The sequence below is a fragment of the Brachypodium distachyon genome, chromosome 2 (genome assembly GCF_000005505.3).
Source record: "Brachypodium distachyon strain Bd21 chromosome 2, Brachypodium_distachyon_v3.0, whole genome shotgun sequence".
Lineage (NCBI taxonomy): Eukaryota > Viridiplantae > Streptophyta > Magnoliopsida > Poales > Poaceae > Brachypodium > Brachypodium distachyon.
In genome coordinates, this window is record NC_016132.3 from 25675175 (window position 1) to 25814039 (window position 138865).

General features: G+C 45.9%; 13 protein-coding genes and 2 long non-coding RNA genes across 23 annotated transcripts; 9 read left to right on the forward strand and 6 right to left on the reverse strand.

The window, feature by feature from the left end:
* Positions 1–4307: 4307 nt before the first annotated feature.
* Positions 4308–10470, reverse strand: LOC100841329 (transcriptional repressor ILP1). 3 transcript variants are annotated; one of them, XM_024459263.1, is made up of 3 exons: positions 10338–10470; positions 6594–10246; positions 4308–4899 (listed from the first exon to the last, which is right to left on the reverse strand). In XM_024459263.1, exons 1-2 carry the CDS (start codon positions 10452–10454, stop codon positions 7340–7342), a joined length of 3024 nt encoding a protein of 1007 aa, XP_024315031.1. In that variant the 5' UTR covers positions 10455–10470; the 3' UTR covers positions 4308–4899; positions 6594–7339. The 3 variants fall into 3 exon arrangements, with proteins under 3 accessions (XP_024315031.1, XP_003568557.2, XP_024315032.1); XM_003568509.4 differs by having other exon boundaries at positions 4308–4907; XM_024459264.1 differs by having other exon boundaries at positions 4308–4907; positions 6594–10440.
* Positions 10471–14089: 3619 nt separating this feature from the next.
* On the reverse strand, positions 14090–20576 carry LOC100841938. Of its 2 annotated transcripts, XR_001405751.2 has the most exons (5): positions 17800–20576; positions 17675–17734; positions 17377–17590; positions 14723–15153; positions 14090–14605 (listed from the first exon to the last, which is right to left on the reverse strand). It is a non-coding gene; the product is annotated as an uncharacterized LOC100841938 (long non-coding RNA). The 2 variants fall into 2 exon arrangements; XR_002963974.1 differs by lacking the exons at positions 14090–14605; positions 14723–15153 and adding an exon at positions 15411–15495.
* Positions 20577–21803: 1227 nt separating this feature from the next.
* Positions 21804–28823, forward strand: LOC100841633 (putative NAD kinase 3). Of its 2 annotated transcripts, XM_010233161.3 has the most exons (12): positions 21804–21957; positions 23148–23319; positions 23425–23553; positions 23899–24080; positions 24470–24583; positions 24693–24787; positions 24949–25055; positions 25853–25926; positions 26698–26802; positions 27348–27426; positions 27791–28098; positions 28236–28823. In XM_010233161.3, the coding sequence occupies exons 1-12, from the start codon at positions 21877–21879 to the stop codon at positions 28539–28541; spliced, it is 1752 nt and encodes a 583-aa protein (XP_010231463.1). In that variant the 5' UTR covers positions 21804–21876; the 3' UTR covers positions 28542–28823. The 2 variants fall into 2 exon arrangements, with proteins under 2 accessions (XP_010231463.1, XP_003568558.1); XM_003568510.4 differs by lacking the exon at positions 26698–26802.
* A 738-nt stretch (positions 28824–29561) lies between these two features.
* Positions 29562–33250, forward strand: LOC100842737 (50S ribosomal protein L1, chloroplastic). Its single transcript, XM_010233162.3, has 7 exons — positions 29562–29998; positions 30110–30289; positions 30387–30441; positions 31051–31178; positions 31776–31859; positions 32615–32740; positions 32822–33250. Exons 1-7 carry the CDS (start codon positions 29657–29659, stop codon positions 32957–32959), a joined length of 1053 nt encoding a protein of 350 aa, XP_010231464.1. The 5' UTR covers positions 29562–29656; the 3' UTR covers positions 32960–33250.
* A 3126-nt stretch (positions 33251–36376) lies between these two features.
* LOC100842132 (protein RETICULATA-RELATED 4, chloroplastic) lies at positions 36377–42462 on the forward strand. The gene is made up of 8 exons (XM_003568511.4): positions 36377–37146; positions 39796–39864; positions 40453–40584; positions 40745–40798; positions 40903–40947; positions 41537–41676; positions 41941–42066; positions 42159–42462. Exons 1-8 carry the CDS (start codon positions 36595–36597, stop codon positions 42193–42195), a joined length of 1155 nt encoding a protein of 384 aa, XP_003568559.1. The 5' UTR covers positions 36377–36594; the 3' UTR covers positions 42196–42462.
* Positions 42463–43249: 787 nt separating this feature from the next.
* LOC104582683 lies at positions 43250–47352 on the reverse strand. Of its 2 annotated transcripts, none has more exons than XR_730579.3 (5): positions 47087–47352; positions 45876–46242; positions 44819–45005; positions 44626–44690; positions 43250–43577 (listed from the first exon to the last, which is right to left on the reverse strand). It is a non-coding gene; the product is annotated as an uncharacterized LOC104582683 (long non-coding RNA). The 2 variants fall into 2 exon arrangements; XR_730578.3 differs by having other exon boundaries at positions 45876–46202; positions 47087–47350.
* An 8092-nt stretch (positions 47353–55444) lies between these two features.
* LOC100842441 (transcriptional corepressor SEUSS) lies at positions 55445–65609 on the forward strand. The gene is made up of 10 exons (XM_003568512.4): positions 55445–55683; positions 56042–57181; positions 57287–57406; positions 57546–57594; positions 57671–57885; positions 57999–58067; positions 58185–58279; positions 62121–62214; positions 62369–62438; positions 64176–65609. The coding sequence occupies exons 2-10, from the start codon at positions 56174–56176 to the stop codon at positions 65117–65119; spliced, it is 2664 nt and encodes an 887-aa protein (XP_003568560.1). The 5' UTR covers positions 55445–55683; positions 56042–56173; the 3' UTR covers positions 65120–65609.
* A 6306-nt stretch (positions 65610–71915) lies between these two features.
* LOC100843041 (AP2-like ethylene-responsive transcription factor At2g41710) lies at positions 71916–77573 on the forward strand. 2 transcript variants are annotated; one of them, XM_003566257.4, is made up of 10 exons: positions 71916–72332; positions 73322–73404; positions 73564–73572; positions 73666–73754; positions 74485–74558; positions 74637–74687; positions 75707–75780; positions 75892–76463; positions 76531–76622; positions 77239–77573. In XM_003566257.4, exons 1-9 carry the CDS (start codon positions 72094–72096, stop codon positions 76579–76581), a joined length of 1242 nt encoding a protein of 413 aa, XP_003566305.1. In that variant the 5' UTR covers positions 71916–72093; the 3' UTR covers positions 76582–76622; positions 77239–77573. The 2 variants fall into 2 exon arrangements, with proteins under 2 accessions (XP_003566305.1, XP_024314425.1); XM_024458657.1 differs by lacking the exon at positions 71916–72332 and adding an exon at positions 72499–72517.
* Positions 77574–83272: 5699 nt separating this feature from the next.
* On the reverse strand, positions 83273–87611 carry LOC100843342 (probable ADP-ribosylation factor GTPase-activating protein AGD11). Of its 2 annotated transcripts, XM_024458658.1 has the most exons (10): positions 87597–87611; positions 86900–87516; positions 86731–86786; positions 86151–86250; positions 85572–85656; positions 85039–85202; positions 84788–84956; positions 84579–84701; positions 84398–84493; positions 83273–83816 (listed from the first exon to the last, which is right to left on the reverse strand). In XM_024458658.1, exons 2-10 carry the CDS (start codon positions 86956–86958, stop codon positions 83535–83537), a joined length of 1134 nt encoding a protein of 377 aa, XP_024314426.1. In that variant the 5' UTR covers positions 86959–87516; positions 87597–87611; the 3' UTR covers positions 83273–83534. The 2 variants fall into 2 exon arrangements, with proteins under 2 accessions (XP_024314426.1, XP_014753589.1); XM_014898103.2 differs by lacking the exon at positions 87597–87611 and having other exon boundaries at positions 85572–85647; positions 86900–87590.
* A 794-nt stretch (positions 87612–88405) lies between these two features.
* LOC100843646 (calmodulin binding protein PICBP) lies at positions 88406–92498 on the reverse strand. The gene is made up of 2 exons (XM_003566259.4): positions 88899–92498; positions 88406–88798 (listed from the first exon to the last, which is right to left on the reverse strand). The coding sequence occupies exon 1, from the start codon at positions 92114–92116 to the stop codon at positions 88910–88912; it is 3207 nt and encodes a 1068-aa protein (XP_003566307.1). The 5' UTR covers positions 92117–92498; the 3' UTR covers positions 88406–88798; positions 88899–88909.
* A 5283-nt stretch (positions 92499–97781) lies between these two features.
* On the reverse strand, positions 97782–103329 carry LOC100843051. The gene is made up of 7 exons (XM_003568513.4): positions 102802–103329; positions 101598–102031; positions 100701–100853; positions 99814–99906; positions 98886–98944; positions 98249–98342; positions 97782–98101 (listed from the first exon to the last, which is right to left on the reverse strand). Exons 1-7 carry the CDS (start codon positions 103205–103207, stop codon positions 97889–97891), a joined length of 1452 nt encoding a protein of 483 aa, XP_003568561.1. The 5' UTR covers positions 103208–103329; the 3' UTR covers positions 97782–97888.
* Positions 103330–103720: 391 nt separating this feature from the next.
* LOC104582684 lies at positions 103721–105441 on the forward strand. Of its 2 annotated transcripts, none has more exons than XM_010233164.3 (4): positions 103721–103961; positions 104092–104295; positions 104411–104675; positions 104757–105441. In XM_010233164.3, exons 1-4 carry the CDS (start codon positions 103915–103917, stop codon positions 105342–105344), a joined length of 1104 nt encoding a protein of 367 aa, XP_010231466.1. In that variant the 5' UTR covers positions 103721–103914; the 3' UTR covers positions 105345–105441. The 2 variants fall into 2 exon arrangements, with proteins under 2 accessions (XP_010231466.1, XP_010231467.1); XM_010233165.3 differs by having other exon boundaries at positions 103722–103961; positions 104392–104675.
* A 4903-nt stretch (positions 105442–110344) lies between these two features.
* On the forward strand, positions 110345–111315 carry LOC100843657 (probable calcium-binding protein CML15). The gene has a single exon (XM_003568515.4). It carries the CDS (start codon positions 110496–110498, stop codon positions 111069–111071), a length of 576 nt encoding a protein of 191 aa, XP_003568563.1. The 5' UTR covers positions 110345–110495; the 3' UTR covers positions 111072–111315.
* A 3255-nt stretch (positions 111316–114570) lies between these two features.
* Positions 114571–119311, forward strand: LOC100843354 (conserved oligomeric Golgi complex subunit 5). The gene is made up of 3 exons (XM_003568514.4): positions 114571–115709; positions 116413–116886; positions 118048–119311. Exons 1-3 carry the CDS (start codon positions 114648–114650, stop codon positions 118960–118962), a joined length of 2451 nt encoding a protein of 816 aa, XP_003568562.1. The 5' UTR covers positions 114571–114647; the 3' UTR covers positions 118963–119311.
* A 1365-nt stretch (positions 119312–120676) lies between these two features.
* LOC100843966 (probable methyltransferase PMT7) lies at positions 120677–126160 on the forward strand. The gene is made up of 7 exons (XM_003568516.4): positions 120677–120950; positions 121554–121965; positions 122168–122457; positions 123326–123709; positions 124348–124594; positions 124667–124805; positions 125603–126160. Exons 1-7 carry the CDS (start codon positions 120773–120775, stop codon positions 125759–125761), a joined length of 1809 nt encoding a protein of 602 aa, XP_003568564.1. The 5' UTR covers positions 120677–120772; the 3' UTR covers positions 125762–126160.
* The last annotated feature ends 12705 nt before the right edge of the window (positions 126161–138865 follow it).

Below are 138865 nucleotides of genomic sequence, written 5' to 3' on the forward strand. Positions count from 1 at the left end.
AGTCAAATCCACTCGATTCTCCTGTGAACGACGTACTGACTGTGGTTCGGTACTCGGTACTATGTACGATATTTTAAACTACACTTATTTAAGAACGGAAGTCGAAAATAAACTCATAGATGACAATCGCTCTGTATTCTTTTCTTTTGTCATAGCTTTCTTATGGGTCCGAACCCTTAGACAAACTCATCACTTCTTGTAAAAGATCAAGGATGTGGGGTTCAAATGCCATATTGATATTCTGGTGGGTGTGATCACTGGTTTGAAACAGATACTATACTCGAATTCTAATAATGGTGCTTACACTATGGTATCCAAAGATACTGCAAGGAAAAGATGCTATTCACATGGGTCGTGTGCTATCGATCATGGCAACTATTGAGATGGAGAAGTCATGAAACGCGAAACAAGAAGGGCGAGGTAGTCAATAGGCTTTCGAATTAAGTGAAGATCGTAGAAGAGGATCAGAGTACGCAGCTAGCCAATGAAAGTAAGTGGAAAGAATATAGTACTTTCGTACTGACCCCTCCGGGGGCCCCGGTTGTTTTGGCGTGCCCAGAAACTAGTATCGCCTTATCCTCAGGGGAAGAAGTCTTCATTGGGCCCATTGTCAAATAGCTCTGAGGAAAAGGCAGCACTGAACTAGAAACCACTAGGTTCGCCTTGCCCTCACGGACCATCAGACTTGATCTTCTTGATTCAGCAGATCAACACATCCCACTATCTGAAAGAAAAGAAGGACCGCAACCTTTCTCTTCTCCAGAACTGGACGGGGAGAGTAGTATCCTGCACTAACCAATTAGAAGCAAGAGCTATGGGCATACTTAACTAGAACTCCCTCTTGCTTAACTTCACTAACCAGCCCTAACTTAATGGAACTTACCTTTGTCCGTAATGGATCTATTTCTATTATACAGAGCAAGAGAAAGAAAACAATCATCTTATCTTATCAATCCTAAGCAGGAAAGTCCTGTTAGTGAGTGGTAAACCAATAGATCCGACTAAACTAGTCCTCGTAGATTCAAGTAGTGGATCGGTACAATGGTTGTCTTCACCTTTTGTCCGTAACAGGTCCAAAACTCAAGACTTTGCGCACCCATCATTCACTAAATTAAGGAAGAGAAGCGGGTTGTGAAGCCCCTACTTTGAAGGGGCTATTATGCCCTTGCTTTTTTGAACTCATACACGAAGTCAGTAGTGAAATGGGGTCCCCTACCGTAATCTTTAACTAGCCCCAATGGCTGGGCCATCTTTCAGGTACCCCCTCCGATACACTGCTTTACTGATTATGTTATGACCATTAGCAATCATAACCACTATAAGAAATGTTTGTACCAGCTTGGCTTTGATTTCTTAACCTTGATAAGTTTGCAGCAGTTGAGTCATGCCTTTGTAAAAAAACCTTTCCCACCTTTAACAAACTGATCCAAAACCAAGAAAGAAAGAAAAGAAGAAAAGAAAATATTTTCCAATCCGAAGCCTCTCCCTCTCCCATCCATCAAAAAGTGTCATTTCCTCCAGCTCCCGACTCCGCTTCTCCCTCCGATGCCGGTAGATTAATTCATTGACAAAACCCATTGATTCCATTGGTGAGAAAATCGCTGATGTGAACTCGGTAGTGCTACTGAAACCACTTGGAAAACACGCCGACCAAAGAAAAAGAGTGTCTAGGGAGGTCGCTTTTATGCGACCAACCGATTGTCCGTAGAAAATAGTTCGGTCTATAAATTAGACCAGGGAGAATGTAATTCCATTCCCTCAACATTGGCAAAATTGGAAGGTCAAGCAAATTGAGAGAATTTGAGCGCTTTAACTTAGCTATGTTGGCACGCCAGGGGCAGCGGTTGATCAAACAAACGGAAGCCTTTTGTGCGCAGATATGAAAGGTTTTCCCTTGATGGAGGCTAGAAAGGGCTCTTTTGCTTTTGTACTTTGAGAAAGGCATAATATGGAATATATGAGATGGATTCGTAGGTGATAGCTAAATTGGGTTCTTTCTGACTTATGGAAAGCCTTACCTCTTTCTTGGACACGTTTTCGCTGCGCGCCTCTATGATAAACGAAATGGCAGACCGATAAATAACCCGTCCGAACTCTGGAATTGACGGTCCCTGATGTTATTAAGGGTGGATTCAGCACATTTTGATATGAGTTCCGAACAGAACAACATGAACGTCAGACATGGACCATGAGACTTCACGAGTTCAAAAAAGACCTTAAAATTTTAGCACAATTTGTCACCCCTGATTAATATGAATTACCACCCTAATGAACATAAATAACCATGTAATGTCGATTTAAAATGAGCCCCTACACACCTATCTTCCTTGTCGTACCTAATGCAAACAAATTGCCATCTCTGATGAATATAATTTGTACTCTCTAATGAACACAATAACCATGCCAATATGTTTCGGTCAAAAATCTACCATGCACCATAGCATCCTGCATCTCATCAACTCCAAATCAAGATATCACATTCATTCAAAACGACCCATACAAACCTTATGTCCATGTCTCTTTTAATGCACACAAAATGCCACGCCTAATGCACACAAATTGCCACTCATAATGCACACAAATTGCCACTCTCTAATGAATATAAATTACCGCCCATGGTACACACAAATTGCCGCATGCTAATGAACACATACTGCCATCAGTAATACACACAAATTGCCTCCCCTATGAACATGAATAACCAAGTAAGTCCATCCATTTCGGTTATATAACACCCACCATTGCATCCCACATTTACTCCACTCCAAATTGATCTATTATCTTCCTGTAAGACGACACACACAAACCTATCCCCATGTCATTCCTAATTCACATATATTGGCACCCCTAATGCACATAAGTTGCCAGACTCTCATGAACATAAATTGACATCCTAATGCATACTCATTGCCACCTCTTATGAACACAAATTGTAACCTTTAATGTATATAAATTGTCACCTATGATGAACATAAATTGACATTCATAATGCAGATAAATTGTCACCTCCGGTGAACACAAATTGCCACACATACCCTAATGAACACATTTAATCATTGTACGTCAGTCTATTTTGATCAAACTCTATCACTCACCGCTCGCTCTACCCGCTTGATATAGTCGTCGTGACCCCGAATCTCGCCAGGGTGTAGCGAGTGTGCAGAGTTCCTCCCCAATGCAAGCCTTGCGGGAGAGGCACCACCGCTCGATCCACCCATCGATTACGATTTGCGGACTAGCAGCCTGATTCTCCCCGAAACGAAAAACAAAGCAGCTACAGCCACGACAAATTGCATTGGTTCCATCCTTGTGGGCGGACAGGATGGGCAAGCAGGCGCGTCGCCGATGGCTACCGCGCTGGCAGCAACAACTACTGCTCGTGGCGGCGAGGAGAGCGACACAGAGAGGTTGGAACGGCTCAAGGCGGTGACGGGGCAGCACGAGGCGACGTGCACGGTTCCGGGCGGGCCACACAGACAAGCGACAAGGCGCATAGTTGCGAGAAGGCAGGCACAGTGCGTGGTGGCGAGAGCGCCGTCGACGGGCGTGGCAGCCACGAGAAACGAGGCCGCAAGAGCGGACGGACATGTTTTCCTTATAATTTCCGTAGAAAAAAAAGAAAGAAAATGAATGCATGCATGCAGCAAGAGCAGCAGGTATTCCGTAGAAAAAGAAAAGAAAAAAATGCATGCAGCAGCTAGCTAACGCAGCAGCAAGGTAGCACAGTAGCAGCAGCCGCACGAACAAGCACAGCAGCAGCCAGCACAGCAGTGCGTTGCGCAGAAAGACACGCGAGCGAGCGTGAGCGCATAATAATTTCGGAATACTGAATACTTGATTCTTCTGGAGAAGCTCACATATCCCACCTTCTGAAATGCTCAGACGCATTACCTTCTCAATCAGGTCTAGCACATCCTGATTGTCCACAAATTCCACATGGCTCCAGTCTATTTCGTCCCTTGTGTATTCTTCTTGCGCCACCTTAAATACGTACACGTGTCTCCTTATACTCCTTCCGTTCAAAAATAGGCGATGTGAAATTGTATAAGAATCTATACGGATCCCGTCACTTATTTTAGAAGGGAAACCGTATATTAAATATATTTTTGCAGTAATTTTGACTTCGTACCTATATACAGGCCTTCGCTCACCTGATTAAAGTGCCGCTTCAACTTCTCATTTGTCATGCTGATGCATAGTTGCTCAAAACTATCAGATGGCAAAATGAATCATGCTTCAGGCACTATGAAACTGAAAATCTGATCTTAAATTGTTGTCTCAAATTTGCTCAAATATGGATTTATCTATTCATAAAAAACATCTAGACAACAATTTAGGATTGGAGTGAGTAGTCTAACAAAGCTACTACTCAATCCATGTTAATTGTCTCACATTGAGGGAATACCTTTTTTTTTCATACGACCTGGCCGGGTTCCGCTATCAAAGAGATACCGGAACAACCCGAGTTCAACACACGCCAAAGACATGCCAGAATAAGCTCCCAAAAGTAAAAACTACAGCATCTGAAGCGCAAAGAGTGTAAAATATACGACGAGTAAGCTACTCCTTCCGTCCCATATTAAGTGAATTTCTCTTACATGTATTTAGACGTTTTTTAGGCACAGATTTGAGTCACTTAATATGAGACGGAGGGAGTATTACAGAAGGTTCTCAGGACGGCCGAATCATAATGTCCCACGCTCGAGTTGAGACCAGCAAAATACTTGATAACGCAGTATCATTCATCAGCATCTCCCCCAGGGTCCTGCGTGTCTTCATCTTTCGCTGGGGCTTCTTCAGCCGTCTGACCTCAGCTTCTATCGCAGCATCATGGTGAATAAGCGCCAATGCTCTGAATCTTTCTGCTCCCCTCCTCAGCGCATCTCCATCTGCTTGATTCTGCAGTTCTGCCCAAAATGTCATGAAAGAGCAAGCATAGCAAATTATCTCAACTGGGGATTTAATAGGTTTCTTATGAAAGCATGCATGATTCCTTAGTTTCCACATAGCCCATCACACAGCTGCCAGGCCAGCGATTTGCACATTACGACTAGCAGAAACAAATTGAGGAAACCACGAGAAGAATCGAGTAAAACAGCCTGGGCGCGTAGGGGCCCCTATCGACATACTTATGATACTCCACACATATTTAGCAGAAGGGCAACTAAAGAACAAATGATTTATGGTTTCGAGTTCAGGACAGTATCTACAGCTAGTATCTCCCTCCCAATTCCTTCTCAGCATGTTATCTTTAGTTGCTATAGCATTGTGCCAAATCAACCACAACCAAATTTTGATTTTCAAAGGGATCTTGGCCTTCCACAGGTGTTTAAAGGACCTGTCAACACCATTCCTAGATAAAATTCTGTACATAGATTGGACACTATATTTCCTAGATTTAGTCCATTTCCAAACAGGACTGTCATTATCCTCATTCAGTGCCACCCCAGCTAAAATATTATGAAGCTCAGCTTGTGTTGCAAGGGCTCATTCAACCATCTTCTAAAGGACAAATTCCAGCGTCTCCTAGCAAGAGATTCTACTGTGTGCCCCACATCATTTGAAATCTCAAAGCTACTAACTGTTTCTTAAAAATAGGTACTAATGGCAAACCTGTTGGTCTTGAATATAATATCTAGAAACCCCTATTATGCTGATCGCATCAGGGATATTGACCAACTGAATTATTAATCTTATCCACTATCCTGTTAACCGAGATAAGAAAATCCTGTACTAAATAAATGACATACAATAGAGCTGGAAGATATAAGTTTGAAGTGCTCAAAAATTTATGACCTATAACACGTTCATGCTTGGATATTTCTGTCCATGTATATATCTGACAGTGTGGTGACCCTTCGGCCTGAAGGGCGCACCACGACCGACTTCTTTCCCTACTTCAAAACATTGCCCTTTCTTTAGTCTGTATTAACAGACTAAATGCCACCAGGCCAACCGACCCCTTCTGACCCCCCCCCCCTCCCGGCAATCGCACCTCTCTTTCCCCAAGTGCGACTCTCTGTTCCGTCTCTCTAGTAAGATGTAACACTCGCTATTTTATTTCCTTATTTGATGCATTGATGAATACTCCTATGATACTTCATTCTTACGCGTCGAACCTATCCCCTATGAAGTCATAGAGTAGGAACTAGCATAAACACATTCAGGCTGACTGTCTCAAGATGGGTATGTACTGAATGATTTTCCATTTAATACTCATAAATATATGCGGTAGAATTTCCCATTATTTTTTTGAATAATTTTCTCTGATGTCTTAAGATTAGATAACCAAATGGAGAACTCTTAACACCACTGGGCAAGATCTGCTCAGAAGGAGAAAAACATAATTTTTACTGTAGAGGAATTAATTATGTCTAGTTGAGCATCCAGTTTGAGACTGCCAAGATGCAAGGCTATGAGATGCTGAATTCGTTACCCAAAACCCTACTTATCCCACCTTAAGCTTAATCAGGTGACGGGATGGCAGAAAGCAGAGCCATTTCTTTAAGGAACAATGATCCAACATGACTCAGGAACTGTATTTTCAGCAATACAAAAGTTGAATAAAGGTGAATTGAGCCATTGGCGTGTACCTTCTTAGATTCTGTAATCCTCGTATATGTCAGTAGTTCCTCCAGTGTTTCTACGCTATCTGAGTCACCAGCATTATTGTGAAGAGACTTGCAGATTTGTGCAATGATCAGCTTAAGATCAAAGACAGTAAACATCAGATTGGGTGAAATTGTGAAAAGTCACAAGGGCCACAAGGCAGCAATCTCCCTAAGCTTTGAATGTATATTTGAAGGATCTTCATCTTGGTTCAGAATTAAAGAATCTTGCCAAAGATATACAAGTAATAGATGAAGGGACACAACTTGGTTAACACCTACTATCATAACATAAATGTTAACAGTGTCAACATAAAATTCTACCAGAATTGTCCATGACTAACACATGAAAAATATATAATGCAGGAAATAGCTGGATAGATGCACCTTTTGAACTGTTAATTACCATTGGTGATTGTCAAAACAATAATTGTTGCAATCCGGAAGAACCATAAAATTGTTTAGAAATCAATGTGCAAGACTGAATTAGGTACTCATGATCATTTGATGTACTCCCTCCGTCCAATAAAAGATGTCTCAAGTTTGTCAAAATTTGGATGTATCTAGACATGACTTAGTGTATAGATGCATTCAAATTTAATCAAAGTTGAGACATCCTTTGTTGGACGGAGGGAGTACATATAATCAAATGTTAGAACACTCCCATAAACTGACGTGATTTAGAACCTCCTGCTGTCAAAACTGGAATTCTTGTAATACAAGAGGAAAAGCTAGAGAGCTTCTCTGAGATGAAAGGACTTCAAAATATTTCTAGCTTTATCATATTCGTTCAGTGCTACCATTATGTTCTTCAAACGACGAGCCAGCCCATGTGTCTCTTCCTCACTAATGCCTGACATGTGTCTCCTCTCCAACTTCTTCGATAGTTCTAACACAAGATCTGTGAAAGGCTGCAGTTTCTTACTTGGTGAAGACCAAATTACTGAAAGTGATGCAGCTATCCGTTCGGTCCTAGTGATTGCATCATGGACATCCAAAATGATACTCTTCATATGAGGAAGAATCTTCCCCATCAATAATTCTAGAGCAAGCTTCTCAACAACATCTTCTGAAAGGGTATTTTTCCATGAACAAACATTTTTTAGGAGACGTGTAGCAACTCCAAATCTATATGCAGCGTACTGCGCAGCACCTGGTACAGCCCTTGTCACCATTGATCCCCAAGCTGGTACTGAAAGATCAGCAATTGCCCCAGCAAGACGATTATACACAGAAGCCAGTAGTTGGTGCAAAGCCGTGCTCGAGGTTGGTAGAAAGTCCATCACCGTATTAACTGCATATACAACATTTTTTGTTCTTTGAGTACTCAAGATGTCCCAGCAGTGCATAACACGGTGGTGCAAAATAGGAAGGGCGACCTTTTCCACTAAAACTGGAACAAGGTTCACATCTGCATCATTAAGGTCTGGACTGTCTTTATTCTGCACACCATAATCCAAAAGGATCTCAGGCCACTCCATGCCAAAGAAACCAGTTGTTTCATGGAGAGGATCCCACTTCAAAAGCTCTAGTCTCACATAAGGAGTGAACACGGATGGTGCACTCAGAGCTGCATGAGCATCTCGGTAGGCGGAAGGATACTGAGTTTTCCAGCCTTCAAACTTGTCCTTGACAATTGCAAGGCTTGAGTATTCCTCTGCAGCATCACTGAATACAACATCAGCAGTCTTGAGAAGCTCATCACGGCTGGACAGATAGGCACTGCTGTCGGTGTCACTCTCATCAGTGCTTAGCTCACCTTCAATCTGCTCACTGCTAACACTCTTTCCTGTAGATGACAATCTTTTGGATTCCGATCGAGCTTTTCTTCGCTTCCTGTTCTCTTCCCTGCGCTTAAGATCCATACGCTTCTGGAGATTTATATCTCTGCCAAACTCATCCAACTGTGGTGGTAGGTTTGAAGTTTCCCTAGCAGCAGCAGCTGCTGCTTGTGCAGCATTCGATGCAGAAGACAAGTTAGCTGAGCTCGACCCTTTGCTAAGAACAGATATTGCTGCATTCACTGCAGCTTCGATCACACTTGATTCATCAGCTAGGTCGGCTGCACGCCTCTCTGAAACAGCTAGCGCTCGATTTTCATGCAATTTCTGCATGTGCTCCTCCAACTCCTCTATGAAAAATGCCTTATCATTCAAGAAATCACACACAACAGAGATATAATTTCGGAGCTCCTGCATGTACACAAACTTCTTCTCTGCGTCCTGCAAACTACTCTCCAGGCTAGATATCTCAGAAAGAGCTTCATTAAGATGTGCGTCGGTCCTCACTAAACCACCAACTGTTGCCTTGTGGGTCTCCTTAAGCTTTCTGATGTTCTCCTGCAGGGCTTTGCTTGCTACATCAGCTTGCTGAGAGATGGACAGGAACTCTGCACTGCCTGATGCAAAAACAGATGCCCCTGGCACAACCCCGCTAACGGAGGTCTGATAATGAGGGCCTCCCAAGTATCCAGATGGTTGGGGCTGAACCTGCTTAGGAGCAGGTGCACCATTAGCCACTTTCTGAGCAGAAGAATCGTCCATCCTCCTACCAAGCGCCTTTTTGAACTGCTCTTCCTCCCATTTCCTCTCTTCCTCCTCCTCATCATCATCCTTATCATCCTCAGGCTCCCTAAACCCATCATTGATAACCCCCAAACTAGCAGCAGGGCCCCTATTATTGATCCCATGAAACACGCCTTTTGAGCTCCTATGTCCATCACTCGACTTCTCTGTATACATCGCGATCCTACCCTGCATCTCATTGTCCTCTTCATCACTGGACCCACCAACAGCATCCCTGCTGCTGAGCACACCGCCACCATCAAGGGAGATGAAATCCGGCGCTGCATGCCTCGGCTGTTGCAGTTGCTGCCGCTTCGCCCGGATGGCTTCAATTGTCGCCTTGTCAGGTATCAGTGGCCCTTTGTCCACATTGTTTCCTTCCTCCTCCTCAGATTCATCACTTTTATCCTCGTTCTGCAATGGTTTCCGTGGTCCAATGCTCGCCTGTGCCATAGGTTTCACCAGACCTTTGAGAACAACCACTGGCTCCGTGGCAACTGCAGAAGTACCAGAAGCGGGACTGGCAGCAGTTCCAGCAAACCGCTGATGCCGGGACTCAGCCGCCAGGGCAGGCGGTGGTGGGCGCATGAGGCTCCCAGGGAGTGAACGGGCGTTCTTCTGGAGCTCCCGGAGGCGCTCGGGGGTGTACTCGCCAGCATGCGACTGGAAGTTGGACGGCTTGGGCGCGGGAACCGCGGCTGAGATGGCCGGCGAGCTCTTCAGCCGGTCCTTGGCGGGCGTGAGGCGGTGGAGAGCCGACGCAGCTGGTGAGGCCGTGCGGGTCGACCGGACAGAAGCAGACGGACGGCGGCGCTGCTGCGCGAACGGGCCCTCCTCGGCGTCATCTTCGTCCTCTTCGTCGGCGAAGCTGAGGCGGCTCGCGCCCTGCTGCCGCCTCGGCGACACGGGCTTAGGCACAGCTGGGCTCTGGGTCTTGGTGGCCGCCGGTCTGCTGGGAAGCCCTGCATCTTCGCCCTTGGCTCCATCGGCATCGTCGGTGCGGCGGCGGAAGTTTTTACGGTGGCTGCTCATCCCGGCCGCTCGGCTTGGCGGAGCGGCGGCACGATGCAAAATCTGACAAGTTCAGGGAAACCAGGTTAGGTCACGTGGGTAGAGAATCCTTCGATTATTCTACGGGTGGGATACAAGGACAAAGGGATCTCACCGGCGGTGAGCAAGCAGGGCGGCGGCTAGGGTTCCGGCGAGCGAGGAGATCCGCGTGCAGCGTGCGTGTGTGTAAGAGAGAAAGAGGCGAGTGAAACAACACAAAAGTACGAGACATTGCTCCACATGGACCTGGTAACTTGGTAAGGAACCGTCTTCTTCTCGTGTTGGGCTTATCAGAACCGGCCCAGTAACGTCGAGTTAACACCAAGTTGACCTCAGTAGGCGCACAACGTGGCCCAGGTAAGCCCAGCCCAGGCCTGCTCAGCTTTATCGTCTTTGCACATATAGCCATGGTTGTTCTCGTGTGTGGGCCGACTCTCGTTACCTTTAGGCGGGCCTGATTCCGCCCAGCACCAAGGCCCCTCTCTCTTTTAGACTGGAGCTTCTTTAGCGTGCGTTTGATTGTGCTTTGCTTTGCCTCTCACAAAAAAAAATGTGCTTTTCTTTTAGAAATGCTTATATGCATCATTTCCTCTAGAGAAGCAAAAATCTTGTTTTGTATTGTTTGCTTTCTTGTGCCTCGTTTTCCTCGATGGCATGCTGCCATGTCACTGCCGCCAAGGAGCCCATCTGCCGAATCCCAAGACCGAGACGTGCGGGGAGCCGAAAAAGTCGTCGGGTTCTTGGTGGCTGTCCACCATGGAGACTCGTACTCTGCCCGTAGCCAAGGCCTTCTCCTCTCAGAGGTGTGCAAGAGTTGGAGATGGGACTGTGACGAACCGAGGAGGGACTCGTCAGGTAGGGGTGCCCTGAGCGGAGAAAAGGGGCCATGGATCCACTTGCTTGAGGTCGCCGGACGGAGGGAGAGCCTCGGAATGGGGTGTCAAGATGGCAATGGATATCGAAAAAGTGGATATCCAGCCCATGGATCGCGGGTATGGAGCGGCATCTCGCTCCATGGATATCCAGCCATGGATACCCGCCAAGTCATGGAGCGGGCACGGATATAAAATTTGATCCATTTGGATATCCATGGATACCCGCTATTTAATAAATAAATAAATTACTGACATGTTGGTCCATTTTCAAACATATACTCATATAAATAGTTCTCTTCCACCGCAACTCTAACCCTCATTTCCCTCCTTCAGTCCCACTCTCATGAGCAGACACTCCTCAAGCCACCCGGTATTTAATAAAATAATGGATATTGTTTGCTGTTGTATAACGCTGTTGTTGTATATGCTGATGTTGCCATTGTTTATGATGTATATTGCATGGGTATGGATAATCCATGGATATCCGCATACCCGTGGATATGGATGTGGATATTGTTTTAGATCCACGAATATTTTTATGGATGGATAGTTGGCTTGGGTATGGATATGGATATAGATGTGGTCGACCCGTCCAGACCCGCCCCGTTGCCATCCTGAATGGGGTGACAGCAGCTGCTACAGGCATGGCAGTAGGAGGAAGGGGACATGGCAGAGCTAGGCGTTGCTGCGGGAGGTGGGATGTGTCTATGCGGATCCACGCGCCAGGCCGTCCGAGCATCCCCACTCAGGCCCCCCATATGGCGTCCGACGCTAGGCCGTATGGTGGGGGGGGGGGCGCATCGTTCATTTGAGATAGCTCCTCTTGACGCCGCCACCGCTTTTGGGTCGTAGGGGACGTCCTTGGACTTGCCGAGAGCATTCCACGTCTCCGTCCACTTGTCGCACGTCTCAATTCTTGCGAAGACGTGGATGAACTTGAACTCGGCGTCGTCATTGTCCTATTGGTAGGCGGTGAACATGGTGACATCTACAAGACACCGGCCGACAAATGTAGAATCGGTGACACAATGAAGAAAAAAAGAGTAAAAGATGTCGGCTTACCTAATCAGCGACGTTGCTGTCGCTTCGGGGTCGCCGGCGCACCTCTTCTTGAATGTCGTGCCATTTGTTGCACGCTTGTTGGATCAAGCCCCAAGGGTGTGACATGTCGGACTCGTTGCAATCATGGACCAACATCTTCAACTCCGGATCGATAAGCCGACGCTCATCATACGCCGCCTTCACCTACTTCCAATAAGTGTCGGCGTGTTGATTCGTGCCGATGAAGCATGCTCACGATCTTCCAAGCTTCGGCGAGGCACTCATCCTCTTTGGGGGTCCACTTGGGTCCTCGGCCTCCGTCGCCGGCCTTCTTCTTCCCCTTAGCTGCCGCCTTCCTCTTCCCCTTCAGGTCGGCCATGGCGGGCTCCTCTGCCCAGCACTCGTAGGCCTCCTCGCCGTCGACCTCATCGGGCGAGGAGCGTAAGCCTCTTCTTCTTGGGTGTAGGTATAGTGGGCATGCTAGTAGCCATCGTTGATCATGTCGGGCACCCTGTGACATTCCGCCTTACGGGTTCGGCGCGGCCTGGCTGCAGCTGCCGGAGTGTCAGCCGATGGCGAAGATCCGGCGTAGGAAAGAGGCCCAAAACGCAGAGGAGGTGAGGCAAAGTTCTTGGGGTTGAATCCGCCGAGACGATCCGCAACGAAGGTGTTTGGGTTGAAACCGCCGTGTGGATCGGTGTCGAGGTAGCCCTGCGAGAGCCGCGAGAGCGACGACATGGCATTCCCATGGTTTTCATCGGGCATATGGGAAGACGCCGGCGAAATGCTCGATGGCGACGATGAAGAACTTTCTTAGCTGCCGCCGCTCCAGTACTGCCCGAAGGAAGGCAATGGCGCCGCCTTGCCGGCCAAGGTCGTAGCCATCTGCGCCGTGGCTGCGGCCTTCTGCGAGTCCATTTGCTAGGCCAGGGCGGCATTACTCTCGGCTTTCTTCTCCCTATTTTGGCGATGGCATTCTCGACTTGGCGATGGGTGCAATCCGCGGCCCAGTCGGTGGCGCTCATCCTAGGCGGATGCTCCAGCCTTGACCCCTTCGGCTCTGCCTCGCCGGCCGCCACGGAGAGAGGCGCTCTGTACTTCTTTGGCGCCATGGCGTTGGGGCAGTGGCAACGTCTGTGGACAATTGGGGTGGGGGGGGGGGAATGGCGGGAGTGGGTGTCCAGGCGGGGGGGGGGGGGGGGGGGGAGGGGAAGGGAGGGAAAAGGGAGGCCGGCGAAAATTTAGAGGGAAATCTGATTTCTCTCGCCGATAGGGGTGGCCCGCATTGCTTTTCGGCTTCAGCCGGCACCACCATAGCCCCCGCCCACCTCCCGCTAGTTGGGTGCGGCGTGGGAGCGCCGGCTAAATTGTTGGGCTGCGGCGGCTACCTTTTGGATTTACGTGAGTGGCATGGATGGATTTTTCAGCGCCGGCTGGAGATGCTCTCACAGATCTTCTCGGCTGGAGCAATGCCGCCGGCAACAAGCCCTTTTTTGACAGCAGCCCACAATGTTCTCCATGCGCAGAGCTTTGAGAATTTCTGTTCTGGTCGAGGGACGAGGGTAATATGCAGCGAAAGTTTCTCACTTACGAGTGGCAGTGAGTAAATAACACCAAAGCAACGCTTCAGAACCAGCTTCGCTATTTGCACTACCGAAAGCACTTTGGTTATGTGCTTTTTTGCTTTAGGAAATACCCTTTGGTTTGCTTTTTGCTTTTCCACAACAGAAACACAGAAGCAATGTGAAACCGCCTGAACTGAATTTCCCTGAAGCTACTGTCTAGGAAAGCTCTCAGAAACTATAACATTGCCTTCTTCTCAGCTTATATGAAGCTTGTTACACTGCCTTCATTATTGTTTTACTGTTGAATCACAATTTCACACAGTACACTCATATCCATCTATGAAATTATACTCATATCCATCTATGAAATTCAGAATATCACACAATGACACAAGAACAAGCAACTGCTCCATTTGACATAAAAAATTGTTCGATCGAAACCAAAATTTCAATTTCTAATTCTCTGAACAAAAAACAATCAACAATAAGAATACAACTGCCGTAGGGCGACACAACACACATTTTCTCAAAACACACAACATTGCGAGACTTCTATATTGCCCAGCAAATAGCTCATAAGCCTTCCACAAAACAAGCTTTGAAGCCAGGGAGTAATCCACCAATTCACACAAAGTATAGGAGAGCCAGGTCTCAGACTAGCACCCAAAAGTTTCCAATGCACCCCAAATCACTTGCTACTGTGCACTCAAAGAAAAGTGTGCTCTAATATATGCATATCTAGAGAAAGCTACGAGAAAATGGACTGAACGGAGTACCTTATTTTTTACCAAAACCTGGTTGGTGTTTTCAGCGGTTCATCTCCCCCTTCCCTTTTTATTTTGGTCCCAACGTATCCGGAGTCAGTCGCACGCATGCAGGCGGGGGTTGGTGCGTGCTCAGTACTGAGTCAACGATTCATATTAGTTGTCGAAATATTACATGTATTAGACGCTTTTTAAGCATAGATACATCCATATTTCGGCAAATTTGAAACAATTAATATGGATCAGAGGGAGTACCTTATTTTTGACGAAAACCAGTAGGCGTAGTTGGTGCCCTCGACAGTTCTTCTCCTCTTCCCTTTCATTTTTGTCTGAATAATCCGGCGGTAATCCACGCCCAGAATTGAAAGGAAGAGGTGCTCTCCACGGTTCTTCTCCCTCGTCCTTAACACTCGCTTGCCTCTTGCAGTGTACAGTATCCATATAATTCAAGACCAAAGAGAATTTGGTCCTCTAGCATTAAATTACAGAAAGTAAATTTAGCAGACAGTCCACACTTGTCCACGCGTGTCTCCCAATCCAGTCCAATCCCCACCCACCAGTCGCCAAAATTGCCCCCCAAGTCCATGCCGTTGGCTCGCCTCCTCTTCCTACTCCCATTCCCATCACCAGTTAACCAGCAGTATACGCCACCACCACTCCAGGAAAACCAACCACCCCACCTTGCTCTGTGAAAGTAAAATGTTCAATTAGTTTGTGTACTGCTGAGGTTGAGAGGCTGTCTCCAAGCCAAATAAATGGAGTTGACCTTAATGAGGTCTCTCCAGCAAGAACGTATGTCCCTGCATCAAGTGACTGGGGGGCAATCACTTTGATTTTACCAACCCTGTGGGCACATAAATAAAAATTCGATTCAGCGAGGCGAACTAATGCATATGAGTGCACCCTAACCATGTTTTCTACAGGAAGTAGAAGCAATCTTGCCTTTTGAGCATTTTCACTGAAACATGAAAATAGCAGGCACACAAAACCTGGATCCAGCAACTGAAACATGGCCCTGGTACGCACATCTGAAGAACAAAAGGTTCATGGGAGTTATATAGGAGTACTGCATAAGAAGCAAAGTCTATCATTCATTCTAGATGGGCAACATCTCACAATGGAGAAGCAAAACATAAAAGCAGATGCACTTGAAATGCATAGACAAAACATATATACTGCAGCATTTTCACAGGGCTGCAGCGATGGTGTATTGGTATGGGACGAAGAAATGCACATCACAGAGGCGCATGTTTTATTAAACAATGTGATGGTTTACCACTGGCTATTAAAGTGATGGGAGGGCTTTTAAGCACAAGACATCCAAGTGAACGTGAATGGGAGATTGTTCTGAACAAGAATCTTCAATGGGAAGAACGGGTCACAGGAGGAACTGAACTACTCGGTACATTTGAGCTGCGAAGATCTATCTCCAGAGCTGAAGCAATGCTTTCTATACTACTCCCTTTTCCCTAAGGGTTCAGATTTCATAGAGGATATAGTTATTAGCATGTGGATCAGTGAAGGGTTTGTTCAGCCCGATGAGAGGTCAGAGTCAAACCAACTAGATCGAGAAGAAATAGGAGTTGAGTACCACCGCGAGTTAGTCGCTAGGAATCTTTTAGAGCCTGACGAGTCAACTGAGAGCGGATGGGTCTACGTCATGCATGACGTTGTCCGTTTCTTTGCTCAATTTATGGCTAGGGAAGAAGCCCTTGTTGTTCTAAGGAACAAACTGACATTAGAAGTCTTCTTTTACATAACCAGAAAATCCGCTGTCTATCTATGAAATTAACTGATTCAATAGTAGAGTGGGATACCCTAGAAAAGCTGGAGTCACTAAGGACATTAGTTATAGCCTGCAGCTTTAAGCCTGGTGGTGGTTCTTCACTTGCTAGTTTTGCTAGTTTACGGGCATTGGATATCAACTTTGCAGACTGTGACTAGTTGGTTGACTATTTGTGTCAGCTGAGGCACCTAAGATACTTGTCATTCAATGAGACAGATATATCTAGGCTGCCACATGACATCCACAAGATGAAATTTCTGGAGCACATTGGACTATTCAATTGTACAAAGCTCAACAAGCTTCCTGACAGCATTACGAAACTGGGGCGTTTAAGGTATATTTCCTTCGATGGGTCCAATGTTGATTTTGTACCCAAGGGGTTTGGTGGACTAACAAATTTGAGGTCCATTTATGGGTTTCCAGCAAAGATGGTTGGGGAATGGTGCACCCTAGAAGAGTTAGAGACACTTTGTCATCTTAGAACTCTTAGAATACAAGTTCTAGAAAATGTGCCTGATGGTTTAGTTGCTGCAAGGGCCATGATTAGCAACAAGAATCATCTAGGCTTTTTGGACTTGAACTGCCACAAGAATGTGGAGGGGAAGAAGTAGAACAGATTAAGGAAAAGGAGCAGCAGCAAATTGAGGCGGTATTAGATGAGCTCTGCCCTCCACGTTACTTGGAGGATCTATACATGTCAGGATACTTTGGTCGTCGGTTACCAAATTGGATGTGGATGCCCACTGCGACCGCCTTTAAGAGCTTGAGGAGTATTATGCTGAAGCGTCTGGACTACTGCACCCAACTACCCAATGGTTTGTGCGGGATCATGAGTTTGGAAGAATTAGCGATCGACTATGCTCCAGCCATCAAACATGTCGGGCCTGACTTCCAAACCCTTGCAAGTGGAGATGGTGGTGCCCTTGTTTCCAGACCGTTCCCTAAACTGAAGAACCTGGAGCTGTGCAGTATGTCTGGATGGAAAAATTGGGATTGGGAGGAGGAGCAGGGCAAAGCCGTGGCCATGCCTGCCCAGGAGCATATCAGTATCATGGACTGCAAGCTCACCCATCTCCCTCCAGGACTTGCTAGCAACGGCAGGTATAATCTGACAACAATGTACCTGAGTGGGCTCAGCATCCTAGCATCTCTGGAGAATTTCCCTTCGGTTGTGGAACTAGATGTGCTCTACTGCCCCAAGCTCAAGAAGATCAGTGGCCTCTTCATGTTGCTGAACATAACCATCACTGATTGCCCAGAGCTAGAAGTGCTGGAGGGTGTCCCGGTGCTCAATAGCATGCTGCTGGAAGATGAGCCATGGGAGATTATTGGAACACCTGCAAGGTGTACACCCAAGGGATATCAAGCTGGACTGCAGCGTCAGCTCCCACAAAACCTTACTATTATCAGGTAGCTCTAACCTTAGGGACAACTGACAAGATTATAACTCTGACGAGATGCGCCACCAACTGTCAGCCATTCTGCTTAAGAATGTAATTGTAATATGAGAATGTAAAAAGAGACTGTAATATATTTTTCAGCTCACCTGTATCAATATATTTTTCAGGCTTGCCTCTTGCACAACAAGTCTCTCATAGACAGGTTTGTTTGGGCTGAACGGCTGAATCTGTAAAGGCATCAAAATTTGCATGCCTGCTGTCAGGTTCATTTATATCACTACATAGGCAGAGCGTCAGCTTACCTCTTCTCCGCACCACAGCTTCAATGGAGTCAGAGCACATCATGCGTTTCATGAGAATGAGCATATAAGTATGTTGAAATCATGACCGCACAGTCTATAGGCTTAAGGACCAATCTTTATTACGGGGTATTATGGATTACCGCCAAAGAGGGTACCTTCCCCGGGTGGTTACCCCGACTCCCTTTCCAGAATTACACATGTCTGCTAATGTATTACCTATTATGCGAAAACAATCGGATTTGTTGTCTAAAAAAATAAAACAAGTGTATATCACTGGCCGGTTGTTTATATTTAAATGTTTGTTGTGGCTTGATACACAAATTGCAGCTCCCATGTATCTTAAGAAATATAAATGACAGAAATGTTTGGAAAAAAAATCTGAAGTGAGTTATCCAACGAAATCTAAACAATTCATGACAGGTAAAGTTTTGTAAGAACACAGACTTCTCATATAATAGAAATTAGTATCATTGAAAATCATTACTACTTAAGATGAAGCATAGCAATAACTCTGGTGGTTGTAATCAAATTTCAATATTTCATCGAATCCATTCATATAAAATTTAAAAAGTGCTAAATTCTGCAAAAAGGCAATGACCATTACAAAAACCTACATAAACTCAGGAGCTCAACCCTCACATATTTCATTTATTGTAGTTCATTATTTGTAAACAAGGAGTAAAATTTTAAGAAAAGATAGCTCTGCCCTCTTTTCTCCCTTAGCACATGTTAAGACACACTACAAAGGGTTACAAAGCCAAGCCCGAACAACTTTGTTCTTATGTTATGAGTACATGGTGACCCTTCTATATGTAAAACTCGACTTGACAGCTAAGAATAGAATCCCACTTTCCTAATAAACTACATATTTATTTTCCTATTTAAACTAACCTCTTCCTAAATAAACTTATATCTTTTCGGACACATTCATTTTCTTAACTAAACATATATCTATGTTACCTAAGAAAAGCAACAACTTTGGCCTGCTCATTGGAGCAGAGAATTAACACATTAAACCTGCAAAAACTGGACAATGGTTGAGCAAATGGTGCAAAGGTCTAAAAAAGAGACTAAGCTCGCTCAGAAGCAATGCAAATAAATGAAACTATTATCTATTAAATAATAGCACACCAGAACACCAGATAGTAGGCTAGTAGCTGCAAGGACCAAAAACAAAACTCCATGGAGCAGATCCTAAGGCCAACCACATTTTTCTCTCGCACTGAAGTTTAAAAGCCCCTTAAATTGTCCTTGCGTAATGATATGATCAGTACAATAATTGCCACATGGATTATCACTATATAGCAGCCAAACTACTGACATGAAGAGCACAGAGAACTGGGCACTGGAATCACAGTTAAATATTTAGCTCGGCGTGAAAACCTCTATTTAGTGAAAACTTATTAACTTCTGATCACAGCCATTAGATCTCAAATAAACGGCTCAGTTGAAAGCTGGAACATCTAATCATTTAAACACATTTTATAAAAAAACACGAGAAAAAAAACTATACTATAGTCTAGCAGATACAGGTGAACTTGTATCCATCTGTCTTTTGAATATAGTTGCCCAAATTCAAATTGACAATCACCGAAGGCAACATCTTTTGGCCTGGGTATGATAGTCTTAAGCGTGCAAGCAAGATAACGAGTAACAGGGGGCACAGGGGCACGAATCTATACCAATATATTAAATTGGAGTTGGTGGTGATGGTATGGACGTCGCGGTACGTCACTTCACTGAAATTATGAATCTGCCATCAATGTCCCCACGTGTCTTTTAATCCCAGCTCCCGCAGTCTTCAAGCGCAGAAAAAACACGTACCTCCCAAAAAAGAAAAAAGAAAAACCAACAGAGCCCTCGTCGCTCCTCCTCCTCTCCTACGAATCTCACCCCCACCCCCTGCCCGATCCGGAACTCGCCGCCGCCCTTCGGATCTCGCCCGCCGCCGCTCTTGTCGCCTCCACCAGCTCGTGCACGTCGGCGGCGTCTGTGTGCGGAAGGCGGCTGCGGACCCGCTGCTCCGTTGCGCGCTCTGACCGCCGCCTCCACGGCTTGTGCGCGCCGGTGGCTCCCCGCGGGACTTGGACGTCAATAGGACGAGCCTGAGGCCGGGATGGCGGTTGCCTTGCGCAAGGCAGCAAGGACCGCGTCGGCGCGAGCCATCGGTGGCCCTACGGACGGGTAGTGGTGCGCGGCGACCAGTGGCCGGACGCGATGTGTGGGCGGCGCACAGGCGTACCTGGCGGCAAGTGGGAGTAGACGGCGCGCGGGAGTGGACGGGCGGCGGGAATCTACGGGCGGAGGCGGTGCGCACAAGCGGGCGGCCGCGCATGGCGGTGTGATGTTTGGTGGCGGGATGAATCGGGACAGGGAGAGGCGGAGTTTGCACTCAGGGTGGATGGAAAGGACAGTGAGAGCGAGAGCGAGAAATTGGGAGAAGAGATTTGAGAAATAAAGTACGGAGTAGAAGTAATAGGAGAGTAGGGCAAGGAGAAATATATAAATAAGACATGTGAAAAAGAGAAAAAGAGACCAGAGTATAGCTCACGAAAATAAACATATCATAATCGCTATATACATATGTGCTCATGAAACACATCAATATTTAATTTGACGTTTTGATACAATTTTTCGTTGTTCCGTAGCAACACACGGGTTCTTTTGCTAATTAACTACTCCCTCCGTCGCATAATATGAGGCACGCACGCATTTCTAGATCGTCAATTTAGCTAATTAAATAATTAAAAAGTTATATATTAGAAAGTTCTTTCGATAACGAATCTAATGGTATACTTTTTGTTAAGAAGCATACTCTAGGCATGCGTGCGTGTTATGGGACGGAGGGAGTATAACATAAAGCATAGACTAACTGCACCAAACGAGAACCTCTGTCTAGGCAATAATAAATAAATTCTAGCATCACACGGTCAAAGGCTAACATACCATGGCATGAGTCAACATCTGACAGGACACTACTTCTAGTATAAATCACACTATGGCCTATACGTACCTCACAACAAGCCTTCTCTACACATACACATAACAACAATCCTAGAAAGAATATGAGACTAGTTAAGACATAAATATGCAATCTAGACGATGCAACTACGACAAACAATTTCTAGAATAAAATGATACCATCACTATGATAAGGACAAGATCAGGGATGGCGACAACGGTACCAGTGCTCCGACAACGGCGGCGACATGGTTTCAGGGATGGCGCGTCCAACGGTATCAATTGCTCGCACAACCTCATAGAGGAGGTAGATGGTGTTCGTCGATCAAATTAGGAGATGAGTTCGAAAGAGCAGAGCCAAAAGCTCTGGATGACGCTCTAGGACTCGTATTTTGCAGCGCGGAGAGGGGGATCGGGAGGTAGATGCCGATGGCCGGCATTCGGGGCGCAACCGCGCGTCGGTTGCAAATGGGGATTAAGGGAGGGAAGATGATTAAAAGCCTAAATTAGGTCGTGAGTGAATGGGTATTGATTCTCCGGTGTCTTTTCGAAGAAAAAATGGTCGATCGATGGGATTTAGTGGGCGGCGGGCACTGGAAACGGCCGGCGGCGTGCGAGCTGCCTTGGTCGAGCGACCGAGGAAGAAGGAAGGCGGCGCTCTTTTTTTGTTGGGAGGAAGGATGGCGGCGCTCGTGCTGAACGATCGGCCACAAGATGGGCCAGGGCAGTGAGGGTGGCCCAAAAAGAAAGAAAAAACAGACGAGAGAAAACGTGGGCCGTAGGTTGGTGACGGGCTGGTTAGGGTGGAGGCTAGTTGGGCCGGCTGGAGTAGCTCTCCAACGCTCGGGCAGTCGGGCTCGGGAGCCCACAAGCCATAAATGCTCGTACAACATAGAGTCCAGACCAGAGGCGGAACTTCACGGCTCATCTCCTCAACCGAACAGCACTATCGACTGACAGATGGAGAAGTGGAGAACAGCGGAAAGGAGGGGAAAGGGGTTGGATCACGCAGCCATGTCCGCGGACGAGACCCAACCGAAGGTAGCCTTCTTCAGGTTTCGCTAAGATTTTCTTCCAAATCTGCCTGTCTGTTAGGGTAGATTTGTTGGATCACCGGAATTTTAGGCATTTTTTGAAGAACGAATTTAACTGATGAGTTTAGCTGCTTCGAAAGGTATGATCAATGCGAGGAATCGATGCCCTTAGTGATGTCAGTGATGCTCGGAATTGTGCTGATTTTACCTTTTTGAGCTCTGATGGATGCTAGCGGGAATTTTTATTTGATAATTATTGATTTGGGCATTGTGAAGATTTTAGTTCGTGAGATTTTGGCCAGGAACAACATGCTCGGCGCCACGCCGTGTTGCTGATTATACGGTAGACAAACAATTGTGCAGTTAGCTCAGTTCGTCCAATCTAATCCCCATTTTTTAGTTATGAGGCCAATTCCAATACATGTGCATCAGGTCTGACTGGCAATTGTTCTACCTTTGTAATATTTGAAAATATTACACCCTTAAGTTCTTTATTCCTTTTCTATGGGTTGAGCTAAACTCCTAAAATACTCATCTTTGACACTCTGGAGAAGATATGCCGTATGCGGTGCAATCATGTTGAGCATTGCCACATAGTGACTGATGCACCGTTGAAAGGATTCTGAGATTAAAACAGTGTGAGCTGGCATTGAATACGATGGATGTTATATATTATGTAGAGGCAATACAATTTGGTGCATTACCAGCTTGCATAACTATTGCTAGATGTACAGCTAAAAACACACACTCTCAAGGGTTAATTTGATATATGCCACTGCAATTTTTGCGAATTCAAAAAATAGCACTGCAATTCCCATCTTTCGACCCATTTGTAGTCGCATGTTTCGAAGAATCTGTAGATTTGTAGTCAAGTTTTTCGAAGGATTGCAGTTGCATATATCAAATTAACCCCACCCTCAATGTTTTCCCAAAATCTTCTGCTTTTTCTATAATATTATCCAATTTTTGTATGGTTTTCACAGATATCATGATATGATGCAAACTAAGACTTTCCAGTCACTGAAATAAACCGTGTTTTTCATTTTGCTGAGGATATCGCTGTTGTCTATATGACCATCGTTTAAAAGACAAATTCTAGATTTACAAAAAGAAGACATACTCTAGACAGTGATCTGATTTTAGTGGTCTGTCAGATTTTGTGTTGCCTAATGAGGTGTATTCTATATAATATTGCAGGCCTGTGATGAGAGAATAGACCTTAGTGTAGCTGCCTCGTATCAAGCTGAAAATGGCTCCATCACTACAGTTGGTTCTATGGAATCAGAGAAGGCGGCTTATGCATTTCTTCCTCAAACTCCTATCGAGTCAACTGATGATCACCTTGTTGAGTTCGCTGAGGCTATGAGAAGTAATAAACTAATACTAGTAGAAATACTTGACATCATTTGAAGTCTGTCACTCTACTATATAATGCTTATATGTTCATGTGCTTAATATAATTTGCAATTCAAAGCTGTTGCAAAAGCACTGCGGCAAGTTGCAGAAGGGAAAGCTGCTGCTCAAGCAGAGGCAGCAGAGTGGAAGCGCAAGTATGAATTAGAGAAGGCAGTCAAGGCACACAAGCATCACAGTTTAATTAAAGGTCTGCTTTACACAATTTGAGCTTGTATTATGCTAGTATTATCAAATAATACTTCAAAACATCTTGATGTCATATTTTCATATATGATATATTACCATTCGATCAGCCTCCTGTATGTGTACTGAAGTTCTACCTTCTATGCGCAGAACGTTAATGAAATTTCTAAAGAAGCCTGTAAACATAGTTTATGACTCATGCACATCAATTTTCATAGCCCACTAAGAACATGATTGGACATACATTAGGATATTGTCCATCAAGTTAATAAAATAATCACTCTCCTACAGTCCTACCATGCACTTGATTCTGACAAGAAAAATGATGCTGAAACTATAATATGTGCAGGCTGCAGCAACTGTGTTAAGGATAAGCTAGAGCATTTGGCTAGTAAACTGACACTGGAGACTGCCTCAGCTGATCAAGCAGGCTGTTGCGGAAACCATGGGATCTGTTCACGTCAAATTCTCCAGGACCAATGTCCTGGACCTAACCGAAAATCAGATGATGATAAGATTGTTGGACAAAAGGTATTTATTTTCAAGATTCACCTAATCTGACACATGAGGATGCTGCTTACATTTTAGGAAGTAGTAGAACCTTGTCAATCTTTAACTACTGTTTAAATGTATTGCTATCCATTTCTGGGATTGTGGTTCTAGTTATCAGCATATTGTTTATCTAGTCAGAGCAATAAAACCCATTGAACTTTTTGCACATTAAACTTCTGGTTATAGCTTACCTTTGATTGTTCAATCTATCGGAGAAGAACTTCCCTGATAACTGATAATCACAAGCAGTTTTCTGTGACATTTTGTTTGTGATGCACAATTAACAGGAACGCCTTTCATCTTTTGGTACAGTTGGAAGAAGAAAATGTATTCTTTTATTAGAAAGTTCTTTTTCCTTATATTTGCAGGCACCATTTAGGCTTTCATGGGGACTCAATGGGGATAAGAGCGGTCAGCACAAGCATGATTTTGTGTCCTTTGAAAAAGGGGATATAACAACCGCAGAACGCAGCAATAAGCAGGTAGCCCTTTTTGCTCAGTTTGATCCATTTTGAGCAGAATATCATTTTTGTTGATATAATCTCATTGTTGCTGCATCTTTTTTCATGTCCACAAATACTGTGCTTACAGATTTTGTTAAAATGGGAATCCCCTCCACAAACAGTTCTTTTTGTGACTAAACCTAATTCTAGTGCTGTGCATACTCTCTGTTCTGAAATGATTCGGTATGTTTCCTTGCTGCTTATCGTGATTATTTTTCACTAATATAAATTATCTCGATTTCTGTATTACACATAGTCCTTATTTCTCCTACTTATGTTGTGTGAAACTGTGTTGTATAATATCGTTGCTCATATGTCCTGAGTGTTGTGTGCATTTTTTGCAGATGGCTTAAAGAACATAATAATATGAACATCTTTGTAGAGCCACGAGTTAGCAAGGAACTAGTGACTGAAGATTCATACTTCAACTTTATTCAGACATGGGATAATGGTAAGTGTTTTTTAGTGTAGAGCCCAGGTGTACTCTTGTACCATCTCATTGTCAACACTCAAGCACCTAAATTTCTCTCATGCTTTTAACTGGTAACATTGGTATGAGATCTAGTTACCTCGAGCAATTATTCTTTCGTATGAGTAAGGGAAATGCGTTTGTACAAACATCTTTATAAAAAAAAAAACTCGACCTGCAAGGGGTAAAAGCCACCCCTGGGCATTGTGCTAAGAAGAAGACCTTCTCACGCAGATCGAGAACCCCCGAACCCCTGCCCCACCCATACAGAGCGATCACTGTAGCCCGTGTGAGACCGAGCCGGATCTGAGATGCGCTTCAGGCGCGGGACAGATGAGAGGATTTTTTAACCCCAGCCTGGAATTCGCTCCCAAGGGGAGTCAAACTCAGGACCTGAGGAGTTGCTACTAGAGCCACTAGCCATTACAGTAGGAACTGTGAGTATTGAGATTCGAAGGAGCTTTGTTCTTGGTAGTCTTGGTGTAAACAAGTTATCTCACACAAAAATGACAACAATAAACAAGTTATCTCACACAAACATGCTCCTTAGATTCTCAATACTCACTATAATTGTTACCGACTTGCTTCTAAGTGCTAATGCGTGAGTACTCATTTATTAATTATTAAGCATTTCCTTTTTCATTGATGAAATTAACTAATTATATTCAGTAAAGTTCTTCTGTACTTCTTTTATTGATGATTTATGATATCATTGATTTTACTGTTTTAGTCACATATAACCTTTTTCTAGTGCTCAGCTAATCAGAAATATTTGATAGACCAGGAAATGAAGACATTGCACACAAAGGTTGATCTCATTGTAACTCTTGGCGGTGATGGAACTGTTTTGTGGGTATGCAGCTCAAGTATTGTGACAATTTATTGAATCTGGATGTTGTGTGGTTAGTTTGACACCTTAAGCTCTTTTGGTTAGTTCAGCCTTTTAATAAAACATACCGAGATATAAATAGTTTTCCCTACAGGCCTACAATGTTGCATAAATTAGAAGAAATGATGTGTTTCCCCTCTCCTGTTATTTTCCTCACAGAGTAAGGATAACCAAATGATTGGAGTTGTTCTGTAGCTTCACGATTATGAAACTGTATTTCTTTCCAGGTTCTGTTAACGCAATAACAAAATTAGGATCAGTTGCATATAACATGAAGGAAACCGAGTAACTATCATATATATGCAAATACACACAAGCTATGTGGGTAGAAGAGGTTTGGAAGATAGATGATTGAATAAGCTTAATAAGAGGAACTTTGAGGAAAGTACCCACACTGTTAAGCATCACTCAAGTGCAAGATGTTGAAGAAGATGATTGTGTACATTTCAAAGTTAACAGCCATTGGAGAGTGATTTTTTATTTTTCCACTAAGATGACGGTTGATTTCTTTGTGGCAACAATTAACCCTTTTTAGGCATTGTCAATTGTGAGCAAGTTTAGTTCTGCGAATAATAGCACTGACTCACTGAGTTCTTGTTTGATACAATTTTAATAGTAATAAATGCACATATACACATAGCTCAGTCACCTTATCTTTGGTCAATCGGACCCATGTGCTGTGTTAGATTTTATGAAGCACCATGCTAACATGGTTTGTGTGGCAACTTTGGGAAGATTGCTGAAATTGAAGGACTAAAGGATAAGCAAAGAGAACCAAGCATAGCTTGGGTGGTCAGCCAGCCAGGTGTGCTGGCAGCCACCAGAGCTCGATCCTCGAAGGTTGCACTTTGGTGTCTCACTTTGTGAAAATTATATATCTATATATTGTCGGACTGCAATCACGCAACTCTTACAGTATAACTTCAAAAAAGGATAAGCAAACTATACGTGTTCAGATTTTTTTCCCATAACTTCTACTTGCGCATATCTCATAACCTTCTCCAATCTAGCTATTACAGTTGGTAGTATAAGTTGAAGAATATCCTAATCTTGAATAACTCCATAACCAAAATGCCACCTGTGTTATGTTGAAACAACTTATGTCTTGTTTTTTTTTCCTCGAACACACCTAATTATGTGTCATTTTGCACTAGAGGAAAGTGCCAGGCGCAAGTCTTAGAAACACCGAACCAAAAAACAAAAGGAAAAAACAACAAGGGGAACCAAAACAAAAAACTGGACACCTAGGCTACACACTCTCAGGGAGCCCTGTCGGGAGGTCAAGCGTTCTTATACCTTGTTTTGTTCTCCAAAATTTTCAGAATGTACGGCTTGTTTTATGATCTCCTTAAGCTAGATAGTGACTTGAAACATCTCTTAAACAGGCTGCATCATTGTTCAGAGGACCAGTTCCCCCAGTCGTTGCCTTCTCTCTTGGATCATTGGGCTTCATGACTCCCTTCCGTATCCTTGAATACTCGATAGCCATGTTGCTAAACTGTATGTCTGTTTTACGTTTGTCATTACATTAATATTTGAATATTGCACTTCTACCTTGTCAACTCTGGGTAGCAGATCCATTGTACATTTGGTTCTGTATGCAACTGCCCATAGCAGAATAACTGACATGTTTGCTCTCAGAGTCTCAGAGATTCACATGAATTCATAGTTACTATAAAATGTCTATACTAGGGTGCTTACATACTTTGTGCCAGACTACCAGTGTATCTATCTGTCAGTAATACATCATCATTTTTTTTACTCAGCAGAGCTTTATGCTCTATGCTCACCCACCATAATTATACGTTTGTCCTTAACTTGAGCTAAGCAAGCGAGCAGTATCGTGAATGCTTGGGCAATGTACTGAAAAGACCATTTACCATAACGCTAAGGAGCCGTCTGCAGTGTCAAGTAATCCGTGATGCGGCTAAGGATGAAGTTGAGACTGAGGAACCAATTATAGTGCTAAATGAAATTACAATTGACCGTGGAATGTCATCTTACCTTACCTACTTAGAATGTTACTGTGATAGTTCTTTTGTTACATGCGTACAAGGAGATGGGCTAATAATATCAACGACATCAGGAAGCACAGCATACTCATTGGCAGCTGGAGGATCGATGGTTCATCCCCAGGTTTACCTTTACTCTACATAAAATTCCTGGATGTTTAACCGTTGGTTCTTGAGCGAGCGTTTTTTATTTCTCGGTTTCTCATTTAAGTTGTCCATATATAGTGCAACTCTGATGCTATGTTTTGCCGGTACATGCAGGTCCCAGGGATCCTGTTCACACCAATCTGCCCTCACTCGTTGTCATTTCGGCCCTTGATACTGCCGGAATATGTTACTCTGCGCGTGCAAATACCATTCAACAGCAGAGGGCAAGCATGGGCATCCTTCGATGGCAAGGGTAGGATTCAGCTAGGACCAGGGGACGCGCTCATCTGCAGCATATCTCCTTGGCCTGTGCCCACAGCTTGCCTGGTGGACTCCACGACGGACTTTCTACGGAGCATCCACGAGGGCCTCCACTGGAACCTCAGGAAGAGCCAATCGTTGGATGGCCCTGCTGCGTGATCGACCAAGTTTAATTGCACGGCAGCATGTGTCGTGGCTGAGCCTGAGATGTGTGATATTTCAAAGCATCTCCTCGCAGTCGCAGCCCAACAAAAAACGGAGCAGACGTAGCATGCTCTGGTGTTAGTTCGGTTCTTGAACGGGTCCTTTACCGATTTACGTGATTATTACGTTCTATATACACTAGGCATTAAAAAGGTATGTGGGTACATATTATGGTGTCAGTCTCGTGTGAACTACGGCGGCAATAACGAGCGGATTTCTTCCTTGCTTCTTATATCCCGAAAGAAGAGAGATTAAGGCGAAAATACAATGTCATAGGACCTGATTGGACTGGGGATTGTGCGTGCCCGAAGTCCAAACACTGATGAGTAGATGTTGCATGGACTGAGCATGCCAGCCAGCTGAAACTTGGAGTATGCCGGCAAACCAGCCATCCAATCGGGCGCAAGCGCGCGCACTGAAAAATACCGCGACTCGGCAAGCTGCCTCGTCCCCCTAGGCTGTTGCGCCGGTTCTCACCAATTTATCATCCGTGTAATCGCTCTTTTGAAAGCTGGCAAGCTAGCGCAAGAAGGCAAGCGTCACACACAATCATCGGGGGAATAACGGAAGTCGGCCCGTCGTCAATCGGACTCGCTGGTCTCACTCTCACCTGGAATGGATGCTGAAAAAACCGAAGCAACCTGCCGCAGCAAACCATTTTGCGCCAGAAGCGTACGTAGCCTATATTCCAACCCAGTTACCCAGCCAAGAGAAGCGCAGCCACACACCTTTCTTCCCCAGACGAGAGACGAGCCCCCTCCGCGGCCACCGCACACCTGTCCCGCTGCTTCGCGCCCCTCGGCACGGGTCTCGCTCTCGCCCGCCCCCCAAATCAGGACTTCCTTTTATCTCCACGCCGAGCCCGGCGGTGCCGCGTCCGGTCCGAGCGAGAGCCCTATCCGGCGCACGTCCGTCCACTTCGCCCGAAACGCCCAAACCCCATCGGTTCGTCTAATAACACTCCAAACGCTTCTTCCACTCCGGGCCTCCGGTCTCCTACTATATCCACCTCCACCACCCCTCTTATCTCCTCTTCCTCCCTTTTCCCTCCCTCGCCCATCACCTCCGCCATGGCCACAGCCGCGGCCTCCCTCCTCGTACCGCCTTCCTCCGCCGCGTGCTGCGCGGGGCCGGCCACGTCCCGCGCGCTGTTCCCCACCTCCGTTCCCTCGCTGCGCGCCTACCCGCGGCTCCTCCTCGCGTTCCGCCGCCCCGCCGCGGCGGCCGTCGCGGACCCGCAGGGCGCGGGCGCGGCCGTGCTAGAGGAAGAGGAGGCGGACGACCAGACGCCCGTCCAGTTCGACGACGCCGACGACGACTACGAGGACGGCTACGGCGGGCGCGGCCCCGCCTTCACGCCTCCCACCCGCCCGCGCACCGGCAAGGCCGCCCTCCCTCTCAAGCGCGACCGCGTACGCCACCTAAACGAACCCCCGTGCGCCTCATTTATTAATCCGTACAGTAACAATTTTGAAACGGATAGAGTGATGCCATGCTCCTCGACGACGGTGTGTTTGTTGCAGACGAGGTCCAAGAGGTACCTGGAGATACAGAAGCTGAGGGAGAGCAAGAAGGAGTACGGCGTGCGCACGGCACTCTCGCTCATGAAGCAGGTCTCCAACGCCCGATTCGTCGAGTCGGCGGAGGCGCATTTCCGCATGAACCTCGACCCTAAGTACAATGACCAGCAACTCCGCGCCACGGTATCATTTCTTCGTGTTTCTGTTAATGGTCTTTGCTTGCTTGTTTGTTTGTTCTCTCTTCCGTTTGTTTGATTTGGATTTGTGTTGGTGAGCGCAGGTGAATTTGCCCAAGGGGACGGGACAAACCGTCAAAATTGCAGTTCTTACCCAAGGTGAGTGGCCACCGGTTGCGTGGTGTTTCTAGATAGTTAGTGCGGGTTGCGGAATCCATGCAAATTGCACTCGGCGATGCATGGGTTGATTGGATCGCTGTGCTATTGGTAATTTGCATAGTTGTGCTGTTTGACCATACCTTGTTCATCAGTGTGGTGATTGATTGAATTCGAGGCACTGCTTCAGATTTTTTTTTTGCGTGTTTATATTTTTGGAAGCTATTGGCTTCAGCATTGTATTGTTCGAGCCAGCATTTGAGGGGTTATGGAACAAGGCCATCAACATCATTGGTCAATATGTTATTGATACATAAATCACCAATGGAATTCAAAAATCATGATTGAAAAATTGTTAGGAGTAATACAGTTCCTGTTGGGTTGGAAGAAAATAGTTGTCTTAGATGGCAACCTCAGCAGAACCTCTCAATTAGTTTGTTATGTTCATGATGTTTCTACTTCTGCTCATATACATAAGATGTCAGTAGGGCTACCACTCTGGTTTATTGCATGTCATGAGTTTGTTGAGTAATTTGAACTCTTCTTTCACAATACTTTTGTATTTATTTGTTCTTACCTTTATATATTAGTGATTATCTGATGTTCTTGCAGGTGAGAAGATAGATGAAGCGAGAGCTGCAGGAGCTGATATTGTTGGCGCAGATGACTTGATCGAACAAATAAAAGGAGGTTTCATGGAGTTTGACAAATTGATTGCATCACCTGATATGATGCCTAAGGTATGCCAGTGGGACTAGCTCTGTGCGAGTCATCTTTGAAGCAGCTTCAATATCCACATGCAGGGTTGGTCAGGCATATTTTTAGCTAAGCAATTTGTGAAACACTTGGGCATGTGCCTTGCACCAAAACAAAATTTTAGATATGAATTTGACTAGGAATACAATAATACAGAGATGCCTTCTTATTAGCTATGATGTTCGGATGCATTCCATGCACATTTTTTGTTGTTGCTATAGTTCGCTCTTTTTCTCTTTCTGTGAAAGGGTCGTGTTCCGATAATATTGGATGTAAGGTAATGTGCAATATTGCCACAATAGTTTAAAACAGATCATTTGACTTGTTTCTACTTTCTACTCTTAGGTCTTATGTTACGGTTGAGAGTACCAAATAATCGAATACAATATTTTCTAAAACACTATTCTTTATACTGAGTATAAGAATTCAGGTGTTTCATTCTGTTACAGACAGAGTTATAGTAGATGTAGGGGCCATGGAGTGCTATATTAATTGGTCCCCAGATCTTCCATGCTCATGTAAGCGACCACTGTGTGCTCCTGCTGTTGGTTGTCAATCTCAGCTATTCATTTACTTTTCAGGTTGCTAGCTTGGGTAAGATTCTAGGACCAAGAGGATTGATGCCTAACCCCAAAGCTGGTACTGTTTCTCCAAACATTACTCAGGTAATATGCAGACTTTTTACAGTTTCCTATAAATATTGCTTGTGAATCATCAATCATGTCTATGTTTCTTGGGTTCGACATTCTACACTGACACCGGTGAAAAGTAGATGTTGGACGTCTACCTTGAGTAATCAATACTCAGATGTTGACCTCTTTTTTCCTTGTGTAATTGCCTGCATTTCCATGGCTGAAGGTTCATACACAATGGATAGATACCTTGCAACTTGAATCTGTAGTTTCATGGTTTGGTTGTACTGAGGAAAGTTGCTTTTACTGACTGAAATGGAGAGGGGTAACTAGAAAAGATACATGTGGGTTTGGAGGGCCATCAGTTTTGTGGAAGTGAACTGGTGATTATGTTAACACCACGGATTGCCTTGGCTAAAAGCACAGTAACAGTAATATAAATAAATACAATCTTTATAGTCATTGTTGACACTGATAGCTGAACAAAGAACCTTTTTTCGTGATGTTGCAAAATCGATCTGGTTATGTGCTGCCGTGTGGTAGTTTTCTCCTTATTATGCAAATACAAGTCATGCTAGAATCCGTGCCAGTTGAACCTTTTTCAGGTTGGGTCATCAGAAAAGCATCTAAATTGGTCACCTGACTTTTTGTATTACTAGATTGGTCATGAAGTGTACTTCCATACTGTATCATGTTATGGTTTGTAGCAACAACAAACTATGGGGTAGTACCTTGAAGCCCGTAGAGAATGACGAGGTTTATTATGCTAATTGTGCACATGGTTCCAGGCTATTGATGAGTTCAAAAAAGGTAAAGTAGAATTCAGAGTTGACAAGACAGGAATTGCTCACATTCCTTTCGGCAAGGTTAACTTCCCTGAAGAAGACCTTATTGCAAACTTCATGGCTGTTGTTGTAAGATATCTGCTCCTATAAACATCTCTGTTGATGTCACTCAGATTTTATGTTTGCTTACTTTTTGTCATCTCTTTCCAGCGCTCTATCGAGAGGAACAAACCATCTGGTGCAAAGGGGATATATTGGAAAACGGCATATGTATGCTCATCAATGGGACCTTCAATCAAGCTGAACATAAAAGAAATGCTCGACTATGGCACAGAATCATCTGACTAGATGTCATGACAAGCACCAATTAAGCCATCCAGCATTTGATACCAACTTCACAAACTTGACCATTCATCCCTTGAGATAAACATACCAAGAAACACGGTTGTTAGGGAAGATTTGGAAGTGCTTAGGTACAGTTTTTTTTAGTTTCACGGGCATCCGGCATCAGCAATTAAACAATGCCCAGACCAACAAACAGGGGGGTAATGTTGGTCATTTGTATTTATGAGCGAATTATGCATGCACTTATAGATGTCTCTCTCTGAGATGTTTGTTGTAAGTTCAATGTTTTGTCAATAGTCATCCTTGAGATTATGCCAATATTTTGTTCTCACCTGCCATCCCGCAAGCCCTGTGGTTCCTGAATCGTACAATTCTTGAATGACTTGTTGGGGATACAGTTTGAGCATCAGGAAGGTAAAATAAGTAGTCCCTGCTTTGTGAATTTTTCGAAGCAAACTTGGAAGTCAGAATCACTCTAAATCTTTTACCTATGGTGAGCTGGGTTATGATTTTCCTCCTGTGACCTGAAAGAGATCTTATTAGGACTGGAACATATGGTGCAAACTTTGTTAAGACTTAAGATGCCAGTGACATATGTTGTACTTTTTCACTGTGCAAACTTGTTTCAACTGTCATTTATATTAGCTAGTGTGTAACATGTTAGCAAATCGTCTGTCCATCAGCAAACAGCAGCATTAGCTACCGCTTTACCACTTGTCAGTAATTTGATGTTGATATGTGTAATAGGTGAGCAATAGTTCAGACTGTTGACTAATACTATGAAATAATATATTTTGACATAACTAATACTGTGAAGGTGAAGTGTCTTCCTTGCAGAAAAAAAGAGAAATTTGAAGTGACGGTCAGAGAAACAGAATTACAGAGCAGGCATACGGACAGAAAAGGCCTGACCAAAGTTTAATGATCACGTGGGCAAAAGGTTTAAAAATGTCGAAAGTGATCACAAAAAAGCATCTCTATACAAATATACTCATGTGATCACACTAAAAAAAGCACATCAAACATGTTAGTTTTGGATCTAATTCCTACTAGTACAGTAGTAGACAAAAGGCCAGCCAGCTGCTTTTCGAAGAAGAGCCATCGTGGTGCACGTTATTTATCAGGAACTAGAGTTATATCCTTTTACATCCACTAAGAAATCCGGAGGATCTCCGATCGACTCGTTAAGACACGAGCGTCCATATTACCTTTCCTAAGGCAATGTTCAAAGGCAACATCAACGAAATTACGACAGACAGAGATGCAATCCTCATAGATCGCTTCCGCGGGACTGATGGTGTTGCCTCCCGTCTTCAGAGTTTCGATCACCGCAACACAATCGGAGTTGACCACAATTCTGTTACATCCTACCGAATTTGCCAAGTTCAAGCCGTCATGGAGCGCTCAATCCTCTGTCGTGGGCGCATCTTCAATGAACGAAAACTTACAGTTCGATGCTTCAATGAAATAAACATGATCGTTCAGTAAAATGGAGCAGTTCACACTGTAAGCCGCATTTACATTTCACTTCACATAATCTTCCTATGGTTTTCTTCGGCCATGCCGATCGATCACCGATTTTTATTTTTCCTTGCCTTCTCGAGTAGTTAGTTAGCAGAACGGATATCACCTGGGCCGATCAGTTCGATGCTTGAATTCTTTCTACATGCGTAGCTTGTCTCCGTTCTCACCGGACGTCGTGTGCCTCCTGAATAAACAGACAGGAAGAGCCGAAGAGCCCTTCCTGTTTATTTCAAGGAGTCGATGACACACTCGAACCATGGTTTTTAAGGCGGTAAGAGACAAGCCACCCCGACCCCTTTTCAATTTTCAAGCGTGTAAATCGTAAGACAAGATGACACCTTAGACTTGTTAGACCATAATATATTGGCTATTGACTAGAGATACAATATCTTGAAATTGTTGAGCAATTGTAAAGACAACATCCACTGATTGATAGGTAGCATCTTAACTAAAGTATAGGAATCATAGGGACAAAATCAAGGAAATCAATAACAAGTAAGGACTCAAACATGGTAACTCAAACATGATCATAATGATAGGAATCAAGGGAATGGGTAGCTAGCATCTGAAGGATATGAATAACAATTTGCGAGGCCGTGATTTCAGGTATCATAATTAGATTGCCTTGATTTGAAAAGCAGGGGAGGACACGGGAAGAAGATAAATAACAGGAAGCTGGCACCCTGCTGTCTGGCGCCTGAGCCGCCCCCCCCCCCCCCCCCTCTCCCAATACTTCTACCATTTTTCTATCTCGTGATTTCAAGTATCATAGTTAGATGAGTAAAATGCACTCATGGTCACTGAATTTGGTTTCGATTCTTAGTTTAGTCACTGTAATTTGGAAAACGAGAATTACGGTCCGTGAACTTGATGAAATATCTCATTTTAGTCACCCGTACCGTATTTTATACGTATATTTTGGACAAATGTGCGCTTCGGTCCTCATCAGTTTAAGTGGATTCTTTTTCAAGGGGCAAACTATAAAATTCCGAGTTGAGTTGGCACTGGATACTGCCGTATACGTATAAAATATGATACCGGTGACTAAAATGAAATATTTCGTCAAGTTCACGGACTGTAATTTTCGTTTTCCAAAATACAGTGACTAAACTGAGAATCGAAACCAAGTTCAGTGACCATGAGTGCATTTTACTCTAATTAGATTCCCATATTTCCAGCCGCCTCCTATTCCCCCTCCCATATTTCCCGCCGCCTCCTATTTCCCCTCCCAAATTCCTGTCAGTGCACCATTTTCCCGCACAGGAGGCGTCCAAAATGGACATGGCGACGCCTAGCTAATCGATGCCCTGTACGCCTAAAAGGGCTAAGGAGGACAAAAGGCTAAGGCGGACGTCTCACGTGGCCCTCTAAAGCAAGGCCGGCGCTTTGCCTCGCGAGGGCGCTCCGATGCTTAGGCCACGTTTTAGGGATGCCTTTAAAAGCATGGCAAATACTCTTGTCATCCAATTGACACAATGGGTATTACAAGAAGTACTGCATGTCCTCAGTAGAGAGAACTTCATAGAACGAAATTGCTCACAGCAACATCTCTGAAGTTAGCACTTCGAGTGACTACACATTAGTCTAAACCAGATTTCCTCAAGTGCGGCGAAATTTGCTACGATGCTGATGTTGTTCCCACTTTAGATGATATGTAGACCGACCAGAAAAAATGCCATTATTGTTGGGATGAAAAACAAACCATACTCATTGTCTTTTCATCGATTCATGACAAATTAAGAAGATTCTTTTTTGTTGTGTCCCTGAGAACCCAAGCACTAAATTCATCCTGTTATTAAAGGATAAAAAGCGTAAGAAACAATTGTCGTTTCGTTTTTCTTACAACGACAATTGTCGATTCGTTTTTCTTACAACGAGCTCATACTCAGCATTCGCAGGCTCGTCGTACAGTACAGTACAGTCGACGCGCCGTTGCCCACACTTCCCAGCGGTAGGAGCGGCAGTCATTCACCAACCACACTCCTCGACCTCGTCCCGGAGTCCACGCCCACCATCCCTGCCACTTACCCAAGTCCAAGCAAGCAAAAAACACACATCCTCCGCCGTCCTCCTCCAACCACTCTGCTCCACGACCGCCCCCCGCATCCCCCGCCATGGCCTTCTCCTCCCCAAACTCCCTCTCCGCTTCCGCTTCCAGCACCGCCGCTTCCCCTTTCCACCTGCGCCTCCAACCCCAACAACCGCTTCTCCGCCTCCCCACCCTCCCCTTCCACCGCTCCCTCCCCGCTCTCCGCCTCACCCGGCCCCTCCTCCCTCCCCTCCCGCTCGCCTCCTCGGGCGGCGGCGGCAGCAGCATCGGCGGCGGCGGTGACGACCTCCCATCTGGCGGCGGCGGCGGCGGCGGAGGTGACAAGGACGAGGGCGGAAACGAGGATGGCGACGACGACTCGTCGGTCAACAGGAGGGAGGCGCTGTTCGTGCTGGCGCAGCTCGGGCGGAAGCTCGAGAGCCTTCCGGCGGACATGGCCGCGGCGGTGGATGGCGGGCGCCTCCCCGGGGAGATCGTGCGCCGGTTCGCCGACCTCGAGAAATCGCCCATGTTCCGCTGGCTGCTCCAGTTCGGCGGCTTCAGGGAGCGCCTGCTCGCCGACGACCTCTTCCTCGCCAAGGTTGCCATGGAGTGCGGCGTCGGTATCTTCACCAAGGTCCGTCGTAAATTCCACCACTCGTATTTTTGTTTTCTCTCGCTTTGGTTTGTGATTCAGATCATCAGATGTGGTTTGGCTTGCTGTGGTTTGACTGACTTCAGCGTCGAGTTTTTGTGTGGTCTGGAGTTCAGATGCCTGCAAAACTTCCTGGCTTGGGTTGTTTCGTGAGTCAGGTTTTCGGTTTGATGGTGACGCTCGCCCAATTTTGACATTTTTGCCGTCGCTTCTGGGTTGTCGGGGATGCTCTTGCTATCGCACAGTAAGCTGTATTTAGGTGAGCGCCTTGGTGAGGAATGGGACAGGAATATTTCTCTGCTGTGACCAGATGGCGTTTGTTCAATCTTCCTACAAGTAGTGAATCTGATTGGAGAGTCTACCAAGTGCCTTTTCTTTCCTCCAATAAAACTAAAGCAACTGTCGGTTTATTAGATAAATAAAGGAATCGAATGAAAAAGCTCTTGTACAGTCTGAAGTATTGCGTTGCCATAAATAAAGAAGCCTTTCCATGGCAGTGTCAAAAAAGAAGAAGCCTTTCTACTAGAACCATTGTTCGGCCACTTCAGTGTTATATAGACTTCTGGGCTCCTGGCCAATATGCAGAACCTTCAGTTGACTCTTTGTAGACCTGTCCTTCAAATACAAAACCAGTGGCAATTCAATTGAAATTCTCTACCCAAGAACTATGTGGTACTTCCTCTGTTCCATAATTCTTGTCTCAAATTTGACCAAAAATGGATGGATCTATTCCTAAAAAGTGTCTAGATACATGTAATATTTCGACAAGAATTATGGAACGGAGGGAGTAGTTAATAAATGGTTATGGTATGGAGAACATTTGCCCATCTTTCCAAAGCTGAGAATTGGAAAAACAACATCAATCCAGCACATCACTTGGGTGCATTGTTATCGGAAACATTAAGATTTTCTTTAGATAATGGTAGGGTCATCTTTCCACCCTCTGCATCACGCAATGCTCGCACCCAAATTTTATTGCTGCTTTGCAAAGCAATTTTGGAGCAAGGCGGCTCCCTGGGCAAACATGCCGGCCCTTCTACATGATCCTGGTTCAGGGTGCTCGTTCAGGGAATGGTGGAATCTCTTGCGGTGCAAGGTGCAGAGGGAACGGCAAAACAACGTCGACGGGGTTATTGCCTACTCGGTTTGGCTCATTTGGAGTGAGAGGAACAGGATACCTACTGCTCCGTGGACATGGTCTTTTCAGGACCTTTGCTTTCAGACGGGTTCAGTCTAACGATATCGGTGGATCACCTGTGTGTGTCGTGTTTGGCGGCCGATGGAATCGACTCATCTATAGTCGTGACATGTTTCACTCTCTTATAAAACTCTTATTCTTTTTCCTTCTTACAGAAGGGGCAGAGATCTCTGTACTTTCAAAAAAAGTGCTGGTGCCACTCTGTGGCCAGCATCCAGGCAGCATCGGTGGTGGCATCCGGCATTACTAGCGCAACGCCGTGCCACTTTTACAACCAGTACATCCACTTCAGCCATACTAGGACAGATGAAAAGAACAACTCTCTAGCACGACAACACCATCACAGATTGACCAGTACATACACTTTAAAGATACCAGGACAGATAAATAATAACTCTCCAACACGACAACGCCTTCACGAAAGGACCAGTACACTGTACATCCACTAAAAACGACTATCCAACACCGTTACACCTTCACGAAGGGGAGAATACTTATGCACTGCTGTTGCCGGATACATCCAAAGAAGGATAAATCAACGGTTTTCACCCCAAAGAATTTGTGACGTTGCTTTAACAACAATGCTTTCAGGTAGGGGAAGACACTCAGTGCACCGCTGTTGCCAGATTAATCCAGCTTAAGGACAGATCGAGGGGTTTCACCCAAGATGCGGTGTTGGCCCTTGGCCGTTTGCACCAACGGCCTTGATGATCGTAACCAGCAGCCAAATCCCTAATGGATTGTCACGATCATCGCCCGTCCTTGAACAGAGGCCAGTCTGCAAGAGGGAAGTTGCATCGAAACGGGGCACACCTAGTTGCCTACATAGGTAGACTGAAAGTGCCACAATCGCCACATTAGACCACTGCCTGTTGAGCTGAAAACAGCTAGTAGAGGAGCCATTCTGCTGACCGTCTGAACCTGCTACAGGAGCATACCCGCTCACTGCTGTCCGGTCATGGTGCCCCCGTGTGATCCTTGCAGCAGTCCTCCTCGGTCTCCCACGTAGCGCACAGCCTGCAGCCACCACGCCTTACTGGTGCACTGCTAGGCTACCGATCTGAAGGGCTCCACCTGCATAGCCTCCTCCGGATTGATCGCAGCCGAAACAGCTGTGTGGAGAGGTGCCCTTCTGCCGCGCTCTGCTCTGTCAGAGCAGACGGATATGCAGAAATTGGTGGTGGCAGTGGCGATGAGGGGGAGGAGATCGGAGTGGCGGAAGCTAGGGTTTCGTTGTCTCAGGAGTAGCCCACAGGGGGTGACAGTACACAGAGGGTCAGATCTGTTTTGTTTCTGTAGGAGTATGACTGAAACATGTCTTGTATCTTCTCTTTATTTTACTTTAATACAATTCCGTTATTATGTGATTCTTTCTGCAACGCATATGTAAGTTTCTTACAGCTAACTTATCATCTTTCCTTTAACTTTGCTAGACTGCGGCGGAGTATGAGCGAAGGAGGGAGAACTTTGTCAAAGAACTTGACTTTGTGATTGCAGATGTGGTATGCTTCTATTATTCTTTTGAACAGATCCTTTATAACAGGCAAGACCTTTGTCCTTGTTTCATTGTATACTAGGAGAAAGTGTGCCCCCCTCCTTTCCATCTCCATACTCCAATTTTTATGGGAGCTTTTCTTGTGTTTATTTTCCTGATGAAGCTGGAATTCTTCTGCTCTAATTTAGTAGGGTTAGTATCGAAAACACAGAGGCGAGAGACCTTGATAAGTAAACTACCACTTGCATGCCCCCTTCACACAGGTGGTCCCTTTGAGAACCCGCTGATTTCACTCTTTCTACAAGTTCCAGCACATGTGAATATCCTTTCTGTATGTTAGTGGGACATACCCATTACTGACATGCTCACCTGTTTCTTGTTCAATTTGTGACACTTTATGTTCGGCCATTTCATCTCAAGATTGGTGTTATTGACTTTCTATTGTCAAATGCAAGAAATTAGAAACATACCAACCTTTCACCACTGCTAGTTAAAAAAACATTTAAATATCTCAGTTGTCAAGTGGAGTCTTTTTATTAGTTCTGTTGATTCCTCTGCTACGACATTTTTAATCTGTAGTTACAATGTTTTACAGGTCATGGCAATAGTTGCAGACTTCATGCTTGTGTGGCTCCCTGCTCCAACTGTTTCTCTGCAGCCCGCACTAGCAGTGAATGCTGGGTCTCTTGCTAAATTCTTCCACAACTGCCCAGATAATGCATTCCAGGTATCACTATCTTGGTTTTTGATCGAACTGGGCATACATCTTAAAACTTACCTTTCCCCTTTTCTAGTGGGGTACAGATGAAAATTCTTCTTTTCTCAAAGGGGAAATACTTTTCCGCTCCTTGAAACTTGAAAGGGAACTTATGTAACTTCTACTGCAGATTGCTTTGGCTGGAAGATCATACACATTTTTGCAGAGATTTGGAGCTATTATGGTAAAGATGAACTGTCTGCTCTGTTTTGACTTGTGATACTCACTGTTGGCGTTGAGTAATTTTAAAAGCCTGCTTGTAGAAACTAACAATTTGGCTTGTTTCAGAGGAATGGTGCAAAGCTTTTTGCAGTGGGAACGAGTGCATCTCTGGTAAGTTTGTCATGCTGTGGTTGGGATCTTTTTGGCAAACGCTACCAGCTATTTATGTTATTTTAATCTTAAATAGCATCAGGGGAACAATTTTTTCTTACGGAAAATCAGGAGAACAATTGCTTCTCTTTCTCGATTTTGCCGCTGCATAGGAAATACCTGTTTATTACAAACACCCAATATGCAAGTAATATTTTGAAGAGGTTTGGATCAGCTTGTTGTTTTCGTGTAAGCATTCATTATGCCCTCCATTCTTCAGTAGTGTAATTCAACCTTGAGGCATGGGAGTGTACAGCTCTAAATTTATTGGTACTCTGCATGTTAGCACTACGGATGTATATTATGACCTTGACACTTCAATCAGATATGTCGAACAATTGTTATATGAAGACCAAACATGTCTTTTAAAGTGTCATTAATTTTGTATTAGGTCAAGTGCCATTTGAAAAACTAAGGTGCATGTGGTGAATTGGTGATATTAATTTGTTTTTGGTTCCACATAGAAAAAATCAGTCAATGCTATTTTTGCTATCCGTCCATACTCGAGTACTTATGGAAAGTTTAAAATGTTTGGTCACGTATCTTTCAGATCGGCACAGGTGTGACCAATGCAATTATAAAAGCAAGAAATACTGTTAACAAGGATGATGCTGGTGAAGTTGAGGATATTCCAATCGTTTCAACCAGTATTGCCTACGGTGTATACATGGCAGTTTCTAGTAACCTCAGGTAACAAGCAATATGTCAATTGGTACTTCATATGACATGTTTTGTTTGCATGAAGTGGCTAAACATTTCTGAGGCCGAGATGAACTTTCTTATGATTATGTTATATGTAGTTGTGCTCTTAATAGTGATTGCTCCCGTTCCTGATGTGAGAGGAACCGTAGAGAAAAATCATGATATGAGAATATGACACACTAGGATATGCAACACATGCAACTTTGTGTGGACACAAATAACCTTCTATTGATTGATCTTCTTTTACAACAGGTACCAGGTTCTGGCTGGAGTGATCGAACAGCGGATGCTAGAGCCATTACTACACCGCCACAAACTGGCATTGAGTGCACTGTGCTTTGCGGTCCGGACAGGGAACACATTCTTGGGTTCTCTACTGTGAGTAATCTGTAGCCTTGAGGAGGTTAATTGGTATGTCAATCCTGAATTTCTGATGAGGTCACTTACTGGCTGAACTTTTGCCTTTGCAGGTGGGTTGACTATGCCAAGTGGATAGGCATACAATAGGTTGAAAGTAGAACCAATTAAAACTTAACACAAATCATTGGTGGTGTTGCTTCGTCCACTTCCACGGTTCTCCCGCCTTCACAGGAGCCACTTAGGACATATTTCGATTGCTTTTGTTGAAAAAGATGCCTGGAGAAAGAAAAGTAGTAATTTGTCGAATTCCCACAAACAAGTTATTGGATTCTTTTTTGGTGGCTTGTGCGTTTTGTGCTGTTGACCTTCGTAAGTTTCAGACAATAATTTTGCAGTCGTTTCACGATTCGTGTACTTTGGCTTCTCGTTCTGTTTACTCCCAAAGCTTGTGCTAGCACTTCACGCAGGAGACAGGCCAAATCTGGACATGCCATCTGGGTTCTGGGATAAGCTTGCGTTACACGCACATCTTTGAGTTCTTGCTCTATATCAGCACGGGCGTTTTGGAGATTGTACTAGTTAGTCGTCTAGGGACAGAGCTGGCCATCCTGAACGGACACAAATAGAGTCATGTTTAATTCCGACAGCTTGGAGTTTATTGAATTCATTTAATGGTAAGGAGCTCAATTATGGGTCGGGTGCAGTGGTACCCCCCCCCCCCCCAGTGAGAGTGCACAGTCTAAATTGAGAAAGCCAACTTCCCAGTTCCATTAAAGGAAAGTTTGGTCCCGCACGACCTTCCGACCCTGCGCCTCGATGGCCGACGCGCGCGAACCCAAAATACACGAGGAATGCCATCCTGGCAAACCCCTCGCCCCGGCACGCAGGCAACACAGGAAATCCATCAGCTCCCAGAACTCGGATCGGGGAAAAGCAAAAAAAGGGGCGTCGTCTTCCCCCAGGAAAAAGTTGCCGGAGCTTGCTACCAGCGCAGGCGTCATGCAGTACCAGGTGAAAAATTGCCCCTACCCACACTCCCACAACTCCATGCCCCCTATAAACAATACAAAGTTGCTGGTAATTGGTTTGATCTGATCATGGGGAGAAAAGATAGGGGTCAGGTATAGGTGGGCCGTGGGCAAGAAAAATTACCTAATCTCATGTACTAGATATTTGTATATCAGGACCATGCTACAGTGCATTGAGTCAGTTTTTACACAGGTTGTCTGGTAGGTATTTGCATGTGGAATAGTCAGTTTTACACAAGTTGTTTCAGTAGGGGGTCGCAAAAAACATAGTAGGCACACACAGATTCAGAAAAAAGTTAACAAAAAATGGCAGAATTTTGCACGTTTACCGGTCCTGGAACAAAATTGAAAATCTGGCCAGGGAATTAAGTGTCCATGCTACAGCTAGGCAAAGAAAAATGTTCCCACCCTCCTCGTTCCCTTGATTCCGCTTCTTGTTGCCTTTATCAGGCCCCTGATCCCGCCTTCTTTTTACCTTGGCCGCTTCCTGCTTACTTGCCTCTGGCCAGAAACAACAGACATTAGGTTTTGCCAAAAAAAGCAAACAACAACTATATAAAGGGGAGTGGTGTGTCAGCAATTATATTGACGAGGCAAACAACCACCTAAAAATCTGAAATTTAGGTAGGCAACTAATTAGGGAGTGGAATTCTTATAAGACACCCACATGCTCAAGCAAAACAGAGAAGGCATAAGCAACTTATAAAAAGCAACTATATCGACTGCCATGCGGCTATGTCAAGCAACTATTATGCTATTAGTAAAAGCAAAAAACATCAGAAAAGGAAATACTATGGGTGTTGTGGGCACATGTATTGGAAACAAAAAAGCAACTAAATCGACTACTATGCATCTATATGAAGCAACTATATATGGTAAAAGCAACTATATTGTTGGCACATTTATTAGAAGAAAAAGGAAAAAAAACTATATCAACCTTTATACAGCTATGTCATGCAACTATTTATAGCTATTAGGAAAAGCAAATGCATCGGAAAAAGGCATATACTATGGGTGTTATGGGCACATTGTCATTATTAGAAAATAGAAAAAAGCAACTATATCGATTGCTATGCAGCTATGGCAGGCAACTATTATGCTATTAGGATAGTAAAAACATAAAAAAAGGCAAATACTATGGCTGTTGTGGGCACATGTATTGGGAAACAAAAGCGCAACTATCGACTACTATGCATCTATATCAAGCAACTATATGTGGAAAATGCAACTATATCAGGAAAAAAATTACCATGGGACAAAAAAAAGCAAATATATTATGGGCACATGTGTTAGAAGACAACTATATTGACTATTTGGCACCTATATCAAGCAACTATATATGCTATTAGAAAAAGCATCTATATGAGCTTAATTGTTTTGCAAAAAAGGAAACTATAGGGCAATAAGCAACTATGTCAGCTTATCAGGGCAACTATATCGAGACTATAGGGCAAAAAGCAACTATAACTCAGGTTGTTGTACACGCATGTATATTCAGGCGCCTATATTGAGAGCTTGAGACAAAAAATTGAAAAATGCAGGCGATTACCCAGTGGCCTGTGTGTCTAGTACGTTACCATTAGCTGGAGCAATCTCATTGTTCTTCGAGGGAGGCTGCACACAATGAATCCCATGTTAATAAAAAAAAGGCAGAAATATAGCGATAATTAACAGAGGGCTTAAAAAGCGACTTTGGGGGACAAAACCACTATGTAGTCCCCCTCCAGAGCAATTCCTCTCACATGCATGATAAGTTGATCAGCCTCCTCCAGGCTATAGCTGACGGCCGAGGCAACACATGCATAAAAGGTTCAATTTGTAGCATCAAAAGCAACAGTAGCTAACACGACATCATCTTCAACACTTGCAAGTCTGTTTTCTGAAATATTTGAAGTCAATCTTCTCGAACAGCAGGTCAGCAGCCATCATCTTCAAGAGTATAAACTAAATTCAGTACATATTACAGGAGATAAACACAACCAAGAAAAAGAGATAAGCTAAATTCAGTACATATTACACATAAATGAACCACCCCCACCCCCTGAGGAGAGCAACTAAAATGATCGGGGGGGGGGGGGGGGGGGGGGGCGGGGCAACTAAGTAAAATAGAAGGGACAACATTGGTTACATTTGGATAAAAAGGCAACTATATAGTTTGGTTAAGCAGAAACCAACATATGGCGAAAGTAACTTATTAAGGCAGTCTGTGGGCTACAAAACAAAATACAAAGCAACTAATTGGTTCATGTTTGGAAATATCAAAAGGTGTATGTGTGTGAGCAATTATGTTGTGCCAACAGGAAAAGCGACAACCTAAAAATCTGAACATATAGCCAAGCAACTAGAAGGAAGAGAAAGCAACTTATTAAAGCGAAGTGAGAGCGACAGAGCAAAACAAAAAGCGACTACTTAGTTAAGTTGGGAAAAGCAAAATGTGTACATGTGTAAAGAGCAGTTATAACCCCCCCTCCCTATATTGACAAGAAAAGCGACAACCTAGAAATCGGAACATAAAGCTAAGCAACTAATTAGTGGTGGGGGTTTCTGAAAAAGTTGCATGCACGTATATGAATTCTGCAGATGATTGTGAATAAAAGCAACTTGTAAAGTTGTAAGGAGGTGCGCTAGCAAAAATAAGTAAACATGGAAGCAAATTAGTCTACATTAGTTGAGTTGTAAAGAAGCAAGTATATAGGGGAGGGCATGTATGCAAGCGATTACATTGACAAACAAAGAAGGCGACACTATATTTTGAAAAAAGGTGAAAAAACAGGGAGAGGGGGTTGTGTCTCTGGTCACCTCTTGCCATGTGCCCGTGGGACGCCTATCCTGAACCTAGGCGTTCACTGGCACCTGCAAGCACAAAAACAACGCGAACCGCCCCGGGAAAAAGTGCAAAAAAAAGGATTACATAGGGTCTTTACAAAAAGCACCTTCAGTGTGTCGAAAGAAGCCAACCCTGCAACACGTTATCAGCATCTGGGACAGCTGCTACTGCAATTTCAGCTGGCGGGATTTGCACCGCCGATTGATTTCGTCTACTTCGTTGAGGAATTAAATCTGAAGATTTATCTTCTTCATGGGCTCCCCCTGCTGCTTCGTCCTCATTTGAATTCATGATATCAGCTGCGGGAGGGCGCACGATATCAAATGCGGGAAAACACACCTATATACCCAAAAGCCAACAGAAAAAATCACTTATAAACCATGTCCCAAAAAAGCAAAAGGAGGTGTATACCATCGAATAAACCCGATAAAGCCTTGTAGAGCCCTGCACCATCTCCCAAAAAATATGGACTATCTAGCTCATTATTGGGAAAAAAAAAAGAAGCTTGCGTGTCTTTGGGATTCAAAATTCAGAAGTATGAAACAAACAACTAGACTGGGCAACACACATCTGGCAAGCTTAGCTCTATAACATCTACACAACTATATATGCTCTATTCAATCTACAGCTCCCTTGTATGCCCTAAACAATCAATAAACTTGCCTCAAATTGGACGCGCGGGAAACTTGCCTGGTACTTGCATGTCTATTGGAAGCACAAATCTGAAGAAAAACAACAACATGCTTGCAACATGAAACATGAACACCCCCTCCCCCTACATCCCCAGGCTAGGCGGCGCATCCAGAAGTTGGCACATGAACACAGGTGGCCTGCCCGCATGGAATTTGCCTACTGCGTCATCCCCGAACATCGGAAAAGGGCTGCTCCACTCCGAGCCCCCTAGATTCACTGCCCCTGGATTGAAGCCCCAAAGCATCTGCAGCACGCACCATGGGAGCAGCGCGGGTATTTAGACGGGGATACATAAACGGTAACAAACATGCTCAAAATCGACCCGAAGCTGCTCGATACGATGCTCATGATGCGTCTATCCAAAATCACGATTCGGATGCTCAGAAATCGAAATCTCGCGCAACAGTGCAACCCCCGCCCCCGCCGCCGACCTCCCCCGACACCATGCAGTTCCCCCTCCCCACCACCACCTGGCCACCCCCAAACTCACCGGTGCGCTCCAGTTCGTCGCCGTGGAGAAACCCGACGCCAACCACGCCGCCGCTCGGCGAATCCCGCGACCCGTGCCTGTCGCGTCCTGTTCCTGGACCGACGCAGCGGCGCCCCACGCCCCGTCGAGCGAAATCGCCACCAAACTCGACACCGGAAGCCCCCCGTGCAGAGGAGAGAGAGGCGGGGTGGGGAAAATGGGGGAAATTGAGGGAGGAAGATGAACAGCGCGTCTCCCGATGTTTGAAAGACGCCAGCTAGCTGGGCCCCACCCAAAAAACGAGTCTCATCCTGTCCGAAAGAAGGTGTTGCGGTAAGGGATCGATCGCGTGGTCAGCTTCGCTCGCGGCACATCGGACGGTTCTGCGGTGTGTGCGCCCGACGAGAGCAGAAAGTGCATAAGCACTTTGAAGCATTTAGGAAGTAGATGACCGTCTACAGCTGGTGCTGGAATTTATCAAGGTACGGAGTAGATCACTGTCCAAGGGAAGCAAATTTGGGCCGCGCTAGGCGTCGGCCGGCTGATCCGCGCACGGGATCGGCCGGCTCGACAGCCGTGCGATGCTCCGATTCCCTGCGATTGAACGTATGGGATTAAATATTAGATTAGCTTAATGACTCGACTGATCTCGGTCGGTCCGTACCGCAGCGCATGCAACACACTTTGCCGCTGCAGCTGCCTCCGTCTTCGCTACATCAGCGCCACCGGCATTTGCAGCAGGTTTCGCACCCATGTAGCTGCGTCTGGCCGCAGCAGCCCGCACATGCATGCAGAATCACCGGAGCCAACTTCTGTCGCAGTCGCGAATCCAACACTTTGCCGGGCGCCATGCTGCATCGTTCCCGCCGCTGGCTTGGTGCCTTGCAACGTCTCCGCCACTCATCTTCTCGATGACATGGGCTGCAGCAACCAAGTCCGTCCTTCTAGCGTTGGAGACGCAACCCGCCCTCGACGAGGTCCCCTTGCCCTTCGCGGAAGCGCTGGTGTCGGAGAACAAGGCAAGTTCGTCTGATTTTTCCGATGTTGCAAACGATGTTTCTAGATGCTACAGGCATGCATTTGTTTTGCTACATACAAAAACACATTATGTTGCAATGATTCTGAGTGGGCTAAGAGAGGATTTGTTTCGATGCCATAAATGCTTCAAACAAGATTTTTATGTTGCGAGAGACCAATGTTGCGACGAAATGCTACTTAGGATTTTTGATGTTGCGAGGGACCAATGTGATAAGTTTTTGATGCTGCGAATGCTTCATATGAGATTTTTATGTTGCAAGAGAGCAATACAAAATTTTGCGCACGTAGAATTTTGATGTTAAGAGAGGCCAATGTTACGATAAGTTTTTGATGTTGCAAATGCTTCGTGCGAGATTTTTTATGTCGCGAGATACCAATGTTGAAACATAACACACTTTTGCACGTAGCAAAATTAATAACGGTGTCCTTCCACCAATTTTTCCAAACTAATACATTCTTGTAGCATTAGAAACACCGTTTGTAACATCGAAAATAGAAAATGCACCAACAACAGCTTCCCCTCCTCCGGCGCCGGCGACGGGCACAAGACATGTCGAAGTCGAGGAAGGCGCTCCTCCTCCGACACCGGCGGGCATCGCGATAGTGACGGGCGGATCTAGAGTAGGGAGTGGCTGCGGGTCACATGGAAATCGGGCGACGTTTCCTAGCAGGGGAAGGTGGCAGCAAGGTCGTGCCTACGTCCGCGACGATGCTCACGGCTCATGCAACGGCAGTGGTCGGTGAGGCGTTGCGGCGTGCAGCAACGACGGGCAGCCCGCGGTGGCGCAGTCTCAGCGGACGCATGCACCGTCTTTACGTGACGACGGGCAGCCGCGATGGCGCAGTCTCAACGGGCGCATGCACTGTCTTTAGGTGAGACTGCGAGCGCGGCGGCGTCTGCAAGGCTGCGACTCTGCGAGCGCGGCGGCCATGCGCAAGGACAACTGCTGCAAGCGACTGCGTGCTTGGGCGGCTGGCTGCTGCAACGCACTTCTGCCCCCCGATGCACCAAGAGAAGCAGAGAGATGCGGAGCCACTGGATGAGGCACGATGGACGGCTCTCCACACGGCGGACGCGCGCACTCCATCGGTCGGGTGATGTAAATCGTTTCCCAGCAAAATTTGTACTCACTCCATCTCAAAATAAGTGTCGTGGATGCAGTTCACTTGTTAAAGTACTAAATGGGCCATAGTTTTTATGGATTGAAGGGAGTACGTTTCAGGCTGCCCGTAAGAAAAATGAGAGGAACAAATGGGCCAGAAGAAACCAAGCCATCCAATCTCGCTCGCTCCCGTTGCCCAGGCCGTTGCCTAACCGATCGATCCAGCCTCCAGGGATCGACCCCCTCGCTCGCTCGCGCATAGACAAGAGATAGTGACGCGATGCGATCGATCTAAAGTTCTAAGAGCATCTGCAATGGAGTACTCAAAACTATCATAAATGTCTTATTTAGGACAAACGGACATATTGGTCCAAAAAACAGATCCCAGTGGGCCACCCCAAACAGACAAATTGGCATTTTTGTCCGGACAGATACCCCAAATAAGCTGCCCCAAATTTGAAAGAGAAATGGGATGTCCGTTTGTCCTTTGTCCGGGCCTGGCCCACTGTTTTTTCCGCCCGTGCGCACCTTTCCCTTCTCTCTCGTCTCGCGTGCGCGGTAGCCCAAAGGAGCCCCTCGCAGCTACCGCTGACGAGCCGCAGCCTCGATCTCCCTCCGCGCGAGCCGCCACGGCCTACCTCGGCCATGGATCGGTGCCTGCCTCACCGGAGACCGCGCCCCATGCCTCGACCGGCTCGGCGGCGTCCTCCTCAACTCCGGCCGCGGCGCCCAAATCGATCAGTGCCCGGCTCGCGGAGGGGGCGGGTCGACCTCCTCGTCGGCCACCTCTACTCGAGCCTCGCCGCCAGCCAGCTCCACCGCGCACCGCCGCTCGCCTCCCACTGGTTCCTCCCTCTCGGGCCTCCTCCGGCTCCACGACACAGCACCGAGCAGCACTAGTGACTCATGGTAGAGGAACCCCCAACGGACTCAGGTTCCTCAACAACTTCTCTGCAGTTCACGATTATGTGTGTGTGCACGACTCTACCTCATCTCACTGGAATAAAATCGCTTTACATGGGTGTTAATCTTGTAGGTTTCTTCCTGGCTGCGTTGATTGATTCCTGGAATCTAGAATGTTGCAGAGTGCACAGCAGCTCACTGAATATTGAATATCTGGTCTTGTGCTATGTTCATGTTGAATAGAATATAGGTCGATGTGGATAAATTTTGCTTTTATTTCGGGTAGACGGAGACAAAATTCTGATGTCAGAACTCGATGTTTTCTTGTAGCAAAATACAAATTATGAGCACTGATATAAACTTTTTTCTAATACATTGTTCAAATTTTGGGATGAGGGAGAAAAGGAAAGGAAAAACGAAAAAAGAAAATATTTGGGGGAGGAATTTGGGGGACGCCATTGGGTGCCGAGGGCGGACACCGGACGGACACATGTCCACTTGCTCTCCCAAACGGACAAAAAAAAAGACATTAGGACAAAATTTGGGGATTCCATTGGAGATGCTCTAAACACGCCATCTATTTTGTGTTTTGGCCTGCAGATCCATCGGAGGCGGCAAGGCGCGGAACACCATCAAGAGAGATCTGGCACCGGCAGGCAAAAACTCAAACCGATCGACGATGGCGTTGTTCGCGAGGGTGAAGTGGGCGGCACGCTGGGCCTGGGCACGGGCGCGGCCGTGGGGTTTGCCAAGTTCATGGAGACGTTGGCAGATCAGGGGAGACCCTCGGGAAGCAATGCGAGGCATCACGCTGCAAGCGAAGACCGTCATGAAGCTGGACCAGGTCATCAGCGTCGGGCCGGCAAAATCAGAGGCCCTGTGCGAAACTGTAACTGGGGCCCTTCTACCTCACTAGAAAACTAGAATAATGAACATAATAATAATGCAAGTCATAATATCTTACATATCAATTGAAATATTAAGCACCATACCTAATGAACTCCTGATTGAATAATCTTTATTTGAACAGCATCATTCTTTTAGTGTTCTTTGAAATGAAATCTTCAATAACATCCTCATAATCAATCTTCTCCAACACTTCACTCTCAAGTGCTATTGTGGCCAAATCAGTAAGCCTTTGTTGTGTCATCCTAGTACGCATGTAGGACTTCAATAGCTTCACTTTAGAAAAGCTTCGTCTGCTGATGCAACGGTCACCGGTCAATAGAACTCTATACACAATACTTGCATTGGGAAAACAACCATGCCTCTTTAAAAACTTCCAAATTTTCAACTGGCACAATATTTTCTTGTGGAAGGAAATCTTGAAGAAACTTCAACTCGACATACAGTTCTTTGCCATCAATGTCAGATTTGCCATCTTTTTTAAGGGAAGCCTCAAGATTATCACAAGAAGATTTTAAGTTCTGATTATCCAATGACTGTAATGTTTCAGAGGTAAATAAGAAACTAATTTTTTTTCGGAAACCCACTTATTGTTCGAATCTCCTTGCAAGTGAGGAAATTGCTTGATCAACGAGAGGTATAAAATAGCTTATTCTAAATGATTCCTCTGCAGATTGTGTGGCAACATTTGTGTCATCTGGGTTCTCATCAAACTGTCTCTTTCTTTTAATTTATCGCCTTTTACGAAATGTTGTTTCAATATCCATCTCAATCGCGATACGTTTGGCTGTCTCCAATGCCTCTAAGAAACTAGTTTCCAGAGGTCATCGGGAAGCAGTCGGAGACCATCCGCTTCCAGCGCGGCGACCTCGAACGCCTTCAGAAGCAGTGCTCACCGCCGACGCCAACTGCGCCATCGCCGCCAACACGGTTATCTTGAAAACTTTGTGACTACCCCTCTATGTGTAAGTTGCATTTGCATGAGAAATTTGACAAAATGCCACGCATTTTTTCATACTTTGCCTCAAAAGCACACGTTTCGTTTACTTAGACAAAGTAGCACATTTTTTTTTGACATCTTGACAAAATAGTATTTTTCAAAAAAAAAATATGCCAATTTTTTTTACCTAGTCCCACACGTCAGATCTTCCCAGAACTTTATTTTGATCGGGATCAGATCTTCCTAGAACTAATTGCCCTCGAGTAAAGACTAATCGATCGTTCTATTTCTCATCCCTTCTTGTTCTCTCCACGGGCGCGCGGTTGGTGAGAGAGAATTGACGGGAGTAGAGGGAGAGGCCGCCGCCACCAATGACAACGTTGCCCGGACGAGACCTCCACCACCATGGCGTTCCCCGACCTGCTCTCCACGGCTGCCGTGCTCCCGGTTGATCTCTACGCCGCCGCTGTCGTGCCCCCGAATGGCTGCTGCAGGCTGGCTGTTGATTTCTGGAGTTGTCGCCTTGTAGGCGTTGTATGCTTTAGCCTATAGATGCGAGCAAAAAATTGTGGTGATTTTTTTTTATGGAAATGCGAATACTACTGTGTTTTCTCATGTTTGCTTTCCTCTTGTTTGAGCCAAATGTTTTAACCTGAATACTGGGCAGAAACTTGCCGGCCTCGTCTGGTGAACGCGGCGGCGTTCTTCTGCTACGGGAGCGCCCAGGAAGAACGAAGAACGAAGAGATCCATCGATCGATCGAATCCCAATCGTTGCAAGGGCATTTCAGTCCAAGAAAATCTGACTTGTGGGACCAGGTTGAAAACGTGGCATAAAGAATTGAAAAATGCTATTTTGTCAAGATGGCAAAGAAATATGTGTTATTTTGTCTAAGTAAATGAAAGTCGTAAGTTTGAGGTAAAGTACGAAGAAAGGCGTGACATTTTGCCAAATTTCTTTATTTCTTTCGACTTTCCACGGAAGGAAAATCCACATTTTACTGTATTTGATTGCTCGATTAATCGGACGTACATATTGTATATTGATGACTAAAATACACTAGCAGTCCCTTAACTTGAGGAGCAGCAAATCGATTCTCGAACTTAGGATTGACGAATAGCGATGAACTTATCTTTTTTAACTGACTAATATACGGCGTAAACACGATTTTCATACGGGCCGAACCGTGTTCTGCTGACATGGTGCGTACAGATGCCATCTTGAATTATGTGCATCACTTCAAAATTTTGCCCATAAAGCTTTTGTCTTGAGCGTTCACCTGAAGTCAAACGCTTCTTTACAAAATATCCAAGAATCAAACGTTACTCCCTTTGAAACATATATTTTCTGTTTCTCGAAAAAACATATCTTTTCTCCCTCCCTCTCTCTCATTTTCTCCCTCTTTTCTGATCTTAAGTAGAATTACCTTATTATCTTGCATCCTAGTTAAGTTTAATGGTTATATAAGTGAGACATAATGCTTGAGATAATAATTTTTACCTACTTGCTCTCACGATTCGTTACATTCGCTTGCACGTTGAAACTTATGAGAAGATACATGCTTGTGATATCTCTCTTGTTACTAAAACAGTTATTCCACTGAATAAGAGCATGTTTGGTACAACATTGGGAGCATTATCCAAGGACATATCGGACGCAACAATTTTTTTGGATTATTCTGCAAAATAGCCAAGACATAGCCATTGGGGGTTACACACATACAACCAAATCATAAGTGTGTCTAGTATTTATTCCGTGGGGAAATATCGATTTCCTAGAGGTTGTTGAAGTAGATTATGGTAAACGCGTTCAGGGGTGGGCCAAGCTTTAGTCATTGGTATTCAGCTGAATAGCAATTATATTTTCCAAAAGACTAGGTATATATAGTATTGACTATGCACATGTAAAAAAATTATGAAGAGAAGTCACGATGTTATGGTATCCAACGAATTAAATTTTAAAAAAACCCAGCCAAACCCACCCCTGGTTGCTCCTCTGCCGATCCAGTGGCCCAATTAAGAAGTGAAATTATCACAATACCATCCAGAATACCGTCTTCCTAAAAAAAAAGAATACCGTCGTTTTGGTTCAAAAAACAAGGCTTTAGGCTATCAAATACGTAAATAATTGTACACTCAAAATTTCAAATACAACATCAAATAAATAAACAAGGCTTTAGGCTATCAAATAAATAATTGTCACTGTCCACATTGATGAACCCCGCTCATAAATAATTTCACTATAAGAAGAATCAGATGCTTGTGTATGTGTCATGAAGTGAAACACCACATACGACAATCATGTGAATTGAGTATACTATGGAGTGTGCCCTTTTGATTCAAAGGATTTTGTAGAAATTTTGAGGCTTATAATACTTTAGGAACCTTTCTGATTTTGGTTATTTTGTAGAAATTTTTCTATAGATTTCTTAGCATTACATTTCAGAGATTTTTTCTACCCATGTTTTAGAAATCCTATGAATCAATAGGAAAGTCCACTTGTGTCGTGCAAGTGCAAATAGGTTGTGTGAAGGGTAAACACAAATGATATCAAGCACGATTTCTTCTATTTAGAAACCATAACAACTGAATGAGGTATATTGTAATGCGAAGAATTTGCATATTTAGTCACTAGGTCCCTCCCAATGTCTATCTTTGAAAATTTTGCAAAAAAAAAGAACGACGAGATTTATAAAAGCGAAGAATTTAGTAAGAGATTCACTCACTTAATGAAGAATTATTCTCTTTTCCGTTACATGAGCTTTGTTGGAGTTTTCGCACAAAGTTTGGATAAAGTAAATCGTGTTGCATGGCATACATATGCTAAGTACTGCTTTAGTAACATGAACCGGTGCAAGGTCACCATAGGTCGGATATATGCAACCAAACACATTTATTTGGTGCAGTAAGCGTATCCAACCATTTTCTGCCGCCAATGAAAACAATCTAAAGCTGACCCCACTTCGGATATGTTGGCAACCAAAGGGAGGCCTATGTATCACATACGCTTCTATTAAAAAACCATGGACCCCGCCTTGGAGAGAAACGGTAGGACTAGCTGCCACAACACCGGTATAAAATTATATAAAAATAAAGATATATGTTAGAACTATTTTTATGGCACCGTATATACTGATCAAACCATCTATCCATATCTAACATCTCAAATGTGTCAATTTATGTCCAATTCAAAAACGTGTGTGGTTGATTCAAGGACATATGAATGCTACCCACAGGTTGCACAGGCTTGGCCACGCACGGAGCACGCGGTCCTTTGACTTCTTTCTAACCATAGCACACAAGCTAAACCGATGATAAACACATAAACCAGTCACCCGAAAAAAAAAAGGCAAGCAATAACCCGTTAATCAGACCAGGCCCCACCGCAACCCACTCCCTACGCACTCGCTGCAACCGCGGCCCCACCGGGGACCGGCAGCAGCAGCAGGGACGACGAGATTATTTTTCCATCTTGTTCTAACGAATTTAGAACTGGTTTATTATAATCCTGTTGCTATCCATCTCTCTCGGCGGCGCAGCGCACCGGCGGTGGCCTAAACCCTAGCCGGAGTTTGGAGCTGTTCCAGGCGCGGCGGGGGTACGGCAGTGCTGCTGCTGCCGGCGGACGAGCGCCCCGCGATTTGGCGCGGATTGAGCTCCGGATCGCCCTTGATTCGGGGCGAGCAGGGGTTGCGGGCTGGAGGTGGCCGGCGGCCTCGAGCCTTGGCGGTGAGTTTGCCCCGTGTTTCGCTCCGGTTGGTTCACCGGGGATGAGATGGCTGTTGCTGCCTCTCGGTTTGAGACTGGGGCTGCGATCTAGGACGGTATTGGGGAGCTTCGGGTTGCTTAATTCTGCTTGTGTCTGTTGCTGTGCTCTGTGTTTCTTTCGTTGGGTGGATTTAGCGCTTTTCGTTGCTCGGTTGTGCCGGGTTTGAGGTGGAGAAGTTTGCTTTATATGCTTTTACATGCTGGTTTGCGGTTGTTTTTGGGGCGGTGGAGGTTGACGTTTGGTAGATTTGTGCAGGGAAATACTAGTCTAGATCCCATGCCTGTGTCCTAAAGTTGCAATCTTATGGTTGTTTTTCAGGGGATGCTGGCTTGCTCCTGCTCAATTTTGGTGGATCTTGCGGGCGTGCTGTGCAGGATGGCGCATTGAGTGGTGTGTCAATCGATCTTGGAGTGGTTTCTGCTGAGCTCGGGGCTGCCATTGCCTGCAAGGATGGTGTCGTCAGGGCCGCCCAATCCGATGGGTCCTGGGCAGCCAGTTGGCTCTGCTTCGCTTCTCAGGACGAGCTCTAGCTTGCTCGGTGGTGGCCAGCAAGGAATGGGTGCTGGTGGTGGCCTGCTTCAGTCGCAGTCCCCGTTCTCATCTCTTGTCTCCCCGCGCCAATTTGGTGGAAATGGCCTGCTCGGAGGGTCCTCGAATGTCTCCTCCCTGCTCAATCGGCCGTCATATGGAAACGGCGCCCCTATGTCAGGCCCAGGACAAATGCCAAATGGCGTGGTTCAGATGAATACTCTACAGCAGAGAGGGGGGCTTGATGGTGCTGGTGATTTGATTGGCGCGGGGGTATCTGATCCTGCGTCCTTTCCATCCTCCTCCCAGGTTAGTTTGGGCAACCACCTAGGTTCAGATAACCTTCAGCATCAGCAAATGGAAGTGCAGGATTTGCAGCACCAACATGAGCGGCAACAGCAGCATCAACTTCCAATGTCATATAACCAGCAGCAGTTGCCATCACAGCAGACGCAGCCACAAGTTACAGTGAAGTTGGAGAATGGCGGCGGCATGGGTGGAGTCAAACTTGAACAACGAATTGGACAGCATGACCAGAATGGTCCATCCCAGATGATGCGCAATGCTGGCAATGTCAAATATGAGCCACATCACTTGCAAGCGTTGAGGGGTTTGGGTGCAGTGAAGATGGAGCAACCAAATACAGATTCATCAGTGTTCTTGCAGCAACAGCAACAACAACAGCAGCAGCACCATCATTTGCTGCAACTCACAAAGCAGAATCCTCAAGCTGCTGCGGCTGCCCAACTGAGCCTCTTGCAGCAGCAGCGGATCTTGCAAATGCAGCAGCAGCAGAAACAACAACAGCAACAGCAACAGCAGCAACAACAACAACACCACATGAGAACTCCAGGAAAGCCACCTTACGAACCAGGTACCTGCGCAAAGCGATTGACCAATTACATGTATCATCAACAACACAGACCACTGGTATGTTCTTTTTTCTGTTTTTTTCTCGAACGAGTAATTTTATTATTCCTCAAGCAAAAGACAGGTGTTTGCAATATTCATATTTACTTATTCATTTTGATGCAGGATAACAATATCGAGTACTGGAGAAACTTTGTCAATGAGTATTTTGCCCCAACGGCTAAAAAGAGGTGGTGTGTATCTCTTTACGGAAGTGGTCGTCAAACTACTGGTGTCTTCCCTCAGGTGTAGTATTACTGTAGCTATGTGTTCTGTACCTTTTCCTTTTCCATATTTTTGACATGCAGGTACCGGAGCATTTGGAATAACATAGTATTTCTAGTATATGTCTATGTTCTTATTTTATATGTCTATGCGCTTTCAGGATGTCTGGCACTGCGAAATATGCAATCGGAAGCCTGGGCGGGGCTTCGGTAAGCACCATTTTAATTTGCACATTTTCCTACCTTACTCTTGTTTAAGTTTGATCTTATATTCATTCCTTAACAGAGACAACAGTTGAGGTCTTACCACGATTATGCCAGATCAAATATGCAAGTGGTACACTGGAAGAACTATTGTATATTGACATGCCACGTGAATCCCAGAACACATCTGGTCAGATCGTGTTAGACTATACGAAAGCAATCCAGGAAAGTGTCTTTGATCAATTACGTGTGGTACGTGAGGGGCATCTAAGGATAGTTTTCAATCCAGACCTCAAGGTATTTTTTTCAAGTTTATACTATGTTCTTCCTGTCACAATGGTGTTTCTGAATAAGTCGTGCCTTTTGGATTAACATATTGCAACATACCACACTATTTACTTCTTTTGAAGATTGCATCTTGGGAGTTTTGTGCTAGACGTCATGAGGAACTTATTCCACGGCGATCAATCATACCGCAGGTTTAAAAAATTAGTGTATTTAGACATAGTTTCACAAACATGTCATGGATCTTATTCTGTATATTCAATTTGATAACAATGGTTCAATATATGTTTGCACTTTAATGCTAAATGCAGGTTAGTCAGCTTGGCACGGTTGTACAAAAATATCAGGCTGCTGCTCAAAATTCAGCGAGTTTAACAACTGAGGACATGCAGAATAATTGCCAATCGTAAGGAGTTTGGCCCTGACGTATTTAATACTTTCTATCTTATGTTCTTTCCACAAGTCTTATATTCTCTTACCATTTGGCTTACTCAACCGGATGCTGGTGCTGTCTGTTTTCTTATCTTTGATGGTCTGTCCACATCTTTTCTATTTTCCTACCATTGATGGTTTGTCCATATCGTTTCCACATGCACACATGTGATCTTTTGAAATTTATCATCTGCCTTCCATGTAAAGGAGCTAATTCTAGGCTTCGTTAGTGTGTAGTTCAACATGAATTGGCCACCATGGCAAGTTGGTAGCCAAGATGTATACCTGTGATAGCTCAGCCTGGTCACTCAGTATTTAATGACTGTCGTAGTTAAATCTTTTAGCATACGACCCTAACGACCAAACCAAACCAACTTGATTTACTATTTTAGGTGAAGCAAGGATAACAATGCTAGTGTTTGGATAAGCTCGTCTCTTGTAAACAACAGTAGCATTTTGGAGCATATGACTGTCCATACCAAACCAAACCAGCTTTAAAAAAAGCTCAACCTGCAAGGGGTAAGCCACCCCTCAGGCATTTGCATTAAGAAGACCTTCTCACGCAGGTCGAGAAATCTCCAAATCCCTGCCCCACCCATACACAGTGGTACCGACGAGGGGATTTTTTAACCCCAGCCTGAAATTCGCTCCCATGAGGAGTCGAACTCAGGACCTGACGAGTGCTACTAGAGCCACCTAACCATTCAGTAGGGGCCCATTCACTTAAACCAAACCAGCTTGATCTCTTGTTAGTTCTCTTTGAAGTTTCTTATTAAATGATTTGTCTATTTAAGTTTAAGCACCTTTGGGTGGTGAGGCGATTGTTCTCATTTTCATTAGTCAAGAAGTAAATCAAAATTTGTATTCTATCTCTCCCTATGTCCCTGTACAAAATCCTGTACTACCAAATCTGCGGGTCAAATTTCCATCATGAGCTGTAAAATAACTGTGTAACTGCAACAATTGAGTCAATGTAGAGTGATTATTTTATCTGCAATGTTTTATGGAAAGCTCATTTATTTTATCCCTAAAGAACTCCTTGACTAGGTGTGAGTGACCAATGTAGATGTCTTTTGAGCATCCTGAATGCAATTCTTGGTCCTAGGTGATACACCATGTTATAAGCTATGTTGCACCGCTATGGGGATACAGATACAGGGACACAGGATACAGCATTTTCCAAAAACAGTCATACGGGGATACAGTGAATATATATGTAAATAATTAAAAAATTGTTAGACAAGATATATTGAGATGAGATAAAAAATACTGCCCCATTTGTTGCATGCCTGTGCCTCCATTACTCCAATCCATGTGTCGTAATGAGTATAAAAAACAGCCACAACACAAACAAGTAGCAATAGTAACATATTAGCAACATTAGCACTATAGCAGAGAGAAGAGGGGTTACCTGCTGCATAACGGTTCTATAAAAGGAAAATCATAATGCAGTCAGCAACAGCACAGCAGCACAGCAGCACACCAAATAAAACAGAGGGAGAGGGGATTCGGAGGGGCTACAGATGGAAGATGGAAGAGCGGTTACGGGTTACCTGTTGCCTGCTGGATCCCGGCCTCTGCAGGACAGAGGGCGGACGGCGCAGGGGATTGGCGGTCGCGTGGCGCGGCCGCCGAGGAATCGAGCATCGTCAGGAGTTGCGCGGCGGCGTCCAGCGAGTCGAGCGGCAGCCGCCGGCAGTGGCGCTGCCGTAGCCTCGCAGAATCGAGGGCAGCGGGTCGGGATCGAGCCGTGAGCGGATTCTCTTTCTGTGTCTTCACCTGCAAGGTTAGGGTTTCTTTGTTGGGCTGTTGGGCCATCCCGATCCAGCCATATCACATACTTGTCCTCCATATCCCTGTTTTTTTTTCCTTTTTAGTTTGATAAATCTGGGGATAGTTGGGGACACCCATGTCACGGCGTGCCAGCACGCGGATACGGCGGAGCTGGCCATATCGGTGCTCCCTAGGTTAAAAGGTAATAGGTCATTATACATCATACATAATACTATCCATATGTAAGATGTAATGTGTCTTCGCCTGCAAGGTTACGGTTTCTTTGTTGGGCTTTTGGGCCATCCCGATCCAGCCGTATCACGTAAGTGTCCCCCTGTATTCTGTCCGTATCCCTGTTTTCCTTCTTTTTATTTTGAAAATCTGGGGATACTTGGTGATACCCATATCAGGGCATGTCAGCACGCGGATATGGCAGAGCTGGCCGTATCGGTGCTCCTTAGGTTAAAAGCCATCATTATACATCATACATAGTATTATCCATGAGTAAGATGTAATGTGTGATATCAACAGGTTTATGTTACATATTCGGCTCACAAGTCCTTCAACTCATAAAGGCATTTCATACAAAGTAAATAAATTTGAAACCATTTCGCAATAGGCTTTGCACGGGACAACAGTGTACGCATGCCTTTCCATTCTAATCTAATGTGTGGGGTGTAAGGGGAGATAAAGATGAATATAATCAAGTTATTCATTAAACTTAGGGGAATACTGGCAGTTCATTTGACTTCTAGGCTCATCTTCAGCCCTAAGATCTGGACTAAATTTGGTGAGGTTCTGTTGGGAGAAGTTCAGGTCAGTTATCATCGCAAAAGGTGTTGAAATTGCAAGTACAACACTAGAACGTGAATGTCTAGTCTTGAGCTCAGGACTTCTTCCTCCAATACAATTCTTTGATGCATCAATCAACTCACCTAAGAGCTTATTCTGTCATGGCGAGGTGGATAATGTATTTATACTTCATGATTGTGCATTTATTTGCTAAAATCTTTAACCTCATGTTAGGCGTGATTTTGTATCTTGTATATCTTGATAAGATGTAAAGGATCAAATCTGTATTAAACATGAGGATTAATGCATTGGAAATGAGATCCTAGTAGAGAATCATGAGGATTCTCAGACTGCAGAACAGATAGAGAAAATGCAGTTACCAACTTATCATAGAATTTATATTACTTTTTGCGATTTTAGGTAAGTAGGGCACTTGTTTTATTTGCAGAGTACTGGATATGATGCAGTTTTAGTGAAACTGGACCAGTCGTTTGACCATATAAAAATTCTATAGACAGAGTTTGGCCTGGACTAACTGGGTCAGCCAGTCAATATATGCAGAAAAGGTACCAGAACAGAGGAATAGTGGGTTCAAACTTTAAATGTTATAGTTGGGTGATAAAAATGAACGGTGCGAGCCTGTCCTCCGTTGTTTTGATCTTTTGCCAAAGAGACCTGCCTGAGTTTTGTACTTATTTATGCCCGATAAAGTGAGTCCCAGTGAGCTAGCAGTTGGATAAGCTTCAATGGGTAAAAGATCAGTCTAGTTTCAGTTACCAATATTATGCTTCACTGGGTAAATGATCAGTCTGGTTTCAGTTACCAATATTATGTAGTGGCAAGCAGATGCTTTTACATGTATTTTTTGGTAATGAGCAAAATAGGATGTGTTATTTTCCAAGTTATAATCTGTTGGCGACAAACGATTCTTCGTCTTCTGCTGCTACAACCACAAAATGTTCATGCATAAATTAAGCCTTATATGCACAATGTGTGCTCTTAAACTTCTTTGCTTTGACTATACGTGCATTATTTTTTGCTTCCCTTCCTATAACTCATCGATGACGTTACTTATCATGTCTGACATTGTGTGCTCTTCAGGGCAGCATGTAAATCACATTGTTCTTACTTATCTCGCTAACTTTTTCTTTGAGTAACTATTACCATTCACCAACTACATCAGTTTTTAATTTATGTTGTACTTTTTGAGTTCATCCAATTGTACTTATATTGCAATCTTGTACCATTAGGTTTGTTCAATGTGCCCGCCAATTGGCTAAGGCCCTGGAGGTGCCTTTGGTAAATGATTTAGGTTACACAAAACGATATGTCCGCTGTCTTCAGGTACACTCTGACCTGACGTAGTTTCCATTCATGTGTTATATTTTTTAAGCTTCCATCATTGAAGTTATTTTTAGATTGTTTGCTAAGTCATTTTGTAGATATGATTAAAATTTATTTTTCTGATTTTTTCATGTAATTAAATTGATATTCCCAGATTGCGGAGGTGGTAAACTGTATGAAAGATTTGATTGATCACAGCAGGCAGACTGGATCTGGACCAATCGGTATGACATCCTAATTCTGTTTATTTAGTCGGTCAATCTTGTCTCTTATTAATCAGAATTAAGAAAAAAAATCACATCCATCTGCACTCGCACTTCTATAACACCTAAGTGAGTACTTCTTGATTATATATATCTCACCAGTATTTATTTAGTTAAGTTTCCTTGCTATACATATTTATGCTTGTAGTCATGCCCCTCAAATATGGTAGCCCAGTTGACAACACCGTAATTGTAGTTTCGTTCTGGTGACCATCTAACACAACTCGTAACCAGGGTTAAAACTTAAAAGGCTAGTTTGGTTTATATCCTAGGCGGGGTTCGGATTCGCTCCGATTCAAGTGGGATTCGTAGCCTGGTTTCATAGATTTGTGGTTCACAAAATCACACGCAGCAGACATCAAAATTGAGAAGATTAGCGTGAACTAACCTGTTAACAAGGATAACTTTACTCTATGGTGCCCCATCCCCAGCACCCAGGAGGCCAGGACCAGCAACACAGTGAGAACAAGGAAGATGTTGTGGCCGCTGGCTGGCACATCGCTGCCGAGTAGCAGCAGGCCCTGTGTTGTTTGCCCGCGTCCATGGTGGTGCCTCGGTGCCTGGCCAGTACCACGACGCTTAGGCAGACGGTGACTGCAGCAAAGCTGTGTCGGCCATAGTACCACACAGATGCACGGGCGGGGGAAGGCGCTTCTCTAGTCCTCCTCTGATTTGGCTTTACCAGACAGATGCATGATTGCCCGGGTGGGGGACAGGCGCTGCTCTAGTCCTCCTCTGATTTGGCTTTTGAGAGTTGGGAAATTCGTGGGGACAGGAATCTGAAGCGGATGAACAGAGCAATGCCTGGGATTTGGATTTGAGAGAAGAGCGTGTGGGGAATTTTGTGGAAGTAGATGCTGTTGAAATTTTGGAGAATATGAAGGGTGGGCCTCAACTGAGCCAAGTTCTAGCCGTACACAGGATTTATAATCAGATTTTAGTTGACACTTATTGCTGCGTTTAATATTGGAGAAGACGATGGGTCTGATTTTCGACTACTCTACTCACAGTATGATGGCAGAAAAAGAGAGGAATGCATAATTTTATTGCGAATCCTAGTCAGTGAATTGGAATAATTGCATTCATGAATCGGTACTGGATTCGCGAACCCGAATCGTGAATCGAGCAAACCTCGAATTTGGTAATTTAACTTAAACCGTGGCTAGCTTGACAACTCTTTCTCGATCACATGACTAAGGATCCATTTGTGATTAGCTCTTTAACCACAAGCAGCACGACCATGTGTTTATGGTCTCATTTGTAGCTAGGTGGGGGACTCACCTTCTAAAAGATGTGCTTCATGCACACCTTCCTCTCTTTCTCTTTGTTATGTTAGTGTCTCTCTCTCACACACAAACACACAAAATATGAAGCTACATATATTCTTCGCAATGCAGCACAAGATTCTTCTAGATACCACAACTTAATTATGACAAGATTAGTACTAACATCATTGATACTCACGAGTTCATCTCTGCACAAAATACTACTGATACTCCCAAGACTGACAGCGCTGCTGGGAACGGGCCTGCATGGTTCCTGCTAATTTCTTAATTCCTTGCCACAAAACACTGTAGCTTGTTGCGAACTTAGGATGCCATTGACACGGTGTGGAATCTAGTCCCACTGCTTGCTATTTGATTTTTTTTATGTTATGTTCATCTACTTGTATAACCCACTGTTTAATCTTTATTCCAGCTAGCCTGCATAACTTTCCTCGGAGGACTCCATCAGGAATCAACCCTCTTCAATCACAGCAGCAACAGCAGCAGCAGCCTGAAGAGCAGCAGCCTGTTCCCCAGAGTTCAAACCAGAGTGGTCAAAATTCCGCTGCCATGGTTGGTGTGCAGGCTTCTTCCTCTGCCAATGCTGACGTGACATCAAATAATCCTCTCAGCTGTGCACCCTCTACATCAGCACCCTCACCATCTGTTCCCGGACTCCTCCAAGGAGCGATGGACTCTAGACAAGATCATCCAATGAGCAATGCAAATGGTCTGTATAGTAACAGTGGAAATAACGGTGCAATTTCCAAGGTGAACTCCACAAGCTCATTGCAGTCAAATCCATCTACATCTTTACCCTCTCGGGGGCCTACAACATCCAATAACAATGTGATATCCGCCCCTCAGAACACAAACCAACTCAGTTCCCCAGGGGTATCATCAAACCTGCCTCCTATGCAGCCACCTCCAACTCGTCCTCAGGAGCCTGAGCCAAGTGATTCTCAAAGCTCAGTTCAGAGAATCTTGCAAGAGATGATGTCATCACAAATGAATGGTGCTGGACATGCAGGCAATGATATGAAAAGATCAAACGGACTTAACCCTGGTAGTAATGGGGTTAATTGCTTAGTTGGTAATGCTGTCACAAATCACTCAGGAATGGGAGGTATGGGGTTTGGTGCCATGGGAGGGTTTGGTTCAAATCCTGCAGCAAGTGGGCTGAGAATGGCAATGGCAAACAATGCAATGGCAATGAATGGGAGGATGGGAATGCATCACAGTGCACATGACCTATCACAGTTGGGCCAGCAGCAGCAACACCAGCAGCAGCATGACATAGGAAATCAGTTGTTGGGTGGACTTAGAGCAGCAAACAGCTTCAATAGTCTTCAGTATGACTGGAAACCCTCTCAATAGTGACCGGGAACATGTGAAGTTCATAGTATGATGATGATGCAGCTGCACTCACTGGGTCCATTTCTTATGTAGCATCAATGACAGTGCTATTCACCCCCTTGGGTCAAAGCATCATGGAGCATCAATGGCACAAGGTGTCATGGAAAGGAATCATAGGTGATGGCAAGCATCTGAGCTGGCCAATGTGTAAACTTCCTGTAATGGATTAGAACCTGCCTTGGTTACCTTACCGAAAGATAGAGTTAAAGGATTAGAACCTTCCTGTAAGGGCCACCGCCTGTGTCGGTGCTTGATGTTATTTCTCACCCGGAAAAGAAGTTTTCCCTCTTTTTTCCTTGATGGATGACATCCGATATGTAATTTACCACCGCCCTACCTGTAGCAATCATATGTGCTGATATCTTCTCCTTGCCTCAGGATTCTTGCTTTGTAGACTTGCCGTACTCTTATCATATTGACTAGTGGAAATATCAGGAATGTTTTATCTTTAGGTTTGCTGCGAGATCTCACTGTGAAAATGAGCATTCATCTATAACAAAGTGTTTGGATCGTTTTTTTGTTTCGCTTGAAATAAGCAGGTTTTATCATCTTTGTCTGTCAGGGCCTCAGGTTGTTGGTCAAGATCTACAAGGTTTCTGCGCGAGTGACCTTGTACTGAATTTTTGGTGTTGATTTTAATGCATGTAGATCAGATGATACAGAGTGAACCCTGCTACGGAGTAGATTTTTTTTCCCGATGTCAAAATATTTTTTAAAAGTAGGCATAAATATCAGTCATTTTTTGTAACTTGTAAAATTTAGTGGAAAAAATAGTTTTGCAACCTGTGCAAAAATAACAAGTGTAGTGCTTATAATTCTTCTAAAGCTGAACTCGTGGCTAACTTTTCTTTCTTGTTGACGTAGATGTCGTGGCCAATTTGTTTGCCGGAAGATATGCTTAATTTGTTTTTTACGACCTGACGATTAACAATCGTCCATGTTTAATTGCATAGTTTTTTTTAAGCAATGATATGGCTTTATTGATTCATGAGACAAAATACGAACGCAAAAAATGAAGATACTCATAACAGCTACAAGCGCTGAAGACGTAATTTGGTCAACTTGACATTAAGCCCAAAAGGAGGTGCCATAGTGACCCAAGATGCTGCCGCCGGGCTTTGCACACACCATCTTGGAACGCAAGCCACGCACGCTGCGAACATGCGCGTACTGCACCCTACTGCCTAATTTCCAATGAATAAAGAGGTATTTTACGTGTAAAAAAGATCCCTATACCAATTCGCACACCCATCTCAACACGCCCCCTAAATCTGCATCTCTCGTCTCTGTTTTGTGTTTTGCCAGGGACACCCTTGAGTCTATTCCATCAAGAGAGATCCGGCGCGAACTGAGGCTAGCTTATTCTGAGTAATTAGGTAATTTTAATAAATATTTAATCCAGAAAAACAATGTGTAAAACATGTAGCATATTATATCACAAATAAACAGCAACGCACAGCAATAAAACTCATCTAATTTCAAGGCATGAATAATAGAACTACTAATCAAAACCAACAAGAAAGAGCAAGTTAAGTACGGTGCTGTACTATTTTCTTGTGTTTGTTTGTTGAGGTCGGTGACGAGTCCGGTGGCGTCGATGTTCACGCCGGCTGCAGCAGCAGCCTTGACTACCTCCTGAGCAGCGGCCAGCGCCTGCGCTTGCGCCTGTGCAGCAGCAGGTGCCTGGGCTTGGAGTTAGGCAGCCTGCTGCTTCTGAACTAGAGCGGCAGCCTCAGCCGCGGGATCTCCGAGGTCGTCGGCCATTGGTGATGAAGATGCCGACGAAACAGGGACGTGAAGAAGCGAGCAGTCGCGTGAGAACGCTCCCCAAAAACCTTATCGACCGTCTCCCGGGAAGGATCTCGAAGGTCGGGGTTCCGGAGGCCTGCTCTCCCGGCGATCTGTGCACGCAGTCAACGGGATGGAGTAGTAGTTGGCGGTGAACAGCGAGATTGGATCGTGGGCGTGACGGCTAGGGTTATGATCGGTACGTTCGGAGGCCGCGGTCGTCTTATTATATAGGCACGCGGGCGGACTTCGGTTCGGTTTAGGAAACCAAAACCGACTTCGCAATTATCGGGATTTGTTACGCGTCCGCAACGGATTCTGATTGCCAAAAAAATATGCACGGCCCGGCATGGCTCGAACTCGATCCACGAAACGCGGCGTGCGCGCGTCATGACGAGGCGAGGGGAGGAGGAGGAGGAGCGCGCGTGGGGATTTTCCTTGCTCACTTGCTCAAGAGGTGAGAACCAACATACCTTATATATTGGTCCAACTCCTCCTAAACTAACAAGGTGGGACTATTTCTACTTCCTCATCCCACTCAATGAATGTGCTTTTGAGATTTTTCAGGAATTAATTTCAGATTGGGCTTTTGGTCTAAACCAAAATTCCAACAGCTCAGGTGGTTCAAATCCCAGACTTACAGTGGCGGAGCCAGAAAAACCAAGTATTGGGTTCACTCCATTATAACCATGCAGTTCACATGTGTAGTTTCTAGTCCAAATTCTATTGAAATTGACAATATTTATTGGGTTCATCTAAACCCAATAGCTACACTGCAGCTCCGCCCCTGCAAAGTTAGCATGGGTGCTCGCATTTCCTGAATTTATTTCAGGTTTTAATCGGCGTTATGCTTTCAGTGAAAATGACATGCCCGGTAACTACGAGTCGCCTCTGGTGACTTCGTCAATCTCATGATTATCGGCCGGTGGCCCAGTTTTTCGGAGATGTTCACAGACGTAGGATGTGGGTGTGTGCGTTTATATGGGTGAGTGCTCGTGTGCGCGCGCGCTTGCGTTGTACTGATAGATGGCGTTGACGAGGGCAAAGTGGCTGGTGTTGGGCGCGGCCGTGGGGTTCGTCGTCGGGTGGAAGACGAAGAGCAACGCGTGGGAGGTCGAGAAGCTCGTGGAGGCGGTAGCGCCGCGCCCGGCCGCGAAGCAGATCGCGGACTTGCTCTCCAACGGCAGCGTCGACAGGCGGCAGAAGCGGCGGCTGGAGGAGTACCTCCAGGGAGAACACCCGGGCGGCCGAGGAGTCCTGCAGACCGTCCTCCAACGCCTGCAGGAGAGCGACGACCGTACGTGTCTTGCAGATGCAGAGGCTGCAGTGCCCGCCGACTGCGCCGACGCAGTCATCTTGAAAACCTTAATTATCAAGCTCGTAAAAACACACGTAACTACCTGCGTGTAAGTTGCATGATTGATCTGCATGCATGGTACGTTAGTTTGATTGTTGCTCAAAAGCGAACCATTTTTTCAGATTTGCTATTGAGGAGTCGGCTGTTTTTTAGTTACTCCAAACACTTTGTTATTCAGTATCAATGTATTTGGTCATCGGCTCTTAGGACATGCATGTTTGGTTTGTGTCCATACTTTTCCTGTCGATTAGTTACTCCAAACACTTTGTTATTCAGTAGAGATTAGTCGATGTTGGCCGTTGGGTCTTAAGGCATGTTTGGTTTGTGCCTAAACTTGTCTTGTCAAAATTTGACAACCGATGCAAATTTCATCTTCATATGATTTGTTGTCCAAAAATTGATAGCGTGTGGAATCTTGGCCGCCTACCCCACAATCCTTTAACAATTTTTGACAATTTTTTTGCCAAACCAGGACCAATCCCTTTTTCCAGCGATGGAGAGATGACATAGTGAAGATAGAGTGGAAATGACCCTAAAATATTAATCCAACGGATCTGACATGTCAATTGAAACTTAAGATCTTTTGTTTAAAAAAATCCTGAGAAATAGCTGCACTCTGTTTTTGGTTCGAGCGAAGGCAAAATATACTTATTTAATTACTCAATTGACTGTACGTACTTACTGTATATTGAATTATTGATTGTACTCGATTAAGCTAGCGTGTGATAACCGTTGGAGGAGTACATGCTTCTTCCGCGGCTGCAGGTGATGTTTTTGTTAAATGGATGCAAGCGCATGAGCATCACACATCTCCATGACGGTTGGTTTCCTGGACATTATTTATAATCAAAGGCAAGTAGTAGATGGTTCATCAGTGGTAACCACGAGAACTTCACGGAACAAAAAGACACGCAGAAATAATCGTGTTTCACGGTTGCGTTTTAACATTTATTTTTTGAAGAAAAGACAGTGGCGCTGCTTTTTATTAATTAAGATGAAAGAACAAGGTTAACAAAGTTATTTAGAAAACCGAAAGGGGGTAGCTATAAACTAAAAATAACACTCGGCGAACCTATGAAAGCAACATTTCTCAATCATCTAGAAGAAGACACCCGACTTGCATCCCGCAAACTTTTAGGCCATAAGCTCATTGACCGCTAGCTCACAGAGCTTGCGGACGTGGAGGGATTTAGAATGAAAAATCCTCTGATTGCGCTCTTAGCCAGATGTGCCACCTTACAAGCATGACAGTGGTACCAAGCCGCTCATGAAGCAAGCTCGAAGAGCAGCGTTAAGCTTCATCAAACCATCATTCAGAGGAAGAATTATCAGAGAGGTGAGACAAACAGTGAACTTTGCGTTAAGCTTCATCAAACCATCATTCAGAGGAAGAGTTATCAGATAGGTGAGACAAACAGTGAATTTTGACCTTGGCTTGACACAGGAGCAAAACGTAGAACTAGGAGACGAAGGAGCAAGCGGCAAACAAGTGGTTGGCAGTCTCTGACCGATGTCCGGCACATCTAACATTTTCAAACCCAGATGCATTGAGGCGCACGGGTCTTCTTTCTCGTGTGTGGAAGATGATAAGAGTTTTGTTCCTTCTTACCCAAAAAAAGAAGAGTTTTCTTCCTTCGTTCTTCTACGATTTTGGCTTCTGCTCTGATATTGTACTCACGCCCCTGATCCGTTGGATTGAAAAAAAAAACATAATGTGCGCTTTTCTTGATAAACACCCGTGGCGATGCGACTGAGGACGTTACCTCAATGGGCCTACCGAGTACTATAGAGAGAGGATATATGGACAAGTACACCTGACTTCAATGGAGCACAGTACAGTCCTCAGTTCTCTCGTGAACCAACTCGATCGATCCCAGCTCATTCACTGATTTGCTGTATCTGACGTGGGATACATGATGGCTAACGGTCCTAAGCAATGACAATGTTCCTGCAGCTGCAGGAACCACGTAGACAATGCATTCACAGTCACATGCATCCCCCTCGGAGTTCTGAATCATTGAATTTTCAAAAAATCTGAAGAAAAATATATAGCTATAAATTTAGTATGCACTATCAGCCACTGTCAATAGTACATCGTATTGTAAGGTTGTATTTAATTAGTCTAGGAGAGCCCCTTGTTACTTACTAGGATTATCTTGTTACTTAAACAACTTGTTTTCGTCCGGTTTTTCGTTAATTAATTGGACAACTCTCATTTTTAATGGATTGAGTCCTTTGGACTTTGTTTTGAAAAAAAAAGAAAAAAACTTATCTAAGGTTTCTACACGCTCTTAAAAATGGTACGGAGTATTATTATCTTTTTAATTAAGGATGGTTTGGTTTGAGTCCAACCTTCCAAAAAAAATCAAGTTTTTTTTTACCCGTGAGTTGTCCAACTTCAGCTAAAGAAACAATAGGGTTGGCAAAATATTCTTGATACGAGAACAATTTGACAGTCATCATAACAAAGACCAAATTTAGCCATGACCAAAATATCATCATGGTGTACGTACTTTGGCAACAATCAAAACGTACCCTTAAATTGCATATTTTGAATCTCTAAGTAATAATCTCAGTAGCCATTCACACGAACAAAATATATCCAACTGTACGTATGTTCCTAGGAATTGCATGCAATAATGTTTGTTTAGGAAAAGCCATCATATCAACTTTATTGATTAAAAATAGGCTTACATCGTTTACAAGCAGGTTCAAAGTAAGTCGGGAGGATCCTCAAGACAAGCATCATAGGGATCCAACCGCAGGACCCGCTAAAGTATGAGCCACGGTATTACTCCCTTTGTTCTTAATTAATTGACGCCGGAAATTTCGCAAAAAAATCCTTGCTATTTCCTGAAATCGTCCTGCAGTCCACGTTCTATCAGAACTTTTGCAAAAAAAAACCCTGTAGTTTTTCGAAATCAACGCGCAGTCCACGTTCACATGTACTGCAGGTAGATTTCGTAAATAATCGGGTTTTTTTTCGCAAATGGACGGCGCTAATTAATTGGGAACGGAGGGAGTACTCTCTCTAGGTGAGTGCTCAAATAACACGGCTAGAACCTCTAGCTAATAAAGTACTCTCTCCGATCCTAAATTCTTGTCGTTATTTTAATTTAAATTTGCACTAAAACAATAACAAGAATATATATATTACAGCCAATCAGTGGCATCCTTTGTTCTCTTTTTTTTTCCGATCATCGTTTGTTCTTTCTATTTTGTTCGATAAATTTTTACAGATCCATACTATACCTGCCACTACAATTTACTTGGAATATGCGAAAATTCACGTGGCAGGCCGGTTCCGTTCATCTCGGGCCGATGTTTTACTCCGAAATGAACGCTCTGCTGCCGACACGAGCAACTCGCTCGATTCCGTTTTCTCGAAAGCCGTACCGGTGCCGTTCGAGGAAACGACGACGGGCCGGACGATTCGGATCCGCCGTGGCGCTGCTGCTGTCCTTTTCCAGTCCCGGGCCTCGCTCCCAGCTCTCAACTCGCCATCAATCGCGTATCCTCGGATTCCCCTGCGGCTGCTCCCCATGTGCCGGCCCACTGGGCTCCACGCGTCCCCATCCATCTCTGCTTCTGCCTTCTCCCCTCCCCCATTCCATTATCACCTCCCGTTTCAAAATCCCTCCACCACCACGGCCGCCTCCAAACGGTCACCCCAAGCAAGCAAGCAGCACTATTGTACTTCCCCCCATCCTCCTTTGCTCGCCGCGTCGGCTCGGCTTCCGACCGACCGATCCGGGCGGAGGGCGCTGCGCGGCGGGCGGCGGTGCCACGCATGGCCTCCTCCAACCCCGCCGTGGCCGACGCGGGGCTGCAGAAGCTTGAGGCCGTGGCGGCAGGCGAGGGGCCGGCGTTCGGCGCCGCGCTGGCGGCGGTGGCGGCGCCGGAGCAGCAGGCGCCCAGGAGGCCTGCGTCTGCGCGGAAGGAGCGCGTGTGCACCGCCAAGGACCGCATCAGCCGCATGACGCCCTGCGCCGCGGGGAAGCGCAGCTCCATCTACCGCGGGGTCACCCGGTACGTATGGCTCCTGGTCCCTGGCTGGCCCGATCTCCGGCGCGGTTGGAAGTTCAGTTCAGATCGCTGTCGAACTTTCCTGTCTGTGCGTCTCGAGTGCATGTTTGTTTGAACCCGAATATGATGCAGAGCATCAGTACTAGCCTGGGAGATCTGAAGAGAAGTGGCACACGACGACGATGAATGTTAGTGAGGACTGTTTGGTGTTAGGTATCTTATTACATTGCATCCAGTGTCTGTCGCTGGTTATTCAGACAAACAATTGAAAATTAATGCATGGACATTACAGTTATTCAAAAGATGGTTTGCACAAGCTAATGCTTACTATGATCAACCAGAAATCTCTGTGAAAATATAAGTATCATCAGTACATCGATTTATCCAGTTACAAATATTTTTCACTTTTGACAACTTTATTTATTTCTTTATGATATACTTGGCACTTCATGAATCCCAATGCACGCATCTGAGCTGACAGTACTATTTTGTGCTACTATCCTGAATTACCCATTTTTGCCCCTCGCAGACTTACTCCACTCGTTCTAAAATTGATGATGCTCTTGGCTTTGCACATTCTTCAGTATGCAGTTTTGACCATCACATTATGCATATGCAAGTAAAAAAAAAATTCAAAAACATATACTCCCTTCGACCCATATTACTTGTCTCAAATTTGCCCAAATATGAATGTATCTATGTTTAAAAAGTGTCTAGATACATGTAATAGTTTGACAAGTAATATGGGTCGGAGGGAGTATTATTAAACTGATTTCCGTGACAAATCTAATGATACCATTCATATAACTAATCTAGATAGGTTTTTATTATTTAGTTGAGAAGTTTGACTGCACAATTTGTAGGATGTGGTCTATTCTGGAATAGATAGGGTACTTTCTTGACCTTGTTAGGAATAAAACGTTCTCTTCCGGATGTTCTGTATTAACATGTATCCGTTTGACTTACTATTGAGTGTAATGTTGCATTAATAGGCATAGATGGACGGGGCGATATGAAGCTCACCTTTGGGACAAAAGCACGTGGAATCAGAACCAAAACAAAAAAGGGAAACAAGGTATGCAATTATTGTGTGTCTAATGGAGAGTTGCGGCTTTAGTAAAGTTAATTACATGTACATGATTTATTTTTATTATTTTTCTGTAGTTACGGTTAATCTAATTTGATGTCTTTGTTTCTTTCGCATGGGAATCTGCACTGCACACCCATCTTGCAGTATATTTAGGTAAGGAACACCATTGGTGTTAACATTAGAATTCAAAGTTGTTAACTTGATATAGTGTTGGTAATCCTGTCCATTTTTATATGTGCAACACAGGCGCATATGATGACGAAGAGGCTGCAGCAAGAGCCTATGATCTTGCTGCATTGAAGTACTGGGGAGCTGGAACACAGATAAATTTTCCAGTGAGTAATTTATACATAAAAACTAAATGCTCGTTTGTTGCTATGGAAGTTTATTATTGCATTAATTGTTTAAAAGATGGTGTCTTCATAGTCCCTAATTTTGTTCAAAATAAAAAACCCTCAAAATATACATCAATCGGGTCATCAACTAATCAAAACATGCGTCAATATGCTTGGTTGGGTTACAACTTACAATTCACATGCAACTGTTGAAGTGTTGAAACGGAATTCAGAAGTGTATGCTCTGAAGTGACTACTTTGCATAAAGTACAACAAATAGTAAATACGATTTTCTTTACTCCCTCCATTCCACAAAACAACTCATATAGATTTTTCTCATTTGTTTCACAATACACCTCATTTTTCTCTTGGTACCCACACCCGGCCAATAACTGCTCACATCCATTTACTATTAATCAAATATGAGTGGTCAGGCACTAGAAACGAGAGTTGTCTTGGTATATGAGGTGTATTTTGGAATGGAGGGAGCATCTAATTGTGCTGGATTACATTTTTACAGATATAGCTGTTGAAACAGAACTCAGAAGTTTATGCTGTCTAGTGTGTATTTTGCATAGAGGCCAATGAAAATTAGGAATATATGTTCCCCAGCTCTCTTACAGTCTATGGTTCTATCAGTTTCATGTCAATTGTGAGTTTTCACAATACATAAGAAGAGTTGAGATATTTTTGGCAGACAAATGTTCATTATGTGGTTTGCTTATTTTAGGTCTCCGATTACACAAGAGATCTTGAAGAAATGCAGATTATCTCCAAGGAGGACTATCTTGTATCTCTTCGAAGGTATGTTTGTGCATTTCTAATGCCTATTATTTATTTATTTATTTTCTTAAGCAGTGACTGGAAGTGTATGCATTGCAGAAAGAGCAGTGCCTTCTCTAGGGGACTACCAAAATACCGTGGGCTTCCTAGGTACGTGTTAGTGATGGACAAATAGGTCCCACACTACTGAAACTATTTCTATCTTCAGTTATCTTTCTCACATTTAGTTTGGTGAGTCTTGATGCAACCCTGTAAAAGAGTTTCCACTTTCCACATCCAAATCTTTTATTTCCAACTTTTCAAAACTGTCAATGCTTTGCTTATTATGATAGTATTGTGCTTTGTTGCTATTTCCTGCACACCCACTTTTATGTTTTGTGGGAGTAGTTGGTAACCTTTTGTGCTGCTTTATGGTTTTGTGCTAGGAATCTTTACAGAACAACAACTGCGCAAAACTAGAAGAATCAGAATAAATAGAACTAAAGGAAGATATCTTATACTGGAGTATATCAATTGCTCTTACGTAGACTATACTAACTATTTGGGAAATAAATATGATGCTTTAGCCAAGACTGCAAACTGATATGCAATGTCTCCTAAACATAAAGTACTTACAAAATCACTCGGTTTCACAAACCCAATCCCTCGATCATACAGTACATATACTATTGGGTCCCATGATCATACTAACTACTAAGTCTCTTATTGTACACTTTGTTTCATGGTCCGAGCCGAGTGTTGGCAATGTGGGGCCAATCCTATTCAAGTAGAAATTTGGATTTACGAAAGTGGTATTACTTAGAGACAAGTGATACAACACTAGCTTTATTCAGTTCTATTAGTCTGAATCACTGACCAGAAATGAGCACTAAAGGCTAAAGCTTTTCAGTTTTCAAAATGTACTGGGCATACATGGTAAATGTTTTGTAAGATGTGTCATGTGTGCAACGTTTTCTGCTAATGCAAAAATGTCTCACATTTAGATGTGTTTTTAAGTATAACTTTTTTGTGTGTGCAACGTCAATATACAAGTCGTCAGAAATGTTGTAACAGGAAATTTACAACAAGAAATGTTTGCCTTTTCCATTAAGTTTCACGACATAGATCTGTCTACTAAAAAGCTGCATGTGCATTGTTTATGCTTTATACAAGTGCACGTTGTGACGCAGGCAGCTCCATAATTCCAGATGGGATGCTTCTTTGGGACAATTACTTGGCAATGACTACATGAACCTTAGTTGTGGTGCGTGTTTGTTTATACATACTTCTATATGGCTCCTTCTGGTTAACAAAATACAGAAGTGATAAAATGCTGTTCTATTCTATAACATGTTTTTTCCTATTCAAATTACAGGCAAGGATGTAGCACTTCACGGAAAATTTGCAGGAAGCTTTGGCTTGGAGAGGAAAATTGATCTGACAAATTACATTAGGTGGTGGGTACCCAAAAAGACACGGCAGTCAGATGCATCAAAAGCAGAAGAGGTTGCTGATGAAATCCGAGCTATTGAAAGTTCAGCGCAGCGAACTGAGCCCTATAAGCTGCCTTCCCTTGGCCTTAGTTCTGATTCAAAGCCCTCTTCAGTGGGGCTATCTGCGTGCAGTATCTTATCTCAGTCTGATGCCTTCAAAAGCTTCTTGGAGAAGTCTACACAATTATCTGACGAATGTACATTTAGCAAAGAAATAGATGAAGGAAAGGTTGTTGTGTCAGTACCTGCTACTGGACATGACACATCTGCAGTGAACATGAACATGAATGGGTTGCTAGTGCAAAGTGCTCCTTACACATTGGCGCCTGTTATGCCTACAACAATCAAAAGTACCTGGAACCCTGCTGATCCTTCTACGGATAATCTATTTTGGAGCAACTTTGTCTTGCCATCAAGTCAACCCGTCACAATGGCAACAATAACAACAACAACGGTTTGTTTCTCTGTCTGACATAAATTTATTCTTCTTGGTGCCAAATCTGACCATTGATTTGTGACAGTTTGCAAAGAATGAGGTGAGTTCAACGGATCCATTCAAGAGCCAGGAGTGACCCCATATGAACTTACCAAAACAGCAGGAATATTTAGCTCGGTAATTAAAGACTAGCTACCCTGCATTGTTACTTGTTTAATTCCTCGCAGTAAATTATTGAACTTGATATGTCATTTTTTCTACTTTTGGTGTATCACGTAAGTGGCTATAAAGTTTTATCTGCAGAAAGCTTAAGGAACCCACGAACAACTCAAAGCTGCATATTGTTAAGAACTTGCAATCAATTCTAGAAATGTGTGCTTGTCTTCACTCACTAATATCACCTGCATAATTGGTGCATGGAGTACAGTGTGTCAGATGAACATTTTTCATTTGTGTAACTCGTGGAAACTCCCCTTTGTACATATTTTATTCACTCTTCTTAATGAAAAGACAGTGCTCCTGCCTGTTCCTAAAAAAAACTCATGGAAACTGCTAGGATTTGATTGTCTAGATATATTCACCCAAGAAGTGCTCATTTTGATTATGCTTCATATGGACGACACTTCCTAGAACTGGTACTTGTGTGCAACTTTGTAAAATTGTTGTCATAAAAACACCCATCTGATGAAGCTCATTTTTTTTAAACAAAAGTAATGCCTAGTTTTTTTTCTTTCTAAATTCCATTTCTCTGATTGCTGCACTGAAAGCTTAGCACATTTCAACCGTTGAGCAGGTTGATGACAACACCTTGCACTTTCAGTGTGTTCATTCTGCCGATCTTTTGATGTGGTGACTCGTGAGCAATACTCTTTGTATCCATACTTCACAGAACATGCATAGAAGGTAAGAGAAGTACAAGCATACTTTATGTAATATACAGTGGCTAATGCCCAGGAAATGATATTTAGCTGTAGAGTTGCCTGTATATATTGCTGTTGTCTACAGATTTGAGGAAGAGAACAGAAATGAGAATGAGATTGTTATGCTAAATTATTTATTTTGTCCAAATATTTGGACTGCTTCTTTGAGTTAAAGAAGCATAATGCATATCCAGGATTGCATGGCTAATTTCTTAAGGTCCCATTAGAGCTGAGATGAAAAATATCGGTGGATTGAACTATGCCACCGAGAATTTTCTCGAACTGCAAGAACATTATGTACATTAGTGCCAAAATATATGCGTTTGAAATCACACCACAAAACATACTCTCTCCGTTCTGTATTAAGTGACTCAAATTTGTCCAAATATGGATGTATCTATACCTAAAAAGCGTCTAGATACATGTAATATTTCGTCACGTAATATGGAACGGAGGGAGTACTTGTTAAACTATTTGCAAAAGGCTTACTAAGATTAGAATTTTTAATGTAGACTACCGACTATACTGTTGGCCCGTATGATCAATGTACCTCCGGTCAAAGCTGAACTTTCCCTAAAGAAAAGGATGAAGATAAAGTTGGAACTTTTCTTAGCTTGTCTATATTCTTTCCTATTTACTCTCAGAGCATCTCCACTCGGGCTCCCCATATTGTGTCCAGCTCTAGGCCATATGGGGGGGCGTCGGCGCACCCTCTTTGGTTGAGGTCGAGCCATGATCCAGCCGCACCCCCCCAAACAACGGCCCTGGAAAAATACAATTCAAACCAAGTTTTGCCCGCCAATTCATAGGTTGGCCAAAATCTCAACAAACCGTCCCAAATTAAAGTCTCGTCGAACCAAATAAACACAAATTAATTAAAGTAGATACATTCACTTGGCCATTTCATCCTCCGTCGGGGTTAAAGGCACTTCCGAGCTCTTCGGTGGTATAGAGGTGGCCGGAGTTGCAGTGTTGGGCGCCAAAGGTGTGGAGTTGGTCGGAGTTGCTGTGTCGGACGCTGATGGTGGAGTGGATGTCACTGGCGCTCTCGCTTCGGCCAAAATGAGCTTGCGTTGCCCGATGTACAACGCCTTCACCTCGTTGTCCATGCCGGTAGTGTCGCACATCAAGATCGCCAAGTCCTCCTGCCTCTTCTTCGCCGTGACGTTCAATTTGAGAACCTCGAGCTTGTCGTCTTGCTTCTTGATCACCGTCGCCCACCGTAAGCTTGCGACCTCTTCCCTATTGGCGGCGAGCTCCTCTCTCTTTGCGGCTTGTGCGGCGGCGTCGGTCATGCACTTCGCTATGCATGTGTAGAGGCACTCCGTGGCTGGCACGGCATCCCTCGCTGTCTTTGCCTTCTTGTTGCTGATGGGCCGTCCCGCCGACGTCGCCGAAGGAGTGGCTTTTGGATCATAGTGGGCGTCCTTGGACTCGGGGAGAGCATTCCACGTCTCCATACACTTTCCGCACGTCTCAATTCTTGCGAAGACATGGATCAACTTGAACTCGACGTTGTCGTTGTCCTATAAGTAGGCGGTGAACATGGCGACCATCTACAAGACGTCGGCCGGCAAATGTAAAATCGGCGACACAAAAAGAGTAAAAAACGACGCCTTTACCTGATCGTGGACGTTGCTGCCGCTTTGGGGTCGCCAGCGCACCTCTTCTTGAATGCCATGCCATTTGTTGCACGCTTGTTGGATCAAGCCCCAACGGTGCGACATGCCAGACTCATTGTGATCGTCGGCCAAGGTCTAGAACTCTCGATCGATAAGCCGGCACTCACCATACGCCGCCTTCACCCGCCTCCAATAAGTGTCGGCTCTTCGATTTGCGCCGGTGATGGGAATCCATGCTCACGACCTTCCAAGCTTCGGAGAGGCACTCGTCTTCCTTGGAATTCCATTTGGGTCCCCGGCCTTCGCCGCCGCCTTCTTCTTCTCCTTCGGCTCGGCGACGGCGAACTCCTCGGTCTCTTCTGCCGCGCCGTAGGCCTCCTCGCCGGCCACCTCACCGGCGTGTATGTGTAGTAGGCGTGCTGGAAGCCGTTGTTGATCATGTCGGCCATAATAGACTCGCCTTGTGACTTTCTGCCGAACGGGTTGGGCGTGGCAAGGCTGCAGCTGGCGGGGAACGGCTGGAATGATGTCGACGGCGAAGATCCGGCGTAGGAAAGAGGTCCATGCCGCAGAGGAGGCGAGGCGAAGGTATTCGAGTTGAAGCCGTCAAGAGAATCCGCGCCGAAGGTGTTCGGGTTGAAGCTGCCGAGGGGATCGGTGTCGGGGTAGTCCGGCGAGAACCGCGAGAAAGACGGCGTGGCATTCCTATGGTTTTTATAGGCATATGGGGCGACGCCGGCGAAATGCTCGACAGTGACGACGATGAGCTCCCTTGGCTGTCGCCGCTCCAGTACTGGACGGAGGAAGGCAGTGGCGCCGCCTTGCCGGCCATGGTCGCGGCCATTTGCGCCTCCGCCGCGACCCTCTGCGCGTCCAGCTACCGGGCAAGGGCGGCGTTCTCGACTGCACGACGGGTGCAATCCGCGACCCAGTCGGCGATGTTCATCTCAAGCGGACGCTCGACCCTTGATCTATATCTTCGGCGATGCGTACCTCTTCGGCGGCATGGCTTTGGGGCGGCGACGGAGGTGTCTGTGGAGAATGGGTGTGGAGAATTGGGGGAAATGGCAAGACTGGCCGTCCAGGCGAGGGGGGGGGGGAGTGGAGGGAAAAGGTGGGCGGCCAAAATTTGGAGGGAATTTTGGATTATCTCGTCGACAGGGGTGGCCTGCCTTGTTTTTCGGCTTCAGCCCCCCCCCCCCCACCCCTGCCCCCCGCGAGTTGGGTGCGGCCTGAGGATGCGAGCTAAATTATTGGCCCGCGCCGGCTACTTTTTAGAATAGGGGGTGGGCTGGGTAGTTTTTTTAAATTTGGCGGCGGCGCCCCCAGTTGGCCTTTGGGAGGCATTTAGGGGGGGGGGGGAGCTGGAGATGCTCTCATTAAGAAGCTAAAGGTTTGTGTTATCTCAGTCAGGGCATCTCCAGTCCTTATCCTCCCTCCGTCCGGAAATAAGTGATATACAAAAGTCCAAGTCACTTATTTCCGGACATAGGGAGCAGAACTTAAGGTGGAACCCACTCTTTGTGCTATAGCGAAATATAGAACTCACGGTACGCTCGACTATTAATCTACTCTTATTGAAATTTGTTGATGTGCCGGAGAAAGATAGTCAGACTCTTAACTAAGAATGGACTAAGGGTCAGCTAAGAGTCGACATTTTTACCATTGTACACATTGTATTTAATGCTAATAAATCATGTAGATCAAGTTTAAAGACTCGGACTATTGTTTGTGTTATTTCACCAGGCACACATGAAGCCAATATGCCATATTATTTTCAGCTTTTCCCAACTGTTCATCTTTCTATTCAATGCACTGGAACTTCTCACCGAAATCCCATATTGCTCCCTTAAAAAAAATCCATATTGCAATTTCATTTTCCATGGCGGCTGTCCTGTGGCCGTGGCGGGCACGGCGTCAACCCTGTGCGGTTCCAGCGGCGACGAGTCCAGCGGCGTCGGCCACGGTAAGTTCCTCGGCGACGACGTGGTCCTTGGCCAAAGAACTCGAAGAGAGCAACGAAAACTAGGGGCAGATCAGAAATCGTCATGTTTCTCACCTTTCTTCTCTTGCTGTTCTCGCTCTTTTTTTGTTGGAGAGTCTAACGTGACTGATAACGTGTTATAAATGAAATGAGATCGAGAATGATTCTATGATGTTTTACATTGATCGATGCTATATTCATACATGGGGATGAGACGCCAGGCGTCCCAATATTTGGCACAAACACCTAAAACGCAGAGAACCGAGCGGAAATTACATAAGTGGGCAGTTGCTAATTAACTGCCGTTGTTGCTAATTGACACATGCTTAAATCTAATTGATCATGTGCTAATTTAATCTCAACACTCGGATCAGTTTGTTTAACTCCGGTGCCAGCAAGGGCTCGGATTATACTGTTTCCCGACTCGGACAACTAGTGTGTGTAGGCATCGAGATTTCCAGCTTGAGTCCGAGTCGATCACCAAAGTTAGCCTCAATAAATATAGCGCCAGGCCCCCCGTAGGTCAGGCTCGTCAACACAAGCGCCAGATCAACAGGAAGAAAAGAAAAAAAAAATTGTCCACGCTCTCTGGTCTCACGCGATGGGTCAAGCGACTTCGTCACCGGACAATTACGAACACCGTCAACGCGCCATCGAAGAGGAGTTGGCGGCCGAGAGGAGGAGCAAGGACTTATGGAGGGACCAGCTCAGGAAGCCCCGCGGCAAAGACTTGCCCCTGCTGGAGACGTATCGCCAAGTCACGTTCCAGGACGCCTGCAGCAGCGATGCCCTGCTTTCGCAGCTGTCGGCGCTCGACGCGTCGACGCCGTCCTGCGTGTACGCGAAACATGTCACCAAGCACGAGGCCAAGCTCACCAACGGGCGCTTCTCCGTGGACGCCGACAGCCCCAGCAGGCACATCGCCGAGATCTTCACGGACCACGAGCTGGACAACCTGATCAGCGACTGTTACAACTCCAAAGGACGGGAGATGCCCGTGTTTGATCGTGACGAGCGCCGATACCACTTCGAGTTCGTCTATTTTGAGAACAAGTGGTCCAACGGTGTCTACAGGCTCGTCGGCTCCGGGGAAGAGTACGAGCGCTTCATGGTGGACAACAACGTTGTGTGCGACTTCGGGGAATTGGGCAGCAAGATGATCATGCAGATGTTTGCGTTCCGCTCGCCCAAGCTGCTTCCCAAGGGGAAGGGCTTCCACGGCCACCCGGATGGAGCCCTCGGCATGGTCATCCTCTTCTCCGAGTCCAACGACAAGCTCGATGAGGACAAGGACCAACAAGACAAGTGCTTGTACGAGGTGCCGGATGATGACTTCATGACAGTAAACGAGATGCTTGAACACTATCCGGTAGCACCAGAAGGCTATATGTTGGAGTGCGCAGAATAATAGTTGTAGACAACAGATTATGCTGGCAACTTTCAGTTGTATTACTGCACCGTGTCTTTCTTGTGGCAACTTTCAGTTGTATTACTGCACTGTGTTTCTTCTCTTTTCTTGGGGAAATGGATGTCTGACTTGGTTGAACAACCAGTGTAACTCGTATCATCTTAAGTATAAAATATTTGTCGGAGCCTAACTGTGCAACGTTTATTGGTTGTGGAAACTGGAAAAGCGAAGAAACACGCAACGAAGAACTTGCAGATCTCATAATTACCAATATACTTAACCAAATTCAGTGAGCAAAAGACCTTTGTAACATCCATCTACATGTGGAACTTGCATTTTCGCAACCATTAATCTATTAAAACATGTGGTGACAAACAACCGAGACTAATGAGCAAACCCAGTTCCATGCATGAAGTTAAGGTTCAAGTCGAAGAAAAAAAAGTTAACAGGGTTCAAGCCAGTCTAAAAGGACAAATTTTGGAATAGAGTTATTTTTCTTATTATTTAATTGCTGTGAGAAAGGGAACGTTCAAAGCCTATTGTTTTGCTTAACCAAATTCAAGTTAGATGAATTATGTTATAAAATGGCACATTTCCTCTTGTATTTTCCGTGCTGTAACAATTTCTCAGCTTGTAACTTAATTAGGACAGAAAAGAACACAGGTTGGTTGTCAAATGACAAGCATTTAAAACCAGAATCAACCAAAGAAAATCATCATAATCCACCGTAATATCAAACAAAGCCATAGTCCTTTTTCTTTTTGAACCGGAAAACAAAGCCAGTCATGATCTTATTGCCTACCCTACCGATGTTTTGCCTAGTTTCCTACCAGGTGGTGGATCATGGATAATTCCAAGTCGGTCACATTTTGGTCCATTCTTACCCCTTGACATCCTGGTTGGAAATCAACTGAAATAATATGACCTGACAAGAACCAGTCCCCAAATAACATTAATGAAGCCTAACATAGAGTTGCATAGATGATTTTTAACTTTTCATTTCCTATCTATACAACATATCACATACATGAAATCCCTCAACATGACAATTACATGCATGGATTGAGTAAGCACAACAAGCAAAAGTTCTAGTAGTGCAAAGCAATCTCAGTATCGATCGCAACCACGAGCATTTCATCTCAGCGAAAAGCGCAGCTACTGGCTGAGGGGCACGCACTCAAGCTTGATCTCAAGCTCCCCATGCTCGACGTTCTGAAGCCTCAACACGATCTCCTGTTCCACCTTACCATCAACGATCGAGATGACACTGTCCTTGGCGAGAATGCTGTTCTCGCTAGCCAAGAATGTGCAGATCTGTGCTGATTCAGTGATGATCGAGTTCTGGTATTCTCTTGCTGCAGAGATCAGTGGCTGGATGTCAACTTCGGCCTCCCCCATTCGGTCATCTGAGCTGAACGTGTCCTTGTCGAAGACTTGCTGTTAGGAGGTAGAAAGCAGATTGCTCAGAGTTGAGTTTTTGGGAAAAGTCAAAGTCCTCTAGGCATCGAGAAACAGCTGTTCAGGCCTCATATCAAATGACAATATCGAGAAACAGCTGTGTGCCAACGAAACAAGAATGCAACCTATCCCTTATCCACAAAACAAGAATATAAGATAATGGAGAAAAAACATCTATATGAAAATCTCAATCACCACAATATATTTAGTCACAGACTACAATTTTTTATTAGTTACAACTGACTATGTATTCCAATGCTTTTCAGATAATGGAAGAGAGAATTAAGATGGAAGACTGAACTCCCCTGGTCTCTGCGATGTGAGATGCAAACAACCCAAATACTACGTATTTTAATATCCCGGAACATTTTACACAGTAAAGACACTTCAATACCTTCGCCTTACATATCAAAGATAAGAGTTCAATGTGCACACTCATTGCACATGAATCCTATTCTACGACACTGCAAAGTAAGAACCACAACCTTCCACTGAGATGAACAAGGTAAAGATAACAAACTAGATAATTAAACTTCAAGTCCACACGGGAGAACACATACCAGTTTAAGAGGTGGCACCGGGTGGGGGATCGATAGCATTAGTCTTTCATTCCATATAGGGTTCAGGGTGCTCTTTATAACCTTTGTTTTCATTGACTAAAAAAGTGAAATTGTTAATTGAAGTAAAAAAAAGTATATTTGCAAAACTAAGCTGTCACATCTACCATTGAAATGTGCTTACCTGGTGTCCTAGGATAATCATAACATATGGATCACTTGACATCACATCGCGGACAGCTAAATTTGTGCCCCTTATGATGTCGACCTTAATTAATCCGACAAATTCTACCATGGCCACATCCATCTGAAAAATAATAGCTACCGTTACGGTAGTGGTGTACAAAGTGTCATATACAGTTGGAAAACTTAGGGCATGGGAGTTTATCTCACCATCTTTTTTACTATTTTGTGATCAGGGTCCTTTTTCCTCCAGCTATTTCTGAAAGTACCATGTCGACTGCCAGCGTGTTGCTGATTATGGTGTTTATCTGCTCCAGGTTTGCGTAAAGGGCACGAAAATTGTGGATCGGTCACAAATTGTTGAAGCTCATATTTTTTCCTGCATATATATCGGCAGAAAATAGTTTCATAAGACAGACTTAACAGAAAAGTACTGACATAAAAAAACATAACCAATGTACCTAATGAAACTAGCACGCTCCTCTGTCGCGAAATCTTGTCTCGCCTTTTTGTAGTTTTCCGGCAAAAAGGCCTCATATCTAGTGTTCACAGTAGCATTCCCACCTGAATTAGCTAAACAATTGACTTCTTCATCCGTCCATTCGTCTAGATTCACCGAAATCACCTATCCTCATTTCAGCAAATAATCATGATTAGTTAAGTAAGAGCTCTAACAAAGTATTCACCATGCTAACTATCTATGGATTTCAAGATATTAATCCAGGAGGCTATCCCATTCCTGTTCCTAGAAAAGCAAAACATTCACCATATTTGTATGCTTTACTTCAGTGTGCAAATATTCACCTTTACAGGGGAAATTATTAGACTGCACATCTAATAAAGCTATGTCCACGCTTTTCATAATAAATAATTGAGTAACTTCAGTGTATAAGTATTGCTATTACGGAGCTTAAATGTAGAACAATTACAGCTAACATAAAATTGTAGACTTGAGATGCCACAACGCAAAGAACTACATAAATCCATTGTGTACCTTTGATATGTGTACTCCAAGACTTCTGTGAGTTCCTGAGCACTTGATACAAATGAATGCACCAAAAGGCAAGGCCCTGCAAGTACTGCACCAGTTAATTAATGGTAGTAAAATTACCTAGGATTGAGTGAATATAAATGAACTGATACACATCTCAATGAAAATTAGTTTTTGTATATTTTAGGCACTAAATTGGTACGTGTATAATTTATTACTCACAAAATAACACAATCCAGATAAAAAATAGCATCAAATCCAACATGCATCATGAGATTTCGTAGGCATGTTACTTCAGTTTTTTCCCCCAAAAAAAAATCAGGTTCTCTGTTTAGCTTTGGAAAATGTTACAAGACTTATTGATCTACTCATTTAGCCAAAAAACAAAGTTATGCAATATAGTAACAAATTAATACCTGCAGGACTCCAGATTAAAATACAGCACAAAAATTAAGTACGTCGGCTCAGAAGAAAATGATGGTAGCTTTTACGGCGAGAGTATACAAAGCCTAGTAATAAAAAATAAACCACGTGGAAAATTCAGGAAGAATGTCGCTTATCTGAAAAGCAATTGATACTTACGCCCATTTTGGATCAGGGGTGCCACAGTCTGCACAGAACTTGTTGGCAGGTTGGTTTAGAAGATGTTCCAATCTTTCCCTTGCATTAGCTGGATCTGTATCTGTTAAGCATTTGAAATGATCGTTTTCAGGCAAACCAAATTGTACTCACAAGTCACGACTCCATCTTCATTCAAGAAATTACATTGTTTCATCGGTCTCATGAAGTACTAGGTTTTAGTTTCACCGTGTCAGATATGCAATGCATATCGAAATGGTATTGTCAGTGTGATCCATTGAGAAGGAGCAATGCAGATGTATATGTTCTCATGGACCACGGGTAATATGAACAAGAAAGGAAATCGATGGTTGGAAAGGAACGGATCAAACAGAAATTCTGCAAACTGCAATGCTCAACACATGTTGAAACCATCGAGCAAGATGCTAAAGCCTAAAATAAATACTCAAGATGTGGTTTAGGAATAAGGAACAATTCTTGGGTCCATGAACGTCAGATTCTCAATAAATTAGCCATTGGATTTAAAAAAAAAATTGTACGAGGCAGAATCACCAGGCTAGGAAAACAAGGAGGAAGAGCAAACCTGATGAATCGGAGTGGTCATCGCCATCATTTTGGGATGCATATCCGTCGCATGTCCTTGTATAGATAGAAAAGGGGGGAAACCATCAAATCTTAAACTCCAATTGAATCGACAAGCAGTGTGTGCAAGAAAAAACCACATGAAAGGGGGGCAATAATATAGTACGCACTTCCTATAATGTGAGCTCGGGGTGTCATCAAGAAAATGCAGGAGACTGTTCTCCTCCATTCCCTCCTCGATCTTCCTTCTTCACCTCCTGACGACGACGCAGAGGGCAAAGCCAACGTGGCGGCGACCCATCACCACCGCATGCGCCGATTAGATCGAGAATCCGGAGGCTCGGTTCGGCGCGCTGCTCCTGGTGAGATCGGCTGCGGGTTACAGACGCGCCGGAGCCGAAACGGCGGAGGGATTCCGCTGTCGATGGATGCAGCTAGGGTTCGTCGTCGTTGTTTCTGACGGGGGGGAATTCGGGGGCTTGAAGCGGCTGACCAAGAATAGGAGGCGAAGGCGATGTGGAGGACAGCTTTAGCGCCCAATTAGGATTTCGGCACGTGGCCAAATGATTGTAAGCCTCGACGATCCTTGTTCGTCCACAGCGGCCATGGATCATCGCCTGCCGCCGCCACCGCCGCTGGTGGGGAGAATTTCTTCGTTCATTTTGGAGTTTGGACTGCTCGCACTTGTTTTGCTCCTCTGTTTTGGCATGTCATTCTGTGCTTCTTCTTCCCCTGCATACCCATTCCTTCTCCATACGTCCGCCAGCAGTATCTGGTAATCTGTTCCCTGATAAAAACAGCAAAAACCTAAGACTGAAAAAACAAAAAGATCTCCTCTATGTGCCCCGAAATGTGCACAATGAAAACCTGAGACTGAAAAAAACAAGAAGATATGCGTCCAAGTAGAAAGTGATGTGGACGATGATGGTTGGTTTGGTTCGTGTCACGTCAGAAAAATCCTTGGCCGGTTGTTAGTCGGACCCAGGATTTAGGCCAATCTGTTCGCGTGTCAACGCAGATGGTGACTGCTCGAATGGACGTCATCTCCTAAAGATTACGGAGGGACTTTCTGGACTGTTCTAGAGTCGGCACAGTTTGTATAATTGTATTGCAACTGTTATCAGGTCAGTTCATCAATGTGTGCGTATCCAGAGAACATTTGCATCATGGCTGTGTGATGCAGATGCTTGTTGTCCTCCCCTAAGGAAAAAGAGAGAACATTTGCAGTGTCCATTCAACTTATACAGGTAAATACAAAGTCTTTCTTATACAGGTAAATACAAAGTCTTATACAGGTAAATACAAAGTCTTTCGACTTAGAAACGGTTATTTTCCGGTCCACAAACATAGCAGTCCAATTAATGTTTTCTCATCATTTGTACTTGAACGAATCTTGCAAGAATCTCAGTGATTTGATCGGACGGTTGTTACCATCGACTTGGAAATAGCAAAACTGAAATACAAACACCCGGTAAACAGGCATTCAAGGTTTTTTCCTTTTTGTATGTGTGCTGCTGATTTGGTGAACACATTTAGTCATTTCTTCAGGTGTCAGGTGGTAGAAATTAGAAATGTTTTTTTAGAGAGAAATAAAGAAATTAGAAATGTTTCACAGGTAGCAGCAGTACTACGAGATATTGGATTCTGAACGAGATTGTGAACATTTGCACATAAGAAGCACCCACAACTAACAATACACTCAAGAAGAGTTTTATTCTCACATCAGCACCCTTGACATTTTTGCAAGTCTCACAGTCATCGTTAGAAATACCAAAGACATTATTAGGACATGAGATATCTATACACACCTCAGTTGTTGAGCTACTCCTTTGCAGCTCAGCAACCAGAAAGGAAACTACCATTGATCAGCAAGTATTAGTTATCCTTTTCATGCGGAGCAGTAGTAGTACAGAGCTCCACCTTACCAGAGATCTCTAGCGATCGATCTCTAGTGGCTAGTAAGTAGTTATTCTCATTTAGCTTGGAGCAGGTCTCTGGCACTAATATTGCAGCGACCACCGAGTTAGTAGCTCGCGAACCGTCAATATCACGATTAGTTCAACCACTAACTGCAAGAAAAATAAGAAAGCAAGTACCAGGTTAACACACAGTATTTGATAACTGGTCACAAAAACTATTGGTATTGCTAGCTTTTGTAAGAGTTCTCACCTCTAGAATTATCAGTTGCAAGCTTGGATAGACCTTGTGGGTGTGATGCTTTTCTTTTCATCCTCATCATGCGGTAGGACAGTCTCAAACGCCTGGACAAGAAGCTCCACTTTCTTCTTTCGAGCAGGGCCTAAATTATTCACTGCCCTCCGAAGAGCATAATCGATCATCCACTCTTCAGCATTCTTACGGTCTTCCGCCGTCTGATGCTTGAGGTCAACCTTCTCTGAATCCGGATCCAGTTCCAGAGGGAGAAAATTTGGTGCCCTTGGATTAAAACCTCGCATGTATTCATCCTCTTCAGGTGTTCTCCTCCTCCTGGCAATGATCAATCTATTTCTCGGAGAAATCTCAGACTCGGTAGGATCAAGGAATACATCTCCTTTGAGGTTCATCCCACTGAATGCTACGCATATGTCATCAACAGAAGATTCTTTTGCGACGGTGTCTTCTGCTGGAAGGTTCTGGGGCTCCACATGGCCGTCAGTAGCAGAGATGTCGTAGTTGTGCTCCCTATTTTGGCCAATGGACGAGAGATCAACTTTCTCATTAATAGAAACTTCTTCACAAGTATTTGCTGGTTCGCACGTAATAATCTCCGATTCCTTCAAAGCACCAGCACAGACACCAGCAGTGTAATCACCTTCATCCCCTTCTTGAGTAATATCCAATTCTTCAGGAGCAGGTTCTGATTCACATGCTATAATTTCTGATTCCTTCTGGGCATCATCATTGACATCTGCAGCGTTCTCGTCTTGAATAGCTTCTTGGGTAATATCACATCCTTTAGAAGCATCTACTAGATCACATGGGGTAAGCTCAGACTCATTTTGAGAACCACCACTGACATCTGCACAGCTATAATCCTGAACTGCAACAGGTCCTTCAGAAACATCTTCCAATTCGCATGTGGTGATACCAGAATCACTTTGAGCATCATCACTGGCATATGCAGAACTACCATATTCACCAATTTCATGAGCAATACCAGATTCTTCAGAAGTGCCTTCCAACTCGCTTGCTCCAATACCCAATTGCATTTGAGTACCCTCACCGAGATATGAAGAGTTATCATCACGAACAGTTTCTTCAGTGATAATAGATTCTTTGGAAGCATCTTCCAACTGGCATGTGGCAAATTCTGGTTCTATTTGAGCACCATCTTTAACATAAGCAGCCTTATCACTTTGGCAACTTTCTTCCACGATACTAGATTCTTCAGAAGAAAAGTCTGGCGCGCACTTTGTAATGTCTGGTTCTATTTGAGCAGCAGCATCAACACATATGGAGTTACTGCCCTGGCTGCTTTCACCGGCAATGCCAGATTCTTCAGAAGCATCTTCTGATTTGCATGCGGTCAATCCATTTTGAATGTCTTTTGTGCCATCCACTGTATTGTCTGCAGGGATATCATGTTGTTCAAATGCATCTTCTACAGTTCTCACATCCTGTTCAAAGCCACACTCTGTTTGTTGTGCCAGGATTTCAACATCTGGAGAACCAATAGCACTGGAGTCAGAAACTTCACATTCTAAAACAGTTTTGGAGGTCACTTCTTCCTCGAAGAAATCCCCTTTGCATTCAACATTGGAGACAGTCTCAGAAATCCTGATTTCAGACTCATCATCATCCTTCATATTCTGCTTCTCAGTAACTTCTAATTTGCTGGCAGAATCCATGTTGGTCTCATCATCTTTTTCCTCTTGATCTGCTGAACTCTCCACTGTGCCTTCCCGGACATTCTCCACCCTTTGTGCTGCTCCATACTCAGGAATCTCCAATTCACAGACACCTTCAGAGAGCTTCTCTTGTGATGTGCCTTGTTCATCATAAGTATCCCCTTGACACACTTCACCCAGGATGTCGTCTTCATCTCTTCCTTCCTGCTCCTTGCAGACCTCCATCGTGCAAACAATACATGCTTGCTCCGAGGCGACCTCCATTTTGTGGGCAACCTCCGAGATACACTCCTCACTGTCTGCAGGATTTTGTGTCTCCTGACCTGTGGAAGCCTCCAGTGGATCCAAGATGATGTTGCCTTCATTCGTTCCCTCCCCATACTTGGAGGCCTCAACTCGACAATCGACGCCTTCTTCCTCCATGATGATCCCCGGTTCACAGGGTAAATCCAAGATGCTTGTCTCATCTTTTGATTCTGATTCTTCACCAACCTCGTCTTCATGCTCATCGCTGAATTCCCCGGATGTGCTCTCTTCATCTTCACCTTCTTGCTCATCATGTATGGCCCCCTGTTCTTCTGAAACATCATCCAAGCTGTCACACTCGTACCCCTGGTACCTCATCCACGGCAACTCCTCCACGAGATTGCCGGAGATACCTACATCACTACACTCCGACGAAGTGTCCCCGCAGACACCAAGCCTCTCGTCCAGCCTTCGCTCGCCGTCCCCACGAACAGCGAGATCGCCCCCCTTCTCGTTGTCCTCGTCGCCGCAGCAACGATCAAAGACAACGAACTCCATCCTCTTCACCGTGGCGTCCATCTCGTCCAAAGACATGTCGCTGCAGCTCATGTCCGAGCTCAGCCTTGGACCGGTGTACACCTCCACGAAGAAATCGCCGAGCGCCTCGTCGTCGACCGAAGGCGCGGCCTTAGCAACACCGCGGGCGGCGGTCTTCTCCTCTGGTCTCTGCTGGCCGGTACCCTTGCGGAACGCGGAGACGCCCTTGTGCTTCATGCTCTGCTGCGTCTTGATCAGCCGCCGCCGCGACGCGAGGAAGCTCCGGAGCGGCACCGCCGGCGCGTGGGTGTGGCCGTTGAGGGAGCAGTAGGTGTAAGGGCACACCCGCATCGCCGCGGGGCCCTCGGCGTCCGTCGCTCCGGGCGCCAGGTCGAGCGCGCTGGGGAACTTGGCATCCTTCATGGTCGACGAGCACGTGGCCCGGCCCATGCCGGGGGGCGCCGCCGCCGCCGCCGGGAACAGCACCTTCCCCCTCGTCGCCACCCGAATCGGCCTCCGCCTCGTCGGCGTCGCGGACGAGGGCACCCCCGCGCCGCGCGGCCCGGCCTTGGCGCCGGAGCTGCTGGTGGCCCTCATGTAGTTGGGCACGGAGGCCGGCGCCGGGGACATGGCCGTGCCGCCGCGGTTCCTTGGCAGGCTTCCGCTGAATCCGTCGTCCCTGAAACCCCTGGGCTTTGACGGAGGGGTCAGCAGCGGGTCCTTGGGCTTCTTGGGCACCTCTTTGCTCCTCACCATGGCTGCTGCTCTACTGTAGTATTTCTTCTTGCGGTACCCAGCGGCGGCTCGATCTCCTTGGATTTCTTGGCTTCTCTCCCACTGATTCCACGAATTTCTCGGCTTGTGCTCGGAGGTTCCGTGGAGTGCCTGGCTTGTTCAGTTGAAGGGCGGACGGCAAGAAAGCAAAGGTGGTGTGCCGTATGGGAGAGAATAGATTGAGGCCGGAGGGCCGGTTGGGAGTTGGACGAAGGAAGAGGGTTGGATTAAGACTAGAGAGGAGCACAAACTAAAGTAAGAATTGGAAGTTGTAGAAGAAAAGAAAAGTGGATTCTGTGGGAAGGCGATGGGGGGAAGAAGCGGGGAGCCGGGGCGAGTGGGTGGGCGGCTCAAAGAGACATCTTGACAGGGACGCTCGCTGTGTGAGAATGCCATTTCTTTTCATGGGTCCTCTGTGGGGACTGATTTTGTGAACGTTTTGTGGCCTTGTGGATGGTTGTGTTCTGGGGAATCCATTCATGACTGCTTCTCTTGGAAGCATCCATTTATGTGGCTGGTGTTAAAACTTAAAAGCATAGGCAGTGCGTGCATTAGGAGTACGTTGTTGCTAGTCGATCATAAATTGGTGCTGCAAGTACACTTACGACCTCTAGGTTTGGAGTATCAATAGCTCACGGCGGATGCTTTTACATAAATTGGGGCTAGGACGCATGTTAGTGATGTGTCTTGATCACTAGTAATTGACAAGAACCCCAAAAAAATATCAAATTGTTTGGTTTAGGATTTATTTTTTAATAGTAGTATAATAATTTGAGTGTAGTAGTTATTTAGTTTTTCTCATGAGTTAAAGGGATTATAAAATAATCTTTCTCATGAGATAAACTGAACTTGTTGGCATCTACCGAGGGCATTTTGGCAAAACATTTTAAAATATTAAGCACTGTACTTGGACCGTTGTGGCTCGTGAGTATTCTTCTTACGCGATCCAGAGAGTTGAAGTGGGGTGCCGAAGGCAGAAGGGATGAGAGGCTGACGTGGATCTCCACTTTACTGATGGCGATCTGGATTAGCTTTCTCTGATTAGGCTATTGGTCTTTCATTATGTAGTTGCTTCTGACGGGCCCATGCTTTCATTTGGTTTTGATGGTGCACCACCGCGGTTTTGCTTCCACTTTGCGCAAGGGCAACCGCAGCTTTTCTTCTGCTCCGCCGCGAAGGCGGAAGTGCGGCGTGCATCACGAGTGCAGTTTGCAGAAAGCAGTCAACCGGATTAGATGAATATAGATTTCCGAAGAGTCCATGAACTAACTAAAAGGTTGTGCGTGTGAGTTTCTCTCTCGGTTTCATAATTCCTGTCGAAATATTACATATATTTAGACACTTTTTAAAATAGATATATTTATTTTTGACAAATTGGAACAGAGTTAGTATCTTGGAGCGTTGGTTTAAAAGAACTATAGAATAATCTTGGTGATTCTATTTATTAGGAATATTTTCTGCGAAGCTCGTTTAATTTGTAGAATTTGAATACATAACAATGCTTTTCTTACAGGCTACTTTGCATAACATCCATAGAGTCAATCCCGTAATTTTTTTTTATTTTTAGAGTAAATTACAGAAAACCTCAGTTTTTTGGACAGTCATATCGCCGAATCACACTTATCACAAAACCGTCCGCAGAACCACACATTTTGTCTCAATTAGCAAAAAGCCGAGTGATTTGGCAGTTTCACGTGATTAATTACAGGTGGGCCCACCTGGACCGGCATTCTCATGACGGACTGGGTTTCGGGCATCCGCAATGGTAGAGTTGGTATTGACTCTACACGTCATCTAGAGTCAATGCATGGTAAAATGACACATGCAATGACTTGTGCCTTTAAACTGACTCTAGATGATTTGTTAGCATTAATGCGATGTTGTACAATGATTAAAAGGTCAACACTTATCTTGACTCTTAGTCGATTCTTTCCTTAAGAGTCTGACTCTCCCCGAAGAGTCAGTTCTCTTCTCTCTCTTATTTCTCTTTCCTCCGCACAAACAAATTTTAAATAAGAGTCGGTTAAGAGTCAGCTTTACGGATGCCCTAAGTCTAGCTCCAACCAAGCAAAGGGGACACGAGGTACGTAACGCTTCGGGAGAGGACCAATCGCTAGAGGGAGAAAGAAACGAGGAGGAACGGTACCTAGAGAATAGGAATCAATAGTTGCCGCAATTACGAGAGGGCTCGAGGGATCAGGAAAGGATGGAATTGGAAGATCGGCCGCGCGATCTGAAACGGCAGAAAAGTAGAGAACGACCCATAAACCGGAACGGAGGGAGTACACGCGAGTCAGTTCTCTTCAGCCATAAGTCGAAAGGCGCTTAAATTTTAACAATAGGCACAAGGAAATATTTATGATTTTCTATATTTTTTGGTGAAGAGTTTAGAACTTTTAAAATTTGAACCTCGAAGAAAGGCATTTCCTTATCAACCCTTGTCTAAATGAGATAAAATGCGAAAGTTTACTCGGAATGACATTTGTGAGCTAAAACATATTTAAAAAATGGTTGATTCGATTATGCAGAACATCACAATGTCCCTAATCAAGTAATTGAAAATGCTATCCAGATCAGCTACAGTCTGGTCGGTTTTGTGTGTGCTTGGATCTTGTGGCCTGAAATGAAGCAATCATTAGAACCCGACGAGTAAAGCACTAAACCTCCGTCATGCATCATCGATCGTCTCCATGCGCATGGATGTCCCTTTGGACGGATAGAATGATCGAGTTGCGTATATGCACTTCTTACGTGTGACGCGCACGTGGAACTAACTTATTAGCTCCGGCCGATTAATAAATACGTACAACAGATCTGTGATACTCCACTAATTAATATTTTATCGCTTGAGCGAGCAATCTTTTCTCTTGTAGTCTTGTGCATGGCGTGGACTCGACCTGGCAGGATATGGTAGAGAGATGGAAGAATATTAGGTGCTCACAGCACAGGAGCTTAATTTGGTATAGCTCGATGGCACGTCCCTTTCACGCGAGCCCGGCCGTAACGACCAACTTATATCTGCATTGTCTATACGGGCAAGCCTCCGAGTTGCTGGCATATATACCAAGCCTGGACAAAAAGTACAGACGCCGCGTCTATTAAAGTCTATAGTTACGTACACTAACGGAGTAATGTGGAGGCAAAACACGTTGGCTCCGCTAATTTAGCACCTGCTGAAACTTGGAGAAATCTTTGCAAAAAATTCGTGCCTTGGGCAGCCAAGGCGATCGAAGCAAATTGATGGCATCGTAGTATCGTATCCTCGAAAAGGGAAACGCAATTAACGAGCACCGTACCGTACGTCCTGCACGTTGTAATCGACTCGTCAGGTACTCCAAAGAGTAGTAGTAGTCCGCACAATCCTATTCCTACTGTCGCACTCATGCGGTGATGATGGTCTTAACTTACCTACCAACCAACAACAACCGACTGCGCAAGGACGGACGCGTCCAACTCGATATCGATCCATCATCCTCATCCTACGTACAGTTAGAACTCTCCGCACCGTCAGCGGCCACCGCTCGGATGAAGGGAAATAACGTTGCAACCACGGGCAAGCCAACGAACGCCGGGGCGCAGGAAACGAGAGATGCGCGGAGGCGTTTCCGGTCGTGCCCTGGGGTAGAGTATTGGAGTGTGTAATAAAAGTGCAAGTGCCGCAGCAGCCGCTTCGAGATGATTCGGCGCGCGCCGGTGCGCCCGTGTACTTGCAGCTGGTCGCAACGGCTACTTCTCCAACAGCTTTTCGAAACGGACCAAGCTGGCTGGTCACCCTGGGCTTTGGCTCCTAGCGGCTCGTTCCCCCTGACACCACCGGCAGCGGCAGGACTGGGCGCGCTTTTGGCTCCTGCGCCTCTGCGCGCGGTACGATTTCGTCGTGCGCCTCTGCGCGCGTGAGCTGGTCTTGTCTGTAGTTACATTGCTGCTGATGGCGCTTTCGTCCGGCTCCAACGGCTATTGTCTAGGGAGGGGGAACTATTTTCTGTAGCATAGGACTACTGAGTGACTCCTCACATGGATGAAACGAGTGTGTGTTTATTGCTGAGGTTTGTTACTTTTCGTTGCATTAATAACTGCTGTTGCTTGACTATGTGCAAATAGATCTTCCGTATGCAAAATTAATTGTTCCTGCTCATGACTAGTACAGTGTCTACGGTGAGATTGCTCCACCTGTCAAGACGCACAAACTTATCATTGACCAATTTTTAACAACAGCATGTGGACTATGTGATGAAAAATATACCAGTATTAAAAATGTGACTGAATAACGCTGATTATATGTGCTTGAGGTTTGACAATTAATAGTCTATTTTTAGGCTAGCTGGGTAACTCTTATTTCTAAGTGACAATCTCGCTTCTAATTGTACGTGAACTCAGTTGCTGCACATTTAGTTTTGAAAATGCACAATTAGGAAATTATACATTTTTCTAAATAAAAAAAATACTCCCTCCGTCCGGAAATAAGTGACGTGGATTTGTATACGAATCTATGCAAATCCAAATCACTTGTTTCGGGACAGAGACAGAGTACATTTTTATAGTGAAGATTTCACATAATTTAACATAACTTCAACGAAGGATGAGGCTTTGAACCATTTCTACATTTCCATTCAGATCTGCGCGTCGAAGGAAAGAAAGAAGCCAGGGAGCACCTTTTGCGTACGCGTAGCTTTTCGTCAAACCGTCCTGAAAAAGCTCCTTGACTTTGTAACTCACCGACTGTCCCATTCCATTCTACTGCCTCCCCACACGTGGTACGAACACACATGGAGCAGCGCGTGGTTCCTCTTCAAGTTGCTCGTGTTTGTGGAGGGTACGTGCTGTGTACTCTTGCAAGCGAAGGATCCGCAGCCGAAAAGCTTGCAGGGACGGCAAGTCCGTGTGGCCGCGGCATGGCCCCAAGCGACAGGTGCACGTTTAGGAGCAGAAATAAAATTGGATGCCCGTTTCCTGTGGAGTGGGCCAGCCCAACCTGTGGTCGGCTGGAAAGGCGTGTGGATTGATAGGAACCCCGTGTGGTCCGGCCCAATGCAACACCGCGGTTTCTGTTCTCTAGCTGAACCTTTTGGAATTCTCAAAAAAATAAAAAAAGCTGAACCTTTTGGAGTAATCTTCCGTCTCTAAACCTTTTGGAGTATAAAACCAAAGTAAAATGGCCCCGCCCAAAAAAGAAGTAAAACTGTTTTCCTCAAAAAATAAAAATGTAAACAGGACGCCGTAGAACTCGAGCAATCTCCCATTTGTTCGGTCCTCTCCACTAGCGCTTGTTTCTCGAAGGCAACACAGAAGACGGCGTGTCGTGTTGCTTTATGGACTTCTTTGTATTGCTGCTGCTAGTTTATACTACTCCACCAGGACTACCGCTGATGCAACAGCAAACGTGTAGTACGCAGTTGCAAGTTTCGACCATGAGAAGGTTCCTCCATTCCTTCCTTTGATTGGAGAAGTTTGATTCTCCGGTCCGGGGCTACCAAATTGGGGCTGTTTCGACAGATGCCCTGGCCTGTCCATTGATCGTCTAAACAGATCCAGATCTCACTTCCCGTTACCATCGGTTGCATTATTTTTCCGAGTTGTGGCTTCATAGCAATTTCAGCGATACTGACATGATCTTTGGACCATTCAATAAGTGTAGGGCATGCTAAGGTTTTCAAAAAAGTGGACATACTCAAAGCAATGCTCCATAAAGATAAGAGCAAAACCTGACAAGCTGACCATCACATGAAAGAGTGAAGAACACGCTTCCTGATGTTTTTACAACATAAAGGATTTCCTCCAGGCAATAAAAGCAACAAAGAATACAGGGGAGACAAGAAAGATCATGTACGGGATAATCTGCCGAATTCCCACCTCAGGCTCGTCCGGGTTCGCATAGTAGTTCCTTTGGCCGCTGAATTGGTCGAAGTATCCCTCGTAGCCTGTGTTCTGCGGCACAGGCAAGCCGTCGACCTTCAAGAAGTCCATTGCCTTCACATGACAGGGAAAAACCACATAACTGTTGATTAGATGGCTGACCAACGAGATGTGGCCGATGTTCATCATGCCGAAGCTTCTCGATCTAAGCATTGATTAACGGGGGTGACAAAGCCGTCTCGTAAGAACTGAGATGCTGACCTGGAAGCTGAACATGAACATTTTTGCTTTCTTGTTAATCAGATCATTTGGGTGATATTTGAGCTTGCTATACATACTCATGGCTTCCTTGGACCTGTCGAAACAAGATATTATACCAAAAATATATGGTGCAACGAGGGAATCTTAGATAGGAAACCACGCAAATTAATTTCAAAATTGCAGACATGAGCCCAACAGACTAACAGCATCTTAATTCCAAAATCGCAGACATGAGTCTAACAGACTAACATCTTTCAATAAATATGCCACTATTCAATGCATATCACATGCATTGTGAAACATGTGCACAGAAAAACATGGATGCATACATAGAGAAATCATAGTAACCACCTGCATACAATATAAAATCCTGCTTTTATCCAAAAACATGAGAACAGGATATATCGGTCTGTTGAGGGGATTGGAATGTTGTATTGCATCTGCAACTTGGCAGGAAAAGCATACATGCTTAATGAATTAATAACGATAGAGCAAAATGGTATGGGGAGCAAAAGGAACTACCAGCAGAGTGAATCTAGAATGTTGTATTGCATCTGCAACTTGGCAGGAAAAGGCATACATGCTTGATGAATTAATAGCGATAGAACAAAACGGTATCGGGTGGAAAAGGAACTACCTGCAGAGTGAATCTAGACAGATGGACCATTGCAAAGCAGCCATTCCATGAAGTTCGGTCTGCATGAGTACAAGGATATGACAGGAAACTAAACAAGGACACCACATTGGAGGCTGAATATAATGAAGAGGTATTATATCTGAACTAGAAGGTACATGCGTGTGATATTATTCAAAAACCTGTGATCTCATCTTATGAAAACATGGCCACCTACTGGCTTTGCAACAAACATAATGGGATTGTGAATATGTTTAATGCTGCAATTATGTGGACAGTTTGGTAACTCCGAAATGACCTCCTATTTGCTCGTCATGTATGGATGAATATACAGGTCCTATGGAGGAGATCACTGCGCTTATTAAAGCGCTGGCAACCATTGTGCCCGAAGCGCGACATTCTGATATGGGACAAGTGCCTGTTGCTACTGGAGATCAAGGCTACAGAACCTCTCCGGCTGTGCTGAGCAAGAAGCGCCGCACTACGCTCGCAGGGCCTGGGACCCCATCTTTGGCTGAACCAAAGAACCTGTTGAAGCTATTCTGAAGCTGTGATCAGATATATCTACTTGTTAGAGCTTGAAACTATGTGGAGGTTTAGCAAACTACTGGTCTTTGTAGCCCAGTTTGAGATGTTTTATATCTGGTTTTTACATTCCAGTTGGTTGTAACCGGAGCTTAACTGACTATTTGGGCTTCATTTCGTTTTCGGAATGGAGCCGGGCAATAAAAGTGCCTTTCATCTAAAAAACATGCGTGTGATAAATATAACGAAGAGGTATCGTATTAAAACTAAAACTGCAAAATCATTGGCTGTCTCGCCATTAAAGAGACTATAAGGCAAAGTTACCCTAAGGCAACATTTCATAATGATGCAATCACAGATATATCTTAAAAGTTATCTTATTATGGCATTTGTCTTCAGAGGGTACCTTAAAGTCCGCAGCCTGCATCACTTTTTCATAATAAGGCAAAGCTTGTTTAAGCCTTCCAGCATTCATTAGCTCGTCACCTTTCTTCAATGCCTTCAACATGTAAAATATACAAATTCCATTGTCATAAACTGAAGTGCACAAACAGCAAAGTCCCATGAGATTAAAATAAGTAATAGGTTGTACAGCCGTATGCTGTAAAAAAACAGTAGTACAGCTGTATGGATGACATGGGGTTCAAAAGTACAAACTGGCAATTCACTTCAAAACCTGAATGTGATCTAAGAATGGTATTTTCCTTCAGAATTTACATCGCGAAGAATTTGCTTCGCACTTCTCAAGTTCGTAAGCAAAATACATTAGTAAACAAGCAATATCCATATGGTTCATCCCAGTGCAGAATAAAATCATCATGGAACTGACGCATATACAGCACTAGAGCGCTGATTAGCTTCCCAAATTATTTACCTTTTAATAAAAAACAGTAACCCATATAATCTAAAAAGGTACAAATAGAAAGATCATTTAGTACGATATATTTAATAACCTCCATTTGAACTTGCTAAATTCGCCAACTACCTATTTCATACTATCTGGCACTGCCAGCACATTTCACTAGCCAAAAACTGATGTGTGCAAACTTATTTTGTTGATAAAAGAAGTTGATTTGTGAAAAGATTAATAGCTATAAGTTCTCCTTTCAACCACAAATTGGTACTGTACATATTATCCTCCAAGTTCACAGATAAAGTTAAGTGCAGGACTCAACAAAATTAAATATTCCTCATGTGGCAGAGAGATTTTCCGCAAACATAAGGTCGCCACATGTACTTAATTAATAAAAAATCACAGATTAATTTACAAGGAATGATGTTTCAATCATGTACCTCGGTGCACTCTGCCTTGGTTTTTGCATCCATTGTCTTGTTTTGTCCACTCATATAGGCAGCCAGTAGCTCCCTTGTACGCTTATCTTTAGCTGCCTTCTCTTCAGCACTTTGCTTCTCTCCACCAAGGCTTATATTTCTTCCACCACCATACTAATGAGGATTGGAAAAAGTAGTATTGCCATAAGCATATTTTTCTCTAATCTAGTTATAGCAAATAAGTAATTCTAATGATGTTACCGTGGAAGCGATTTGGAAACTATTGTATAACATTATAGGGAAAACAAGCCAAAAAAATGTGGAAAGAGCAAGATCAATACACAATCACTTTCAACTATGTTTCAGGTGTTCTTGCTAATATATCAATCAAACAAGCAAAAAGCAACGTTGTAGCAAGGACATTGTGAACAAGATGATTGTTCAAATGACTCATTGGCTCTTTGTGACGAATGGTTTCCATGCAAAAATTACGTGAATAGTTCTCCAATTTCCCCCCTATTTGTGGGGATAGGCTTGCACAAAATACTTTGAATGGATAAACAATTTTATTACATTAAAGGTGATATCAAGAATTACAGCAAATAGTAAATCTGGAATACTGCCACGAGTGTAATTCCAGAAATGAAAAACGAATGAAAAGAAAGCCATCAGTCATTGCAAATTATTCTTACTTTCTCAAGAGAAAGTTACACTAATATTCAGAGAATAACTAACTTATACATGTAGCATGCATATCCCTGTATCTTTCTTCCATTCTAACCAAAACACTGGTTCTGTTTACTAATGATAGTTCAGTGTCACTGCAACAGAACATTAGATGACGAAAAAACTATATCTGGAAGTAAGTTGCACAGAATCTTTTAAGATTAGAGGGGTCGGAAAATTGGTGCACCTTACCGCCTTCGAAATATTTTGTGGTCGTGGAAACATTCCCCAAGATGTAACCCTGGGTTTGTAGAATTCTGAATTTTTGTCTTCCTCTGGTTCAATAACAGATGATGGCGTTGTTTCCTCAACTTTCCCATCTTCATTTTGTTCAATGATTCTTGAACGTGAAGTTTCATCAGACTCATTATCATCTACTGGTTGATTTTCGGTTGAACGGCGAGACTTTCCAAATTTACTAGGGTCGCCAATTACTATCTCCACCTCGGGAAAATCTTCATTTGGAGAAGGATCAACTGCTGGAGACAGCCCTGGAGGTGGACCTTGATAACGCTTTTTCTCAAAAAAGTCAAGGCCCAAAAAGTCTGTTTCATCGTAGACATACTCTCCCTTCTTATTTGCAGCTTTGCCAAATGCACCGTCTTTACTAGCAAAAGTGTTTTGGCCTAAAAAAATAAGAGTCATGGATAACAGCAAAAATAGAAGTCATTGAAGTGGACCGAACTATTTGTGCAATTCAAAGGTCAGTCAACTGTTCATGTACTCCCTCCATCCAACAAAGGATGTCTCAACTTTGACAAAATTTGAATGCATCAATACACTAAGTTATGTCTAGATACATCCAAATTTTGGCAAACTTGACCAGTACACTTAAAACCAATTAAACGACGCCCTGGTTGCTTGTTCCAGATAATTTGTTAATGTTCCAGGACAAACTAAGGGAGATCCCTACACCATAATTGTCAGAACCAGGATGAACCCTGGTGCGTGGAGTCATGACCCCATAACTCCACCACCACACCAAGGGGTGGTTCTCCAAACATAACTCAAGCTGCAGAGAATGAAAACTTTGCAAGTGCCCCGTCACAAATTCACAATGGCAAAGGCGTCCAAGGCTCCAACTAAACAGTCAGCTCCCTCCACATTTTTCAATGACACTCCCCTCTAAACGGTCAGCTCCCTCCACATTTTTATGAGCAACACGATAAAATCAAAAGGAAACAAAACGGACTAGGCATTGACTATTCCACACCATGATTTAGTGATTCCACTATTTCAAAACACACACAAACTAATATTTTGACAACCATTTCCTTCTAATCCAAACAGTAACTCGGTCTTAGCAGAGAACAAAATTTGCAGGACGGGTCCAGCCCAGGGCTGGTCCAGCCACGAGGCAAACCAAATTACCGAGAAGCTTGGTGCCTCTACTCACCAAAAGTCGGCGATGCCTTGAGAAACGCGGAACCACCGCCCAGTCCTCCCCCGTCACCGTTCCTGTACTCCAGCGCCTTCTCGAAGGCCCCCTTGCTGGACTCCTTCGCCGGAGTCTGCGGAGGGGGAGGCGGAGGCGGTGTCGGATTGGCCTTCTCCTTCTTATAGGCGGCCGCGCGGGCGAAGGCTAGCTTGACGGGGTCTCTCATCTCAGCATCGTCGGGCGGAGGCGCAGAGGGCGGCGACGACGAAGATGCGGCGAGAGGGTGTAGGCGGCAGGATAGCTTCGGGGACAGCGTCAGGGTGTTGGGGGTGGCGGCTAGGAGGGGTTTGCGGGTGGAACGGAAGGGGAGGCGGCGAGGGGAAGGGGAGGGGACAAGGGAGGACGCCGCGCCCGCCGCGGCCATTGTTGCTTTGCGGCCCCCGGCGGATCAGAGGTGCTTGGTGTCGGAAGGCGACAAGCCCATCGCCCGTTGTTGTTTATCCGTTGTTTGACGTATCATGGCGCGGCTAGCGAGCGAGCGAACTGTGGAGGGCGTGCGCCCAGGTCTCTCTACAATCTGCGGTACATTGGGACGTGAATTTTTGGCTCCCGGGCTGCTGGCCGCTCGTAATCTCAACCAGGCATCGTAGACGATGATCTTAAATGCTCGTGGGCCTCCAACCTTTCCCATTTTCCGGATATTGCGAATACGGGCCCTGAAAACATTATTCAAGCCCGGTACAAGGTATCCGGCACTGGTTGTGATCCGTTATCTGGATGGGCCATTTTGAAATGAAGGGGCGGGTGAAATGTTTGGCACGGCTGGCTCGCATCTTATGGGCCATTTTGAATTCGAAGGTGCATGAACGGGCCGTCTATGTGCCGGATTGCCGGCGTGGTGGGCCAATTCGAAACCGTGGTGGACCATATCATCGAGTCTTCCTCCGGGGGTAGCTGGGGTTCGCAGTTATTCAGCGTCGTTCGTCCGGTTTAGGCAGGGAAAGATACTGTGCGGGGAGGCAGGCCTAGAAATCTCTGCTGCTCGTTTCCTGCGGTGCGGTGAGCGGCATAAGCGGAGATTTCTTCCGGTTCGGTAGATCCGACCTTCATCTTGTTGGGGAGGTCCGCTTGATGTCGGTAGAGGCGGCAGCTTCCGTCCTCCGAAGCTTTCCTGCGAGGTTAGTGGTCGATTTGTTCACAAAGTTCTGTTCTTGTCAGCTTAGTTGTTCCTTTGATTGACCAATTTCAATGTACTCTCCGCGAACAACAACAAAACCACCACCACCACCCCCCCCCCCCCCCACCTAGATATGAGTCTCTGGAAAATACCAGCAATGGAGCTGTTGAATCGGTATGTACAGTGGAGGAATCGGTTCTTGGCACTCGTGTTGATGCTGAGCGCGATTGGGTGTCCGATGGCCGAGAAGAAGCACGGGGAGTCCAGAATGGCGTCTTGGAAACCAGACATGTTGATGGCCGAGATGAAGCAGAGGTGCCTGGGTGGACGCAGAGGTTTGTTTTCCGGTTTCTTGTCGTTGCATCGTGCTTGCTCCTCTGTTTTTTTCAAGCATAATTAGGAACTGTGATGTTGTCCAAGCATTGTTGCAGATCCTGGTTCCTTCTGCAGGGCTAGCATCGGGAACGCGCCGGAAGAGAGGAAGCCAAATCCAAACAAGCAGAGCGCCCTGGAGTTGTCTATCCGTGGGTACGCTGAGCGCCGGTCAGGGGTTGTGGTGGCACCGGCTGTCGGAACCACGTTCGATTCGTTGCAGGAGGCATATGATTTCTACAACCTGTATTCCTGGGAAATTGGTTTTGGTGTGCGGTATGCGAAGAGTCGTCTCAATGTACACCGGAAGAAGTGTATGCAGGAAATCGTCTGCAGCTGCTCGGTTAGTTTCTCCTCGCCATCCTATGGTTGATTCTGTCCTGAACCTCCCGTCTGTGTATGTTGACGTATGGTTATGTTGCAGGGGAAGCCGCTGAAGGAGAACATGAGGTCTGCTCGTACAGGTTGCACTGCATTGATCCGCTTACTTAGATCTGCGGACAACGGATGGTATGTATGTGAACACAGGGAAGAACGCAACCACCCGTTATCGAACACTTGTGGCGAGAAGCTGCACTGGCAATCGCACAGGCACATTGATCCTTACACGAAAGAGTTGGTACGCCACCTGAGGGAGAACAATGTCAGCTTGGGCAAGGTGTATAGCATAATTGGCAGCTTCTTTGGTTCTTTGGAGAACGTGCCATTCACGAAACGTTCATTGAAGACGTTGTGCGGCAAGATCAGCCGGGAGCAATCAGATAATGACGCTGGCAAAATTGGACACCCCGTTCTCTCCTTCTCCCCGTCGTGCCACACCGCAGCAGCAGCCGCTTCCCCACCTGCCCCGCTCCCGATCTCCGAGGCAAGCAGCGCCGCCGCGGCCGCCATGGCGTTTGAGAAGATCAAGGTCGCCAACCCCATCGTCGAGATGGACAGTCAGATCCCACTCCCCCTTCTCCGGCAGATAGATCTATCTCGCGGCCACGGCGCTGTTCGCTTATCGATATAATCGATGCCTGTGCTAAATTTTGAATTGTCCTGTGCTAATCATATTCAAAATTCCATTGAAGCCGGCATCTGCAGCTTCAATCTCGGCAGCCAGCAAATGCCTCGTGGCCTCGTCGAGCCGTTCCGCGTACGTGCTACGGGTGGGAATCTGGGCAAGCTGTACGGGTGAGCGTTAGAAAAAATCTTGCCGCGGTATTTTTCAGAGGAGGTTTGATGAGCGTACGTACGACGAGCGTAAGTACCTCTAGTGCAAAGGCGGATTTGGGCCCCAGCCTACACGGGCCACGGCCTGGGGCGTGAAAAAAATTCCTGTCTTACGTCTAGGATTCGGCCCGGGGCGCAGCCCAGCCCAGCCCAGCTAGGGCTGGCCTTCCTCTCCTCAGGTTCTGGCTCAGGCGAGCAACAGAACACGGACACGAGCAAGACGACGCCCACGCGCCGCCTCCAGGCCTCTAGCTCCAGCACCGCGGCCGCCGATGTCCGTGCCTCCTCCGGGCTCCGGCCTCCGCACCCACCTCCAGAATCCCGCCTCCCTGAAGCCTCGCGTTGCCGGCTCGCCGCTTCCCAGCTAGGTTTTCCCCTTTTCCCCTTGTTTGCTCTGCCCCTAAATTCGTCTTACAGTTAGATTGTCTAGATTTTCCCTTTAGTTAGGTCTGCCCTCTTCCCTTAATTGTTTTAGTTAATTTAGTTATAAATTATATTTTACAGGAGGACAAGATGAACAAAAGAAACAGAATTGATAGCTTTTTTCCATTGCAAACCACAGAATCGGGCTCTTCAACTAGAGCAAGTGTTAATATTCCTCGTGTTATAGCACTTGGGCCTGGTGATATTGAATCAGATTCTGGTTTGAGAAAACCAATTGAGCAGTTGGATCTAGATATTAGAGATCTTGCTAGAAGGGAGTATGTTAGTAGAGGTCCATGCCAACCAACTAATCATACATATGAACGAAAATGGGTAGGAAGTAGCTACAGAAGCTTTCATGACTAGTGGGCATTGACTCGGCGAACCGCCATTACTCGTCTGGGGAGCCGAGCTAGAAGAAGCCGGTGGGGTGATTAATGGACAATGATAGGGCCGGCCCGCGGCAATAATAACGCGTGCCGTCGGCGCCCCCGCTTGCCTCCCCATGGGTTTGGTTCGGCCTGAGGCCGCCGGCTATTTATTGGACCAGGCCGGCTAGGTTCGTTTATTGGCGTTGGCGGCCCCAAAATTCGTTTGGGGGCCCTTTTGGGGGCGTGGCTGGAAATTTCTATTATTGAATGATAAGAATTAGGAACCACAACATTTTTAGGGGTTTTCTCACATAAACATAACTCCAATGCTCTTAGTTATGCAAACCCAGATTCGAGGTGGCGGAAGGTGGACTCGGGACACAAGTCAGTTTCAATGTGGCAAAGAGAGTTGGTGACGTGACGGACGAACTAGATCTCCCTTTTACCAATCAGTCGGACAATCTGTATGCGGCGAGCTCGTCGACGGCCCTGACGAGAACCCCAAAAACATCGCCCGGAATCCGAACAGGTGGAGATGCACCGGGTGGTTGTCTAGTATGAGGTTGACCACTTCACACACCTCCGTCGCACTAGCACGTACGTAGTGTCTCCGTCGCCGAGTCCCTCGGCCGAACGACCGCCGCCTGTTGATGTACATGTGCATCAGGCTACCCCGTCGTCGTTGTACTCGTAGTCTCGTAAACCATGATGTGTCTAGTCTGTTGTCTTCTTCAAGTCAACCTTGACGACATACTTCGGTAACCTCACCGGCAACATGGAAGAGGTTGTCTCCTCCGGCGCCGACGAATCGATGATGAATTACTTCAGCACCTTACCGTTGAGGTTGTTCGGTGTGTCGTTGCGGGAATGGTACGTTGCCGTGTTGACAAGCAAGCAAATTGATGAGCAAAAAATCAACATTTGCGGATCTAAATCAAGATCATTAGATCTAAATCAAGATAATTTAATACGGTTCTGTTATGAGAAGTCAGATGTTTTTTAGTTAGAGATCAGTGTACATGTCGCCATCGATCGGATCTTAATTCCACGATAGCAGATGGGAGATGAGAGAATGAGGATAACCCTCAGATCTTAATCCAACGGCTCTGAAACATGGACTGAGAATGGATACCCATTTCTTAAAACCAGACAACTTAGAAATAGCCAAACCCAATTTAATAAAACAATATTGGACAGCTTCCTACAGGCTAAAAATTATAATCTATCTAGTTTTTCTTGACATCATAATCTATCTATTTTTTTTAGAATCACTTGTAACTTTATTCAATAACGAAAACCATTACAAGTGTAGTGCTTCGGATCATAGACACAAGAAATTACAAAGTAATCCATATAGCTAAGAATTACGATGAAATGTCTCGAAAACATATTTCGTGGTACCAATCTTTGCAACACGAAGTACTATCTGGGCTTCAACAAAAAATACCGCGATTAGATTGGAGTGGTAACATCACCACTCGTACCCTTGCACGATCTTGACTACCTTCAAAGGTTTCAGAAAGCCCCTTGAGTCACCCATCTAAAAAGAGAAGTCATGAGCGTTGAACGTACTTGGGCAGGGGATTATCCCCTAAAAGTGCAGGTCGTCGAATCACATGAACTTCATCAGAACGCCAGAGAAGAACTCCAAAGTGACAGAAGATCAAACCAATAAAAGCATCATGACACACTAGAAAAAAAACTCATAAAATCCATATGAACGGATTTGCGAGTACATAAACTCAAAATCCGCAAGATCGGACCCATTGAATCTGCGCGAGTAAAACTCTCTGGCCCCGTGACGCTGTCCAATAAGACACCACCACAGCAGAGTAAGAGACAGAGTACATTTATTCTTGACGGCATCGCGCTCTTCGCCATAGCGTTGCCGATGAAGACCACAAGACTAATAATTCTAATTAAAAATTAGATACATCTGGTAGAAACCGAAGTTTCCCCACCTCACAATGCCAAGATGGAGGCAGGAGGTGAGGGAAACCGGACGAAGACGAGCTTTGGATCAAACCCTAATTTTTTCGTTGTTGTCCGGCGGCGGCGAGAAAGTTTCTGTCTCGTAGACTGTGAATTCACGACAGCATAATCGATCTATCTAGTTTGGGGAACCGAGGGAGCACTATGCTAGGCTTTCTTTTTTGAGGGAAGAGCAGTATGCTGGGCTAGTATGCTTTGTTTCTACGCCAATTAGCGCATCGTCGAAACAAAAAGCACAGCCCTATCTTCCACGCTTTCGGTCAAAGGCGAAGCTATAAAATCGTCGAATCACGACGTGTGAGGCGCGGAGCAAAGCCCAGTTCGTGCTTCCGTACCTCGCATATAGCCGCCGTACGTGGCCAGACCACAACTTCATCCCGCCCGCCTCCACTGTGCGCGCGTGACATGCCACTGGATGGGTGTGACGACCTACGGAGGAATCAGCACTGTGGAGTATATTTGGTGCCATCCACGTAGCATGAGCGGAAACTTCACTGCTGCTTCTCAGGTTGTTGCAGAATATAGATCGCGACGGTGACGATGGATAAGTCATATCTCGATCATTCATTTGTCAATTGAACGGCGCACACCCACTTGACCTTGACGATCGAACCGCTCGGAACATTCTAGAAACGTACGCAAATGAAGAGAAAACGATTAGAGAGCTAGGGACCCAACACAAAACAAAAACGTGGCTCTTCTTCCACCGATCAAATAACACGTGCCCGCGGAGAAGGGACTCCACGTTTGCTTTTGACTGGTCGGCTCTTGCTTGCTTGTCGTGACACGGTGACAGTGATAAGGGCGAAATGATTAGCCACTGCCACAAAGTGGTCGGCGTAGATACTTTTCGGAAGGAGCCAAAACCACTCTTCGTACGCCAAAGGAAAGAATCAATGCTTCCCCATGCACGACGCGCATACTTGGCTGATTTGGATGCGAATGCGATGAGCTTTCGGCCCGAGTAGCTCGCAGCCGGCAAGTTTGCATATGCTAGCTGCGTACTTCGCCTGATTAACTGCCTGCCAGGCACCAGGCTATAATGCTCAACAAGGTCACTCGTGTCGTCATGCTACGCTCAACGCATTTTCGAAAGAAAAAGAAGAAGAAAAAAGGGAAGAGAGAGGCGCTAGGCTCAACGGCAAGTCTCGGCGAGTTTCCTTGTTCCCACCCGATCGGTCGATCGATCAACACGCCATTTGTGAATCAGTGATAGACATTGCAGCCTCTTTGTTCGCAGCTCGCTACGGCTGTGGGACGGGACACCACTCAGCTCCTTTCCGTCGTCCCACCCCAGGTTTGGCCGGCCGGCCGCATCTGACGCAACAAAACGATGCCGGAACCACCGGCCGAACTCCGGCCACATGGGCTCGATCCGACCCAATCCTGCCGCATGTACGGGCTCCACGTCGAGGGCGGACCGTGACGCGGCAGCTATCCAGTTGCCCACGTCGCTAGCCTAGCGGGTAGCGCACGGCAAAAAAAAACCGCAACAGAAGGATTGCTCCCTCGCCTGCCGCGGGTTCGCCCACGGACGGACCGAGGGTCGGTCGCGATCCCGGCCAGTTTGGACGCGTGCGAGTACGTACAGGCCGATTTCTCACCACTCGGTAAAAAAAAGTCGTCGCGGCGCCGCCCGTGACAAACGAGTCTTCTTCCTTTTGGCTTGCATAACACACACACGCGTGATACATGGCGGGTAAGTAAAAACAAAAACAAATGGATCCCGATAGGTGCAACGCGGTTCGCCGCAAAGTTTTATCCACCCCCGGCCGCAAAAACGGGGGGCGCTCGCCTGCCTTGCATGGCAGCTCTATCCGTCGGAGAAGACGCGCAAAACCGTCAAACGGATCGGAAACCGTCCGCGCGGCTCCGAAAAGCTGGGGTCATCGCTGAAGGCTCCAGACCCCGCTGGCCCCCAGCTGTCATACTTCCACGCGCCGAATTTCCTTTCCCAACGGCAGCAACGACCTCAAAACGCGTCGTCCATTCCCTATTTCCCTCCCCCGCCTATATAGCTCCCCCGCGAGGTGCTCTCAACACAGATATTCCAAAATCCTCATACCACAGAGCTAAATAACCAATCAAAAACTTCTCCGATCAACAACACAAGTTAGAGATCCTCTTTTCTCCTTGGCAGAGAGATCCATCCAATCCAATCCATGGGCAAGATGCGGTCGCTCTTCTCCCGCAGCGGCAGCAGCCGCCGCTCCTCCTCCTCCTCCAAGTCCCCCCCGTCGTCCACCCGCGGGGCGGAATCCCCGGCCCGTGCTGCGACCGCCCCGCCCCCGCGACCCGAGGACGAGATGGAGCGCGTGTTCCGCAAGTTCGACGCCAACGGCGACGGGCGGATCTCGCGGTCGGAGCTGGCGGCGCTGTTCGAGAGCGTGGGCCACGCGGCCACGGACGACGAGGTGGCGCGCATGATGGAGGAGGCCGACGCGGACGGCGACGGCTACATCAGCCTCGCCGAGTTCGCCGCCATCAACGCCGCGCCCGACGCCGCCGTCGAGGAGGACCTCAGGCACGCCTTCCGGGTCTTCGACGCCGACGGCAACGGCGCCATATCCCCCGCCGAGCTCGCGCGCGTGCTGCGCGGGCTCGGGGAGGCCGCCACCGTCGCGCAGTGCCGCCGCATGATCGAGGGCGTCGACCGCAACGGCGACGGGCTCGTCTCCTTCGACGAGTTCAAGCTCATGATGGCCGGCGGCGGCGGCTTCGGCAAGATCGGCGCTTAGATAGAGCCGGTTCGCTTAATTTGGCTCTCCAGTCCCCTTCATTCTTTTGGTTGTAAATACCCACGAAATATACTGCTGTGGTAGCTAGTTGCGAGTCGCACCCGACATTATCGGTGATTTTGTATAGATCGGAATTGTTGGATCCAGACTGAACAAAATGCTTCAATTCCGACTTTCTATGTTTCTTTTCTCAGTGTACATCGAACCTATGCACAATTATAATGACCGAATGCTTGCTAAATTATAGGACGTACGGTTTTATGTCTAATTACAACAACGGCATTACTTTTGGAAGTGGTAGAGTGAGAGCAAGCTTCATGTGAAGTTAATTTTTTCGACTGATGCGAGCCCGTAGCCGTGACGCTTTGACAACAGAGACAGGCGCCTATGGCCTCAGCAGTTGTTTTCATGAAAACAATCATTCAGCCTGAATACAGTTGACAGCAAAACCTGTTGGTGTAACCCAAACTTGCAACATCTCGCCATCAAACTTGAAAATGTGCCCCGTTGAATGAAAGCTATTAATTCTGAAAACAATGACACCACACCAGCTCAACCTAAATCCCATGTTTTATACGCTGGTATCTCACTGGTGAGTGAGCAGCGACGACATACGTACTGGCCAACAAAACTTTTTACTGAGCAATGCTGAGACAGACACACAAGGTTACACTTCTTCCACAATTAATTAATACTAGCAGGTGTGTCCCCGCGTTGCTACGGGTCAACAAAATTATAAACTATTTTATTTTATTTTTCTGTGTAGGAAGCTCATGGCGCCGTCGAGGTCGGCATGCGGGCGTGGTGGCGTCGGTTGTTAGACGGAGGAGGATAAATCGTAAATAAGATGGGAGAGAAAAAAAATAACGAACAGTAGTAAATTAGTTGTAATTTTAACGAAATTGACCTACGACACCCAACCATCACCACCAACTTCAATTTAATATATAGTATGGAGTAATAAACTACATGGCTCAATCTTGTCAAAAAAAAAACTTGAAATAAACAGCCAGTCACAGCCACGGTAAGTTCTGATCACAGCAACAAGTCTGTAGGGTGACGCGTTGACACTGATATACCAGCAACAAATTGATGGATACCAACAATACTTAGTACTACCATGATCCCCCAGGTCGATCTGTAGAACATGCAGATGTGGCTAGGAGGATTTCAGATCACGCGTCAGGACAGATAACCCACGACCTCCCCCCATCTTCAGTGAGACCATCCGGGCGCCGGGACAGATAACCCACGAGCTAAGCTCCTCATCTTCAGTGACAATCCGGTTGATTAGAACATGCCATCCACTCTCCAGCGACAAGAAGATCGCTCATGAGAGGAACTTGACTGGAAATCATAGCAAAGAATATATTGGAACCACCCGCGAAATTTACATGACATTATGGCTAGTACTATTCCTGTGCCTTTGCAATTGCACTATACTTGCTCTAGTTATGACTTTCCGGTCACAGTTTAGGTGGGTATAGAAACTTAGAAAGTTTGCAGGGAGTCAAGATGGTACCTTCGGTCCTTTATTACTCAGCCTAGTCCCCCAGATCAAGTAACAATTCCTACCTAACACAGGCAGAAGAGTTTTCCTTCTCAGTTTTTTTGGCAATCTGAGTCTGAAAGATCTACAGGAGAGTTTGGTATCTTACCAAAGAAATTGGTGTGACATTTGCTTAGCTGATGTAGTAGCTTTGTGCTGTTTCTGTTCATTTGGCTTGCTGCTTAGAATGGGACTTCTTTTGTCAATTCATTCGGCAGACTTCTCAGTCGGCTAACCAAACCAAACCTTTCAGATAACTAGCCAAGAAAGATGTCCGTTAGAGTTTGGTTCGTGCCAAGGATCAGTGCAAAGTTAGGTGCCTGCGCTCTGCTGGGGCCTGGGGTGCTGCGATCTGAACCTAAAAGTGGCCAACTTGTCGGCCACGAAGGGTGTGTTTAGTTTGTGCCACATCTAGTCCTACCCCAAATATGGGTAAGAATTGGCTTGTTAATTTTTAGGCCAACAATTTGCCAACTCTCACTTTGCCAACTATTTGGCAAAAATATGTGAGTGAGAAGTAGTACTCCACATTGGCAACCAAAATTTTGTCAACAAACCAAATAAGAACAAAAAAAAATCTTTGGTTACCAATTATTTGGCATGGCTAGTGTTGGCTCCCAACCAAACACACCCGAAATTACCGTGCCTTGCCTTGAGCAGTGGAGTTCTCAAGTCAAACCGCAAGCAAAACTAAAGTATCACCAAGTTTTTCATCCTTCGTGCGAAAAAATGATCAAAAAGAGATTCAAGTGGATTGTAAAAAATCCACGGTTTTCGTTTTGGAACTGAGACCCAAGAAAAAATCATCGTGTTTTTCCTCTTCACCCTTCTCTTTGAATCAAACAGATGAACCAAAAGAAAAAAATCCTACAAATAAACAGACTCTTAGTGGCATGAAAAATAAAAAATGAGAGTACCAAAGCTTAAAATTTTATAGAAAAAGGTTTGAGTTTTGCTGATCCGTTTAGAGCTCTAACCCGCCAAACACCATCAGGTTAGATGGAGTTAAATTAATTAAAAGATGGAGTTAAATTAATTAAATCAACGTAGGAGCAAACTAACCCATAAAAAAGTGAAACGATTTAACCCTGCACAACTAACTTTTATAATTTGTTTTATTACTACAAACCCCACTGTTACGCCAAACAATAGTTTAGGTAAGGGAGTGTCTATTTTTCAACCATAACCGTCCGATTAAGATTTTTCATCATTTGTACTTGTATGAATTTCGTACGAATCTCGGTGATTGGATCGGACGGTTGTTCGTATCGACTTAGAAGTAGTTATTTCTCAGTCGAGTTAGAAATAAAAAAACCTTTTAGATAAACCGAATTAGTCCTCAAACTTAAAACCATGCTTAAGCTAACCCAACCAGATATATTTATCAGGGTCAATTTAATATTTAGTCTACGTCGTTACCGAGAGGAGAGATACTAATCAAATAAAGTAAAAACCAGCGGCCTTTTCACCTTATATCTGTAGTTTATTATGATTGATCAGATAAAAGCATTGTGCTAAGTAACAACTCATCCCCTAATAGCAAATTTAGCTGCTTCTGAGACGTTGGTATCCGTATATCGAAAAATTCTCCAAGGAGAAACTATGTTTTCTTTCTTCTTTTCTTTTGGCATCCACATCATTAATATAGTGACATGTTATGTTTTAGTAACGACTATCTCACTTTGTTAAAAATTAGTGATTAGAGCTGACTTGACTATGGAATATACTCATTCTTAAGCACAACCTTTCTCGATGCCATGTGACGATGAAATGCGGAAGCTCGAATTTATGATTATTTAAAAAAAAACTCAATTTTATGTGTGTAAAATCAGTTTTGTAATGAGATGCAGCCAGTATGCCCATTAAATTCATTAGATTTGGTCGAAAAGGGTATGAGTAGGTATTTTCATGAAATTAGGCGATTTCTCCCAACTTTGCAAGCCTAAAACTGATGACTAGTCAGTAGTGAGCCCTCCGGATCTGTCCCCTCCCCAGATCCACTGCCCGCCACGGCGCCGGCCACCGCCATGGCCGCCCCAGCCACGCCGCACCTACTCCTCTCGCCGACCTCCAAGGACCTCATCACCGGCTCCTCCTTCGCCTCGCCTCCCTCCCCCACCTCCACCGACCCAGCCTCCCCGCTCGACGCCTTCGCCTCCGATCCCGTCCTCTCCACCTTCCTCTCCCCGTCCTTCTCCCCCGCCGACTTCTCCTCCGCCGCGCTCTCCTCTGGCCTCGCCGCCTCCCGCGCCGAGCAGCTCCAGGACGCCATCCGACTCCTCCGCCGCCACCTCCGCGCCGAGGTGCTGCGCCGCCACCCGCTCCTCCTCTCTCACCTCCTCTCCCTCCGCTCCGCCTCCGCCTCCCTGTCCAGTCTCCCCTCCAATCTCCGCCTCCTCTTCTCCCACCTCTCCCTGCTCTCATCTCACCTCTCCGCGCCGCGCTCCCACCTCGCCCTTTCCTCCTCATCCCTCTCCAGCCTTCTCGCCACCGCCGACCTCCTCCTCCACTCCCACCGCCTCGTCCGCCTCTCCTCACGCCTCCTCTCCTCCTCCCCTGCCCCCGACCTCGCCCGCCAGGCTGAGCTGCACCGCGAGATCCGCCTCCTCTACGAGGAGAAGAACCTCTCAGGCATCAATGCCGTTGACGAGGAGATGCGCAAGGTTGATGCGGCCGCCTCCAAGCTCCGATCGGAGGCCAGTGCCGTCATCGACCGTGGCATCGCTGAGTCCAACCAGAACGACGTCTGGTGCGGCCTGCAGGTGTACTACAATCTTGGAGAACTGAAACCAGCAGTTGAGGGGCTCGTGGGAAAGTGCAAGGCAGCAGGGGCCAAGAGCGTGGCTGTGGCACTGGACATGAAGGCCATATCAATGGCTGGTGGTGGAGGTGGTCCTGGAGGCGTGCAGAGAAGTGGCACTCCACAGCTTGGTGGCAGTAAGAGGGCGGCAGATGCACTCTGGGAAAGGATGAGGCAGTGCATGGAGGAGCTGCATCGGGCAGTTAACGCTGCATGGCAGCTACAAACTGTGCTCACCAAGAAGCGTGTGCCGTTCACGCAAATGCTGTTCCTTGAGGAGGTTTGGCAGGTCAGATGATCGTTCAATTTAAATTACAACGGTTTGAAATTAGTGGAAATGATAATTTAGAACTTAAGATGTATTGAAGTTGGTGAAAATGTTGAAAGTACTATGATCTTCATTTGGGAATTGTGAGATACAGGGGCAGTCAAAGAAATACAAAATGATATTTTAGGCGTACAAAAAAATGAATATACCATTACATGTTTTGGCTTAATTGATTTTTTTGATTTTATGTTAACTAGACTTTAGTTTATGCGGTATATCAAAGTGTTCATGGAAACTGATGATACTAGTATTGTCTAGTAGTTTCCACTAGAGCTAAGAGCTAGTGTACGCCTTGGATCAGTTATAATATGTCAGTTAGGTGATTATATGAACTATCTTTTTTCATCATTCCAGTGTTGAAATAAATGGATAGTTTTTTCTGGTTTCAATAATCATGATTTCTATCCTTCAGAGTTGAAATGAGACGCTCCATATTTTATCTGCTATCAGATTTTAAACTTACGCATCTTGTTTGCTTAACATTTTTTTACACCTCCAGCAATAGTTTGATGCTTTGATCTATTTGATATCTTCGCCTTTTCACGTTGTTCCCAAAGTATGGCATTAGCATGCACATCTTAAGACTCAATCCCTTGCTTGCTGCTTCTTAAATAATTATTTGTTCTGTTCACTTGAATTTTTACTTACAAAAGTTCTTTTGCAGGAGGGTGAACCTCTGTTGACAGAGAGAGTATGGGATGCAATTGTTAAGGCCTTTGCCAGTCAGCTAAAATCTGTCTTTACAGCCTCAAGCTTTGTCAAGGAAATATTTACTCTTGGATATCCAAGACTGTTCTCAATGATTGAGAACCTTCTTGAGAGAATTTCAAGAGATACCGATGTAAAGGGTACCCTTCCAGCGCTTACCCCCGAAGGAAAAGATCACATGGTTGCAACCGTCGAGATATTCCAGACTGCCTTTTTGGCTCTCAGCCAGAGTCGTCTCTCTGATTATATCAATAACATATTTCCTATGTCAAACCGTGGAAGCATACCTTCAAAAGATCAAATATCAAGGCTAATATCTCGCATCCAAGAGGAAATTGAAGTTGTCAGAACTCATGGGCATTTACTGCTGCTTGTTCTACGTGAAATTGGAAAGATCTTGCTTCTTTTAGCACAAAGAGCTGAATATCAGGTACACTATTTTCTACCAAGTTATTTGTTTTAATTTTTCATATAGTTTCTAGTTTTGCAGTTTGTCCGTCAACTTTTTAACAAATGTTGCTACTGCGGGCTGCATTTGTTACAGTTTTCCGATAACGTGATTGAGAAACTTGTCTATGCTTCTTTTTGCTATCATTTTCTTTGTTCCTGTCAGGAACTGTTGCACATTGTTGAATATCTGAAAATAACTGATAAATGACTGATACAACACTAGTATAATAGTGTCGAAGGGCTTGAGCCTTTGAGCTTCAGCTTTAAAGATGCTTTGATATTAATCCCTCCAAATAGGTAGAGGCATGATCCGTCGACTTCTTGCCATAATATGCTCGGTGCATGTCCGGGAAGCAGAAAATCAGTGCTGTCTACTTAGATGGCTACAGTTGTGTCTGCTAGCTCCTTGTCTTGAATGAGATGATTATTCACTATTCTGTCTTTTGTCAGAACCTAATCAGTCACCTCCTAAAATTTTATACGACTTTCAGGGTGCTTGTGTTTTTCTCATCTTTTGGACTTCAAAATTCATGCTCACCCTAGTTATAAAGATCAAGCTTATCTATTGAGACCAATAAATTTCATGCAGACTGTTAGTCATCCCTGGGGTTGTGGCAGCAGTTGGCCACTTCCAGAAAATAAGTGCTTTCATGTTAGTTTAACCTTTTTGGTTCTGTTGCATATCCAATTGAAAGTAATAGAGGTAAATAGAGTATGTCAAACAAGATAAATCATGAGAAAAATACTGTTCTGTTGCACACTGCTGCATTTATCCCGTCTTCATGTTCTAAGTTTCAGTGGCAACTTGAGCTGATCTTTGAACATGGAGCGTTCCGATTCAGTAGTTTCAGCTGTCCTACAGTTGTTTTCCTACAGAAAAGGGCATGCATCATCCGAGCGTGTGATTGTGATGGTTATATCTGTTGGTGTTGTGACATCACAGTTTTGTTTTTCATTCTTCTTTTCGTTAGTTTTACTGACTTACAATTTTACATCCATTTGATAATAACCCCGTTCTATTTCTTTGCTGTGCTTGCTTGTATGTGTACATACCTTTTTTGCAGTGCCCATCTAACATATGTCGGTGTCTTGGTTGCTTTAATTATTGTGTATTTACTGACATATTTTGCTTCAAGTGTAGATTTCTACTGGTCCTGAAGCCCGCCAAGTTACTGGCACAGTGACGCCAGCTCAATTAAAAAACTTTGCTCTGTGCCTACACCTCCATGAGGTTCACACGCGCATTTCAAGTATCTTATCAACACTCCCAAATGTTGCTTCTGAAGTCCTTTCCCCATCTCTCGGGGTCATATATGGCGTCTCTTGTGATTCGGTTACCTCACTATTCCAAGCTATGCTTGACCGTCTCGAATCATGTATCCTGCAAATGCACGAGCAGGACTTTGGAGCTCACGGAATGGATGGAGCGATGGATAATAATGCATCGGCTTACATGGAGGAGCTTCAGAAGTGTGCTATCCACTTCCGCAGCGAGTTCTTGTCAAAGCTTCTGCCATCATCAGCCTCTCGTTCAGAGACCATATGTACCATAATGGTCAGAAGGATGGCTTCAAGGGTCCTCATATTCTTCATTAGGCATGCTTCTCTTGTTAGGCCACTCTCTGAAGCAGGGAAGTTGAGAATGGCTAGGGATATGGCCGAGCTGGAGCTAGCGGTTGGTCAGAATCTGTTTCCAGTGGAGCAGCTGGGCGCGCCATATCGTGCATTGCGTGCATTCCGCCCTGTCCTATTCCTGGAGATATCTCAGCTTGAGAAGTCTCCACTCCTGAAGGACTTGCCACCCAGTGTGATCCTCCACCACCTATACTCTCGAGGGCCTGATGAGCTACAGTCGCCTTTACAACGAAACAAGCTCACCCCGCTGCAGTACTCTCTGTGGCTTGATTCGCAAGGTGAGGATCAGATCTGGAAGGGTGTGAAGGCAACCCTGGACGACTATGAGATGAAGGCAAGGTCTCGTGGAGACAAGGAGTTCAGTGCAGTGTACCCTCTCATGCGTCAGATTGGATCTGCGTTGTCACAGGCCACGCTCTAACATGTGCAGTTCAGCTGGGCATCACATATGTTTGTATCACCATCCTGTAGGCATTGATTCGGTAAGAGATCGCTTGAGCCTCGGCATAGATTTTATACTGATGAAATAGCATTTGTATTTCTTTGCAAGCACAAAAATGTTGGAAGTACAGAGTATCTTGTGTGTCTGGTTGCTATTGTCATGTCCTAAATTCTGATTGTTTGATCATTGTACATCACTGGACAACAACACTGAGGATATGTATGTGAACCTCACCTGCGAACCTCATCAAGTGTGTTATGGTATTTAAGGTGGTTCTACTCCAAACTAAACTAGAGTTCTTATTTGTTATGTTGGTGAAGCTTTCCAAGATGTTTCATCTGAGATGATGGATATGCATCTTTTGTTTGTGAGAAGGTCCGGGTGTGATTGATATAATGCATGTGAAGGAAATTGATTTAGGCTCAATTTGCGATTGTTGAGCGGTGCAATGTTCAACTTATTGTATCTGTTGTGAGAAAATGCACACAAAATCAGACAAAAGTTGGTCACTCTGACAATAAATTAACAAAAACGCAAATGAGATAATGAGAATTCAGCATAATGCCAAAAGCAACCTTATTTTAGAACCATGTGCAATGCAGGGATGTTTATGTTACTGCGTAAAATGATAGGTTCCAAAAGACCCTAAAGGGTACTGAATTGTTGGAGACTTTTGGATCGTACGAATTGGGGAACAAAGACTAAGAAAGTAACATGAATAATTTATCACATGATATATATTCTTACATAATCTCAAAGCATGGGAATTTTAGAAGTGATTTCCTATATAACCGAGTCCACAAGAAATGAATTGAATAGAAAGTTGAGAATTTCAAACAGAAGAGACTTTTGTTCATTTTCACAATAGCTTTATGTTGAAATTTGAATCCTTCCTCACCTCAAACAAAAGCAGTCAAAAGAGTACTCCCTTTGATCCATATTAATTGTCGAAATATGTATCTACACGTCTTTTAGACATAAAACATCCATATTTGGGCAAATTTGAGACAATTAATATGTATCGGAGTGAGTACTAATATGAAACCTTCTCCAGTTATTTTTTTGCACCTGTTTGGGGCCTCTTTGATTTTCTGGATTCTCAAAATGTAGGAATAGAAGAAATGCAGGATCAAAGCGTCATGCCATCTTGAGTACTACAGAATTCAAATGAATTTTTAATCTAGTGCAAGTAAGTCCTAAAGGAACATACATGAAAAAAATATTAGAGGATCAGAATCCTTCAAAAATTCTTTGAACCAAAGAGACCCTCACAAACATGTCTGGCGATATCAGAAGAGGAATAAGAATTTAGATGAAGGAGATTGTAGCGGATTAGACATAGGAAAATGATTTTTACTTTTTAATATCAAACCTTATTTGGTATGAGATGAGAAATAAACGTGGGAATTAACGAGTAAAGTTTATTCTGATATTTGATTGAGGAGAGTTCATGGGAAATTATCTTAGTGAGGATAACATAAGTTATGACGAATGGACGGTATCGAGGATTATCTCATTAGTCCTACCTTTCTTACGTTGTTAAAATGGTGTGAGTTGGTCTATCAACTCAGATGCCCAATCATTTTTAAACTTCAATCTCTAGCTTCTCATTCTCTTTCTAATACTGTCTAACCAAACAAGCTGTTAAAGGTAATACTAATAAAGTCTGTACTCCAATGGATTTATAATGGGGAAAAAGTGCAGAACGGGAGGAGGAACTCAGACCCCATCTCCAAGCAAGAGATCGTCTTAACGCTGGGGAAGGGGGAGTGTGAGTGAGAGCAGCATAATGGGCTCCTGGTGGTCGCCGGCGTCGGTGGAACCGCGGTCGGTGCAGCTGCTGCTTCTGGGCGTCGCCCTCGTCGCCGCCTCCTTCTACGCGGGCACCCTGTTCCAGTCCTCCGCCTCCCCCGCGCTCATATTACCCCCTCCCGGCTCCCGGTCGCGGGATTCTTCCAATCCCCAAGGTACCTTTCCACTCTCTACTCTCGGGGCGCAGACCAAGCCCCCCTTGCCGATCCGCTGCTGGATCACAAATTCCTGCGGCGGCTTTGAGTTTCGTATACAGGACGTCTCAGATGCTCTACATTGTCACTTTGTCAGTAAAGGAGAGTGCCATGCTGGAGAAATTCCTTCACCGAAATTGGCGCAGTCGTCTGCAACTAGATGTAAATTTGTTGGGAATAGTTCGATAGAAGTCTACAAAGTGACATTTAAGATAATGAATAATTGTACACATTCTCTTTAAATATGAATATTTTTAGCCATAGCAACACATTGGTATTGTATTAGCTCTTAAAATTTTGTGAGTAATTAGTACTATTACATTGTTTCGGTTATGTTGTCTCTAACACAGAGGTTAACAGTGTGCAACCCTGTATTTCATAGTTTATTTCAGTTCATACGCAAAATTGTAGTATCAGTTTCGCCTTGACTGTTGGCCCTGGTTCTAGGTTTGTTGTTACACCGTAAATATAGGTTTGGTGAATATATCCCGAAACCCTAGTCCTAGTGTACCATGCACACGTTTTCCACGCCAAAGAGGTTAACCGTTTGATCTCTTCTTGCAGATGCTCCAGAATTTGCAAACAGAGTTATTGTTACTTATCGCACAACACCAATCTCAGTTCCAGATCATGGACTTGATGTGTGTCCTTTGGAATACAATGAGTATGTTCCCTGTCATGATGCAGCCTATGTAAGCAAATTAAGCAACTTGGATAGAACTAGACATGAAGATCTTGAAGATATTTGCCCTCCACAAGAGAAACGTTTGTTCTGTTTGGTGCCCCCACCAAATGATTACAAGATACCGATAAGATGGCCAACAAGTCGGGACTACGTATGGCGTAGTAATGTGAACCATTCACGTCTTTCTGAGGTAAAAGGAGGGCAGAATTGGGTGCATGAGCATGGTAAGCTTTGGTGGTTTCCTGGAGGTGGTACGCACTTCAAACATGGTGCATTAGAATACATAGAGAGGTAATCCTGATTCGGATCTGAAAATTCGTATTTAGGCTCAATAGTTGTTTTGTGTTTGTAATACCTGTTGAGGAATAGTTGGATCTGATGTCTAGTAACAAAGTGCTGAGCATTGGCAACTTTGATGTTAATTTTTATTCTCTTTAGGCTTTAGTGAACATCCTTCTTCTCGTGAAGTAATTTTTGTAACGGGTCAATGCAGGTTAGGAAATATGACAACAAATAGTACTGGGGATCTCAGTTCAGCGGGGGTAGTTCAAGTTTTGGATGTTGGATGTGGTGTTGCCAGCTTTTCTGCTTATCTTCTTTCCCTAGACATTCATACTATGTCATTTGCCCCAAAAGATGGCCATGAGAATCAAATCCAGTTTGCTTTAGAACGTGGGATTGGTGCAATGATCTCTGTGTTGGCCACGAAACAATTACCCTATCCTGGAAATTCATTTGAAATGGTTCATTGTTCCCGATGCCGTGTTGACTGGCACGAAAATGGTAAGATTCACATATTGTTTAATGCTTATTTAAGCTACTGAGCACATGTAACAACTTATATTCTATTTTGAGTTCAATACACCACTAGTCCATAAACTCGCAACAAATGAACACTTTAGGGGATAAATAGTCACGTGACTTCCACATAGGACAAAGGTTGGACTCAGCCTGAGGTTGGACCATGGGTTGAAAGGGGAAAACTTCCGAGTATTATTTTGCAAAGTTGCCTCGATGCCCCCAATGGCGACAAGATTCTGGAGCAAGGGAAGACACCGCCCCTCGTCTATCTCATACCTTGCCGGCAAGCTCCCTTTTGGGCAAGTACCCAGTGACATCTCGCCGATGGTGGTACGATCAGTACGATGGCAACGATCGATACTGGCATCAAATGAGGAATTGGGGCGGTTGCGCCTGATACGACGCCATCTCTGCTCAGCAGCTCGAACTCCTTGTGGAGGTTCGTCGTAAAGTAGGAGGCAAAGTCGGCGGAGCAGGGTGCCATCGTGGGACTTGGCCATTTTTACTGTTCATGAACCATTTTTTGACTAAGTTGTATCACTTAGACGAGTTAAGGGAGTCAAGTGTGCGTTTTGTGAGTTCATGGACTAAAGTGCTGATTCGCTAGTTTATGGACTAGTGGTGTATTTTACTCTTCTTTTCTGTTGGACAAAATTATTATGTTGGAAAATCCAGTTAGTTATATTCTGTTATTATGAGTGCGTAAATTGTGGCATACAAATTTGTGCTCTTTCATTGTTGCTGTTTTTGTTCTACAAAAGATCCCTTTCTGATGACTATCCTTTTTTGTCCTTCATAAATTCTACTTTGGAAATACACCCAGTGTAGTAACTCTTTTCTTTTGTTCCAGATGGAATATTGCTCAAAGAGGTCGATCGTCTTCTGCGACCTAATGGATATTTCGTATACTCTGCTCCACCAGCTTATAGAAAAGATAAAGATTTCCCTGTTATCTGGGAGAAGCTAATTAATATCACAACAGCAATGTGTTGGAAGCTTATTGCTAAACATGTTCAGACTGCTATATGGCTCAAGCCTGAAGATGAATCTTGCCGACAGAAAAATGCTGATACGAAACTCCTGAATATCTGTGATCCCAATGTTAGTTCTTCCTCATCGTGGAAAGCCCCGTTGTTGAACTGTGTGAGGTTTAACAAGGATCAATCGAAAATGCAGAAACTGCCTCCCAGACCTGATCGCCTGACATTTTATTCCAGGAATTTGGAGATGATAGGTCAGTCCATTTTTTATTGTGTACAAAAGAGAAAGGACGTGCCTGTTCTGATTCTACATGTTTTTGTCATATTCCATTCTGGATCTCAAATTTTAAAATGGGGGAAATCCTTTTATCATCAGCACATGTTTGAAAAATCAAAGAAAACCCACAATGTTTATTGTCTATTGTTATTTGTTATTGGCATGTGACAATTGCAACTAGGTATCAGTGGCACCTCAGGTTTATTCTGAGCCAAGGCCTTTATTTTAGGGCCTTTTTGGTCCCTTCAAAATATCTATTTTTTCAAAGAGACTATACCCTACTTTTGGAGCACTACAAACTGACGTTTTCCATTGAAAAAACTACTGGATTAGTTTTATTGTTCTCTGCTACCTTACTCATGGTGAAGTGTTATTTCACATTCCTTGAGCTTAATATTGACATTACTTCTTGCATAGGACATCAAAGAGCAGGAAAATAATTGTGACTGACAGAAAAATAGCTTCTTAGTGCTACATTACATAACTATGGCAACATATTAGTTTGTGAACCATGCAAACCAGACTTATGTATTATGATAGTCAATACTGATGTTTGGCTTGATTTTGTAGCACATATATACAAACATAACCTGTTTTCTGGGCTATGTTTTCTAGGTGTGACTCCAGAGAAGTTTGAGAATAATAACCAGTTCTGGTGGGACCAGGTTCGCAAGTACTGGTCATTACTCGGTGTAGAAAAGACTAGCATACGGAATGTCATGGATATGAGTGCTAATTATGGTGGATTTGCTATGGCACTGAGCAATGATCCTGTCTGGATCATGAATATAGTACCCCATACAACGGTCAACACATTGCCAGTTATCTATGATCGTGGGTTAATTGGTTCTTACCATGACTGGTTGGTATTTTCTTCTGAAAACTAAACATCACTTTCCTTGTTTTGATGAAACTAAAACCATTCATTCGTCAGGTGTGAGCCATTCTCAACATATCCTCGGTCTTATGACTTGCTACATGCTTTCCATCTATTTTCTCATTATCAAGATCGAACGGATGGTTGCTCCATGGAAGACATCATGCTAGAAATAGATCGCATAATTCGCCCACAGGTAACTATTAACTTATGCTCTATTTGATTATCGACAGTCAAATACTTTCTTTACTTAATACTCCCTCCGATCCGTAAGTGTCTTGGATTTAGTATAAAGTTGTACTAACTTTGTACTAAATCCAAGACACTTATTAATTTATTATGTATCGGAGGGAGTGGCATATAGTATCAAGATTGCCAGTTTTGTAAGAACTTTTTTCCTTAATGCAAGAATTGGGGTTGTACTTTTTAAAGGATTAGAGTTTATTGCATGCTCATGATCACAATAGACCTTTAAGTGTAGTGTAGTAGCTTCAGTCATCTAATATTTTTGGGGTATAGCTATTTGATTTGTCTTCAGATAAATAGAGTAGAGATGTCTTGCCATCACATCTATTTCTTTAAAGCACTTAACTCTTTTTTTTGTCCAAGTTGCTTCTTAAATGTTTTGACATGCTAGGGTTTTATATCATTTTTTTCTAGATTTGTTGAGAACTATTTTTCCTATTTGATTTTAAATTTTCCTCCAAATGGTGGAACGTTCCCTTGACACCTGAGGGTTTTGCACATGGGCACTTAGTTACTGATTTGTCTGTGGAAATACGATACTATGTGATACAATCAGCCTGTTCCTCGAACTACTTATTGGCCATTTGTAGCTAAATTTATATACGTACAAGTTACCTATTTTGTCACTCAGAAATTTTTGTGTTGTTTGAAGACGAGATCAAATATGATGGTATAGTGATTATGCAAATTATGCTTATATAGAGAATAATCCATCCTGTCTTACCACGTTTTTTTTTGGACATATAGGGTTTTATCATTATCAGAGACGATGATACCACTCACTCAAGAATTATTGACCTCGCACCAAAGTTCCTATGGGATGTCACCACTCATAGTTTGGAAAACGAGGAAAACAGGCCAGAGCAGGTTTTGATTTGCAGGAAAAAGTTTTGGGCTATCGTTTGAGAAATGCTTATGCCTGGAGATTTCATCTTATGTCCTGTCCTTCCCTGTCTCTCTGACACAAGACTTGGGTGTAGCAAAGTATGAGATGTTGCTCCAGTATACCCAATATTCCATCACCAGTTCTTTCCAGCTGAGGCTACCACATTATTGAAAAAGCAGAAGGCATGACTGGGTGTTCTTTGTCGTATGATGTTGATTTTTTTCTTAATCTTGACAGGTCCGATCGATAGGTGCAAGAACATCTCTAATAGATGATGTAAAATAGGGCATCTGAAAACTGTTTTAGGGTACCAATTTTTGGGTTTTAGGGCATGAAATTTGGGCACCTCTGTACCAGATGTAAAATAGGGCAGCAGCAAAATTTCACATGATGTAAAATAGGTCACTCAAACTTGCCTCTCTTCTCCACAACTTCTAACATATATGAAACAAATAGTATCAAACTCATCTCAAATGAATCTAAAACAAATAAAAACATACATAGTTATTTATTGTTATCACACACAAATAGTTCATCAATTCTTACACAAATAGTTCATAAAGTAGCACACAAATCAACACACATACAACATGAAGCATATAATCTCTACGTCCGGAAATAAGTGACTCGGATTTGTCTAGATTCGTATGTATCTAGACGCGTTTCAGTATATAGATACATGCGAATCTAGACAAATCCTAGTATATAGTTACATATGAATCTAGAAATATCCGAGTCACTTATTTTCGGATGGAGAGAATAGATGAAACTAGTGGTTTTGTTGGCCATTCCATGACCACCACTCGATGAAAGATTTTTAAAGATCCTCGTGCATATCGGAATCTCGGATGTCATGGTACGAGTAAAGAAAGGAGATGAGTATGTCTTGCCTCCTTCCTGACCGCACCAGTTCTCCCATCAATTTGTAGTTGCCATTTTTTTTTTTTGGTGAGTTTGGTTCTTCTTTGTTTATGGAAAAAACTGCTTTGTTTTTTCTGTTGTGGAAAAGCAGGAAGCATGTTTGGTTGGACCTAAATGATTGTTTATATGCGAATTCATAGTAAATCGGTGATCGTAAACCTGGGGGCGGTGTCTGCAAGTCCCAGTACGTGCGGCATGGGCGGCATCTCTGTTGCGCCTCTTCGTGGCCGCGATGGTGCCGGAGAGGTTCCGGGGGCAGGACGGAACGGGGTCGGGCGTGGAAGGGGGCTTGGGATGGGGCTGGGGAAGGGCTGCAGGCAGGTAGAGGAGGTGTCCGGGTGGGCAAAGGAAGGGTGTGCAGGCAAGCGCGACATCGGAGTTGGCAGCCGGAGGGGAGCGTCGCTGGGAGGCTAAGGTTTCTCCGGTCCTTGCCTGCACTCGATAGTTGAAGAGTGGGCTTTGTTATGTTTCTGGGTCGGGGTGAGGGAAATAGATGCGAAACGTTTTCATTTATGATGGCAGCATGGGTAAATAACTCGAAGTTGGCAAGAAGCAACCGAAAGTACCTCCGGACCTATTGCGACAATTGTACTACCAAAATCAGTCTGCTTCCTTGCCTTTTGCCGCGGGAAATACCCATTTGGTTAGCTTTTTGTTTTTTTGCAGCAGAAGCAGAGAAGTAAAGCAAACAAACGCACCATAAATCTTATCTACTCTCGTTCTTAATGATCATGTTGTGCATGATCACATAAGAGTTCATGATGTACCAAAGGACCTCTCGACACCAAAATCTAGATGGTCCTCTCATAATGGTTGTGCATGATCACACAAGCGTTCATGATGTACCAATGTACCAAATGCTCGTCGGTCAGTTGTGATCAGCAGCTGGGTGACCCACCGGCGGAGGAGGCGGCGACAGAAGTTGAGGCGAGGAGGCAGCAGTTGGTGTGGCTGCGGTGGTCATAGAGGCCATGCGGTGGCAACGGTTGTTGATGTTGTCGGTGTGGCGGCGGCGGAGCTCGATGCAAACAGTGCGGGGCTGGGCGATGGCGGAGGCGGTAGTGACAAGAAGGGAAATTGGCTGCGGTGGCGTGGATCTGGCGACTGGTGGGTGCGGTGGTGGATGATTCGGCTGGAATTGATTGCACCGTGGCCAGGGGAGAGGGCATGCAGGGAAAGAGAGCATGGGCTGAAATTTTCGCATGGCAATTGGACGGGTGGGCGCAGTTTGGATTTTTGTGTTTGGGCAGTCTTTCAATGCCCAAAATTTGCATTACGAGAGGCCAACATTTGAGGATGCTTCGAAAAAATTGCATCACCAAATAGGGATAGGGTGCATCCGTTGGAGTACTGTTTTTGGCTTCTCTTGTCGGAAAAATAAGCTTTTCAGACATCAAATTTGTTTTACATCACCCATTGGAGATGCTCTAAAGAGGTAGGATAACACTTCGATTTATGTATTTTTACCAATGGCTATTCTAGTTTGTCATCTAATTGGTTTTGGCAAATCTTGAACTACACATACGGCGGTGAATGATCAGGCGTAGTTTCGAATTTTCTTTTCACTCTGTTTCGGATTCAATGTGCGTGAATCAAGCACTTTTTTTTACATCGACTGGCCACGCTACTAGGGTTTCGTGGGACGCAATGACGATGCTTAATTTGTCAAATACTATGGTCATGCATGGTACATTCTTCAATTTGGTTACACTTTATTTTGCTGGTTGTCAGCTGATCTTGATGTGGATGCTTAATTTGTCAACTACGATGGCCATGCATGGAAAACTGGCTCAGCTCTTACGTCCGTTTCACACGCTTGATCATATCATGTCGGTAAAAGCGTTAGCTGTGTTAGACAAATTCCACCGGCCGGTTGAAAATTTCTGCTTATCTCGTCGCATATATCCGACCCGATCTTGTCGAGGCGCCGAAGGCTGGCATATCTAAGAAAGCGTTGTGGAGTACATAGCTACTAGTTCTTGAACGGGATGCATGGTTTTTTCTTTCTCCTGATGCGATCGAGATGGAAAGGCAAAAGGAGATGGCAACAAGTAGCGACTTGCAGTGGCAGTATCGATCCAGAGGGGGCTATCTCGAACCGACCAGCAGCAACAGGAGGCCAACCGCAGCTTCTCACGATCCGATCGAGTACACCGGCCGACGGCGCCCGGTGCACGCCGACAGCTTCTCTCCACGCGTGTCTGGACCATTAGTTGTTCCCTCTCCACATGCGCATTTGTGCAAATGAAGCACATTAAAGTTGTCAAAAGGAGGAATCAAGTTTTCCGCGGGCCAATTACACTACTGCAAAACCAGCCAACCCTTATTAGTGACGGGCGGAGCAAACCCGCCACTGATGTCTCCCTATCAGTGACGGGTTTCCTTCACCTGACACTGATGGCTCCTTATCAGGGGCAGGTGGAGGAAAACCGCCACTCTTGGCCCCCTTTATCAATAGCGGGTGGAGAATGCCCGCCACTAATGGACTCATGTGCAAAAAAAATGTAAAATTCACTAATTGATCCGTTAGTGGCGGTTTTTAGATGTAAGCCCGCCACAATGACTCCTGCAGACCTTCGAAGATTGGAAAAATCATAACTAATTCATAAAAAATCGAAAAAATGTGATTCTTTTTGGTAATGTCTTAATTTTTATTTCTTAACATGATGGGACATAATATAAGACATTAAAATTTAGAAAATGTAGTACAAACTTGTTATTTACTAGAGTTCATGTTTGTGGCTTTAAGCAAAATGACCAAACTTATGTCAATTTTGACGTTATCATTTATAAAATGTTTGCCATGGAGTCCTTAGGCAACCTCTAAGGACTGCAACATTACTGCCTCTAAGGTTTAGAGGAAGTGCCTCTTTCTCTAGAGGCAACCTTCAAGAAGTAAACACCAATAAAATAAAAGGAAGACAGTAAAACTATGAGAGAGATGTATGTCAACTTTACTCAGACATGGGACCCAGATTAGAAGTAAAATTGTCTCTACCCACTGAATCATTTGGTGATAAGATTAGAGGTATGTTGTGGGTCCCAGCTTAGAGGTAGTACTACCTCTAAAGAGTGTGGATGCCCTTAGGCGAATTCCTTGTCGTCTCTCACATTGGTTAACCTACTTTCATCTTACAGGGCTCCGGTCATTTTTCCTTGCTGTCTATAACATTGAGCACAGGACAAAATATATCACACACCGTAAAAAATAAATCAAAAAGTATCTTTTTTTCCTCCCTCAACTTGCCGTGGAGTTCCCAACCCAAAGGGGTTTCGAGCCGAAGTGGTGTGGTTTTTGAACACAGCATGCACATGACAATCCGAGATGGCATCCACATCGTCTTATTCTTCTTCCTCGTCTTGGCATTTCACCAAGCATTGTCGCACCAGTGGCACCCGGGGTACCACCGTTGCGCGACGCGTGGGCCCCGTCTCCGAGTTCCTGAGGGGATTTCGTCCCGGGCAGCAGCCACGAGCAGCCCAGCAAGCTACCAGCCCGGAGGGGCTAGCGGGGCTTCAGGGACTATTCCCGTCTGGACACTTCCCGGGAAGCCGCTTCACGGGAGGGGGTTCCCGGGTGTGTTTGGCCTGGGCGCTTCCTGGGGAGCGACTTGCCGGGAGGAGGCGTTCCCGGGCGCGGCTCCCGCCGCGAGGGTGGGGCCCAGCGGGCAGAGCAACAGCGCTACGCGGGCGCGTGGCGGTCGGAGGGCGCTCAGTCTCACCAGGGCGAGGAGTGAGGCGCACGTCGCATTAAATGAGCCGACAGGAGGGGCGTTACCTGTCCAAATCAGGCGAACAATGGCTGTCCAGTCCTACCTTTAGGGTTTTAGACCCCTAGCAGCGGATGTGGCGCCCATGCATGCCACCAGCTCGCCGAGGAGGAGTTGTATGTCTCCCTGATCGACACTTGTAATACATGCGCCGCGGCATCTGTGATATCCCCTTGAGTATAAAAGGAGGACCAGCGCCAGCGGTCAAAGGATTGGATTCCTACTAGTTCTAGCCCAAGAATAGCGAGTAGTACTTACCAGAAAAGGAGAGAGCGCCCGGGGACCCTCCCCCGGCAACGTGTAAACACTTGATCTATAGTTAATACCAGTTCAGACAGGCAGGATGTAGGGTTTTACACCTCCGGGTGGCCCGAACCTGAGTAAAAACGTGCGTGTATGTGCTCTTAGCTTGCATGCATTTTGGGTACGTTACTTTGCAGGTTACGTAGGACCATCGGCCACGCCAACGATCGCCGGAGCGATCCCCGACGCCCCTACCGAACCTAAAAAGGGGGTGTGACCGCACGCCCCCGGTGTTGGAGCCCTGTGCGACGACATCTGGCGCGCCAGGTAGGGGGCGCGAGAGGAGAGCTCGTCGGTGACCGCCGGCAGCGATGTTTGCATCGACTTCAGCTTCGTCTTCTTCGCCGACGGGACCGGCCACCATGCCCCACAAGAGGGCTGGTGACCCTCGGATAGACTCGGCCCCAACGGCACACACGTGGTCACATGACGTGCGACCCGTGTCGGGGGCTCAGGAGAACCCGGAGCCCTCGAGAGTGCAACAATCACAGCTGCCTCCCCCGCATCCTCGGCCATATGCAGACAATCGGCTGAGGGGACCGGTGGCCCCCAGTGCCGGGTGTGAGCGGGCATGGTGCCGCCCGCACCGGCCATCGAGTCGAGTCGCGGGCCAAGGATACGCAGCGACAGCGGCACCATGAGCATACCGCGTCGCGAGCGACACCAGGGGGCTCACACCCCGCGCGCCCGGAGGCGTCCGGGACCAGAGCGGACAGCAGCCGCTCGGGAAATCGGCTGCCTCCCGCACGAACCCCGACGGAAGCCATCATCGCCGCGCGCGTCATGGTGCGGTATGAACCGCAGCAAGGCACGCCGGCGCACGAGATATGGGGCGAGGAGTTGGACGCGCTCCTCGCTCTGGCCGCCCAGCAGCCGCAAGGCGAGGGCGTCTCGGTAGGCTCCGGCCACGGGCAGAACCCGGAGCACGGAGACGCACCCCGTGCCTCGCGACAGGGGGAGAAACCCCCTCTGTAGGGAGGCCAGGGAAACGGGGGCCCGGAGGGGTCCTCGGACTCGTCACCCACCGTCAGACGGGGTGACGCGCGCGGCATCTTGAATGCCCGCCAACAAAAGGATCTGCGCCCGCGCTTAGAGCGCTGGCGCAGGCGCGAGGTAGAGCGCCAACGCCCGCAGGAGCAGGAAGATGCTCCTATGGGCCTCGAGGACGGCTGCACCGCGTTCACGCGCGAGTTGCGGCGGGTGACATGGCCCCGTAAGTTCCGAGCGCCGACGCTCGGTACGTACGACGGGACCGTGAATCCCAAGGATTTCCTCCTGACCTACACGTTGGGGATGCATGCCATCAGCGCCGACGACAAGGTCAGAGCCAACTGGTTCCCAATGGTCCTGAAAGGATCAGCGAGAACCTGGCTGCTCAACCTGCCCGCCGGGTCCACCGCCACTTGGGCGGACCTGTCCGAGCAGTTTGTGAGTGCGTTCCAGGGTGGCTACAAGCGCCCAGGAACCATGGCGGAACTGCACACCACCGTGCAGAAGCCGGAAGAGACGTTGCGGAGTTTCGTCAACCAATTCTCCAATCTCTCCTACTCTATCCCGGAGGTGGAGGCGGCTGCCATCGTCAACACCTTCGCCATTAACGTCCGCGACCCCAAGATGCGCGAGAAGCTGAGCACGCATCGGATCCGGACGACGCGAAGGGTGCCTAGCGCCCTAGCTGGCAGCCAAGGCTGCTGCAAGCCCAGGCGAGGGCTCGCAGAAGAAGGGTTCCCGCAAGCGCAGCGGGAAGCAGGTTCTTGCTGCGGACTCGGGGGCTCCTGCCGTGAGGCCTGCGAAGAAGGCCTCACCGGGTGGCGGGTCTGGCGGCGAGCAGGGTGACGCGCCCCGCTGCCCATCCACAACAACTCCACCCACGACGCGCAGGACTGACGCATCATGCAGGGGATCAAGCAGCGGCGCGAGCAGCGCTATGAGGAGCGCCGTGCTGCTGGCGCCTGTTTCAACTGTAGCGACATTGGGCATCTCTCCCGAGATTGCCCGAACGACCCCAGAGCGGGGCCGAGGCCTGCCGGCGGCGGCGCCGGCAGGGACGAACCCCAAGGGGGACGTGGCCAGCCTCGCGCGGGACGGGAGTGTCCTCCCCGGGGACGCGACAGGGCTCGTGCTGAGGAGCAGCGCGAGTCCGATTGCACTGGCGGCGACGAGCCGGGCTTCTAGAAGCCTCGCGGTGTCGCTTGCATCCATGGGGGAGCCTATGCTCTCCCATCGCACGCCGCGGTGAAGTGCCTCACCCGCGACGTGTGCGCGCTGTTGCCGGACGCTGAGCCGCAACAGCCGCTGAGGTGGTCGCATGTGCCGATCACCTTCAGCGCTGATGATCACCCAGCGCGGCAGCTGGGTTCAAGGGTAATACCCTTAGTCGTCTCACCGATCATCAGCAGTATGATGGTGAGCCGCGCTGGGTTCAAGGGTAATACCCTTAGTCGTCTCACCGATCATCAGCAGTATGATGGTGACCAAGGTGCTGGTGGACAATGGAGCGGGGCTTAACCTCCTGTCGCCAGGTTGGTGGAGAAACTTCAGTTGCCAGTGGAGCAGCTGAAGCCCACTGACCCGTTCCGGGGGGTAAACCCTGGGATCGTGCGCCCATTAGGGCGCATCACGCTGCTGGTAACCTTCGGTTCCCGGGAAGCGTTTAGGACCGAACACATAGTGTTCGACGTGGCACACACCCCGTTGCCCTACAACGGGATCCTTGGTCGGCCAGCGCTGATCAAGTTCATGGCGGCTACGCATTGCGCTTGTGGCGTGATGAAGATGCCGTCCGTATATGGAGTTCTCTCCATCAGGTGCGACCTCAAGGACGTGGCCTGGTGCGTTGGTGAGGTCGTCAGGACTGCCGCCGCGGCTGACGCCGGCGATGAAGACGCTGCCGGAGATGACAGCTCACCGGGCGATGCCCCGGCAACGAAGAAGGCCCACGCCACCCCGCAAGAGCTTGCCGGGGGAAGCGCAGGTTCGAGCTCGCGTCCCGGCAAGGGGCAGAAGCTCCGGGAGGAGGCTGCCAAGGTGAAGAAGCTGCCCCTCCAAGCCGGCAACAAGGAACGCACCGTCACCATCGGTGCGAACCTTACTGCCGAATAGGAAAGCGCCCTCATCACTTTCCTCCAGGAGAATGCCGACGTGTTTGCTTGGGGACCGTCGGATCTTCCCGGAGTCCCCAGGGAGGTGATTGAGCATCGGCTCGCGGTGCGCCCGGACGTGCGCCCCATCAAGCAGAAGATTCGGCGGCAAGCACAAGAGCGTAAAGATTTCATCAAGCAGGAGGTGGACAAGCTCAAGGCTGTCGGAGCTATCAAGGAAGTTTTGTACCCCACCTGGTTGGCTAACCCTGTAGTAGTACCTAAAGCAGGAAACAAGCTTCGCATGTGCGTAGATTTTACTGATGTCAATCGTGCATGCCCCAAAGATCCCTTTCCTGTACCCTGTATTGATCAAATAGTTGATTCTACCGCTGGTTGTGACTTGCTGAGTTTTCTGGATGCTTTTTCCGGCTACCATCAAATTAAGATGGTAGTCGAAGACGAGGAAAAAACGGTGTTCATCACCCCAGGTGGCTGCTATTGTTATACTTGCATGCCTTTCGGGTTGAAGAATGCGGGCTCCACATTTCAGCGCGCGCTGCGCGAATGTTTGGGGCCCCAGCTAGGCCGCAACATGGAGGCCTACATGGACGACATCGTCATCAAATCGAAGCGCGGGGACTCGCTGATTGATGACCTGTGGGAAACGTTTAATAACCTTTGCAGGATCAAGCTCAAGCTGAACCCCGAAAAGTGCACCTTCGGTGTCAACTCCGGGCAGCTTCTGGGTTTCTTGGTTTCACACAGGGGGATACAAGCCAACCCGAGTAAGATAGAAGCCATCGAGAAGATGGAGGCCCCCTACAAGGTGAACGATGTCCAGCGCCTCAACGGCTGCGTTGCCGCGCTGAGACGCTTCATCTCAAGGCTGGGCGAACGCGCCTTGCCTTTCTTCAAGGTGTTGAAGAAGAAGGGTCCGGTTGACTGGACTCCCGAGGCCGAGGTGGCGCTCCGAGAACTCAAACAGTACCTGAGGTCGCCGCCCGTTCTCGTCGCCCCAAGCCGGGCGAGCCGCTGCTACTCTACCTAGCGGCGACTGACCAGGTGGTCAGCTCGGTGCTGGTTGCTGAGAGGGAGGAAGACGTCCCAGGGACTGAGGTTGCGGGGCAGGGGGCTGAGAGGCCCCCAGCAACCGCCTCGGACCCAGGGACCACCCCCGAGCCGGCAGCTTTCGCACCGCGTAAGCGATTAGTGCAGCACCCGGTGTACTTCGTCAGCACGGTGTTGCACGACGCGCGAACAAGGTACCCGCAGGTACAGAAGCTCCTTTTGGGGATTCTTCTTGCGTCCCGCAAGCTGCGTCACTACTTTCAGGCGCACCACGTCACGGTGGTGTCGGGGTTCTGCCTTGAGCAAGCTCTCACCAACCGTGAAGCCACCGGAAGGGTGGCCGAATGGAGGATGGAGCTATCAGAGTTCGACCTCCACTTCACCAACTCCAAGAGCATCAAGAGTACGGCTTTGGCGGACTTCGTCGCGGAGTGGACGTCGACAAGCTTGGAAGAGAATGAGCCGGAGACCAGCCTGCCCGGCAACCTGGACGAGGACCGTTGGGTCCTCTACTTCAACGGCACATTCAGTCTCCAAGGAGCCGAAGCCGGGGTCATCATTGAGTCACCGACAGGGGACCAATTGAGGTTCGCTGTCCAGCTCGATTTCCCGAACTCCACCAATAACACGGCGGAGCACGACGGCTTGCTCGCTAGGTTACGGGCGGCGATCGCCCTCGACACCAAGCGCCTAGTTGTTCGCGGGGACTCCCAGCTCGTGATCAACCAGGTGAACAAGGACTATGACTGCCCGCAGATGGCACCGTACGTGGAGGAAGTCCGCAAGCTAGAACGTAAGTTCAAAGGTTTGCAATTCGAGCACGTCAAGCGGAAGGATAACTTCACTGTTGACGAGCTGGCCAAGATGGTAGCGGAGCGCCGGAAGCCTTCGGCGGGGGTGTTCTGCCAGAAGCAAGAGGCTCCTTCAGTCGCCCCCGAGCCGGATGTTGGGGACACCCCTCCGGCAACCGAAGGAACCCCCGCAGCGGCAGGGGTCCATGCCGCTGATATAGCGGCATGCATTGGCAGGGAGTCCCTCCCTGGGCGGTGGAAATCGCCCGTTACTTGAAAGGGGAGGCTCTCCCGGAAGATGACGTTGCCCGCAGAGCGAGTAGCGCGGCAAGCCAAGATGTACACCGTGGTGGATGGAAATCTCTATCGTAGGCGAGCAAACGGGGTCAAGCTCATCTGCGCGCCGCAGGACGATGACCGCGCGCTACTGGAGGAGATACATCGAGGCACATGCTCAAACCATGTGGCCTCCCGGGCTTTAGCCGGCAAGGCGTTTCGGCACGGTTGCTACTAGCCCACGGCCCTGGCCGATGCGGAGCAGCTGGTGAGGACGTGCGAGGCTTGCCAGTTCCACTCGAAGAAGAGCAACCAGCCGGCGCAGGCCCTGCATGTCATCCCTTCCTCATGGCCGTTCGCGGTTTGGGGGCTCGATATCGTCGGCAAGCTACCGAGAGCGGTTGGTGGGTACGAATATTTGTTCGTGGCCATTGACAAATTCTCCAAGTGGGTAGAAGTGGAACCAGTGCGGAAGGTGACCGCCCAGGCGGCCATCAAGTTCTTCAAAAGCATTGTGTGCCGGTTTGGTGTGCCTAACGGCATCATCACCGACAACGGCACGCAGTTCACAAGCGCGGTGTTCCAGGCCTATTGTGAGGGCATGGGCACCAAGTTGCACTTCGCGTCCGTTGCTTATCCGAGGAGTAACGGGCAGGCAGTGCGAGCCAACGCAGAAGTGTTGCGGGGGCTCAAGACGAGAACCTTTGACAAGTTCAAGGGCCACGGGAAACACTGGGTTGAAGAACTCTAGCCCGTGCTGTGGTCAATCAGGACCACACCTAGTAGGGCAACGGGCGAAACTCCTTTCGCCCTTGTCTATGGAGCAGAAGCGGTGTTGCCCCTCGAGCTCAAGCACGGATCTCCCCCGGTACGCGCGTACGGCAACACCAGCCAACACGAGCAAAGGGTCGACGATCTAAACTTCATCGAAGAGCTTCGATGCCGGGCTGCTGTGCGAGCCGCGCGCTACCAGCAGCGACTCCATCGCTACCACGACAGGCGAGTCCGTCCCCGGGGGCTCGAGAACGGAGACCTTGTCCTGCGCCGGATACAAGGAACGAAGGTCGGGAACAAGTTGACTCCGAAATGGGAGGGGCCCTTCCGGGTAGTGCAGGTGACCAGGCCGGGGGCTGTCCGGCTGGAAACCGAAGACGGCTTGCCGGTGCCAAATAGCTGGAATATTGAACACTTGCGCAAGTTCTACCCGTGAAGCGGCGGAGCCCAACCCTCAGGTGATGCCGCCGATGCATACCTCTCGAACTAATGTAGCCGGGCAGCCCCCGTGTGTAAACCACTAGTTATTGTGAATAAAGATAAGTGTTTCGTTTCTGAGCTTTAAAGTTGCCTTGCATGTTTGTGTGTTCTCCCCTTCTTCTGTCTCCTGCTTTTTGTGCACGGAAGTGTCTTTCCATACTTGGTTGTGAGGAGGGGGCTGCTGGAGCCTCGAAAGCTAAAACCCCGTTGCCGGATCACTCCGCCACGGGACATGCAGTTGCCGGGTTAACCGTGACGTGCATCAAGGGACATGCAGTTGCCGGGTCTCTCGTGACGTGCATCAAGGGACATGCAGTTGCCGGGTCTCCCGCAACGTGCATCACGGGGCGTGTAGTTGCTGGACTCCCCGCAACATGCGCCTCGGCTGGGAAATAGGGTGCTCACATCCAAGCTTGGCATCAACCCATCCGTGCCCGGGGGCTGGGAGGCAGGAGATTACTACTCATGTTGCTTTCTGTATTTTCGTGGATTTCAAAAAAAAGTTGTAGCACCTCGGGCCTGGTAAGAATCTAATCTGCAGGAAAAGGTGGAATCTTACGCACTGTAATACCCGTGAGCCACCCACGGGTCGCGGCATGTAACAGTGCCTTGTGGTGCGGGACGACCGCAATACAAGGGACTCACCGCACTCCGAGACTCCTGATCCGGGAGGGCGCCACCACGTGTGCCACAGCAACTTGGCATGCAGGGTGGCGAAGACTGTGCCACGTTTCAAGGGAGGGATGCCACGGGTGCTGCGCTGATCCGTCGCGCGCGGTGGCAAGCCCCTCCCCCGCGCCTATAAAAGGCGCGCTCCGGCCATGGCATGGCTCAGAGCGAAGCTCAGAAAGGGGTTGGTAAGGCAGGCGGTGCCGTAGAGGCGCGATGGTGGTGCATACCATCGGCGCCTAGCACCGACGGGTGCACTGCCATCGCGCCCTTGCCGCATCGCCCCGTCGAGCCCGCTCCTAGGGGCGTCGTAGAGACACGGTGGTGGTGCATGCCATCAGCGCTCTGCGCCGACGGGTGCACCGCCACCGTGCCCTTGCCGCGCCTCCTCAAGCGAGCGGCTCCTGGGCGAGGGCTGCCGCGGAGGCACTGTGGTGGTGCATTCCATCGGCGTCCGGCACCGACGGGTGCACTAGCGCAGTGCCCCTGCCGCATCCGTCCAGAGGACACCTCCGCAAGGAGCAGGGGCTGTTGCGGAGACACTATGGTAATGCATGCCATCAGCGCCTCGCACCGACGGGTGCACCATCATGGTGTCCTTGCCGCATTCCCCTGAGAGAGCCCCACTATAGGCGCGGGTCGTTGCGAGGACGCTGTGATGACACCGGTGCCGGCGTTCGCCGTCCGTTCTGGCCCATCACCGCGTCCCTGCCACGGCCCTCGAGCAGTTTTGCTCCCAGGCGGCGAGGGCTACTGCGGGAACATCGCGGCATCCTTGCCGCCCGCTTTCGGCGGAGGTGGCGAGGAAGCCACGATGTCCCTGCTGCGGCCCTCAGACGGGTTTGTTCCAAGCAGCGAGGGTTGCCGCGGCATCCCCGCTGCTTCCCTTTGTCGGGCACTTTGCAGGGATGGCGAGCCAGGAGCGCGCCTCCGGTGAACGCTTCGGGCGTAAAAAAAAAATGAACGAAAAGCTAAGTACTAACACATAA

Coding starts and splice junctions, on each gene's coding strand:
- LOC100843966 (XM_003568516.4), top strand. CDS start 120,773: ATGGGCTCCTGGTGGTCGCCGGCGTCGGTGGAACCGCGGTCGGTGCAG. Junction 122,458..123,325: donor TGTTGACTGGCACGAAAATG/GTAAGATTCACA, acceptor CTTTTGTTCCAG/ATGGAATATTGCTCAAAGAG. Junction 123,710..124,347: donor CAGGAATTTGGAGATGATAG/GTCAGTCCATTT, acceptor TATGTTTTCTAG/GTGTGACTCCAGAGAAGTTT.
- LOC100842737 (XM_010233162.3), top strand. CDS start 29,657: ATGGCCACAGCCGCGGCCTCCCTCCTCGTACCGCCTTCCTCCGCCGCG. Junction 29,999..30,109: donor TCCCTCTCAAGCGCGACCGC/GTACGCCACCTA, acceptor TGTTTGTTGCAG/ACGAGGTCCAAGAGGTACCT. Junction 31,179..31,775: donor CACCTGATATGATGCCTAAG/GTATGCCAGTGG, acceptor TTTACTTTTCAG/GTTGCTAGCTTGGGTAAGAT.
- LOC100843041 (XM_003566257.4), top strand. CDS start 72,094: ATGGCCTCCTCCAACCCCGCCGTGGCCGACGCGGGGCTGCAGAAGCTT. Junction 72,333..73,321: donor ATCTACCGCGGGGTCACCCG/GTACGTATGGCT, acceptor TTGCATTAATAG/GCATAGATGGACGGGGCGAT. Junction 76,464..76,530: donor CAACAATAACAACAACAACG/GTTTGTTTCTCT, acceptor GATTTGTGACAG/TTTGCAAAGAATGAGGTGAG.
- LOC100843342 (XM_024458658.1), bottom strand. CDS start 86,958: ATGGAGGAGAACAGTCTCCTGCATTTTCTTGATGACACCCCGAGCTCA. Junction 86,787..86,899: donor CCGAGCTCACATTATAGGAA/GTGCGTACTATA, acceptor TATCTATACAAG/GACATGCGACGGATATGCAT. Junction 86,251..86,730: donor TGACCACTCCGATTCATCAG/GTTTGCTCTTCC, acceptor AATGCTTAACAG/ATACAGATCCAGCTAATGCA.
- LOC100841329 (XM_024459263.1), bottom strand. CDS start 10,454: ATGTCTCGTACTTTTGTGTTGTTTCACTCGCCTCTTTCTCTCTTACAC. Junction 10,247..10,337: donor GCCCTGCTTGCTCACCGCCG/GTGAGATCCCTT, acceptor TGAACTTGTCAG/ATTTTGCATCGTGCCGCCGC.
- LOC104582684 (XM_010233164.3), top strand. CDS start 103,915: ATGTCGGTAGAGGCGGCAGCTTCCGTCCTCCGAAGCTTTCCTGCGAG. Junction 104,296..104,410: donor GTGCCTGGGTGGACGCAGAG/GTTTGTTTTCCG, acceptor TTCCTTCTGCAG/GGCTAGCATCGGGAACGCGC. Junction 104,676..104,756: donor AAATCGTCTGCAGCTGCTCG/GTTAGTTTCTCC, acceptor GTTATGTTGCAG/GGGAAGCCGCTGAAGGAGAA.
- LOC100842441 (XM_003568512.4), top strand. CDS start 56,174: ATGGTGTCGTCAGGGCCGCCCAATCCGATGGGTCCTGGGCAGCCAGTT. Junction 57,407..57,545: donor CTACTGGTGTCTTCCCTCAG/GTGTAGTATTAC, acceptor ATGCGCTTTCAG/GATGTCTGGCACTGCGAAAT. Junction 62,215..62,368: donor GATATGTCCGCTGTCTTCAG/GTACACTCTGAC, acceptor TGATATTCCCAG/ATTGCGGAGGTGGTAAACTG.
- LOC100843354 (XM_003568514.4), top strand. CDS start 114,648: ATGGCCGCCCCAGCCACGCCGCACCTACTCCTCTCGCCGACCTCCAAG. Junction 115,710..116,412: donor TCCTTGAGGAGGTTTGGCAG/GTCAGATGATCG, acceptor GTTCTTTTGCAG/GAGGGTGAACCTCTGTTGAC. Junction 116,887..118,047: donor CACAAAGAGCTGAATATCAG/GTACACTATTTT, acceptor CTTCAAGTGTAG/ATTTCTACTGGTCCTGAAGC.
- LOC100841633 (XM_010233161.3), top strand. CDS start 21,877: ATGGAGAAGTGGAGAACAGCGGAAAGGAGGGGAAAGGGGTTGGATCAC. Junction 23,320..23,424: donor GTTCGCTGAGGCTATGAGAA/GTAATAAACTAA, acceptor TGCAATTCAAAG/CTGTTGCAAAAGCACTGCGG. Junction 24,584..24,692: donor CAGAACGCAGCAATAAGCAG/GTAGCCCTTTTT, acceptor CTGTGCTTACAG/ATTTTGTTAAAATGGGAATC.
- LOC100842132 (XM_003568511.4), top strand. CDS start 36,595: ATGGCCTTCTCCTCCCCAAACTCCCTCTCCGCTTCCGCTTCCAGCACC. Junction 40,585..40,744: donor GCCCAGATAATGCATTCCAG/GTATCACTATCT, acceptor CTTCTACTGCAG/ATTGCTTTGGCTGGAAGATC. Junction 42,067..42,158: donor ACATTCTTGGGTTCTCTACT/GTGAGTAATCTG, acceptor TTGCCTTTGCAG/GTGGGTTGACTATGCCAAGT.
- LOC100843051 (XM_003568513.4), bottom strand. CDS start 103,207: ATGGCCGCGGCGGGCGCGGCGTCCTCCCTTGTCCCCTCCCCTTCCCCT. Junction 100,854..101,597: donor CACAAAATATTTCGAAGGCG/GTAAGGTGCACC, acceptor AATCCTCATTAG/TATGGTGGTGGAAGAAATAT. Junction 98,945..99,813: donor TGCAGGCTGCGGACTTTAAG/GTACCCTCTGAA, acceptor GTACTCATGCAG/ACCGAACTTCATGGAATGGC.
- LOC100843657 (XM_003568515.4), top strand. CDS start 110,496: ATGGGCAAGATGCGGTCGCTCTTCTCCCGCAGCGGCAGCAGCCGCCGC.
- LOC100843646 (XM_003566259.4), bottom strand. CDS start 92,116: ATGGTGAGGAGCAAAGAGGTGCCCAAGAAGCCCAAGGACCCGCTGCTG.